Below are 144179 nucleotides of genomic sequence, written 5' to 3' on the forward strand. Positions count from 1 at the left end.
CTTTGAAATTCACCACTACAACTAAAGATTTTTTTTTAAATTCCCTGAAGTAATCCAAAAAAAATAAAAATGAAGTAGTGCAGAGATAAAAGATAAAATGCTCGAATAGTAGGCTCAAAAAGCAAACCGTAGCTTTTGGTTTTGCTGAGTTCCGCGCAAAAAAAGGTTTTCACAAACTGTTGATTCAGCGATGAGAGAATAAAGAAAAAAATGACGTAAACAACAGCGCATTTAAATAGAAGCGAAAAAATAATGGAAAAATTTTCTTCGACAACTTGTTCAGAAAAAGCCATTAATAGAGAAACAATCAATTCGAAGAAGATTCAAAGAACTCTACAGTGATTTTAACTGCGGGTGTTGATTGTTGACGTGGTATTTCCTGCCTCAAATCAAATTTTACCTGAGAAAAGAGCAAGGATAGGACCTATAAGGATTCCCTAAAATCAATCGATAGATCTCAAATTCACATATCCCAGATAAAATGAAAGGGATCAAATTGGGGGGAATCACGAGAAAAAGAAGAAACAGACATGATTCCGCACCATTTTCGCTTTTTCTCAAAGAATTACCGTGGATACTGCACTGTCATTCGGTGTAATCGTATTGAATAAAACCTAAAATGTTACTGAAATCTAAAAAAAAAAATTCTATTGTTGTTTAAACGCGTACTTGTGTCGTGACTGAATTATTTGGTTTTGTGCTCAAATAAATTTCGAGAACACCGTTTTTTTTCACCATGCAAACATATGAATTTTTATCCTGAAAAAGTGAGAAAGAACCTGTTTGTCCACCCATTGCAGGAAAGGTCGACGAAATTTGGGCGAAAAAAAATTCTGGCAAATGATATTGATGACATTTTGACTGTTGTAAGGGCTGTAGACGAGAAAGAAAAAAGTTCAAGGTTCTGTATTTTGTAGTTTCACTAATAGGTGTAATATATTACGTTGAATTGAAAGTTTAACAGTAGAAGTTCGTAAAACTTGTATTTTCTCCATGAAGATTTATGCTCGGTTTAGTAGATAGGAGAGACTTTAAGAAGTTTCTTCATACTATCGAACACAATAATGAAAATACTTTCTATAAAATCAACTAAAAAACATTTTAAAAAAAGAACGAAAATAAATTTAAAAAAGGAGTAAGAAATTCAAAATAAATCAATTCAAGAAATTAGAGAAAAATAAATGAGAAATTAAAAATAAATTAAAGAAATTTAAAAATAAATTAATATGAATTTTTTCAAGAAATTAAAGATAAATTAATAAGAAATTAAAAATAAATTAATAAGAAATTAAAAATAAATTAAAGTAAGAAATTAAAGTAGACATCAATAAAATCAACTTAATTAATTAAAATAACAAATTGACGAGGCTCGGATGGTAAATGCTTCCCTTTCCTTCTCACTCACTCCAGACTTCGCTCCATATGGCTTGCATTTTTTTGCGGCCAACGGTGCGATTTCCTTGAAAATAAATCTTTGCCAAATCAAAATGCTCGTACAGTAATTTTTTTGCATCGTTTAAAACAAATCCAATTAATTAAGGAGGAAAGGAGACATTTTTCAGGGATTTGTACTGTTTTCAGCTACCAGCTAGGTCACACCCATCTAATTATTGAAAGAAGTTCACTACATCATAAACCTATTTAGAGAATAGTTTTTAAAAATCACAATAATGTAATGAAGTAGTTCAAAATGATTTTAATGTGATTTTAAAGTGATTTTCACATTTTAGTTGCGTTTAACGAGCCTCTGTTATCAAATATTGAAATTCAAATTGAAAGGTTTCCTGAAAAGATCTGAGGTTGTGCACAATCCTTGAACACTCGAAGGCTCCTGTGGCGATCTACGGTAAAAGTGGTCGCTCTGCATGTGAAATTCCTTGTGTGTTCCAGAATTTTTGCCCCGAGAACGCATTCTAAACACCATCAAAGCCACAACAACCACATTTTGGAAATAAATAAACGGTGGTCGCGTTTTTGCTATACGTTCATCTTAAAATAACGACCATTACACGAGATAACCAGTGCCACAACTAATTTTTCCCTGCACGCCCTATGATCAGAGGGTGTACATATAATTCAGGCGCAGCACGCACACGGATTTTATGAGCTCACATTAAAATGTGGGATGAATCTTTGCATTCTATGGCGGCGATGGACATTCAAAATAAAACAACAACTCAGAAAACGATGGGCTTCCAAGCTGTAATTGGAATCCTAGCGAGAATCTTTGAATAATCTTATAAACTTTCCTATATTTGAGGAGGTCAAAGGTTAATGCTTGGAATAATGATGAGGTTATAAAGGTTGCTCAAAGGCTCAGAACGCATTCTATAGCTTCACAGTGGAATACAGTCGGACCCCTTGCTAAAAATTATTTCTTGACGGTTTTTTTAAATCTTTCTTTTTGATATTTTTTTTTATTTTCTTGTCCTTACGCAGCAATGACATAACATAATAAAGCGCTCTGTTGAAGTTTGCTTGCGACGTTGAAGTTTTCCTTTTTAATTTATTGTGGTCGAAGTTATTGTTAGTGTTATTTTATTGCATTTATTTATTTTTATTATGGTATTTTGAATTGTGTTTTGAATTGGCGAAAAAACCTGAGCTTGCCAGGATAATATCTGATACACAAAATATTGGATCAGAGAATTAAACATGTTTTCAAAAAAAAATTTAAAAAAAACAAGAAAAAGCGAACTGTTTGATAGACTTTTTTCACTTCATAATCTAATTGTGTTTGGAATTGTTGAACCAGGCGGAACTAGGAGTTGTTGTACCTTAAGACACCTAACTCATCGGTGAAAGGATTGCTAGTTCCTAGAATTTCTCTCCTCTCTTTTTTTTAAAAGAAGTCTTACAAGGATATTGATAGGAAGTCAGTCACTTGAACATATTTGGAATGTCATTACATTTGGAATTTTGGACATATTTAGAATGATTAACATTTTATGATACGTAAACAATCTCAAGTACAGGAAATCACGACAAGAAGGACGAGTTGCGTTAAAAATGCAGCCATCATCCAAGAATCAGTTACAGGAACAGTAGCATGGATGATTTATTGCCTGTGACCGAATAGGAGCAGAACAGCCAGTGTCATAACACAGTCTCTTAAAAGACCTTGAGGTCTCTATTAAACCTGGTCTTCACAAAAGCTCAACAACAGAACGGAGGTGCGGATCCATCTAAATGGTAGTTGTGTGCCTAAAATCACCATTCCTGACTTTGATTTTTCTGGAGATGACAAAAGAATGAAGATTGAAAAATTTGTTTCAGAAAAATTTCTACTGTAGCATTTTGTTAGTGTACTTTTTTTTGTATGCTTCTTCGTCATATTCCTTCTGTCGCTAACCGTATTCTGTCTACTTTCAAGTTCCTAATTAAGTTAATTTTTAAATTCTAAATGACCTATAGATGCTTTAAGTTGAGAAATTCTCCTCAATTTGTGCCGAAATGATTGGGAAACGGTGATGAGGTAAAAATGAAGTTGTTCCATTTGTACATACCAAAATACATTATTGAAAAGGCTGAAATTATTCCCAAGTGGAACCATCCCATTACTCGATAACAATAATTTTTTTTGCACTCTGAATGCATTATTTGATACATTAGTGGAAAAACGGAAGGAATCCATTTACTGTTTCTCCGTTCATGTCCATCTTTCTCGATTTCGTTCCACTTTCTCAGAGGATAAAGAATTGTTACTACATATTCGTTCCATAATCAGAGCAAAAGGACACGAGAAATATCAATTTCTTTGAGATTTTGAAAATTTGATTTGAATTCTCCTGGAACCGATTACTTTTTTTCTGAACTTTATGGATTCGATGTTTCTTTATATGAGACTGTATGGACTTTGGACCTGTGTCCTCCTGCACCGTATGGAATTCCTTTGCAGGTGCGGTGTCATCAGGAGTGATCAGGAGTCGCCACGAAATCTTTTATCGTTCTTACCAACAAACAACACAGGCATTCTAATTAGGATAGCGGATGGAGTCCAATTTTTTTTAAAAGGAATAATTTTTCCCCAAAGGAAGGCAAATAATGTGAGAAAACACCTGCGGGAAGAAGCCTGAGGTCATCTCAAAAATTGATTTGGATAAGCAAGGGCACGATTCCTGTCTTTAATTGAATTATGCATTTGATTTTGTTAAGATCACTAAGCTTTAATTCTTCTAGGAAAGCAGTTCATGGAAGAATTCTGAAAACAAGACAGTTTTACTCACTGTCAGCTGTTTGCTGCTTTTTTTTGTTGGAATGACCTCAAATTAAGAATATCTACCTCTCGACTTTGAAAAAATGAAAAAATAAAGACTAGACACCAATTGACTTCTATTCTAACGTTGAGCCGATGACGGAAAATTTTTGCAAGGATACATCAATTCAATCTAGAAGCGAAAATGTATAGTGTCAAGAAATTTCTATAATATAAAAAGATGTTACAGGTGCTCAGATACATTTGTTCCAGCTGAAAACATTCCTGAAAACTTGACCTAACTGAAATTCCTTGCAAGCAGAACCATCCAATCAGTCTCCAGAGGTGAGTTTTTAGGATGAGTTTTTGCAAGGAACATTTCTGCAAATGTACAATCTTGATGTGGTTAATTTAGAAGTGAGGATCTTTTCTCTTCTCTCGAAATTATTGTTAATTTCAAAGATAAATTTTGAGTGCTGGCAGAAACCAATTTTGTCCGAGTTCTAAAAATGGAGAATTCAAGATCAATTTAAAAAATTAGAAAAATTTAAGAACTGAAATTTGAAAAAAAAAATTACAATGAAGATTGGTTGGATTACCCCACGAATCTGGGGTGGTGCGGGTTTCAGGTGGGTTTCAGGTGGTTGCCTATACGGGGTCGTAGATTATGGGGAGGGATTAGGGTGGTTCTTTGCATTTCTTCCTAATTGCCCTAAAAAACGGCCCAGAAAGTGCGGTGCGTGCACAAGGCACCAATCGAACTCGTTGTAGAAAATATCGCCCCGGAACATTCGAAGTCGCATCTTCCGGGCCGAATTTTACGGCAGTTAGGAAGAAATGCAAGGAATCACCCTCCTCCCCATAATCTACGACCCCATATGGGTATAACCCACCTGAAACCAGTACCACCTCAGATTCGTGGGGTGATGCCTTTAATCGGGAAGCTAGTATTACTGAATGACGCGGTCCGCGTGCATCTTCGCCGAGGTGTCGTCCATGAACTCGGCAACTTTCTCGATCTACGGCAGGAGCCCCTTTAAAACATTCTATTTTCTGATTGATTTTCTTGAGCTATAGCCAAGATTGTTATTGATCTTCTACTGATAACTAAAAACTACGTTTCAAGATGCTAAGATTCAAAGACAGTCGAACATCGGTAACGTTCTATTTTTGTTGCTCTATTTTCTAAAGTGTCAAATAAACAAATTTAGTGGGAACTGTATTGTATTCATAACTTGTTGTCAAAGACGCCATGATGAATCAATTAAATATTTTTTTGGTGTAGTAAGTTAAAAAGGATAAAGGATAAAGTTACTAGCGCATCAATCTATTTAGGATGCCCCAACGCGGTTTCGAACCATCCACCGTGTGACTACAACCGACCTCTAACCGACTGCGCAACACGTAATGAAGTGCTCTTCGCAAAGGCTCTACTCCAAGGAATCATCCGTACTATCTGCTCCAAGAAAACGAAAAATCATTGGAAATGTTTTTGTGAATAGGCATCGAACTGTATTGTGTCCATATCTTGTTGTCAAAGAGATCACGATGAATTAATTAAAGGAATCACCCCACGAATCTGAGGTGACACGGATTTCAGGTGGAGTATTCGTATACGGGATCGTAGATTATGGAGAGATGGGTGGACACGTCCATTTCCTCCTAATTGCCATAAAAGACGGCCCAAAAGATGCGGCGCGTGCACAGGGCTGGGGCGCTCCAATCGAACTCATTGTAGAAAATAGTGCGCCAGAACGCCCGAAGCTGTATCTTCCGGGCCGTTTTTTACGGCAATTAAGAAGAAATGGACGGAATCACCCCCTTTCCTTAATCTACGATCCCGTTTAATACTCCACCTGAAATCCGTACCACCTCAGATTCGTGGAGTGATGCCCTTAAATATTTTTTTCTCTATACTTCACAAAAAGCTCTAAAGCCGGTATAGATATGGCTTTGCAGGAGGTCCAGAGGGATAATGACTGTGAATTAAAACTTTATCCACAATTAAAACCCTTTATTAAGCAAAATGGACTAGCTTATTACACAATTTTGCTTGATAAAGTACAGTTTTGAATTGAAATCAGAAGCAACTTCAAGGTCCTCTCCAATGACTACCTTGAGGTCTCGAACATACTAGTAACATCCCTGGTTTTGTTTTCCAGGTAGTGTCGCCTCTTCTTCGTTGCTCCAACTTTCTCTGTATTATCACCATTTCTTTTTTTCTTTTTCTATTGAAACAAATAACACCTTTTCTTTTTTTTCATTTTTCTATTGTCGTTTTCATTCTATAAATGTCGACCAAGACAGGGAAAGGACGTGGTAAGTTTTATAAATAAACAGTATAGTAATATGTACAAGTGTTGAAGGGAATTCGGTTAAAAATTGTTGTTGTTGGATTGGTGGAGGTTTGGAGAAGTCGAGCGTTCAAATCAGGCTACACAGCACATTCCTCCGCATTGTTTGTAACCAGTGTTGCAACTGCATCCTCCACCAGCAGAAAATTGGCAAGGCATCTGAAACGAGGCTTCAGAGCCATCTAACAACCTCATCTAGCCTCAAACAACAAAATTTTACAAATTAAAAATATTCTTTTTCTCATTTCCTAATTTTAAGGATTTTCCTGGCTTACCACATTCTGTTGTGTCTGCATACAGGTGGTCTCACAAGTTTGCTGACAAAGTGGTAGACAAACAGCCATCGGACGAGTTTCACGGCATTGCATTTCACACGGTTGAAGACACAAAGAGATACACTGAAAACAGACCCGACAGTAATCCTGACGTTCCCGTTTAATTTTGTAGTTTCCTGAAATTGACTGGAGAATACATTATCCAGTTCAGTAGAAGGCAGATCGACCTCAATTTGCCGTAAAGCTTGACATAGTATGGCTATCAAAGCGGATTCACTTTAAAAATACGCTCTAAATATCCTTTTCCCCCGGGAACTGACTGAAAGTTTGCTGATCAGCTAAACATTGTTTGTTGATAGTCAGAGAACCGTAAACAAAACGAGGTAAATAACACCAGGAATTCGGTCGTTACCTGCATGACTGGTGCCGGTACAAAAGTTGTGGCTATAGTAGTAGTAGTGGTTGGTGGTGGTGGTGGTGGCGGTGGTGGCAGCGTTGGCACTGGCGGCATTGGTGGCATTGGTGGTGCAGCGGCTGGCATGCAACATGTTTGGCAAACAGTATCACACTTCTTCAGACAGACGTCGAAGCAAATCTGTGTGGGGCAGGAGACGAGACACGACTGTTGACAAGTTGGTTGACAAGCTTCCGGAGCTTTCGACGGCGGTGGAAGTACGACGATGATCGGTTGTGGTGGTGGTTGAGTAGGTGGTGGTGGTGGTGGTGGTGGTGGTGGTAGAGTTGTCGGTGGTAGAGTGATCGGTGGTAATGTGATAGGTGGAAGTGTCATCGGAGGTAATGTCTGGATTGGTGGTGGAGTTTGAATTTGAGCAGGAACTGAGCAAACACTTGAGCATGTGCTGATACATCCTGGAAAGTGTGGAGTTGTTGAAGTTGTACGGCGAAACATTGCTACACATTGCTTTTGACTTGACTGCGTGAAATACAGCAGCTTTTGAGAGCATGGAGTCAATCAACTTGAGAACTGAAGTGAGCACTCAATGTTTTTCACAACTGTGCGAGGAACTGTGAGATTTCTTAAATTTGTTTCATTGCACCCAATTGGATGCACTATAAACGTATCAGCCTCACAGGATAATTCACTCGAGGTTAATGAGGAAATGCATATTGTAGAATGAACAAGGAGGAGACAAGAAAACCCAAAATATTCACGGCGACTAGATTGATTTCTCAGTAATTTTTGCCTTTTCTGGATCACGAATCAAGAAAAAGGCTCTCCTGTCGACTTTTCTGGATCAGCTATCATCGGAAGAGTTCAGAAAATCTTGCGCTCTTCACTTACCAGTAATGCAGTACTGCGTCTTACATTGTGGAACGCATTGACCCTTGCACGCATCGAAACAAGCAAGCGTCGCCTGGAAATGGTTCAGATTTAGCGCTCTCTGGAATTGTTTTCCAGGAATTCAATTTCAGAAGGATTCTCCCGATAAGTCACCTGTGGACAGCAGTTTGCGGACATCTGTGAGCAGCATCTTTTAACACGCGAGACTGCAGCTTCGGTCTGAAATCGAATTTGAGGTTTTCTTCCATTGGAAGTAGAAAGTAGAGAATTTTCCAGGTAAAAGGAAAAATTAGGGAATTTTTTAAGGCAAAAAGACGCTATAGTGCTAATAATTTATTGACGATCATTTTATTCCAAAAAGCTTCTTAGAAAAGCAGGAAGGATCTGCCAGTCAAGTTTACAGATCCATAAGTGGAATTTTCTGAACTTATGACAGTGCGAAAATTTTCTCCAGAAACACAAAAAATTTATGAGATTTATTTAAAGCGTCGAAATCACGTTCAAGTTAAGTTCTGCAAAATTCATAGAATCCAACAGTGGAAATGTATTAGTTGTACTAATATTATAAATATAATATTAATGTGATGTACCTCGTCAGCTGCTGAGGTTTGATTGGCATTAATCGCTAGCGCCACTTGAGCTAGAAGTAGGCAGACGAAATAACCAAATACAGAAACCATTGCTGGATGTGGTTGTTGAGCTGTCGGAGCCGCTTTTATAGTGGCCACCGAAGGGGTGGTCCGCCCGAACTGGCTCGGTACGGGCTTGGAAAAACCAACGCAGCACCAGATGAGATGTTCCCCCGTTCTTACAAAATTTCTTCCCAGGATCCTAAGATTCCGGGAAAGTTCTGCTTTTGTTATTTGCCGCAAAAGTGATTCACATGGAGCTAGAACAGCACTGTGTATTGCTATGTGCTTCATTGACAACAATACCATCTTTGAGAACTCTGAGGAACCTCAACTACCTCTATTTTATTTATTTTTTCTTTCTACGCTTCTTCTTTTCTTGAATCGATGATTTTTTTTTACTGTTCGGAGACAATTCCTTTTCAAAACTTTTTTTGTCTTTTAAGCGTACATTTACGTATCAATAGCAATAACAATGGACATCGAACAGGCACTGTTTACTTTTAGATAATTTTTCGAACTGAATAATTTCTGGGAAAGAAAAATTAACCATATAATTTATGACATCTTAAGGGGATAGCTGCATTTAAACAAAACGTTGAGTGAAATTAGATAAAATTAAAATAAATAAATAAATTAGATAATTGAAATAAAACATGCAAAAAGTAAATAGGTAGAATCCACACAGCCATGAGTGAAATTAGAGAAAAGACTACAATCAGTTGAAGAAGGAAAAATTCTGATCTATAACAAAGGTCCCACCTCATCATGCTAATGAGACCCATCCATGATAGGTTGTTGTTTTGGATATTAGGTGAAGAATGTCACTTATTTCATAGTATAACTAGCCAAATACACAGAGAGTACATAAATAATTGATTTCCCTTTTGCTAAACAAAAAAAATGTCAAATAAACATCATTGGAGATCTCTAGATTTCAAACGTGTTCTAGAAAATTCAACGCTCTCGTCATCTCGAGCTCATTGTTTCAGAAGAATCTCAGCAATTTTCGCCGAATCTCTTGTACTTTTTGTTTCCTGAAGAATTCCTATCTTGAGATTTGCTCAGCCATTGTTTACATTTCTAGCGCTCATTGCTCCACCAACGAAATCTTTAGTGACCTGACCGTGATTAAGGAAAAATTTACGGTATTTATTTGTTAGGATTAGTTTCTGCTTATGGAAGATGAACATCAAAGTTTGTCATTGGATTTTAAACTTCGTAATAAACAATATATTTTTGTTTGATATATGAGAATTTATGTGAAAAAACAGTAGAGGCTTTTTTTCTTACAAAATTTTGAAAAATTTCTATTAAATAAATTTCATGGGCGGTTCTGAAATCCTAAGAAGTGTCCATTGTGGGAAAATATCTTCAAAACAAATTTTCCTAGTTGACCTGACCTGTGTTGGTCCTGCTGAAGTAACATATTCTTCAGAATTAGGGAGAAGAAATGTATCTATGATCATTCTGTCAACTTCTATTGAGTTTCAATTAATTTTTTTTTTTCAAAACTGGAACTTAACTTTGTAATCAGAACGGTAGGATCAAATGGTCGGAGACTTAATAGAAAAGAAATACTATAACAAAAATAATTACACACCTACATTTCAAAAGATGTGACTAAAAATTGCTGTGATTGCAATGACTGAATCTGGACTCGCCATTTTCATTTCAGTTAGATATCGTCAAAATCTTATCCGATTCTTTTTGAAGAAATTCCAGCAAATTTAATATTCTGAAAAATAAGCACAAAAGGCGGTCAAATCCTTTGGACGTAAATATTCAACTTTTTGTGGACTGTTCCTACTGTGAGCATTCCACGGAATATGTTGTGCTTTGGTTTGAGTTTGGATGTGAAGGATGCGAGAGATGTTGCAGGGACATTTGTACCGGTCGAATTCTACCTTTTTTTCGAATATTCTACGAATCGACGGATAAAATTCTAATTTATTTTTCACAATTCATAGTTAAATAATCATTCATTTCATAATTCATAATTAGATAATCATTCATAATTAAGAGGGAATTTGTTATAAAACTTCTCTTAATTTCTGTTATTTCTCTTAGATTTTATTCAACATTTTATTCATTAATTACAAATACGAGCAATCACGCTTAGGAGGACATTCCCTGTTTGTACAATGGATAATTCTCATTTTCGTTGCAATCTGTGGATTCTTTGAGCAAAAATATCTCCAATTCTTCTTCCGGTTAATTCCACCAAACATTTGATTTCATTTAAAATTCCTGATTCCACCGCTCACCTTAAATAAACTATTCTGATGTCTATGTCTGTGCGTGACTAGATTAGAAACGAGCGAACTTCTCTTGGATTTTCTATGAATACAAAAAAAATCGACCAGTCCTCAAACCTTCCTCAAATTGATTAAGCATAAGGTGTCATATGTAAACATTAAAATCTTTCCGGATGAAGGAGCTAGTAGCACATGTTTGTTAGAAAACCTTTAAGGGTCTAAAGCCAGATTTTGCGAAGACGCAAAGATTGCGTTTGAGTATGCATCAACTTATTACTTACTTAAACTACTCACTGAAAATTTTTTGAAAAAAGTTCCTGCAGTGAAAAATTTGTGTTAAACACTGTAACTCATGTGGATATGTTGTCATAATAAAAAATACAACGGGTGAAACATTTTTACTGTTCACTTTGATACTTGGGAGAATTTTTCCAGCCAGGATTTAAACTGCTTGTAAACTGGAACTACTTTGCCTGAGCCTTGAAACTTTAGGAATCGAGTTTCCCATAGAGGATTTTTCAGGGCTTTTTTTGTGGTACACAAAAATCAATCTCATTGGGATTTAGAGTAAGCTGTTGATTAATTCAAAGAAGAAACTTGGAGTAGTAACTTAAAATTTTCGCTTAAACCTCTAAAAATAGCAAATTCAGTGGTTTTTCAGCAGTTTCTTCGTACAACTCCCACTCTGCGACTTGACATTGGGGTGGTGAAAGGTGGTTCTTCCCACAAATAGACGAAACAGATCGACTAATCGAATGCACTTTCGACCAGTTTGCTTAGGAGCACCTCAAGGAATGTGCATCTCACTCACTCGAATGCGTCACGCGATGGAACAATAAACGTCCATGTTTTTCCACATCACACCGTGGCTAGTAGATCCGCGGCAGGTAAGAAACTGGCCAGCGCGCCAGTTTCTCGCCTTCCTACTTGTGTACTGGTACTCAAAAACTTTGGCATTGTTTTTCAGGTTTGTTAAGAAGACTGTTTACGTTGGATCTCCCAGAGATTTCACGCACGAATATATTGTAGACGAAGCTAGCTTGACACAGGGAACACTCCTCTCAGGAAACTTTTCACACCGGATTCCACTTTACATAGGATTTGCTTCGCAACTCTTTCCCCTTATCGCAGTTGTAGGCCCATAATCCTTAAACTGATACGGAACTAAGAAAAAGAAGCGAAATGGAAAAGAATCAACTACAACTCGCATTGGATTAATTTTGACATTCCACTCGAAATCTCACTTTCCAGTTTCAAACCTAAAATCCATGTGATTTGCAAGCAACGGCACATGTTCAGGAATTAAACCGTTTCATACGTTTTCATTCCTACAAAAAGAGTATTTGTCTTTACGATAGCGTTCCTATGCGTCCGGCTTTCCGCATTGTGTAGTTCAATTCAATCTTCTTGTTGTCCTCTTCATTTTGGAGAGACCACCAGCTGTCCTGAATTTCAGGGAAGTGCAAATGTTCCTATGACGAGCAACTTTTTTTTTCCTAATTTCCTACTTCTTACGAGCACACGTAACTTTTTTATTGGGCAGTGTGGGGGGACTAAGAAAGCAAGGACTATTGGTTGTTTTGTCACCACCCAAAAGTCATTGTTTATAATTCCAAAATGATCCCAAACCAAAGTGAACAGCGTTGGTTCATCAGAAAGTAATCCATAGAAAAAATCTTTTTTGATCCAATTAAAAATTAATTTTATTTAATTTATTTATAAAGTTTATCCTTTATCATTTTCATCGGTACTGAAATTAAGTGAAGTTGGTTACTAGGAGGGATACGTTAAAGTATTCCTCACTTTCGACGGTGATCCACATATTCAACGCTTCTGGTACCTAAAGCTCTTAGAACGCTCAATCATAGTCAGCAACCATTCTCTACCTTTGATAATATTTAATTAGTTCGTGAAAATTTTGCGCATATATCGTTTTCTTAGTTTTGTCTAGAGATCCAGAAACCGTAGAGCTCATCTCGGATACTGGAATCCTACAGGTGTCTAACTTTTCTTCAGATGAAAATGAGACTTTTCATCAAACCTACTCTCACCAATCTTTTTGACTCTTGAAACTGGCTCCTTTCAAGCAACTTTTTATCGATTTCACCGTGAACAATCTTATGTCGTGAAATAACTTCTCTTTACATTTTACCGGTTGCGCTTTGACTGGTCCTCAATAGCCTACAAATCGCGACACACCTGTGAAGTGCTTGTACTTCCCTTGAAAAAATTTAGTGAGGTTGGATGTGATTTGTTGATTGCTCTTCAAATTTCATAAATGGCATATTTCTACAGTATTATGAAAGAATTTTTGATTAATTCGAGAAATTCATTGCATAAAGTGTTATTTTATTACCTTCCTAGTTGTTAACTAAGATGATAAAAGATCTTCAGTGCTTGTCTCACCTTTAATCTCCTAGGTAAGTGCTTGTGAATAGTGCTGGCCGATTGGATTTAATTACCACCGGTAGGCATTACAGTGAAGCCTTAGTACAAATAAACAGATAAATTTTTCGAAACATCCTGTTAAAATTAATAAAGACAGAGCTAATTTTTAGTCATGGATATGCGGTCGCTTGTTGGAAAAAATGCAATATCTGCAGCTAAATTAGGATATAACCATTTATGTGGATACGAAATCTGATACAAACGATACAGTAAAGCGACGAGAATGTAGTGTAAATGCCTCGGATACGCGCGTCTCAGAGAGAGTAACAGAGTCAGAAAGTGTCGTGCCCAGAATCGCTCCAAGAAGAAGCAGCAGGCATCAGTGGACAGGACTCAGGCCCGATTGCCCGATCCGGAGGGGCTCACGCGGGGCCGGTCACCTCACGGCGGCTTATCCTCTCCGTACCCTGCGGGCTCGCGCCCAATGTCCCGTCCCATAGCCCCGATTCACTCTTCAGGAGCCTCAGGACTGCCTCCGTGATATCACTGGGGCCCTACCGTAATGATATCCGGATTAAGTAATACTGAGTAGTATAATGTCGCACATGCATATTACAAATGTGATTTATCCTTATGACATCAATACACGTTAACAACAATAAATTCACGGAATAACAGATGCAGGGATGGAATTGATCCAGGTGTGTCAGATGGTTGAAAGGTAGCGGTTCTCGGCTTCAAGATGTATAGCGGTATGCAGTTCGGACCCGTGGCAGCCAGCCGTGGTATTTCGGTTTCAGATGTTGATTGACGAGCGATCGAATACAACGAAACACGAAAACGCGCACCACAAAACGAAGAAAAGAAACTGGGCTTGGAGTACTCAGAGCTAGTCTTTATATATTGAGGTTGGCGCAGGGAAGCTACCGTAATGCTTTGCCATTGGCAAGGTTTCTCGCGCGCCACATGAGAAAATGATGCCGCTGGCTAGGAAGGCCGCGCTGGGCATGGTAGGTGTGCCGGGCATTGGCAATGGGAGTGAATTCACAGTTCCACTGAGGATTCTATAAATTACTCGGAAAGGTGAGAGATATAGTGGTTCAATTCAAGCAATCTCTTTAGAGTGTGTACATCCTCAATTCAGAATCGTAGCGGTTTTAGGTACATGAACAATGAGTTGCAAAGGATCAATTCAGTGTTTTCTCTTGTTCGAAAATTCTTGTAGCAAATTATCAAGCTCAGGAGGAATAAGAGGCTCGGTTAACTGGAGGTGATGTGCATCTCCCAACTGTAGGAGCCTCTTACCACCATGCTACACCGCTACGGCTCTCTAATTACTGTAAATAGTAAAACTACCGTACATCATCGGGATACATCGTAACCACTAGGGAGTTAAAATATTACAAACAAGTGTGATAAAATGTTTTTTTCATTTTCAACGAAGAATGCCTCATTTTTGTAGAAGAAGGTGTCATAGAAGGTTCATGGCCCTGATAGATAATAACGAAGTTAGTTCTGTTGTACATACAAACTTAAACGTTACCTTGAAAACGTCTTACCTTTTCAGCACGTGTCTATCCTCTTTTCACTGAGTGCGCTAGTCGCCAGTAGCCTATTGTTGATAGCAAGCCTTTATCACTTGTATATGCTTGAAATAATGAGGAGAAAGAATAATATTGCAAGGGTCAGAGACGCCTTCGAAAAAACAAAGAAGGCACTTCGCTGTGCAAGGGTAAGTTAAACAGGAGTAAAAACTGGAAATATGGTGTGGAGTACTATGTGTCTTTGCTGTGAAAACAGGAAGGAGGCTAGAAAAAATTAGAGAGGGGAAGAAAAGTATTGGCATTACTTTTATCATTGATAAAAGAGGAGTGAAAGTGGGAAAAACAATATTTCGAATTCTGTGAAGAGTGTAAAAAAGCGAAAGGTTTTGTGATAACGACTATAAACCTTCTTTCTCTTCTTCATCCTCAACTCAAAAAAATTAAGAAGTAAGTAAAAATAAACAAAACAAGTACAAAAAGACAGTTACTCTAGATTAATTTCATTCGTCACAAATGTCATTTGCGTCAGAAGTAATGAAGAAGAATTCTCACAAAGAAGATGGGACAGAACCATCAAAGGTTGTAAGATGGGTGATGGGACATACGATTAGCAGTCTCAAGGGATTGATAGGTTGAAACAAATTTGGAAGAAAAACAAAGATCAAGCAAAAAAGACAACGAAGGGTAGAAGAAGCACTAAGAAACTAAGAATTAACAATACATTAACGAAAGAATAAAGAAATAAATAAATGAACGAATATATCAGTGAAAGAAACGTCCTCAGTAGTAAAACATGAATGAGTAAACATGTTAGACATTTACAGTGGTCAGCGGTGGAAATTGCTGTATTGGCCACACAGGCAGGCATGACCTTGGAGGAGATCGAGGAGGAATATAAAAAGGACGCTTCTAGTAGAGCGCAAGTACTTATGTAAGCTAATCGAACATTGACATCTGCAATACTCACCTAGTTCTCTTCAAAAACAAAGTTTATAGGTCGATTTTGGGAAGTCGTACGAATTACTTTGTACGAAAATTCGTTCAATGTTATCCGTCTCGTTTTCTTCGTTCTGGATACAAGTTAGAGCAACAGTTCTTGAAGAAAACCGAGCAAAAAGTGGATCAGATCCGAACAGCAATAAGTGGTTGAAGTACACAAAAGAAAAATATGATAAAGGTTTTTGAAACAATCTAATAATTCTTTAAACAAGATTTGTTTGCATTTCAAACATTTGTAAGCACGAAATAAAGTTTTCCAAATTGTGGCCACTATTAGCAGCGCTACTGTTACCTGGAATGGTGCTACCGTCGCTAAAATATGCATTGTTTACGCGATTTAAATTTTGAAGTGGTTATGTCAATACATTGAATCGTTAATAACACTAAACCGCCGAAAAAAGCAGTAGACAGACAGCAAAAGACGGTTATAAAGTCTTGAATATCACCTGAATAACGACATGGAAAATGTAGGATGTACGATGAGGACAACGGGAAAATCCCCTTACCTCCGCAAAGAGTAGCGATTTATCCTACCAAAAGATTCTGCGATTTATGTCTGCTGTCTAACTAGAACGGGATCCTTGGTGGACTCCTCTTTTCTTGATGAGATACGTAGAGAAGGTTAAAAGGAGAAAGAAAAAAAGGATTGTAAGAGGATAAAAGATAAAATTTCTGGTCTGCCAACCCACTTAGGATGCGCCAACGCGTTTTAGTGCAGTTCATAATAGTCAATACAGTCAAAAAGGGAACAAAAAAAGATTCGAGATCAGCGCTTTCACGCAAAGAACTTTTCTTGTGCATCCTGCTTAGAACGAATTCATATAGTTGTAAGTTTAAACTTTGAACTTGGAACAACTATCATATCCATGATCCGTATATGAACAGTGTATAGTCAAGTCAAAACCACATGAAGCACGGACAGTTGCGTAAGCGGCTGCGCTGGGAAGCGAGCATCCCTACACGATCCCATCCGATTCCACGCTCCACCGCTCCGCTTCGAATGCAGCCGCTTGTGCAACTGTCCCTGCTTCATGTCGTTTTAACCCAACCGTAGTTCATATGTTGACCTTAACTTTCGTGGCGGTTTTTAAGGTAAGAGTCCCGACTGCATTCATGTATGGATATTCGTACGGATGGAAATATTAAGTCTAGTGTTGCAAAAACAGGTTTGCCATCTACGAGAGGATCGCACTTTGGGAAACGCCGGCATCGAAGCAGTAGCTGCTTGACTTCACAATCACTGGCCTCCGAAACAGAAACAGAATATCCAGTCTCCATGTGCGACTTCCAATAAACCTCGGCAAGACGATGATTCAGAATTAACGTTCTCAAGTTGAGCTTGACACAAGTTTGTTTTCCTTTACTATCCTTTATTCTTGGCAGAGGTTTCGGCGAGTTCACGTTCTCAAGACTACGAAAGGAGAAAATCAAACGTGGTTTATCCGATCACACGGCGGCGGGTGCACACGGCTGGCGCGCTCCAATCGAACTCGTTGTAGAAAATAGCGCGCCGAAGCGCTCGAACCCGTATCTTCCGGGCCGTTTTTTACGGCAACTAGGAAGAAATGGACGGAATCACCACCCTCTCCTTAATGTATGACCACGTATACGAATACTCCACCTGAAATCCGTACCACCTCAGATTCGGTGGGTGATGTCCTTAACTTCAAAATCTTCTCCATTATGGTGTCGCCCAATATGATCATCTCAGTGCTGTGGAGTCAAGTGATTTCTTTTTGTGGTATGGGTGTTCTTTAAAACGAAGACGTAGCAGTCCAGCCAATTTTCGTATCTACTTCTCACCGAATTGCATACAGAGAATCAGATAAATAACGCTCGAACCCATGTACTCACCTTTCATGTTATCCAGACATATTTTGCTTACCGGTACAATGCAAATACGGACCTTTGTTGAAGATTGCTAAGGGAACTCTTCAATCGTTACAGACTTTGAAGAATCGAAATGTGATTTTATACTGCGTAGGGACAAACCTACGCAGTATAGAATCACATATCCGACCTACCTTAAAGGCCAAGTTCGACAGTTTGTGTGTGTATTCTGTATTGTAGTTTCTGATGAAAAAAAAAACACATAAGTCCATGTCTAGTATCTCACCAGGTGTTCCTAGGGACGTCATAACGGGGATGAGTTTGAAGTTAAGACCACGATATTGGCATGCAAACCTAGTACTTCAGCACGCAAGGCTCTAGAAATGTTCTGGATCCGCTTCAAGAGCACAAAGATGAATTGCAAAGAGGAATGACTGTGGAACGTGGGAACTCGACCCCTCCCTAAGGTTGCTATTTTATTGTATTAGTCACCGGACTGCAGGTATATAGCAGCAGCAGGAAACTTCCAATCCTAAGGTACGACCGTAAGTTTCATTAGTAGCCAACTTAAAGAAGACTCAGGATTTTCTTTGTTGGGGAGATAGGGCATTTGATCGAATGAATCACGTTCGATTTTATCCTTCCATGATTTCAAGAAGGCAATGAAAGTGCCGCTGAAATAGTAGCTGATATTAAAGGATTATAACAGTCAGCTCAACTTTACAGATCCAGAGTGCTCAATATGTGCTGGCTCGAATCAAACGTCAGAAGAAGAACTAAGCCGATGCTACTTCGCGAATCTAACTGTCTTCAGTAGCGAGAGCCGAAGATACTCCGCGGATTGAGACTTGGAAGATCGTCGAAGCAGTGCATTTTGAGCTCGGCATAGCAAAGCCCGTCTAAATAAGATGGGAAGAAGCTGCGGCTTTGGTCGAAAGAAGAAAAGGCGAATGTTCGTGAGAAAAAAACGTTTTCACTACAGTTATTCGGCAAGAATACTGCAGCATTTTAAAGGAACTGAAGGAAGACAAAGAAGGACGAAAACAAAAGGAATAGTATGTGTAGCAAAAGGAGCTTACATTGTCGTTGTCCCTCAAAACGTCAAAATGAGGCTTAGTATACTTACCATGTGGTATCATCCTCACCATGCTTACAACATCAGAAAGTTTTATGTCACTGACGTGAACATATCTTCCTTCAGCAGAACAAAAACGAAACAAGTACTCTGAGGCCACCTCACTGAATTCGCGGATTTGGTAATCTCCTGAAATCCTGAACGCACAGCTAAATTCTTCAGAAACTTCTCGAAGTCGAGTTTCTGACATCATTCCAGACATACTATAGCACTTCCACGGATAGCCGTCAAAAAAATTGGCTACTTTTTTGAACCGGGAAAAGCAGCAGATGATCTTGCTGCAGATCTTGCGGACTTCGCAACATTGGAGTACTCCGTAATAGCTAACGCAGTTCCTGTACCAAGTCGACGACAACCCGATAAAAGAAGAACAAAATTGTTGACCACCGGAACCGAAGGCGAACTATGAGGACATGGGAGCTCGTCAGGGAATGGTGTCAGCTTGTGGGCCATGCCTTCTACTATTTATTTGGACTCCCACACAAGTGCTAAGCAGAAAATTCCTAGTCAGAAACTATCACTGAAAAGTTATGAATCAGTCCGGGAAGATGGCCCGCATAAAACCAAGCAATTACATTTTTCTCTTCGCGGTCACACCACAACGCCTAGGACAAATTTCTAATCCTTCCGATGTGTGAGCTGTCAAGAAATTCCGGGAAAAACGCGTTCCGCAATTGAGACGCGCAGCACAGGAGCGGTGTTGTTTGTTGTTTGCCGACGATTTAACATTCGGACTCTCCCACACACACACACCACACGCTAGGCAAATAAGAGCTCAAGAATGCATGGTCACTTTAAATTATGCTCTACGTCAAATTGAATCTAGCCATTCCAAAACTGCAACATTATATCCTGAATAGAAGAAGAAAATTCCAGTGCAATAACAATCTGCTGTAGTCACAACGACATTCTTCAAAAAAGGAAGAACCAAAAGAGATTTTATATATGAGGTTTAAAATCCATAGTAACGAGTCACTAGGTACACCAGGATCGAAGAACTTCCACTAATATTAGAACAGAAGACGTGAATAAGTGCTAAGCAAATAGGAAGCGGAGTAAGATGCCAAAATGAAGAGAGTTGCGATTCACAACTGAGATGAAAAAAAAGAAAAAAAAAAGAAGAGAAGAAAAAGAAAACAAAGCGCAAAAACGCTAATTTTTCCCGCACAACTCTAAAATAATCCTAAAAGTTCTTGGTAGTGGACTATGTTGTAAGAAAAAATTAAACGTCGACGAGAAAGAAAATTTGAGAAAATTGATAGCGACATCTTCTGTTATGCTTAACATCTTTATGAAGCTTTTAAGGCATGTGAATAAGAACCAAGAATTTAACTACAATACACATTTTTAATCGTGTCCATTGGAAAAAAAAAACTTGGAAAAGAAAATTCTGCTAGCAGCAGTTTCTAAGAAAAAGAAGTTTCTATCTGGTTTGCTACCGAAAAACTTTGATGGCTTAGATAAGGGTGGTACTGTCTTTGATCCTTAGATAGATAGCAGGTAAACGGATACACTATCAAGTGGATTACGGTGGCGAAGAATTTTAGAGTTCATTTTCGGAATACGAAACATATCCTCTGGACTAACTATTTATTTGTGAATCCACATCAACAGCAAGACCAAACAAGTATTGTTTAATTTACGATAATAAGCTCGCATACTTCAAATATTGGATCATTCAGCGGCTAATACTTTGTACAGACACGAAAATTCTATAGAGTTATCTTTCGGGGTTCGGCGACAGCGCAACGCTTAACGTCTACGGCAGCACGATCCACCACATTGGGCGAAACCGCTCGAACAACCGCAACTGGAGGTAGAGGTTTGTTGACAGGGGACCTGAAATAAAAGGCAGTACTGTAGGGTCCCAAAAAGTCTCGTTGAACTCTTCTCACTGACCACAATCTGCTGAGCTTGTTGACAAGTCTGTTGGCAGGTTTGTTGACAAACAGGTTGACAGGAGATTTGTGGGGTGGACGTCTGACAAGTATTCATACAGCTGCTTTGGCACTGATTTTGGCAGGATTGCTGTTGTTGTTGTTGTAGGATGATGACCTGGAACCATTTTGTTGAAGGTACTGCGATTTAAAAACTACTAAATGTTACAGTACCTGTTGCTGATTGTTGCAGGAGCTGCCCTGACACGGACTGCATGACGCCTGACATTGATTGTTACAGGACTGCTGGCAAACCGGAGTCGAACAGGCAGAACTGCACTGTGATTGACACGAGTTGGAACAACTATCGCCCTGAGGTACGACGATAACGATTGGTTGCGATTGTTGTTGTGTGCAGGACGGTTGGCAGGACGGCATACAAGCTGGAGCACATTGTTGCGCTGGAGCGCAAGCAGAAGCACACGACGATTGGCATGACGAGGCACAGGTAGAAGTGGAGCAGGATGAGCTACACTGCTGATTACATTGGTTGTTACAGCTATCCGAACTGGACTGGAGGAGAATGATCTGAAAAAATTACCCTAGAAATTTCTGAATTCTGGAAAAAAATCAAATTTGTAGGAATGTTTTCTCCTATATACATTTATAGCACTTGTATTAGAAGGAAATTCCACAGCTTTTGAAAATCTGAAGGCAATTTTTCTTTTACTACACTGCAGTTCGGAAGTAGAACGATAGAGCAACAATTAGCTACTCGACGGATGGCTCTCTACAGGATTTCCGATCTTTTCCACAAACATATTTTTCGTGATCTTTTTCAGAATATTTGAAGCGTTTATCTCAACAAAATGTCACTTGAGAAAGGGTCCTGTGGATTTTTACAGCACTTTTTCGAATCCTGTAGATTTATGCAGTACTTTTTTGTGCACCAACGGAAGCCGCGCACCTTATTCGTGTGAAGGAGAAAGTAGCAGAACGTAACAGTATGAGGGGAAATTATTTGTCCTTTTATATTATCTTATTATTGTTTTTATTACTATTATAATAGTATTATTACAGTTTTTTTCTTATTATTATTATCTTTATTAGTGCTGTCCTCAAATTAGAGTACTGTTTCTGTACAGTACCCCCAATTTCATCTACAGATCGTTACCTGATTGTTGTTGCTGCTTCCACAAGCTGGAGCGCAGGACTGTTGGCAGTTGCAGCTGGAGCTGCTGCAGGTGGCCTGGCACGTCTGCTGGCAAGCACCACATTGGTCTTGAGCTGGGATCACAATAACCTGTAAAGGACCGTTTTTACCGTAATCTCCATCCTGACTCTAGTTTCCACTTATTATGGCTTATTCCCCAATTTAAAGCGGTCCGTCAACCCGGCGGCGATCCACCAAGAAGCGGCAGTCTGTTGATCTTTGATGGATCATATTTCCGCGGTACGCGCGCTCGCGCTGCGGAATCTCCGCTTTGCTGTGCAACACAATGCGAAGTTCAGCGACAATGAGTCGTTGTGGACGAGTCAACGCCCTTTATAGAAGGATTCCGAAGATTCAAAAAAAACTGGATTCTCTACGGCTACAGTAGCCTTGTAGGATAAAATTCAGCGACTTACTTGAGGTGGTGATTGACTTCCACATGCTGGGGCACAGCTGGCCTGACATGTACTCTGACAAACTGGTGTGGAACAAGAGTTGGAGCAGGATTGTTGGCAAGATTGGCAAGAATTCTGCTGCTGGAGGAGAATCAGCTGCTGAAAAACGCTATTTTAATGTATTACCTACTAGGAAGCTCCTTAAATTTTTAATTTTTAACATTTCCAACACATATTCGTGGATTCGTAAGGTTTTAAGGAGTAGGGGGCTGATCACGATATAGTAGCGGGTTCATCCCGTAAGTATTGTGCTATTCTATATATCCTCAATTTTTTTTGGAATAAAAATGAACAGAATTTTCAATATTTTTTTACGGGGAACATTTCTCCCTTTGTATTCTACAATCCTCTTGAATAATTTTGGTAAACTTTCAATGTCTCTGTTCGAAAATTCATTTGAGTGTGAAGAAGAATGCTTTTCCAGTAACGATGCGTAAAAGTTGTCAGGGATTTCAAATTTGCCTCAAAAGTAGGTGAGTTATGACCAGTACGTATCTTTTTCTGGAACAAGGCGACAAATTTACTGTAGTTTATCTAATGGTGGGCATGGTCTCCCTACAGTTTCACTTTTTAACAAAAAACAACCCGAGCCAAATATTTCGATAAACGTAGCGTAGTGACCGGCTCCTCTTGTTTTCAATTGGCAATCGGAGTAAACATGTCAGATTGCCTGCGGATAACTGGTTGGCTGGAAAAGCTTGAGAAACAAATAAGCTCTTAAACTTAAGAGCTCCTCAAAGTAAAATACATCAAATATCTAATGATATTTAAGGTACTTTTTTTAGTAAAAATATCATATCATATCATACTTCACATAGCAGTGCATGTGAAAGAATTCGGAGAGATGCTCGTTTTTTTTGCTCTGCGTTGCTTCTCTAAAAAACCTTTAAAATCCGGTGCTTCCGTGTTTATTTCTTTAGAAAACTAGATTCTTTTCATGGAATTTTTTTCTCAACTCATTTTTTTGACGTCGGGAGTACGTTTGAGATATCCAACTTCATCGAAGTTCTAATTTTTTCCCTCATAAGAACTTGTCTCAGCGATTTTCACTCACTTTTTTTGTGCGAGACTGGAAAAGGGTTCTCTAGCGAGTAAGAAATTTTAGAAAGGGTAACTAGTTGAGTTTGACGATCTTAACGATTTTCTTAGGTTAAAATCTGGACAATTCCCTGAAAATCTGTTATCTTCTACTGGTCCTTTGTTATTGGTGCTTAGTATTGTTCCAGGATATTTTGCGTAAAATATTGGGAAAAAAGACCTTACCTGGCTTCCACCACACTGTTGATTGCAGCTTGGGGCGCAACTCTGTGCGCATTGCTGGGTTTGGCAAGCGGATTGGCACTGTTGGATGCACACTGGCACACATTGCATTGTCTAAATTTATGTACTTAATTATTAAATTTAAAAACTGTATAAAAAGACAAAATAGAACAGAAAAGGCAAATTTTTAGATTTGATGTAAACAGCAGGAGATAAAAATCCTCTTTCATACCTGTTGTGGGCAGCATGACGAAGATGAACTAGAACAACACTGACGTTTAGCTCTGGACAACTTCAGAGCGCTACCATCCTAGAAATTATACAGTAAGGGAAATAAGGTTATAAAGTGAAATCTCGGGAAATTCCCTCACTTCTTTCACCAATTCAGCGAATACAGTGGAACTGATCAGAAGGCCGACAAAGGTGAGATGAGCAATCAGACGAGCCATTCCAAGCTCTACGTTGTGTGCTGGAGTGTGTTGTTGATGCATCCGTCGTCGGAGCTTTTATACGGCAATAGATCCACGGTCAACCGGTCCGCGCCCCGCATGACTCAACCCTTCCGGAATGCCGAGCACAACGTAATCACGTAGTGCCATCAGAGTGAGCAGAAAAAAAAATCGTTTTAAAACTAAAAAAAAACCTTTCAAAAACGATAGAAAAGAGCGAAAAAAAAGAATAAATGAAAAAGAAATGCCGAATAGAAAGCGAAACTTTTAAAACTAAAAAACCTTTCAAAAACGATAGAAAAAAGCGAAAAAAAGAATAAATGAAAAATGCTTATTAGAAAACGGAACTTTTAATTCTAAAAAAAACTTCCCAAAAACGATAGAAAAAAGCGAAAAAAGAATAAATGAAAAAGAAATCCGGAATAGAAAACGGAACTTTTAGATCTGGCTCAATAGTATTGTGATCTTCTCCAGAACCCTTTTTCCTTGTTTTTCAATCTTTTTAAGGTGGACAAAAATAAATAAGTATAGAAACATTGGGAAATTTCAAAAAGATTGCATTATTCCATTGGATTTCTTTTCTGCAACCAACAAAGTTTAGGATTAACTGCTTCATTGTGGATAATGGATTGAGTGATTTCTATGACCAACTTATTGGCTATCGACACATCACGCCCTTTAATACTTGTCGCATCGATTTGATTTTTGGTTGTTTGGAACAACTTAAAATCATTCCTTTGTCGTTTTCTCATTGCAATTTTACATCCACGAGTCTCTAATCCTAGAACTAGACATAGTATAGGATTACGCTCTTCTCCAAACAGATCTATGTATCTTTCTCTATAAGGAAAAGTTAGCATTTTCTTCGGAACTTTCTCCAAAAATAGCATCTCAGACATTACTTGTGGTTTTGTGGATAAAACTCTCCTCGGAGTACTCTCCTCACCTGATTTTCGTGTTTTTCTGCCGGCTTTTCTTTGTTTTTTATTTACGGAACAAAGTGCTGCTTATTTATTAGATTTACATTTTTTCATGTTTTGGAAATTTTTCTTGCTGAGTTTGATGCTGTTTTAAGAAAGGATTTCACAAAACCACTGTTTGTTTGGCTTTGATCCGCGATAGTTACCCATAAAACAGTGCAGTTCCAGAGGTCAAGACTTTATTATCGGTTTAGTTACCCACAATTTTTGCCGCTGGTTCAATTTCCCAACGTTGAGGTGCTTCCTTGATCTGATGAGATCAAGATTGACGTAGAGATTAGCGTTAGTCTTAGGTATGGGACCCAGGAGCAAGAAATAATATCCTATTTTCCGATCCATCGAAAAGAGACTCTTATAGATTTATTTTTTATTCTATGGATATTTGCTGTAGTGAGCTTTGTGGACATATTTGGGAGTATAACATCATCACCAAGCGATCCAGTGCTCAGAATTAAATTCATACTGGAATGGTTGAGGGAAAATTTTCCCAAACTCCAAGCTCTTTTATAACTTGTCCGCTAGGAAATTCTGTAATGAAAATCTAGATTTGCTTGATCTCGGAACGCTATGGTCCCTATTCAATGTATTCTATTCATCATAGCTATTCAAAGAAGCAACTGGATCGGATTCGGTTCTGGATATCATCAATATCCAGCTGGCAGAAGCTTCTTTTTCTTTGAAATGTTTCTTTTTTTTTGAAATAGAGCTCGATATCGCTTGAAATCACTGTCAGACATCATTTCGTTATTCAGCAAGTGGGATTTCCGCATTCTTCGAGAAATATTTGAGTGGTCGCGTAGTGAACTCACTCAGGGTGTTCACTTTTTTTTCCGCATCACTACAGTATATTAGAAACGTATCAGACGTTAAGAGTTTGTTTACAAACGTTCTGTAAGCAAATTAACAAACTCTTCAGTTGTACGTTCCAGTGTGTAAACGTATGTCGACGAGGAGAAGAGGGCAAAAGGAAAAAAAAACGCCTTATTCCGCGTTTTGTTACGGATTTACATTGTTTAACGTTAGTTTCTATTGCAAATACACGTTTTATTCTCATCATTCAACAAATGTTGTGTTTCCAGTCATAATTTCTACATATCCTCAGGGTATTTCTATGTTTGTTCACTACAATTATTGAAGGCTTCATGATATAAAATGAATTAAGGGTAGGTTATTATGTTCATTGTTTGTCCGAATCTATCCTTAATTTTAGTCTGAAAATCTTAATCCTTATTTCAGTTTTCTTAAGAATTCAAATGTTTTAATGACTTTAGAAAGACTTTCCAAAACGTTGAACTTCGCTCGGGAAAGCAATAGAATATTTCCATTCGAGCTTCATTGATTCGAAACGTAACAGATGTTAGAAGAGGAGCTGTTTTCCTTAAAAAAAACCTCATTTGTGAAATAAAAAAAAACTACATGAACTTTTTCATGCGTTGAACATTCCCAGATGCGAAGTAAATAAAGTTGGGCTGATAAGGTAAATTCCTGAATTAGAAAATTAATTCCTGAATTCCTGAATCCTCCTTCAATGGTAAGTTATATCCATTGTTTTCGCTTAATTTTGTTGTGACAACTGTTGTTAGTATTAGACAATTATCATTATTTTAGATTAGAAGTTTACGATTAGGATATTTATTTACATTTGTTTTCAATTATAATTTATATTATTTATTATTTTCTTTATTATAATCCATTATATAATTTGTTTTATTTTACATTGTTTATTTTATTTTATATTATTTATTTTATTCTATATCTATTTATTTATTTTTATTTGTTTTGAAAGTTCAAGGAACGTACACACTATTTTATTTTATATTTTTTGTTTTACTTATCTATTATTTATCTATTTATTTATATTTATATTTATTTTGGGAATACAAAGAACATTCGTACGATTTACACTCATATCAAAGTAATCCTCCTTGCTATCTCCGTCCATGCTATTTAGAAATATGACCGGTAAACAGGATGAGACGGGGACATGAAAGAGTAGATCACATCGAAGCCCAACGTTTACGAAAACCATCATAATTCGGTTGAGTAACTACGGTTGTGACGAGCAATTTACTATTACTCGAACAGTTTCAGAGCTTAATGATTGTGAAAACCATCAGTGGAAAGGTAACTGAATTCTTTTAATTTTTAAATTAAAAAATATTAAAATTAAATTAAATTTTTAATTAAAGAAAAATTTTTGACTATTTATGATGTTGTTTAAATATGTTGTGTATGTAATGTATTTGCGTTGATTTTATTCTATTTATGCATGTTGTAGTTTCTTTTTTTTTGCAAAATAAGCACATTTTTTTTGCAAAATAACCAAAAGATGGCATGGCACAGAAGTTATTTCTTACATTAAATGTTTTTTTTTGGCTAGGAAAGAGTACTGTAAACTTCTTGGCATTTTTAATAAGGATAAAGGTTAAAGTGTCTGGATCAACGATGAAATGACTGGCGTTAATCAATCTGCTTGGGACCTTCGCCACCACGTTCACTCCGATTCAGAATCGTTTGAGGTTTACACGCGTGTAACTGGCCTATCCAATGACTTGCGAGGGGTAGCCGATGTTCCAAGACAGTGTTTTTATCCTCCCAGACAAGTCTGGGAACAATCTATCGATCCTAGAGAGATGAAGGGCATGGTAAGCACTAGGGCAGCATTTTTTAATAGATCTTTTTAAGAATCTAATGCTAAAACTAAAACTAATTAATACTACTAATACATTTCTACGATTTCTGAGACGTATATCGTACTGTGTTTCCTTTTCGTGTGAACACAATGTCCATCCGGAAAACCATACAATCTTCCGGATTTCTTTTCCTATTGTAAATATTTACATATCCTATACGGGGCATCTACTCTTCTATTGATAACGTTAGCAATCAACGCTCAGGAACTGATCGTGTGGTAAATACTGGGCTTAGGATGATTTTCTGGAAGCTTGGATAAGACTATCAAAGGAGAATTTTGAATTTCTGTCACTGCTGCTCTCACACGAAACTTTATCAGTCTCTTTTCGGAAAAAAAAATGGTTCCAGGGCAACTGGCTCTGCTGAGAGAACCTTTCATTTCATACAGATTTCCGAAGTCGAAGCTGTTCAGAATTCGACCCAACTCGTCATCGCCGACGTTATCCACTTGAAACCAATTGAATCTGTTCACACGTTAGCCACTCCTCTCTTCAAAGACGGTAACGACGTACGTCAGGTTTATCAGTGGATGCGAGGGGCAATGATTTCTTCCTCAAACAGCGGCATCCGGTTCGCTCAGTTGCAGAGCCGCGACAAAAACAGAGTTTATATTTGATAGCGATGAGCCGCGAGAGTGAATTCCGGCCCTAACTCGGTGAACCGCTGGATTTTTTTCTCTCTGCTAACATATCGTTTCACAACCACCAAAATCCAAGGCTAGCTGGAGCGACGTGGAAAAGGGATTTTCTACGTATGCGGATAACTTATCTATACAGCATCTCTAACTTTAGGAATTTCAGTATTATTTTGCAAAATAAAAAAGAAGAAGTGAAAGGTGGAGAATTATAAGAACATATTTCTGTAGAGGAGCTTTTCTTTTGCGGTCGGTATTTTATGTATGCATGGAATTTTTGTCTTCTCGACTTCATGTGCGTAAAATAAACGTAAAATTAACAAGGGTAAAGAAAAACAAGGATTAATTTTTTATTCGTTAACGAACAAATGAGGACAGCACAGTAATATTAGAAATAGGAGAGAGTCCCTGGATGCGTAAGAAAACATTTTTTCCATCCACCGGCCCAAATAATTCATCACCAGTGGTTCGTGAATTTTTGAAGGACGAAATACCTCAGAGTCTCTATGGGCAGTAAGAATCTTCGATGGTGATCTATACTAGTGAGTAATAATCTACTCTTCTAATTCATCTTCAGTTTGGCAGCTCTTTTTAACTGCCCATTCTAACTGATTGTTACAAATTTCCCGAGAAATTATTCCTAGGTAAACCGAGAAAACTTTGAAGAAATTAATTTGCTTCGTGATCTGTAGTTAACGTCATGCATATTTTCTCCTCTTTTTTCTCTATTAAGATGTTTTGGGTTTAACGTTGTAAAGACTTAACCCTAGTACGTGGATATGACGTAATTCATGGAGAGAATTTAAAATTTCAACATTGGACGTTGGAAAAGCAGAGATTTCTTCTACTCGAACTAATCTCTGCTGGGTTTTTTTTTCTTGGCAAATGAACTATAGTTTGGTAAATAATGGACAACATCCAACGAGCAAAAATTTTACTTCACATTAAGCCTCAATAACTGCAATGTTTAAGGACTGTTTCACGTGCCTCCTGCGATTGTAGTTGAAGTTCCAGACAAGAAAGCATATTCGTTGGGACGAACAAATCTCTTGTTTTCCTAATTTTTTCCCTACTAATTGCTATGTCCAAATTACCTCAATATTGTCCAAATGACCTGAAAACTCAAATATTTGAATAATAATAATAAATAATAGTGCAATAATAAATGAAATAAGTAAAAATAAATAAATAATAGATAAAAATAAATAATAATAATAAATAATAATATTATAATATATAAATAATAAATAATGTTTTCATGTTCTTGTTGCAATCATAAACTTCACGTTGGAGCAGTGGAAACAGACGACAAAAGTTTTCTTTTCGCTATGAAATATCATTAGTAAATAGTAAATAAAAACAATTCTATTATAATTTAGAGTGTTTGCTTAAACGTTAGACCTGAACTGTTCACTTTTATGTTTGTATAAAGTAAAGTTAAACGCAGAGTTCTATTCGATCAACAATTTAATTTTTTTTAAATTCAATTTTTTAGTGAAAAGGAATTAATTTTTTAGTTTAATTTAATCTTTTTCATTTAATTCGATGTGTTTGCTAAATGTGCTGCGAATTCCATTCAGGTATACTATATAGGAAAAGTTCATTTAGAACCTTTTGGTTTATCGCACAATATTTTGTGATCGCATCAAGAAGATTCAAATTCCATTCAAAAAACAAAAACAAAAAGAGAACAGAAAGAAAAGGAAAAGAAAATGATGTGGTTAAAGATGAGAACTAAAAACATTGATCATGAATCTACAGTACATATTTCTTTTTTCTAAATGAGATCAACAAGAAAACTGCCTCAATAAAGCAGTTTTCTGGTAAAAATTTTCTGACTTTGTATAAGGATGGCTTTGAGGAAAGTAGGACTGAATGTAGATAGTTTTTTTTCCGAATCCTAAGAAATAAATCGATTCAAGAATCTTCAATGATGCTTTCTTCTGCATCTCTTTAAAACTAGACAGCAAATAAACAACAACAGGAGCTGCTGCTGCTCTTATCTTATCACCAACTATTGGTCGTACTCAACCTGTCTTAGAATGAGCGAGCGACAAGCCGTCAAGACGAAACACACTTCCGGGATGTGGTAGCCGCGCCTGTACCATCTAGTTCCCGCAGATTTTTTTTCACCACATTTTTCAATGAGGCGACTAGAACTATTGTTGACTGTGGCATTACAAGTGCATCGCGATTGGGATCAAATGTCAGGTGACCGGAGAAAATGTCTTCTGGATCTCAGCTCTCGAATATCTTCCAGGAAATTTGAAGCTTAAAAGTTTTTCACTGGATACTTTTTGTCCTGCAGAAGCATTAACATCCACTGTATGTGGATATGTGAAAAAGAATTTTTGACATTTTAGAGAAAAAGAAATCTTTGACACTTTAAAAAAAAGGAATTTTTGATATATACTTTCAATACATTAACTATATCGTATTCATGCGAATCATCTGAACGAAAAATCAATTATCAAGCGTATGCTTGTAAATTTTTTATTTATTTATTCAATTATTTTTATTTGTACGACGAATTAAAGTGATTAACCGTCCTTTTTCTACAGTATTACCGGTGCAGAATTTGAGTTCAATTATTCTGCGAGAAAACGAATGTGTCACTTAGAAAATTACAAATAAAATTAGATATAAATTCACATCAAATTCTAATTTATTGAGAAAAAATGCTTAGGATATTTGCAAAATTAAAGAATTTAAGATAACGAGAGCCATTGGAGGTCATCACAACTTGTCGCCAGCGGGAATCAAGCACGTAAGCATACCTAAAAGTAACTCAAAAAAAAATCCGTTTGGGACCGACCAGCCCGTTCACTTCAATTCAGAATAGTTTAAGGTTCACGAATGTCTAACTGGCTTATACAACGACTAGTGGGGGCTAGCCGATGAGGTCAAGACAGTGTTTTTATCCTCCCAGGCAAGTCTGGTACCAATTCATCGACTCCGAATGGATGAAAGGCTTGGTTAGCACTAGGGCGGATTCGAGCCTCCGATCGATTGTGCAGGCAACAGAACCTCTAACCGACTGCGCTACACCCGCCCTCTCGTTTCAATAAAAAATTTCTTTTAAAAAAACGTTCCTTTGAAGGAGAATCCACTTATTCCGTATATTTCTTCAATCCCTGATTCACTAACAGATGCAGATTTTCCAAAAGGAAGAAAAGGGAAAAAAGGCATACCTGTTCTAAATGGTGATTGGGAGCGTAAGTCTCGAAGTACCGTGCCTTGTGGTTGGAATTGAAAAGAACAGGTGTGGACAAACGGATGCATAAATTTGTAGGCGAATGGAGTCAACAGTACAATATAATTTCTCCAGTTCTCGAACAGTTAAAAATTGTAAAAAAAATTAAAAAATTATGAAGAAAAAGAATATAATGAGAGCAGAACCTCTACTTTCAGACTTTCAGGATGATAAGTTCTTATATGTTACTTCAGCCATACGATAACATAACAACAAAAAGAATAAAAGGACAACAGCTACTTGCACCGCATCGTAGTCCTGAAAAAATTTGGATGTGGAAAATTTGTGGTAGGAATTTCTCATGTGGAACTATCAACGATCAATCTTTTGTCCTGTTAAATTTCATTTAATTTCATCTCGTTTAAAATTTTATGCTTCTCTTTGACCAGGAGCAGTTTTCGATGGATCTAAGGGAATTGATTGATCTATGATCACCGGCGATCGGTGACTCACACCACTTGTTGAGGCCTCCGTAACTATCGGTTGCGGCCGGAACGTTTTTCGATATTTCGATAATTTTCGTGCACTTTATCCTTGAATATCGCTTCACAAATTTGTTTGTCACTCTTTTTATCCTTGAATATCAGGATAGATTTACGATGTTGATCTCGTAACTCCGAGTTACTCCGTAACTTCTTGTTAGAATCTTTCGCCGTCACACTAATCAAACTTTGTCTATTTTCAGAAATTTTCTTGTTATGCATCCAGAATAAAGAGAAAGGTTATTCCTTGGAGGTTTTTGATTGAATACGAAATATATGTGATAGATTGTATTACATTATTGCTACTATCTCACCTATTTTGATCGGTGAAAAACATTCCATACTCTAGCATATTCCGCAAGGATCTATATTAATGTTATTTCGCATTATGTGTAAAAAAAAATCCTATCAAAGGTCGTAGTTCATCGATGATGTGAAAAAAAATCGAATTATTTTATCGCTATAAACATAGCTTTTCCTCAGTGCGCACAGAAGTGATGAACTCTCTTGTTGAAGCATAAACAGAGCGAAGAAACGTAAAAGTTCGTCTTTCCCTAAAATCCTGGCATCAAGATCACAATTTGTCGATTGTCAAATGAAACTGAGAGCCAAGACGACGAAACGGTAGCCGTAATTAAGTGGATCTAACGAATAAGGTGTAAAATAAAAAATATGTCAACAATCCTGGCCCTTGCTTCCATGTGACAATCGACAAAAATCAGGAAACTCCTCAAAATTCCATCCGTTCAGGAGTGAGGTGTTTAAGGATTCGGGAGGAACTCGAAAGGAGACAAATATGGGTTTATGAAAGGCTTTGAATTTCAACAAAAGAAATCTTATAATTAATTAATTAGTTAATGACTAATTAATTAACGAATAACGAATTAATGACTTTGTGCTTTTTGTGCTTAATGCTTACTTTGTGCTTTTTTATTTCGCTAAAATTGAATTTTCTGGATAAAATAACAGTGAGGGCTGGTCTTTACTGTAACTGAAAGCTCCGCCACTTTGCACACTTGTGGTACTAGGTTGTAGATGCAATTTTTTTTAACAGAATTTTATGATAAAGGGGTTTATATTCATAAAAAGAGGTTATGTTATCTGTTTCTGTTTTTTTTTAATCTACTCCGCTCGCTCTGCTTCTTGTATAAACACAATAAGGAACTGAAATGTACTTTTCGGAAAGTTGATGACTTGCGCAATTATTTTTCCCAAGAAACTTTCCCAAGAATCCCAAAATAGAGCTGTGATGTCAATACACCCCAAGGGTCCCACAGATGGACAAGAAGAGGATATGTCAAATTTCAAAAAAAAAGAAGCTTTCTTTATATAAATGAGGTTATATTATGTGTTCCTGATTGTTATCCTGATTTTTCCGAACGAATATGTCAAATTTTCAAGGAATTAATTATTCCAACTTGGCATAAAATCCATCCCAGATACAGATCACAAATATACAAAGGCTCAGAAAGACTTTTGCAAAAACTCTTTCTTATCTGGTGATTTCAAGTTTCCAGAAGAATCTCTAGAACCCAGAAGAATAGTTACCACATATAGTTTGATGTCGTAAAATAATTCCACAGATAATACTGTACAAATTTTAGAATTCTGTTTGCATGAAGGTGAACTACTTGAAGGTATACTTCAATCTATCGGATGCAACATCCTCAAAACTGCCATGAACTGAACCTTCTCCCCTTACTTGATACAAATCCGCACATTCAGAAGATTACTACACTTAGAATTAACTAACTTAGAATTAACTTAGAATAGAACTTAGAATGGTTCATATTTGAAGCTACTAAGTAATTGAAATAATCCTTCAAAATGTTCAGATTGTCTTAATCGAACACCTTTTAGGAATTGTATTAAAAATGTTAACTAGTTTGTAATTAAGGCACTTATAGTTTGAATTGATGTTCGAATTAGTTCCTTAAGGAATTACGGGCGCTCCTGGGTGAACTAAACCAACCGGGCGGCTTTTTTATATTTTAAAGTCCAGTTGAGTAGTGCTTGGTGATCCCAGACAATTTAATTCGTCCCGATCTTGTCCAACATATCGACTGAACTCATTCTAAGGAAATATATGTTGGAATTTCACGCCTATTCGAAGATCATAATCTCCTGTTTGGTCTCTTCCTGCATAAAAAAAATCGTTAGAGTTCTTATAACGGCAACAGGATCTGGAAACTGAAGTTGTTACATTCCCGAAGTGTCCTTCATTCCGAGGAAATTCTCAAAGGGAAGCTGATTGCCAGTTGATTACTTTTTGTCAACTCTAATTTATTATCAGCTGATGTTATTCCATCTGGTCTAATTAATTTCCGATGTTTTTTTTGTTAGTTTAGTTTCCCCACTTTGTTTTCGTAGTGCTACTACAAGTCGTTGTCTAGAGCAAGTCACGTGGCGTAAAATGAATAAATGAAATTTTTGATATTTTTTGGTATTTGATATTTTTGTGGATATCAAAAGGGTTTAAAACTATTACATCAATCCCCTTGGAATGCGCCAACGCGTTCGACTTCCATTTCAGAGAGAGAGAGAGAGCGGAGTCCGGTCAGATGATGCTCCCAGACAGTTCCGGCATTAATTCGTTCACTCCGGAGGAAAGAAGGTCTTGGTTGCCTTGAGGGCGGTTTCGAGCCATCAACCGGCAGCGGTCACATCCCGACTTTTTCCCTGCTGCGCTACATCCGCCTGTTGAAAATTAATTTTTTTTTCTGATTCGTATAAATAAAAGTAAAATTTCAAACCATCATTTGAATATTTTATTGTTATTGTTATTTTTACTATTATTTCATTGCCTATAAATATGAAGTAATGTGGTCGCAAGGTTCTTGTCTCATATTTCACAATGATATCCATAAATTAACGTAACTGGAAATAAAAATTCACTTTTTTCCTGAAATTCTACATTGGATCCTATCAATTTTTTAAATGTTTTGTTTCCAACAACTAAAAAAACAGCTCAACACAAAGACGAGAATGTTCATGATGTGAAATTGGCACGTTGGACGGAAAAAATGTTGACAAATAATTCCACAAGTTGTTTGTGAAGGATTTAATAAACAATTCCATCTACTGCATATAGTGTCGTGTGTTTCACAGTGAATATAGATTATATTTTATTATAAATAATTTTTTTTTAAACTGAGAGGTGACGATGCAGGAAAAAAGTGTACAGGTTACGGATAGGAAAAGATACCGATAGGAAAATATTCATTTAGAATCCCGATAGGAGTCAAGGATGATAGGAATCCGTAACGCCATGTACCCTCATATGTGATTGCCCTAGGGGAGAGGTTTTTGTTGGTTTTGAAATTCTTAACATTTCAAGCACTTCACGTTGAATTGTTCGATTCAGAAGGAGGTAGACGATAGCAGGAAATCCTGAAATGAACACATCATTAGCCGCCGCATCTCTTTCCTTTCTATTTATTTTACCAAGTTTTGTGATTTTCTTTCTAAAACTCTGCTTATTTTCTCATAACTCTAAAGAAAAGAACAAAAGGATTAAAGTAGATTCCAGAATCTTCTCCAACGTTATGCAAAGGTTCGGGGAGAAGAATAATAAATATTAATGCAAAAAACTATTTTGTCTAACATTAGGCGCTCTTTATGTCGTTTATCTAGACTGACATTCTACCGACATTACCGTACTGATTTTTATCAAATACCGTACTGGATATTTGTTTACCTGCGAAGACAGCGTAAACAACAGATAAGAAGTGTCACCTCGGTTTCAATAATCTCTCTGTTAATCCAAAAAACATTTATTCTCTGAATGTCGAATTGTATTGCCGAATCACTTAACGGATTATTTTACAAAACGCGCAGACAATCCATGTTATCCTAATCTTTTCTGGAGATAATTGTTATCGAGGTGAACGCAGGAGAGATGGCATTAACAAGCTTAGTGGACTAATCCCGTTACTTTATCCACGACGTACAACTCACCTTAATTCGGAATAAGTATAAAAAATACCTGAAAGATTTCTTACCATGTCCAAGCTGCCAACAAATATGTCCAATCAGAACAAAATAGGATGGTGTGGTGAAAAATTGCATGTAAACATAAATCAGCGCCGCTATAAGGTTTGCCATACAGATAGAAGCACATTGAATGAAGAACTGAAAAATTACTATTCGAAGACGTTAAAAGTAAAGGTAATCCTGAAACCTGAATTGTAAACTTGCCGATTTTTGAGCCCATGATAGTCCTCGGCCTATTTTAGAATGACGTAACAGTACTCGAGAGTACTGTACGTACAGTAAACACGTGATCACAACGATAAATAAGTTGTTAGCTGTATGTGGATAGTTGAGATACTGAAAAGAATTTTCTTTAGTCAATACATGGTTATACAAGGGCTAATTCATGGTTAACCTAGGATTTCTTCCAGAAAACCTCATATTCTACGAGCTTTTATCTGCTACTGTAGGGGCAGGGGCCAAAATTGTCTGCCCGTATGTCTGCGCCCATCGTTTCGGGGAATTCTTGCGGACTACCGGAATGACGTAAAGTAACTTAACCGTGGTTAATTGAAGAAAGAGAATTTCGAGATAGAGTGTGGGAATAAATTTCCGAGAAAAAAAAATCGAACGAGAGTTCTGGATGACGAGTTTCAAAGCGTTGTAGCGACGACACTGGAAGATGGGGGATCGCGGATGAGAAATGAAGCAAGACGTTTGGAGATGAATGCGTTATATTTTTATATTTTCAATACTGCCTGAGGCGATGATCGAGTGCTCCCTTTTGTAACCTACTCCTGAAATCTGTACCGTACTCCGCATCTCCTTGTACCTGATAGTTGAATGATACCTTTAAGTAACCATACCATACCATCGTCATACATTTCCATCATCTTTTTCTAGATTTTCAAATCCCACATGGACTAATTAACATCTGACATTTTATCCTTTATCCTTTAAATTTTTCCTCTTCCGAATAGATGTGGTAACGTCACCAACGAATCCTTTGCGGCATAATAGAATTCGTCGTAGAATTTTGTCGTGGACACTAGTTTAGTTGGGCTTCGAATTACTTAACAGCTTATAAGCGGTACATCACAAAACTTTATGAAACTAAGGGAAATCAAAGGTATTATCTTTAGTCCTGGAAGGAGCTTAAGAATAAGTCCGCTCTTAATGCTCTAATCTCTAAATTTAATCGCTTAAAGGACAAAGACATAGGCCTTTTCGAGCACAACCTAATTTTTTCTACTATTAGGATATCAAATATTCAAAGCCGTTATGTTGTTGTTTTATTTGTTTTTAGATTTTTTTAACTATAAAAAAATTTTCTTCTCCTTCTACGTTCAGTAATTTCCTTTTCTAGAGTTTTGCAGCTAATTCCCAGACAGCTACTCACATCTTCATTATTGTGTCCTGGAGCAAATGTAGAAAAAAACCATGCAGTATGATTTGAGTTGAATAGTAGAGGTGTGGTGAAAAAACAAAAATATAAACTATATATGAATGGAATAAGCAGTACCATCCACGTTCTTCCACCATCAAAAAGCTGAATAGCTGTGTGAGAAAATTTTTTGGGAAAAACGGATTCGTTTTTGCGATCCAACTCCTCACCATTTCCAATACATTTTTATTCCAAATATCGAGTAAACGATTTATAACCAGCACAAAACAGTTCATACATGCTCCACACCATAGACCTAAATTTTATTTTGTTAGGGTAGTAAAAAAATTCGTAAATTCCACGAGGCTCTTGTAGTTAAATTCCTTATTCGTTCCCAATCAGAGATCAACCAGAAATCAGAGAAGTTGTCAATTCAAAGAAAGTTGGAAAGTTGTCAGAGAGAATTTTTTTTTCAGAGAATCATTTTCAGAGAATTTTTCGCCAACGTCTAAAAAATCACAACAAAATGAATGCATCCTGAACAAATGCATACGTACCAAGTCCAATAGCACCGACAACAAACATAAATGTTGGATTAGTGCAATAATTTGAACCTTTTAACCAAAAATATCCTGTAAGTAATGAATTGATTGCTATAGCAGCCATATCGTAAATTCCTAAATAGAAAATTAATTAAAATTCCAACGGTTCTTTCATACGACGAATACGGTAATAACTCCTCGTATACCGTACCTAATGCTATCATTATTTTGTAGCAGGATAATTTACGATGCTGTTTTTTTGTCATAACCATCAGGTCTAGTATGTAGATCAACTGAAAACATACACGCGTTTCTGCTGAAAAGCCTTCGATATAAATTTTTTCTGGAACTTTTCTAACACTACGGATAGTAATCTATTCCTATGTTTAAAATAAACTGTAGATGAATACTGTACAAACCTCAGCAACCACTCCATAAGCGATAAAAGCCGTACCGATTACACTGTCTTTAGCTCCAGCGCTTCTGTCTGATGTACTGTAGAAAAATACATTAATTTTTTGTACTTATTATTTAATTTTATTATTTATTACTTATTTACTACGGTTTTACGTTGTCTTTTAAGGAAAATTGAAAAGAATGGTTGGGGTTCATCAAAGTTGTTCCGAATAACTCGCTCAAAAATAAATAAATTTCAGAAAATAAATGTTTTTCGAAGCTCGAATGTGTGATTGTCTTCATCAAGGAGGAGTAAGAAACACTTTTTAAGTGACCATTATTTATTAATTTAGTTTTTTTTTTTCAAATTTTCGCTCCAAATTTAATGTAGGATGATTTTTAAATAGAAATTTGGCTCACCCGCAATCATATTTTGGAACTTTTTCAGCATCACCTCCATTTCTGATTAACCATTCCATCTGAAATTCCAAAAAAAACTCTAAACAAAAAAGGAATCTAAATAAAAGTAGAAATTGGCGTAAGATCAGAGAGGCAGATATTTTTCTGCTGGGGCGAACAGCAGAAAAAAAAAGACTGTAGAGGAGAGAGGATGCGTAATCCTTAAACGGATCACGTGAATAATGAAGTTTGTCCAAATACATCAGAAGATGTGATCTTTGATCGATGCTCACTGCGAACGACACGAAAACATCAAAGATGATGACACAAGAGGAGTTCTTGATGTGTGGTTAACGGGATCCTTACAAAATAAATGATATAAATGTTTTTTTTGTGATGTTTTCTTTCTTTTTTCGTCTTTTTTTCCACATTATCACCACCACCAGCTGAGAATTATCCTCTTTTTTGAGTTATTTCTTTAGTACTTAAATGCAAAACAGTCATATTGTTGATAGACTGAAACTTAGTGATGAATAATAGACAGAAAAGTGGATTTTTATTTCCAAGTTCATTTATTTCAGGTTGTCATTGTGACATCATAAGACAAAAATATTGGGATCTTTCTAAGCTACAAGAGATTATTTATTTATTTATTTGAAAAAAAAAACTATAGGTGCGTCATAATGCAGAAAACAAAAACAAGAAATAGCAGAGCTGACTAGAATTTCGTAGAAAGTTTTCGTTCTATACAGAAATGTTGGTCCTTCATTGCATATTATGTGGTATGAACAATAAGTAAAGTATGTGAATTGGTTAGCTTTTTAAAATTTTACACTAGTTATTAAAATACATATAAAAACAGAGTTAAAAGCATCACCCCACGAATCTGAGGTGGTACGGATTTCAGGTGGAGTATTCGTATACGGGGTAGTAGATTGAGGAGAGATGGGTGATTCCGTCCATTTCTTCCTAATTCCCGTAAAAAACGGCCCGGAAGATGCGGTGCACAACAAGGCTGGCGAACTCGTTGTAGAAAATGCCGCGCCAGAACGCCCGAACCCGTATCTTCCCGGCCATTTTTTACGCCAATTAGGAAGAGATGGACGGAATCACCCTCCTCCACATAATCTACTACGACGTATATGATTACTCCATCGGAAATCCGTACCACTCCAGATTCGTGGGATGATGCCTTTAAAATAAAATTATTAACGGGTGAATGTAGTGCAGTCTGTAAGAGTCAGTTTTTTTTATGACTTATGACCATTTATGGCTCGAAATCACCTTAGTGCTGATCGTTAATTAATAATTAGTTCCCATTAATTCCCTTCGAGGTCGATAAATTTCCATGAAACTTGCCTGGGAGTATAAAATACTGATTTGAAAACATCACATTGGCCAGCCCCTCAAGTCATTGAACTGGGTAAACATCCGTTCGTAAACATCAAACGATTCTGAATTGAAAAGAAGGATTGGGGTGAGTGATGCCGGATCCGAAGTGGATTGATTTGCACCGGAAATTTCATCTATTAATGCAAAATTTCGTCACACATGGTGTTGATTTTTCATATAGTAAGATTCTGATGCTTTCTCTCTCATTTTGTTTTTGATGCTTTCTTTCTCATCGAAACTCAAATGAATAATGTGGTTTTACACGTGAATAAAATCGAAGTTAACAGAAAGGTAATAATTTCGAGTTGAAATTCGTCAATTCCCAAGAAATCCTAGCTTTATCAGGTCTACAAATACCTGTGCAGTTATGTGGAGCTGATTTATTGGTTGTAGGTTCTAGTTACGTCGTAAATACAATTTTTATGGTGAATTGTACTAGCATACGTCAAAGCAGGTTAAGAATATTGGTGTGGGAAACTAAGAAGAGGGAATGCTGCTGTGAAAATAAATCTGTTCAATAGCATTCTTCGTTACGATAGCCCAGAAAAATGTCTCCTTTAAATTGTAAATACATTTTTTTTCTGATGAAATTTATCTAAATATGTCGACGCAAGTGAAAAACATAGGTATGGGAAATTAAGAAAAGGGAATGCTGTGAAAACAATGAATTGTGTAGCATTCCCCTACGACAATAACATAAATCTCATCCGTGTAATCCGCCCAGGGATTAGATTAGAAACAAGGCGACAAATAATTGTTGACGAAGACTGCGGTGAGCTTTTTTTGAATTTAAAGCACACATAAGAATAAAATGTATTTGTAAAGACAAATAAAATAGTATGAATAAAATAAAGCAAAGTATTGTAGTAAAATGTCAACGACAAAGCACTCCATGCTGTTTAAAAGGGACTGTCTTCTGTGTCTAGGAAGAAATTAGTTTTTCCATCCCAATCCAGTTTTTTTTTGATTAACTAAGTTAATTAATTTTTAATATAATTTTTTTGGGTTAAAATGGAAAAACAAGCGGAAAAAGCACCACACTTTATAATTTTGTTCCCTAGCGTTTAATCGATGATGAGGTGATGAGGTCGCTTAGATTTTTGTTATGTATGGAGAAGAATCAGCGCTTACAAGTACGGCCCACCGCCAAAAAAAAATATGAATTATGACCGATAATTGACTAATTATTTTTCATTATTTTTATTTTGTGTGTATAAGGTTTTGCTTTGTGATGGAATGTAAAATAAACAAATTATTTTTTCCTAATTTTCATCATTAACTTATTTATAATTCAATTGGTTGATTATAGAATAACTAAATCATAGTCGCTTTTTAGCAATCCGATGTTTCTTGTGAAATTTTTGCTCTGCACACAGACTACGTCGATATCGACATGGGAAGCTGAAAACGACTAAAAGACATCGACGATTTATCTTTGATTGAAGAAAACATTTTCTTAATTATTTTGAAGCAAAAAAATAAAAACTGTTTCATTTGTGATATGCTTTTCGTTATTGTTGTTTTTTCCCCAGGAAATATTTCACTACTTCACTTGGTCTGCTGCTGCTTTTCCTGTTTGTTTTTTTTAAATGCTTTTATTTTTGTTTCGTTAAGGTTCCATTTCCAGCTTCCCATATATTTCTCGAAGTTTTCTGTGTGTAGAGCAAAAATTCCACGAGAAGCGTCGGCGGCTCCAAATGGACATCTCGTTTGAATGCTAAAAAGTGACTATAAGTTAGCTATTCAATAATTAATCAATTGAAAATTATGTAATTTTTAATGTAATGTAATTTAATTTTAAATTTTGTAATTTATGATTAAACCTAATGACAAAAATTAGCAAGAATAATTTGTTTATTTTACATTCTATCACAAAGCAAGAAATAAGACACAAAAACTAAAAATAATAAAAAAATTAAATAAATAAATAAAATAATAGAAATAAGCCAAGCAAATTTATTGACGTGCAGATTATTCGCTATCAAATAACTTTAAGGATTTCGCTAAAGCTTTGTCCTTTCTTCAAATCTAAGAAAATATCGCTGTTCATTGCTCAACTAAGTGCGTTACGTCCTTTAATTTTCTTTTTTTGCAGCCGTGGATGTATTGATTCTGCTCACTTCACTTCACATTGTCATTTTTGCATTTGACAAATAAAACACAACAAACATTACGTGATTTTATCTATTTTCTCTCCATTCCTGACGCAAGCCATTATTTAAGCACAGGTAGAACAAAAGGTGATTATCGATCTTTTTCTGATGCTTTTTTCCCGCAATGAGTAGTTTATTTCGAGCTGAAAATGTGAAAATGGAAGCTCAATCAATATGAATTTTTTCTCAGAAATTATTTGGGGGTTCTCTACTTGACGAATTTCATTTATTTTCGTGAAAAACCCTTGAACTCGTAGTTTTTCCATCCTCGTTCGATTTTAAAAAGTGGAAACTTCGGTTATGGTTGGAAATTTTAGAGGGACCTCTTCAATTCGTCCCGCTGACTCATTTCTCTTTGCCTTGAGCACCAGGCTAATTTTCGGAAATTTTCTTTGGATTGGTAAATTTGTGCAGATGTCATGGATACTCAAAGTCACATAAATACTGTATGATGTCTAGCGATGGAGAGTATTTGGTTAAATCCAACCAAGTTTGTTGCCTTTTAAATATATAATTAGGTTGGGCATAGCTCAGTCGATAATAGGTACGCTATGGCCGCACGGTCGGATGGTTCGGAGCCGCCCTAGCACCAACCATGCCTTTATTCATCCGAGGTCAATAAATTTTTACCAGAAATGTCTGGAAGAGTCAAAAAAATATTGACTTGATTATCGGTTGACTCCGGCAGAGTCATTGTATAGGTCCGAAAATCTTAATGATCACAAATTACAGTAAAAATGCGTTGGCGTATTCCAAGTGGATTGCTACGCCAAGGACACTTATTAGTACAGAACCACGTTCATGAGTGTAAAAGAGAGATCGCAGTTGAAATGCAGGATAAAAACAAACTGTTCTTCCAGAAAAAATTTAAAAAAAAACGACCAAAAGTTGTCTGAAAATCCAAAGACACGAAAAAACATATAAGTAACGGAGCATTAATCCATTACGACGTTTAGAGAAAAACACCTCCATACTGTAGGAAGTCAGCAATATTTCAACATTCCCCATATCCAAACAACAATAATAAATAGATGTGTGATCGAAGAACAACGAAAGTTTTTTTGATTAAAAAAAAATCGGAAATCTACTAAACGAATGTAATTTGCAATGAGAGAATTTATTGAGAGAATAACAATAATATTGAATAATATTTTGGGAAAAGTTTTGGAAATGTTAATTGCATACTCCGAACTACTCTACCTTTTGATTTACTGAACTTTGCTCACAAGAGATAGTTGGCTAAAAATATTTTGAAACTACTTCATGATCATCCAGAGGAGCAGAATCCAGAAATTGTTGCACACAGAGTTTTCCGAAGAAATTTTGAACTCAAAAAAAGGAGAGAAGAAAACTCATTGCAATGGCAGTCTACATTTTGTAGCTTGTTAAAATTTTTTGCTAACTTTACATCCATTAGAAACAAAATGCCATAAATTAAATTAATTAATTAAATTATCAAAATAATCAAATAAATACCATAAATTAGTCCATTGAATTTGACTGAAAGTGTTTGTTGTTTGAAACAAATAATTTTAATAAATACACCTTAAAATAAATGATAATCAAAATAAAATAAAAAAGGAAAGAGAAAAAAAGAGAATAATTATGAAATGATAATAAATGCATTACATAAAAAATATAGAAGAATTCGATATGCTTGTGCAATTTTCCACATAAATCCTTCATAAATTTCGCATCTGAGCATGCGATGTGCCGAAAAATTGCTAAAATACTGAAATCGTAAAACAACTTTATACCGGTAGATCCATTCCCAAAAATGTGAGATCAACTTAAATATTTTTTTCCATAGATATAAAAAGTTTTTTATTTATATTATTGATACAGTTATTTTATAAGTTCTGCTTTATAAGTTTTATTTTATAAGTTTTTTATTTATATTATTAATGTATTTATTTTATATTTATTTTTTTATTTTTCCCATAGACATAAAGATTAAAAAAACATAATCTTCAGATCAACTAACGCATCAATAGTGAATTTTTACAGTGGAAAAAAATTCATTTCTCCCTTTGTGCTGACCGCTACTAATTGTAGCGTTTTATAAAAAAAATAATGCTGTGGCACCAGAATGAATGAATAAAAGTCATACGGATGGTACAGGGACGCACATTTTCTTAAAATGGGACATTAACAATCCATATTTTTAGGATGGGACCTTAACAACTCCCGGGAATTCTTGAGTGCCTGTCCTGTGATACTTCTGTAGAACAAATTATAAACCTATAAATTTTTTTATTATCTGTACAAGCATTTTCGATCTACGAACCCTATCGATAAAACATAATACGCGTAGAAACAATGGCTAGTTATAACACCGTATATAAGGTGTGTATACAAACGCTTCGAAAAAAAAAAATACGTATATACAACAGATAGATATAGATAATCACCAATTATGCGCTTATCTGTCGCTACACCTCATTATTGATCGAAAAATTCGGATAAAATTCAATTTTGATGCGTAGAATGTCGACTTGTGTCGACATCCATGGTCAACAACAGACAACGATAAAATCTCAGTGTTTTTTTTCTTTTTTTCTTTTTTTTTTTTCTTTTTTTTCAGAGCAACAATGAAGTGTAGAAGAGAGGAAGTTACTGTAATACATATGTTGGAAACTGAGGATGTGAGCGTAATCGATGATTTTTTTTTCAAAATTCTTTCGTTCTGTATAAATGCAGTGATCATGCCATAAGGGATCCATTTGAAGCGAGTTCAATTATCGATTGAATGCCGCCGTGCTTGTAGTGGGCTGAAAATCTTCATCATTATCATTAATTAATTAATCAATCAACTTAAACAATTGCAAATTTCACTCCAACTTTCAACAAAAAAAAAGAACGCAATCCACTTTTCAACACATCAGTTTACGAGAAAAAACTTAATTTCAAAACCATTTATTCGACTCGCCGCAAGGAATAGATGCAACCAAAAAATTGCAATTTTGCAAAAAAAAATATTTGTGATATAACGCGATCTTTGTAATAGCGAGCTAACAAACTTATTCCCTTTTTTTCTCTTATTCCCTATCTTTTTCTCTGGGAAAATTATATCTACAGTTCTGTTTTTCACCAAATACATGCGTATTTTATCAAAGAGTAAGGTAATCGAAAATTCTCTAAAATTTTACAAGACATTGTTTATGCGGTTATAGACGACAAATTTTTTGAGATTTGTAAAAAGATGAATTCTAACACAAAAATTTCTCCTAGACAGATGTTTTCTTATCCGAAAAGAGTGAAAAATTCTTCTTGAAACCCGGGATCGACGACAGCTGCATCCATGAGGAAGGAATATGAGACAACAAGAATTTTGTTAGCTCTATTTTATGAAATATCCATGGAGCACGTCAGATAGGTCCATAAGCTAGATAGGAAGTCTAGTAGAAAATTTTTACTGAAAGAGCATGACAGGTAAATTAATGATACTAGTAATAAACAATATATTTTTTCAGCATTCTGTACGGATTCTATCTAACTTTCATTCTAACCCTCCAGCCACCATCTAACAAGTATTTTCTATCTACTGTCTATGTGGGCATGTGCTAAGATTTCCTGTTAACGAGTTGGAAGTATTTTCGAGAAAAAAATAAAGAGAGCAGCTCAAAAATCCAAATTCTGGGTGATTATACTTCTACGACTTATTTATAAGATACTATTAGGCTGTTAGGCCCAATAGTCGTTGACTAAATGGAGAAAGAAAAAGAGGAGTGGAATAAGATAAGGAAATTATGGAATTATTATTTTTGACACAGGGGAGCCCGAGGAAATAGTTAGGGATAGCGACACTTGGTGAGGTTACAGTACTGAACATTTAGAGGCAACGCGTCACGACGATTTTGACGTGGTACGAAACGCATAGGGAGATCGTAGAGAGATTCGGGCAGTAGACTGAAGAGCTCAGCCCGTTTCTGCTCATCCCTTCCTCATTATCGTGAAAAAAAACGGTGTGGGAATCGCTATTAGTTCCTACGAGGTACCTTAGAACACGCTTCTATGTACAAGTTCTACAAGTCCTCTTGGCAGCCTATTCGTTTGCCTCACTCTAATAGGTTGACGAGAAGACATCATTGATCTTCGACCGCTCGCTCGTGGACGCGGCGCGTGCGCACGGCAGACGCATTGCAGCGCTAATCGTTGTGAAAATGCCGTTTTTTATGCGGTTTTTTCTAGGACGATTAAGAAATGATTAGCAGAATTGCGCTAGAATCCACAATCTACTATCCGAACATTACGATTTCGCTACGGGTTTTGAACCACGTCCATATCGTGACACACTGTCTTTAATCTCTACTATTGTTAGAGGAGTTGTGTTAGAGAAGCGCACAGAAGTGTTAGAAAAATCCTTTATATTTATACACCAGTCGTTACATATAGTGGAAGTGGAAAACTTGAAAAAATTTCCGCTAAAAAAGACGTTAAATAAAGTCTCTAAAAGCACAACTGCAAAAGTAAAAACTCAGAAAAAAAAAACCCATGTTAGGTTTTATCCATAACCACTCATCATATTTATTCATATTTTTCTTTCAAAGATTCGAAATCTCAACACTACCGATGTCCTCACAAATGAGGAACCTCTTCCCGGTCGTTCCGGTAACACTCCGTACCACGGTTCATATTAGTCGGTTCATATTGCCGGAAAAATCGTGAGGGGTCGAAAAAGGTTCCCAAGCAGAACAGATGGGGAAATCCTGGCTATTTCCGCTATTAAGCGTTATATTTTTTGTAAGCACTTAATAAGTAAGGTTCAAAAGTATATTAGGCGGTACGGTGTTTGATCAAGCATGCCTAGTTTTCCCAGAAAATTGTCGTGAGAAAGTTGACAGAAAAAGAAAGTTTAAAATTAAAGATGGCAGCGATCAGAACCAGAAAACCCCATACTGTGCCCGCCCAAATGAACACTCTTCAATCTACATCCAGAAATTCAAAAATCTATCCGGTAGAGAAAGATCCCTGGTCAGGTCATCAAAAAGTGGATGTGACCACAGAAATTTGTGCGAAATATTTTTGTCTAGAAATTCTGGAAACAAGCTCCGCAACTTGACCAGAAATGATGATTTCTGGAAGAGTTTCGCGGTTAAATCGATGCAATGGGAAAAGCACGCCGCTTTGTTTTTGTCACTTTTAGCTCATGGATAATTTTAAGACACAGTTTCTGGCTTTTCTCCTCAAGAGAAAAAATCGTCAAATTGAATTTTTTTAAAGAGAAATTGGAGCACAAAAAAAGCGGGTATATTCGATTCTCAGTTGTGAGGGACCCTATATTAGAAGTACCAAAAGTATCGCTAGTATACTGTAGCTCTCAAAATAAAAAGTACTTTCCTCGGTTCATCAACATTTTCACATCAAACGCAGACATTTCCAAAATATGAAAATCGCTCCAGCGCAATATAAGAATCCATCCGGAAGTTAACATCTTATCAAGTAGCGGACACTAATTTTTTTTCTACTATTTCCAGTCGAAGAAGCACAAATCATCAATTTTTCATGAACAAAACTTCGAAATTTCACACCTGTGCATCGAACAAAACTCAGAAGTCAATTTTAATTTTATTATTTTCATTATTATTTTTTTATTAATTTTTTTAGCGTTCCTGAACGTAGGGTCGTATGATAAGGACGTACGCGTTAGCACGTTTTTCACTACAACTGGCATGCCGACCAACATATAACATGGTGATGGAGTTTGATGTCGAGTTCCACCTTAGTAAAAGCCTCCAAAGCCTCGATGTTTCAGGAAAAAATCGACATTAAAACCTCATCCATGAAGAAAATTCACACTACTACAAAGCATGACAATCACGCAAAGCTATAACCCACGTACACATGCATCAGATGCCATCCAGTTCTTTGGCACTAAATTATAACATCGAAAAGTGAAAATTAGGTGAAAAATTAGAGAAATCGATAGCGATTAGCGTGTTAACAGCTATTTCTTTAAAGAAAAAAAACTACGATTTTTTCCACTCAAATCCAGATAGGTTTAAACGCATAGTCCAATCATCGATTGAAAATTAATTGTATACTCGTTATCTAAAATAATAAAATATTTAATTTCATGGGAATTCGTACAGCTAATTTATTTCAAAAAAAAACTTCAGGAAGTGTTTTAAATAAGGGGAGCGAGGCGAAATCATTCCTACGTCTCCATCGTCTCATTTAAAGGCTGCATATCACCAAGTTGACGATGTTGAGGTCTCTAAGGGACAATATTCGTTGAGTTCGGGGTGTGGATTACGAGTATGAGCGTGCCGCACTCAATCCTTCCTAATCGTCCTGAAAAAACGGCGTTGGAAACGGCGTTTGTTCCTAAGTGAAGCTTTTCAGAACCTGTCCCTTTGTACACGCTCCGATCCTTTCTCCAGTGTATTCATTAGTTTTACATGAAGAAGCTGCTGTGGAGACCTCATTGATTTACGACCGCTCACTCCTGGATGCGATGTGTGTGCAAGGATGGCGTGTTCGAACGCATTTTGTAAGAAACAAGATCGCTTTCTAGACTCTTTTTCAGGATTAAAGTTAAAGGATAAAATGTCGGGCGTTAATCAATCCGCTTGGGACCACATCCACTCCAATTCAGAATCGTTCGGGGTTTACGAACGTGTAACTACCCATACAATGACTTGCGGTGGCTAGCCGATGCGTCAAATCAGTGTTTTTATCCTCCCAGACAAGTCTGGTACCAATTCATCGACCCCGGAAGGATGAAAGACTTGGTGAGCACTTGGGCGGATCCGAACCTTCGATCGATCGTGGAAGAGGGAACTTCAACCGCTACACCACACCAGCCCCATTTTTTTTCAGGAGAAGGAATTATCAAGGAAAATTAAGCGTTTCATAATCTATACTATGTACTCTTTGTCTACTACCAGGTTTAAATACTACGTCAATTTTGCTGATTGATAAAATTAATATAATATATAATTGTAATTGATATACTGCCTCTAAAGAAGAGGATGAAATGTGCGGGTTCTAAATAGGGCTAAAAGGAGCTAAAAAACCAAAAGATTTACGTGCTGAGTTTTTACTTGCAGTAATTAAAAACCAGCAGTTTCGCCAAACTGTAAAACATCTAATGAGATCCGTGATTCGTCTTGACGTCCTTCATAATCTATCCAGGCAAAGATAACGTTTCTGACAAGAGTGAATGAGTGACATACGACTAAAGGGACGGCGCTAAACTCTGTATTCTAACTATTCCATGATCACGGTTAAGTCATGAATCTTGTCACAGAAGGAAATTCGATGCATAAACGAAAGAATAGAAGAAGAACTGGAAAAGTTTAAGGACACGCAACAATATTCGCCTTAAAAATTCGAACACATTTGAGCCAAAGAAGTTGTTTGAGGAACACTATAACCATCCCTGTGACTTGAAGCAAGCGCTGAAAATGTCATAAAGTAAGCGCTGTAGAACATCAGTCAGACATATTGGATTGAGGAAAAAGTCCTGAATTAAATTTTCCTTCATTTCAACTACTTGTTTCTACTATAATAACACTTCAGTCCACGATAGAGTTCCCATCGTTGTCTCTAGCAGGTGTTCTTTGTTATTACCCGGCAGCTATTCGACTTCTGTGGACCAGAACTAGCGAAAGTACAAAGAATATGTTCGAAAGTTGAAAGAAACCTCAATTTTGAAGTCAAAGGAATAAGAAGCATGAGGAAGCAGTGCCCATCCAAGTTCGACAATCTTCTGGCGGTGCCAGTATCGCAATATCATGAGCACGGCGTTGTCGTAAAGTATATAAATATTGTCACCCTTATATCGATCCTGGTGGGTAACTTTAGCCAACTTCTACGTTTCAATAGCTCACACCTTAGCGCCTATTGCGAACCGGCAAAAAGAAATTCGAAGTGAAAAGCTTCCTAAAAATTCCACCAACAACAAAACAGAATTATTTTCCGCTTTATTGTTAGTGGAATTTCCAGGAAGTGTAGGTGAACACGAGCTCTTCTCAAGGTGGTCGCCGTAAGGGTAGCCACCGTCATGGGCGGGCGGGTATGATTGCCATGGAGGACCGATTTCAGTCCCAAACAACGACATCCAGAGCAAATCCTTTCTGTGCAGGCGGAGAAGCAACGACACGCAGCCACTGTTCCCTGACCCTTCGCTGGAGACACGTAGTTCGTGTGGTAAGCACGTGAAGGCGGCTCTACGGATGTCAGTGAGGTGGACGATTTGTGGTTGCAACCCGAATGTCGCCGAGAACTCACTGACAGGGGCACTGAGATTCACTTTCAAGGGATCTCTAAGGCGCGGAAGAGTGAAGAACGAGGTTTCAACGATATTCTTCTTGACTGGAAGAGCTGCTACCAACGAAGAAGTTCGTGGTCGGAGACGATCAATGAACACTGCTTAAAGGCATCACTCCACGAATCTGATGTGGTACGGATTTCAGGTGGAGTATTCGTATACGGGATGAGAGACTATGAAGGAGGAGGGGGGGGGGGGGTGATTCCGTCCATTTCTTCCTAATTGCCGTAAAAAACGGCCCGGAAGATACGGCGCCTCAGGAGTGCTGGCGCGCTCCAGTCGAACTCCCTGTGGAAAATAGTGCGCCAAAACGCCTGAAGCTGTATCTTCCGGGCCGTTTTTTACGGCAATTAGGAAGAAATGGACGGAATCACCCCCTCTCCATAGTCTCCCATCCCGTATACGAATACTCCACCTGAAATCTGCACCACCTCAGATTCGTGGGGTGATGCCTTTAAATGCTGTAGGTGGCGGTTATTCAACTATGACCCTATGGGAACTCAATGTAGCCGATGGCTTGCGGTACGCTTCAGTTAATTGAAGTCTTGCTTCCGTTGATCATGTACCTTTTCTGGTAAAGGTTCGAAAACCTTCTCTTCCTTATTCCAATACAGAATTCTTCTAGTTGGGCTTCATAGGAATTTTAGAGAAAAAAACCAATAACTTTTCCCTCAACTCAATACATGTGGAAACTTCACCGGAATCCCTTGCGGCAAAATGTTCGTCGTGGAATCATCTCTACTTCGGCTTCGCTGGGGACTCATTCATTGATGTAGAGGGACAAAATTTCGAGCTACTGGTGTTGACAGTGCAAAATCCTTATTATAAATGTCTTCAGTATAGAATGCGTTGAATAAAATCTCCTATTTCACTTTTTTGAATTTTTTTAAAAGTATTTCAAAATCGGAGTCTTCCATAGAGAGAGGGGGAGCACGTACTTGAGAACAAAACCGATTGGACGATGCGTTTAAAATTGTCTAGATGTGTTTTTTTTTTTTGGCGAAAACGGAAGGAAAACAGAGGGATGAAAAAAAGAGTTGCTAGTAGCTATAAAATTAGTTGCTATTTTATGTTAGAAATTTCCAGAAGATTTCCTCAAACACAAAAATGGTAGTAGAAAAAAAAAGAATTGAAAACAAGCAAAACAATACCACAGTGCTATACGAAAAGACCACAAATAGTTGATGTGATGTTGATTGATCATAGATCAAGAAGCTCATAGATCGTCAATCCACATCAACTTTGTTCTCTACGAACAACAAAATAGCTAAAAACAATCTTACTTGAGTTCAGAGTAACGTCGTAAATATCTTGTCTCCTCGAACGATTTCATTTCAATACGTGCTTGCTCGGAATCCGTACGTCGAATACGATTTCTGGAAGAATTAAACTCGGTGAAAATGGATGAGCGGGGAAAATTTTGAGCGGGAAAAAAAAGAAGCGGCTAATGAGATATTGATTTATGGTGGTGGTGAGTCCATAGTGGAGGGATGTGATAAATTTTATTCTATAATTGTATTGGACAAACATACATTTATTGCACGGAATAAAGAACGTGAAGTTTCGATCATGACGTCATGCGTATTTTTACTGCTTTACATTTGAATGGATTAATTACGGTAACAAGGAATCCTCAATTTTATCCATAAAAATCTCGATTTAAATCGATAAATATGGCCTAAGTAATAATTTTAAAAACTAAATTTTAAATTTTAAAATTTTAATATTTAGTTAATTAATTAAGTTAAGTTAATCAATTTTAAAAACGAAAAAAAAAAACGTTGAGTTCACCAGGTTTGACTACTTTAAACTAGTACCAAGTAAGTGTAGATATTAGTATTGGAAAACTCTTTTTTCTCTTTCTTTCTCTTTTTTTTATTTCATGTCAAATTATCACACACAGGGGGTTGCCCCAGAAGCCTCTTTTCGTGGTTATCAAACTTTTTAATTCACAATGACCCCGAGGAAAGGGAATCAACAGTAATGAGCGGAATAAGCGTAGGATGAACGCGTAGATCACTAATTATTCTGTTAGGTGACCACGTAATTGAATAAAGAACCTTTGTAGTTAAATAAAACTTTTAAAAAAGTAAGAAGAAATCCATGAGACATCTTTATTGAAGTAAGGGAAGAATAAATTTTTTTGCACACATTTTTTCCCAGTTTTTTGTACTGTTCTGAAAGCGATCCACAAGCACTTCTTAAAGGCATCACTCCACGAATCTGAGGTGGTACGGATTTCAGGATGGGGAGTGGGGTGATTACGTCCATTTCTTCCTAATTGCCGTAAAAAAATGGCCCGAAAGATGCGACGCCGCACAAGCCTAGCGCGCTCCACTCGAACTCCTTGTAGAAAATAGTGCACCAGAGCGCCCGAAGCCGTATCTTCTGGGCCGTTTTCTACGGAAATTAGGAAAAAATGGACGCAATCACTCTCCCCATAGTCTACTATGCCGTATACGAATAGTCCACCTGAAATCCGTACCACCAGATGATCAGATTCGTGGAGTGATGCCTTTAATCGCAGAAGACTAACTGTCTTATACTGTATCACTCTGTATCATTCTCTAATGCTTACCGTAACTAATTAACGTGCTAACCACGCTCAGCTTAAGCGATTAGGAGTTCGTAAAGAAATGTGTATTTGCTGAAGCAAGCGCACACAAAAGTGCACATTAATAATAAAAGATTTCCAGATCAATAGGGGATGGAGGGGGGAACCTGGCGAAAAAAAAAGATACGAGTTTTCCCTAAATAAAAGTTGGAAAGAATCAAATCCAGTGAACGAGAAAGCATTAGGATAGTGAAAAAATTTTGATAAGATATGAGCTGTAATAGGAACTGTAACTTCGTTATAGAACTACTAAAGAGGATAATACAGAAAAAATTTAAAACTGCAAAAACGAGGCTATATCCAAAATATTTGTCAAGGTAATTTATTACGGAACCTCCAAAAATTTCAGTCATTTCCAGAGTGAGGGAAGAGATTTTCCCTATCTTCACTTCACTTAACCTTCACTATTCTACATTATGGAAATCTGTCATGTAATGTGTGGTAAACAGGAGATTTCTATGGCTTCCTTATTAGTAACGTCATAAACTAAAGACAAATATTATCTCTTTGATGTGGTCGCCCTTATAAAACCCTCACTGAAAAGATGTGTGCACGAATAGATTTACAAAAAATTATTAAAAACAATGGTGGCGGGCGGTAGCTAATAAGAGAACGGATTTGGAAGAATTTTCTTTGGAATAATTTTCACGAATTGCGGTTTTCGAGTCAATAAATCAAATTTTACAGACATTAGAAATTAGAAGATAGAAGACGCAAAGTTGAATAATAAATTTGAAAAAAAAACCTGTAAGAGGGACGGAATTCCAAGAGTAACCATGTCGCTCCAACGAGTAATGCCGCTAGGACGCATAGAACGCTTAAAAAATAATTTTAAGGACTTCCTTTCCGGAAAAAAGAAAACCACTTCAATTATATGGACACTAAACGCTGAAAACTTACCTAAACAGTAAAATATAGAGCCGAAATCGATATGATTCGCAGCATGTGACTTCAGTGCACTCAGACAAGTACCATGCCCCACATACTCCCATACTGAAATAAACAACTATAAAACAAAAGTACGAAGAAAACATAATTAGCAGCAAAATCTTTAGAAAATAAAATATTTCGATCGATGAAAGGGAAAAAAGAGATGGAAGTAACATCGGAAATACGACTGGAAACTCTTTAAAAAAAAGCAGAGATTTTTTTCTAAGAATAACAAGAGGTGAAAATCAAATGACAGGTCTGCATGGAGGGGGAACGAAGCAAACCAAATCCGAAAAAAAATCACATCAGAAGAGACCGGAAGCATCTTGAAAAATGTTTTGCATTATTCACGCAAAATGCATCCCGTTCCTATGCAAATCCACAATCGGAAAATGTCCGAGACAAAAAAAAAAAACACGCCAAAGCTTTGATGCAGACAAATTTACTCGTTTGCTTAGATGCTGCATGTATAGTGATGCGTGCAGAAGCAGCAGAATGTCGATGATAATATGTATGGGACATGTGCCACGGCTGGCTGGGAGAGAAGTGTTGACAAATAGCCGGAGGGCAAAAATCCAAAGCAAAACAACCCAGCGAAAAAAATAATAAGCACTTGATGGAGCAGGCTTAGGAATAAATAAATGTGGAGAGAAATATGAAAAGATTAGGAAAACATTGCTGTTCCTGGAATAAAAGTTCTGAAATTCCCATCAGTCAGCAGGAAATTCTTATTATAGAAAAATTCGAAAACAATCGATAAGCAGCACTTTTAGTGCGGACCGCCTGGAAAAAAAAACACATCCCAATACGTTAGCGGACCGGCCCTGCCTAACGCCGTCTTCCCATGAGGGCAGCGGGCGACGATGAGGCCAAGCGGAAGGCGTCACCGTGCACATCGAGGGGAATTCTTGGATGTCGAAGACACTAAGGACAATAATCTTTATACTTAGCTCTGGATAGTTACCTGTCAGTTATATCTACACGATAGCTGAGCATAAGCTTGGATCCACGGCTGGAGAAAATGATTTCCTCCCGAAATATCCCAAATAACAGCGAATAAACGGACAAAATCAGAGAAAAATGCAAAAATCACTATACTTCCCCTCTAAACGCGTTACGAAGGAAGGAATCCAGCATTCTTCGGGAAGCTGCCCAGTTGTCAACATCGTCTGTGTGGAAATTTAATAAAGATCTTGAAGTTGTTTACAAATACGAGATGTTCTTTCCAATTGAGTAAATAAGCGTCAATAAAATTATCTCGCTAGAAAAACTGCAGCTATTCTTCTTGTTTTGTGGAGTGTTTCTCGGAAAAAGTGAGAAGAAAAAGCGTCAGGTTGATAGCTTCAGAGATCCTTTTTTTAAAAATTTTCGAACGTTTCCCAGACTATCCCCACTTATCTTTACCAGATCTGGGAACAGCTCATTTATTAATTTTTTTTTAAATGAAGAAAACAACTTTTCCCACTTCGTACCATAACTCTGAATAAATAAGTGATGATGTTGCAATAAATCTACTACTGTATGGAAAACGAGAACTAGTCCCAACAATTTTGTTTTCTAAAAAAGCAAAGGATTCATGCTGTTGAGTTTCACATTCTATGAGATCCAATAAAATCATGTAATTCTTACATATTAAATCCTATAAAATGTCTCTAGCGTGGGTAATAACGGTAAAATCCCACATGACTTGGAGAAAATAACTTTTTTTTAGTGGTTCATCGCTTGATAACATGGTAAAGACGGCAAGAGTGCAAATTTGGCAAGAAATATTGCTATGCAGACAAGCTATTCGTACTTTTTTGTATAAAATTAGAATTCTACCCTACTAGCTGAATTTATAATCCTTCTTGCTACGGTATTTCATATTTTCCTTTCGCTTTAGAATTTCTCTTAAGAATATTTAGTGGTTGGTTGTTTTTTTTTCTAAAGACGGGGAAAAATTGATGGAAACACGACAACACGGTATATAAAGAAGCGAATTTGCACAAATTTAGCGCGACAGCCAGCGAGTTTCCTCAATTTTCTGGCGCTTATGCTTCTCCAAATTTAAATAAAGTGAAATAGTGACAAAATTTTCGAGAATGACGGCCGTCAGTTTTAAGAGCCTCCTTCAAAAACACTAAAATCTTTCCCTTTCCCAAAATGCGGTGATGGTACACCGCTTCTAACGAAATACTTTGCTATTTCAGTTTTCAATGGCCCAAAAACAATACAAGAAAGAAATTTTGGAATTGTGGATTTGTTCATATTACTCGGGCTACGCCAGCGGGAAGCGTTTGGAAAATTCTCCCAGAAATGCGGAAAAAAATCCGATAAAGTGGATATATTTCTCGCATTCATAATGAGATTGAATAACAAGATTTATGGATCGTGTTTTATCCAGAACATCCATTGTGGAACTGATGGACGGGGCGTTCCAGGAAATTTCCTCACAATTTCAATCTATTTGCCTCTGAGGAAACGTCAGCGGCAGAACGTCGACGAAACGCACCACCACCCCTGCCATGCTAAATTTCTAGAAATTTCCTGCTTTATAAAAAAAATCTATTGCGTTTTATTAATTTTTGCATTTTCTGAGAAAATCAACAGCTTGATGTTTTTATTAAAAATTGATAATTAAGATTAATTAATTATATAGTTAAAAAACAAAGAAGAATAGAAACTCATAGCATGGAGGATTATGAACTCAAATAATACTTTAGTACCAACCAAGAGCATCAAATATCTTTGCTCCAAATATCTGCGATTTAAAAATAACTATAAAAGGTAAATATACACAGATTTCCATGTAAACATGTATACATGCTATGTAAATATGTAATAAAAAACAAGTTAAAAATTACTAGAGTTATGCAAGTTTCTCAAAATCTTGAGAGAACTAAGCGACTTGAAAATATTCCTTGAAATATTTTGAGCTTAGCGATGCCTCTTAGCTACACGCTTAAGGAAATAATAGATCTCCATGGCTAGAAATCTAAATTGGAAAATTCCCAGGAATTCAAGGAAGAATATTGACAAGAAGGAGAATCTCACGGACTCATCAAGTGCAGTGAAATGTGTTTTTAGGGCTTTCACATCCATCACCACTGGAAAATAGTCGGTCGCATCGCATCTGCTTGTGAAATCAACCATCAATTACATAAGTTTCCATTATTTGACATTTTTCGAAAAAAAAAGAAAAAAGGAAACTTCATTAAATTTCAAAAAAAGGAAACTTCATTAAATTTCAAATAAAGGGAACTTCATTAAGAACGAGCAGCTGAATATTTCGAACGAAGAAGAAATCTACGGTGGTCTAAAAGAGGTTAAATATTCAAATTTTTAGACTAAAATGGATTCATTTGTGTTCACGGATTGTTTGGAATTAATTTTTTAATATCTAATTCCCTCTATTTATCCATACATGGGATTCGACAGGAATGAAACATAATGAATCCTCCATATTCACTTTCGCTAAATTGTCTCCTATCTGTCTTGTTGCTGCTATCACTAAGCGGAAAAGATGGTCCTGAGAGGAAACGTTTAAGAATTTTCTTCTTGAAAGAACTAGTGCAGCCTATTAATCCACTGCTGCTGAATGAAAAATGTGGCTTTTCCTGATCCTTCAATCTATGGACTATCGAAAAAGGATTCGTTTAGGTGTCCATAGAGCATTCTCAAGGCAGCTTCGGAATGAAAATGCTTCGCACCGGGGCTTCCATAAGCAATCGAAAATATAATATACGTTTTTCCCGGTTCGTTCTCCATATAAGCGAGATGGAAGCGAGAAGAAACGAGATTTAGTGATTGTGAGAAACGGGAGCAATTAGCACGAAAAGCTTTGTGTCTTTTTAAAATCCTCGTTTATTTGTCTCTAAGCTTTTCTGCATGCATGGATGGATGAAAGAAAGATGAAACATGTTCCTGCAACGAATTGAGTAGGTGGATCTATGTAGATTAAGGTAGTAGAACTGTATCTGTTCATGGTGAAAGCTCTCCACACCATATCCATTTCTGAGCAGGATGAAGGCATGATTCTAGGTTATATATAGCGCGCAGAATGAAATATGTCTTGAGTGAGAGAAGTTGGAAAGAGTTATGGAGTTCCGTAGCCGAGCGCGACAGGTCATTAGCTATTCTGGATTTATTTTCGGGATACGTATTGAAGACCGCAAGACGTCTGTATAGGTTAAGTTTTCATCTTAAAGGCATCACCCCAGAAACTTCGTAGATCATGGAGAGTGGGTAATTCCGTTCATTTCTTCCTAATTCCCGTAAAAAACGGCCCGGAAGATGCGGCGAGTGCACACGGCTGACGCGCTCCAATCGAACTCATAGCAGAAAATAGCGCGCCGGATCGCTCAAAGCCGTATCTTCCGGGACATTTTTTACTGTAATTAGGAAGAAATGGACGAGATCACCCTTCTCTCCATAATCAACTATCCCGTATACAAATACTCCACCTGAAATCCATACCACCTCAGATTCATGGGGTGATGCCGTTAAGGTAAATCAATAAACCTCATAGGAAATGTGAGAAATAGAACTACGTTGGAGAAATTAAACTGGAAAAAATAAGCTACAGTAATCTTGGCAGGAGCGGGGAATTATTCCTTAATAGGTAGTAACTTGGATAGGATCGACCGGGGATATCGCTGCCACATTCCACCGGCCACAGCCACTGCTAATCAACAATGGAATCCTAATCGTCAACGACAGCAGAATATATAGCGGCAGCCTTGCTTGGAGCTTGAATGAAATGAATGAATGAATGAATGAATGGATGGATGGATGGATGGATGAATGAATGAATGATCGAATGAATGAATGAATGAATGAATGAATGAATGAATGAATGAATGAATGAATGAATGAATGAATGAATGAATGAATGAATGAACGAACGAATAGGAAAGCAGAAAATAAATGAAAATAGAAAATAAATAAATGGAATAGAAAGTAAATGAGTAGGATATATGAAGGCTAGCGAAACTAGGCGGTGGGGTCGTAATCCAATTTCCATCATTTTATATCGTAGATCATTTCTTTATCTATACTCGGAACAGGATCTTATTATTCCTATCGTTCGAAACAAATCCACAACTGCTGCACAAACATCTTATTTTATGATATTTATTTTTCCTAAGAGGAATATAATTGTTTTTGTAGGGAAAATTTCCCTACGAATTTTAAGATAACGATGTTCAATGTTGTTGACTCTGATTGCTGGCAGACATCCGAATCAAAAATGTCTCCTTTGATGTGGTGGTGGTGGCGGTGGTGGTGGTACGTGTAAAACTGCAACGGGGCGCTCGTAAACAACTAGCGGACGAAATTTCTGGACGCATAAATCGGTGCCTTCAGCTCACCAAAATAGCAGCACCACATTACGAATCGCGTCCACGAAGTAGTTTTTTGGATTTGTGCGATCGAGAAAACGGCAAATTTAAGATTAGGGATTGAAATTCGTAAAATTTTCCAGACATTAAACTTTAGCAACAGCGAAAAACACAATAGTGCTGGAAAAATTGCGAAGTTTAGAACAACTATCTAATCTCCAATTAATTTCCGGATGAAAAAAAAACTTCTCTACACAATTAATATGAAGTAATTGAAAATGATCAGACAGAGTAAAAAAACATCGCATCCCTTGCTGCATCAAATCATCACGTGATCTTAGAAAGAACGACCGATCCCTAAATTTAAAGAACTGTATAAGGTTCATTAAAAAAATATAAAATAGCTAATATATGTTAGTATAATAAATACATACAAAGATAAGAAAATAGTTAAATAATGGAAAAATACAATAAAATGCAAAAGTAAAATAAAAATATAAAAAATATTTTAAAAAGTTTAAAAAATAAAAACAAAATTTAAAAAGATATAAAATACAAAATACAATATCCAGGTTTTTATTGCGGTTTGCAAATTGACACAAACGATCCGTAAACGCAATAGACGCTCGGCACACAACTATATCAGTGAAATGGCTTCTACCTTAGCAAAGATATGATCCATGCGGGTTTTCAGCTACCGGAAGATGATCGTTGAGAGCGAAATCCGCAAAGAATCCATGGACAAATATAATATCTTATTTTTATTACATATATTATGTTTAAATAAATATAAAATATGTGATAATAATGTAATAAATATAAAATATAATTATGTATAAATATAAGTATGCACTATAAATATGATATCTATAATAAATATGACACCGATATTCTGTCACTAACACTAATATTCCATCAGGTGCTTTAAGTACAGAGCTGAAACCAGGAGATTCTGCAATATCCACAGATTGTTATGAGTGCAATCGTATGATCAAAAGCTAATCGATCACTCAAAACAGCTTTGAACGATCGAGGGTGTTGTCGAGAAAAAGTTTTACACTGAACATGCAAAACACCTCAGCGGACACAAATATTCGAAGTAAATTAATATGTTATTTATACTGGTTTAAAAATTAGCTTTTTAGAAGAAAATACGAATCAAGAAAATTGATAAATTCATTGGAAAATTCCTTAAAGTGAAAGTCTATAGATATCCCAGACTTCAGCACGGCTCCAGGTCCAAGTCATTGATCTGAGTCTTACGAATTACTCACCTGGCAAAAAAATTAAGCTTGGAAAATTCAGTGAAGACGAGTTTGCTAAATTACTCTTACTTATTACAGTACTTATAGGGTGTATAAATATATATAAAAATCTAAGAAATTAAAATAAGGTAAAGGTGATAATAGAGGTTGTGTTCGAAAAAGAAAACAAAAAAAAAAGGAATCATCAAGCTCACTAATGTGACCATCTGAGAATTAAATGTTTTCATCCGTTCATTCTTGCATTCACTGGATCGTCCTCTCTAATAAATTTTCCAATCATCCTTCCAGTGCAAAATTAAAGTAAAAATGTGGAACTTAAGAAAGAATTCAAATGAGTGGCAAAAAACTAGGAAAAATAGGTTTTCTAATTTTTTTCTGTTTAAATTCCATTCAGTTAATCCAATTCAATTTTCCAGCAACCCATTTAAATTCTTAAATTTCGAAAAAAAAAAAATAGTGCAGAAATGTGTTTATTGATTGCAACCGTATTTTTGATGTTTCCAAACTACAGTAATCTATTGATCATTACTGTGTAGGATAATTGATTTCCTCCAGGACCTATGTATAGAGAGCATATCAGCACATACCTAAGCTCAAAAATCTTTCATACACCGTAAACATAGTCATAGATCATCGCTGTTTGATGGATATGCGAATACAGAGACGATCGTTGTGCGAAAATATTTTTTTTATTGCTCCGGAAAGCCATAATAAACTCTGAGCGATCAAAACAAAAATTCGTTAATTTCCTCAAATGTGCATGATATCGCCGTATTCGGATAATATGAGTAGGGATGAAGCATGTCAACTATGTTTAAGGAGAAAAATTACCAGAACAAGGAATACGACAGCTTTTCTTTTACTTTAATTTGAGAATATGGATGAGATAGAATGAGGAAGTTGGCTTTTCAACAAAAATTTGCTGCTGCCGCCGTCGAAACAAGAAAATAAAAGTGTTTCTGATTTTTGACAGCGCTACTTTGGGGCATTTCTGCTCAAACAAAGCTGAAGAATAAAAGAGAAGAGAAATATGTCAAATTTGTATTACTGTAGTGATTTATTATTATTATTATTATTATTATTATTATTATTATTATTATTATTATTATTATTATTATTATTACTATTATTAGTATTAGGATGAGAGAAATGTATCAAAATAAAGTCCATCAACGAAGTTAAAGTCGTACTGACTCGTCCACTCGTCCTTCCGGAAAGAGTGTAATAAAATCCCGTAGGTCCCAGGACAAAATTAAAAAATTAATGGAAAAATGGAGAATAGCGGAGAAAGTAACTAACTTTCCCTCAAACGCATATATGGCGGGACATATGTCTACTTGGGCGACCGCCACGCATCTGCGGCAATTCCTACGTTCGTTGAAATGACGTGCACTTCCTCTGCGATCTATTTTTTCCCTTTCTAACGCACTCTGATTGTGTCGAAAATTTCAATAATTTTCCGGTCATAATTTTTAATTCTGTTATACTCTTATAAGGCTGGTTAAACGAAATAATTCGCAAGACACAAATTCACTAAGTTGGTGATCATTGCAATAGCCTTAAGAGGATTTAGTAATGCATAAGGCTGGATGTACCTCATAGATCCAGCATCGTTTGTTAGAATTTTTATAGATGAATTGGAGCGTAAGAAAACTCCTTTCAGGATAAAACAAAGCAAAAAATTTCTTAGAGTAGCAGCTGGAAATAGGGAATAACTATGATAAGAGGAAAAATGCCGAAAGTATGCAGTGCTGAGGTCTTTCTCATAGACAGCTGGAAACGTTGTTGGACAAACTTTTCTTACTGTGGAAAATTATGAACCTTGCTCTTGTAATCATTCTGCCGAAGACGATCCATCACAAAAATAAACTTCCGCATAAACCACCGTGTTGAATTTCTGTAGAAACATGATGCGCTACAGTAACCACGACAATCCTTCGCCAGAAAAAGAAAACAAGAAATCGGATTGAGGATTGATTGTTCCTATCCGTTTTTCGGGCCACGTATTACCATGGTTACTGTAGGTTACTGTACGTCATTACAGTCTACAGTCTCACTAAATGACTCGCTATTGCTTACTTGTTATTTTGATTGCAAACGATAATAAAACGAGAACCAACCGTTCAAGAAACCGAACGATGCAATCACACTAAAGAGATCGGTTGAAACAGGAATTATTGAATAAAAATTTCGGAATATTTAGAAAAATTTTCTCACAATTGAATAAATTACATTTGAATGTCATGAAATGTTTTAAAATTTATTTACATCACAATAGAATACAACAATCTACTTATTTATATTTATTTACAGTTTATTTATTTATTTATTCATCTAAAATTTACATAAAAACTACATTAAAAGAAACCTTGCGTAATTTCACCTGACGAAGATGAGAATTTGCTAAGAAATATTGCTATGACCTGAGTTGTTTAATTAAATGAGATTTAGTCAAAAATTTTTTTATCGAGAAGTCAGATTACTCAAATATTTCTTAAAACATAGAGATTACTAGGGTTTTTTGATGTTCTTAATCTTTTCCAGTAAATTAAAGAAGAAGGACATCCAGTCCCCTAGGGCGCTCTTTGTTACGATTAACTTGTGTTTAATTACGATACTTTAATTTTGTCTATTAACGTTAAGGACGAAAAAAAAAAGGAAATTTATGTAGGACTAAGAAAATAGACGGCTAAATGGGTAATTTGCCATGATCTGAAATCGAAATTGCCGCTATCCTTCGAATAATAGTATCCTTTCACTTACTTACCCAACAGGAGGTAGGTACATGATTTATTCACCAGGAACCAGTAATTATGGATGACTAGGAAAACATTTTAAAGGGTTTTCGCTTTATGAAGTACACAACTAAAGGTTAGCCACAACCTAAAGCATGGTTAAACCTCTCACATTTAAGCTTCAAAAAAAAATTTTTTTAAACGACCAGTCCTGCTAAGTTTTTGGAGGCTACAAGTATGTTTATATTTATTTGAATTTATGTACATTTATTAGGAAAAAAAAAGATTGGAAAACATAATTATGTGGGATTTACAAGCCATGAAAAGCATCAGTGTTAGAAAATTCATTAGAGGAGCGTATAAGTAAATTATAGAATGGAATATGGATATGAATTAGTTCCTCCCAATTTCAAATTAAAATTTCAGGACTGTAAAAAAAAGGATTGTGGAAGAACACGACCAGACGTATAAAAATGAATGAAAAACAGTTTGAAAAATACTTAGAGGAGCAATCAATACGTAATTCACCAGCAACCTGTATTGTTTATTCATTTTATTTATTCTTTATTTTATTTGTTTTCTTTAAGTTTTATTTTTATTTATTTGTTTATTTAATCGCGCCATTGCACTATCGCACATTTACTTATCTCATCGTATTTATTATCTATTTAATAAATCCTATAACCTCTCTTAGATTCGTAATTTTTTTTACTTTGGCAAGGATTCAGCTCCATTGAGCATCATTTATACAGCAGTTTTTCCGTTGCTGTACAGTGTAAAAGGGAAGAAACTACTGTATTAAGAAGAAAAACCGCCCGAATAAAAACTCTAGGAAGCAACATAGTTTAATCCCGAACAAGGAGAGCTCGCACCTACAGCGGGAAGAGTTTCTGAATTAGGAAATTGATATTTGTTGGATTTTTCAAGAGTTTCCCTGACCATCATGCGACCTCTTTCTGTTTGTTCTCAAAATTAATGAGAAAATGGGATTTGAATTTTGCGCAATATTTCTGATATGTACATAGTCACAAAATCCATGATCTTGAGACGACTTTCCTCCTAAAAAGCGAAACTTTCGCTCAGATATAAAAAACAGAGTCACGATAGCCACCAGTGATGCGCTATCAATAAAATAAAGAAATAACGCGACAGAAAAAGATATTTAATTTATATTATTGTTTTTATTTATATTGAATAAGGAAAAAAACTGTCTGAACAGTCTAGCTCTATTCTTGTTTCTGCACAATTAACATGAACTAGAATAGTCTAATCCACTTAAGAAGTACAACTGTGGGGTGACATCGGAAGAAAGCCATCCTCATTTCGCATCCTAGCAAAGCAAAGCGTCAGCAGTTTCTCGTCCACCTCCAAAAAGAACAAAAAACACCGGGATTTTCTCTAGAAAGAAATTAAAAAAAAAACTTATCAAAAATCGAATCCATCACATCCGCATGCTTCACTGCATGAATCGGAACTATTTTTTTCCGTAGCATGAAATTCGTGTGGAATTTATTTTAATTTGAAAACATTTCTCTTCCCATTCTCTTACCGCTCGATGCAATTATTTTCGATGAGACATCGCAACGGCTTACCGCTGCCGCAAATGTCGTCAACACTCCGCTTAACAACTGACAGTTGTTTTTCGTGGATGATCGCCCGAATATTTATCCTCGTTATTCCATGTCAACTATAAAAATATTAGGTGAAAAAATGATCAACGGCAGTGGTTTCTGGAAAATATGTAGCATAAAGGACATCTTTTACTTTACTTTTCATAGTTCTTGCGAATAATTCGAATCGAATGATCTCACCGATCAATCGATCAACGTCTTTTGTTAGATCACTTTTTGTCAGTAGGACGAATATATGGCTAACCGCCAATTTTACAACGTCTGAACTGCTAACAAGTGGTTAGAAGTTATTTGAGAAATTTTTATCGGTTATTTCGTGAAAAAAAAACTCCTTCCAAAATGACTCCCAAATAAGGATTATTTCCATAAGGATAAGATAAGGATTATAGGGTTGCCCTGGAGCTCTTCTGAAGGATCGAATTTCTCGTGAAAAAATTGAATTATCAACGGGATTTGAGGCCAGTTTCAAGGATTTGGCATAGATGGAAGAATTTGTTGTTTGAGGAAATGCGTTTTCCACCTTCCTTCAATCAAAACAAAGATTTTCTGTGGAAGAGGGAACGGAAGAAGTATAAATCAGAATATTTATTTACTTTGCCACATAGCGATCAGAAAAATAACAAAATGAGTTCAAAATCCGAGAAGGAGGGGAGAATCTACACGAAAATTTTGTCCTGGACCAAGAGGTGGTGAAGGGAGTTGAGGAGAAATATCAATGGATTTTAATCCCTTCTGACAGACAACAGAACAGCTCCATCCTTAAATTCTCGTCGAAGTGCTGAAGGTTAGTTCTTAAAAATCTTAGTGAAATCCTAAACATCCTTACGAAAAAGGCAATTTGTGGACAGCCGAATTCACACGGACCGTAGTGGTAAGAGGCTCCCGAAAAAGAGTGAAGCTGCCTGAGGACGCGAGAAAATCTGTTTTGCAAGCAGCGCCAGCCATATCCACGCAAAAACACAGCCCATCTGCGGGCTGGAGAGTGGCGCTCGACAAGCTCGGCTCCGACACAACCCATCACTACTCCTCTGCACAATCTCTCTGGAATTACTCTCGAACCGGCCGGCCGGCCGGACGGATGGCAATGAGGTTTTTTGCTAATGCGCGAATCCGATCAGTGTGTGTGCTCGTGCAGCGTCGCTTTCGTTCGGATACGAAATGTATGTGCGTAGGAGAGCACTGAAAAATTCGAAACGAACACGAGAATCGGTCTCTCGGAAATTTGAGAGCGTGGAAACCAGAGAACGGATGGAATTCGAACTTTGCCAATAACATAGCATTTTGTGTTTCCTCTGGAAAAAAAATCGGATAACAGGACGACATTGAGAGATGAAAAAATTAATGGATCCCCGGGAAATATATATAATAGTATAATAAGTATAATAAATATATATAATATATAGTTGCAAAGAACTTACCGATTTTTATATTTGAGTAATAGAAAGTGAAAGAGAGAGAAAGAACAAAAAAAAAAAGGAAAAGAAAAAAACAATAAAGGAAAACAATTTTTTTACCAGCTAAAACTCTCCATGCGACAGTCCCAGCGATCAACCGTCATAGATAAATGTAATAAATAAATAAATAAATAAATAAATAAATAAATAAATAAATAAATAAATAAATAAATAAATAAATAAATGTGCACTAGAGATATGAAACGCAAAACATTGGGAATATTCTGAGTTTGTGCTTAGTGCATGACAACTTGCTATTGTGCACCTTAATCAGCAGAAATTTTAAAGGATAGCTCCCGAAAATTCTAGGATTTTTAAGAGGGAATAAGTTGGAACGGCTCTTAGAATTTTAACATAACGAACGTAAAATCCAAGAATTTCTTCCATTCCAATTCCAAGTTTTTAAATAACTAATAACATAATAATAAATAACTGATAGGTAAATAAATAAATAAATAAATAATAAAGAACTAAACTGAATAAATGACAATAACTTTTTCAACTCAATCTTTGAGAAACAAAGAATGAAAAAAGGAAGGAAAAAAGAAAGAATCAAAGAACTACAGAGCACTTAAATTCTTCAAAGGGTTCAATTCACTAGAAAAAAAAGCTCGAATAAAAGTATATAGGATAGATAGACAAGAGCGGAAGATTATAGCAAAGCAGGCATCGAGTTTTGTCCTTAAAAACTGTGGAAGGATGGTGGGAAATCCTCAAAACTAATGGCTAATCCTCAAAACAATCCTTCTCCTCAGCAAAGCAACGAGAAATTCACAACTTCGGAAGCTAATTTAATGGGATTTCCACGAAGCGACTATAAAAACTATAAAATAAACTATAGATTAAAAAAGGAATCTGTGATCAATGAGATCCTGAAAAATGAGATAACTGGGACGACTTCTTAAACTCCGACTACATAGATCTGACAACAGCATCGAACAGCATTGTCCTAGGATCCCTCGTCTCGGAAATTGTAAAGTAGAGCGACGTGACAACACTCGTTGAGCGCTCGAAGTTTCCCGGATCAATGAAAAGAAAACAGCTCAGGAGTGGCGGAAAAAACCCCCCAGTAAAGAAAACAAAGCAAGTAGATTCATGGCATTAGTGAAGTGTCGATGTCATAAAACCATTTGTTAAACACACTCTGCACTTTCGATGAGCTAAACGACAAAGAAGCAGAGCTAGAGTAAACAGCAACACATCATAGAACATTTCCGCGGATAATGATGCCGAGATGAGAGCAGAATTCAAAGAGGAAATTTTGAAATTTTAAACTCTCCATGAAATCCATCAAAAATTATCTCTTATTAATTTCTTGTGAAGAGAACACGCGTAAGACGTAAGCACGTCCAAATTTTTGATCATTTTACATCGTATTAAATCTACTGAACACCTAAAAATATATTATCTAAAGAAAGGTGTAAAAGTACCAGTACAGTATCATATATCAGAATGATAGACCCATATTATGAAAGGAATCCAGCAGTTCCTTCAAATTTTCACATAGTTTTGCTCTTTCGTTCCTATTTCTCCCCAGAAAATTTTGTATTACGGTGAAAACTTGAAAAATTCTACAAAAATCAATCGCTGCTGTCCTTCTGGACCTCTACAACTCCTTTTCTCAAAGGTTTTCATCAAAGGTCTCTTACTCATCATCCTACCAACCTAATGGAAATAATATATGCTAAATTTAAAAGAGAAAATTTTACAATGAGCTAATTTAGAAGATACAAATACTTTTGCTGTTTTATGCTTATTTTTCTGGTAGGGATTCTAGAAAATCGGCTATGAAAGTTGTAACTGATGAGAAACTCCCCTCTGTGGTGATTATTTCTTCTCTTTCAAAAAAAAAGACCGACTCACTTAAAAATCTCTTTAAGTTTCTAGGCAGAAGGCTCGAGCTAAAGATTATCGAAAAAAAATATGGTGTAGAAATATTTGCAGAAAATAGTTAGCCATTTCTAAGCTGTTACAATGTTTTAAGTTTAGTAGAAATGGATTTATTTCATCACGTGCTATTTGTTCTCTGGAATTTTTCGAGGAAAACACTGTGTAACTGAGGGAAGGAACGATTCGTTAAATTTGATGCACTCTTCAAGGACAAATTAAAAAAAAAAGATTTCTGGATTGTGTCGGATCCGGCCAGAGGTTCTAGGCTACTGTGCATATCTTTTCGAATGTTCCTATTTTCCTCTTCAGTATCTTCTGATAAGAATGCTGAAAGTTGGGTTTGAAAAAAAAAATAGAAAAATACAACTAAATTTAGAAAATTTTCCTCAATTATTGTCATGAAAAAATGTAGGTTATAAAAAGGATAATGTAGGAAATATAAATAAATGTAAGATTACTTCTGTTACTCGGTCTTTGAAAACCAGTATGTAGCTACGCACCCGTAATTTCATTATCCAATTTTTTTCTCGTTTCAATAAAAAGTGAAAATCTCTTCCAAAAAAAAAACGTTCTTTTAAAAGAGAATTTGCTTATTTCGTACATTTTTTCATTCCCTGATTCACTAAAAAATGCAAGTCCGTCTAGTATGGACAGAAATATTCTTCCGACGCTTCAGAGGTGCGTGAAACCAGGTGATTCTCGCTTTCCCGGACTCATTTCGCATCCGTAAATTTTTTAAAACACATTGCACTTTGAATAGCTATTTAGATTTCGATTCATTTCCCTCAAAAGTAAGAAAAACCTCGAACTGCCAGCGAATCCAGACCATGGCAAAACAAATAGTCAATCTTAGGATCCGACATCTGGATTGCAATCAGCATCAATCACTGTTTTTCCTAGTACAATATTTTATACGTTAGCTGTAGAGCATAGAGAACACCATAGTGCTATTAAACTATAGCATATGTTGCGAAGCTTCGCTATTTTATATCGCTAGAAAAGCAGCAATTGCTGCAACAAAAAGAGAAGCTGGACTGAATTTTCGGCGACCTCATTTCTCTACAAAAACTCCCGTAAGTGAAAATACAGCCGAGGAATGAAACCACAAATTTTTTTTTCTACATGTTCTATTGTATTTCTGTTTTCCTTCTGTTTTTGTTTTTCCTGCATTATTGATGCGATTTGGTTTGGATAAGGCGACCATAAATTATTCCTGACCTTTCCTACTAATTTATTTAACATTTTTTTCAAGCTATGCTTTTTCACTTTCTCAACGGATAGAATTTCGAAAAAAAAATATTAGTAAAATAAATAACTCCAAGAGAGACATCGACTTGTAATATATTGCCTTAGCATTTCTGCAGCGAACCATCCTCGTTTCAAAATTCAAAGCTTCTCACTTGTTTTTTCTCGGTTTTTGTCACAATATGGGAAAAGGAAAATTGAAAATAAACAGAAATATTTTCAAAACAATTTTTAAAAAAAGTATGTTCTGAACAAAGTTGGCCTGGTTCAATAATAATTGAAATAACTGATAGCAGAGATTGCGAGATATATGTGCACTTGGATTTCCCCTGGAAAGAACTTCAAGAACAGGAAAAAACGGAAAGCTAGCAGAAGTTTCAATCGGTTTCTGGATGGGTTCATTTACAATAGCATTTAACAATTGGTTATTCCATAAAAATTCAATAAGCACCGGATAAGTTCAAATTTGCACCTTTCTTTTACAAAGAATAAAATTATTTGACCACCGATTAGAAGTCTAAAGTGATGTCACTTAGCTGTAAATTAAACTTTCACTTAAGTTCACAAGAGTAATAAGGTTACAGTACTTTAAAGGTACAATCGCTGTCAGAAGCGTAGAACTATGGCAGTAATTAATTTTGGTGAGCACTACATACATATATGTAGGTAAACACTAAAGGATATCGGAGAAATAAGATATCTTAGCCGGGACACTCATAAAATAAATATTCACATCTAACCAAAATAGATTTGTAAACTAACCACGCCCCTGTCGCGAATATTTCCGGAAAGATTCCCTTCGCTTAAGGAAAAACATCGTTTTCTTCGTCGACGCGAAGTGAGTTTACATGAATAATGGAGATGGTTCGTAGATTCACGACAGCATTTAGAAATAAACACGTTTGCGAAGAAAATTCAGAGGGAACAAATGCGTTTTTTTTTTCAAATTGAATTATTCCTTGAGGAAGTTAAGGAAGTTAACTGAAAACGAATTAATTTATTAATGTAGATCTTTAAGGATTTGAGCGAGTCATAAACAGCACCCACAGCGAACGATTCCAGACTAGTATTCCAAAAAAAATCATCATCGGTTAATTATGTTCCGCTACTAGGGAATCCAACCAAGGCTGAGGCAAAGGGAGAGTTTACGGTATCATCATGTTACGGTACATCCAAAAAAAAATTGGAAAATATTCACATGCATATTGATGTGAACAATTGGCGAACTATTATGAAATCGTCGAAAATCTCGTGAAAAAATCAATTTCTGAAAAATTCATTCATTATTATTACGTAAAATAATTTGACTCTGCAAACTCTCTAACCATTTGACTTGAAATTCATGCAGTTGACTCGCAATTTGACCTCATTTCCTGCTTTACTCGCTATTTTGAAAGAATTGGTCTTGGTATTCTCTCTGAATTAGTCCACATCATCAGATCTTCTCGATAGTGGAAGAGTCAGACTCCCCTATTTTTCAGGATACTGATCTTAAAAGAAAAACATTTCACATATATTTTCCTTAATTACGTATGTTTTCCCTCAATTATCTTAAAAACCACAAATTCTCATGTGACATATGTGTTTCGCGGAGAAAATACGACATGAGTGCCTACTGAATCAGGAATCAATTCATAATTCAGGAATCACGGCAGAGCTTATGTTTTTGACACCATGTCGACTCGGATTGCGCTGCTCATTAAGTAAAAATTCGTCCTTTTTAGCTTGAAGATTGTCGAAAGATTGGAGAACATCTGGATTCAACGGAAAAAAAATTGTAGAACATTTCCCATTTAAAGGACAAAAGTCGAGTTTTCCGCCAAAAATAGATCGCAAATCAGCAGAATTCCGAGTATGTGAAAGGAAAGTTCCACAATGTTGTGGAAAAACAGAAGAAAGTGGTCAATTCAAAAATAATTTTTGGCAAAAATAAATAACATACTTCAAAGTGAATAAAAATTAGAATAAAAAATAAATAATATACCAAAAATAATATACCTACGATCTAAAACCATGTTGTCAGTTCATAGATCGCTCTCATCCAGCTTATGATTATGCAGTCGCAAGAAAATCCTAGACATAGAATCCTTTTTATCGGTTGTACTCGAATTTCGGGGGAAGGGGAAATTCAACGTTACGGAAGAAAGTTTTCAAATACACTTCGAATATTCTCTGAAATACGCATCAAAAATTTCAGGAGCTAACACTTCTTTTTGTATTATTCAAAATTAAAAGATTTAACTAGCACATGGTATCAAAGTTCGTTTTCTCTGGACAATATGAGACTGGAAAAAGAGGTAGATGCCAAATTCAACGGTTCAATAGAGAAAATCCATGTGACTCCGTTTCGTTGAAAATATTTTGCTAGGATGTTAGATGTAACTTCCGAACATATTTTTTAGAGTTAATTAATCTTCCTTATTTTAAGCTTCTAGCAATTTTCACCGAAGCTCAGAATATATTTAATTAAAAATATCTGAAAGCCCTTTGACAGTGATATTTTTCTATTCCTGCTGCTGCGGCTTTCAGACCACTTCTGGATAGATTTTTTTCTCTGGTGGATAGGATTTTTAGTAAATTCATTGTACTCTTTTGTCATAAGAAATTAGAAGTGCTAAGTGGAGTGTGAGAGAAGGAGGAAGAAGGAGAAAAAAGGATAGATAAACATAGAAAGGAAGAGAGAGGAAAATAAGCAAGAAAAGTGTTGCAAAATTTGAAAAATTGACTTAGTATCGTTGATCTCTCCATTCGAGTAAGTCGACCATTATTCATTCGATTCGATCCATTCAAAAACTGTAATAAATGTTGCGACATGACCTCAGTCGAATGTCCAACAGCATCACTCCTAGGAGAGTGCATTCAAATTTCTAACATCAGCTGTTTTAGCGGCATGCTTACGAAGAGGGAGGATTATCCAAGAAAAAAAAAGTTTTAGAAATTTATCGACCATGTTGCTGCCATCTGTCAGAAGGCGAATCCTCGAATTAACACAAAAAAAAAACATTTTAGCAGGTATTTTTCCCGCTCATCCGCCAAAAAGTTATCAAAAATTATCGAAAAAAGGAACAGTTCAGAATGTTACTGTATTAACATTTCATGGTACGCATTTTCTACGGGATCACCTATCGGTGATGTGTATTTCAGCAGTTTCAACAATTTCATTTTATTTCAGATTTGTATTTATTTTATTTTATCGGACTTCCACCTAATAGAAGAAGTGGCAAAAACGAAAACCAAGGGACCATCTAGCAAAAAAAATCGATTTCGACTAATTTCCAATGAAACTCTCACAGGATTCTATTACCATGGGAATACGAAACCAATACTTTGCCACCATAATCGCTTAGAAAATATTCTTTGAAAAAAATGATTTGTTGAACGATAAGCTTAGATGGATGTGGTTACTGGAAATCCAAAGAGATCTTGTGAAAAAAAAAGAAATCCTTGGGAATGAATCCTTGGATCTCGGCAATTTTCTGAGAAAATAATGTTAGAATGAAATTTCTAAGTAGTTTACCAGGCAAACTAACTTACTCCTAGCTCTTAGCTTTTCCATCTATTGAATTATGCGTTCAGGATGTTTTTTTTTTCGAACGAAATATGGATGCTGCCGTAGTGCATGATGTCACCGATCAATATGGAAAAATTGCAGCCTTTGTGTTCCGTTAATGTAATTCCGAATACGAACGGAAAATTTGCGCAAATCGTGCAGAGAAAAATTGAAAAAAAACTTATTCAATTCATTCAATTCCCTAGTGAATAGATGGAAATTTTGGAAAATGTCGAAATTCAATAGAAGAAGTCAGGTACTGCTCAAAAAGATGGAATATTTTTAAAAATCCACTTGCAGTACGAATAACATACGATTTGAAGCAGGGCAGCTACACAAGCGGATAGAAATGCCTCTCTAAGTCTAAAAAAAATATTTATTTCTAAGTGGAGAGTATTTCCCAGAACAACTGAAGATATTCTATCCAAAAATTTGATGGATTGCAGGGGAGGCAAAAACAGAACATCTTTTTTTTCCAGAAAATGTGGAATTGCGTGTCACTCCAAATCGTGAGCGAGAATGAAATTATCAATTCATCCATCCCTATGCTCAACCAGCTGAGGAGCCTCAGCTGGGTTTGTGCTCGGAATTCAATCGAAAACACTCGGAACAAAACAAAATAATTAAGATTACTATAAAGTTAAGTAATAAATTGAAGAGAGAATAGGATAATTTCGCTTAATTTTGCTTGGGTTCGTTCTGGAGGCCACGAAAACCAATAAGAAATAACAACAAAATTTTTAAAGTGTAGAATTAGATTGATTTCTGCAGAGTTTATACCTAGCGAATTCGCTGCGACGCGAGCGAATCGCAGGCGACAGCAACGAGATTACGCTGAAATGTTACAAGGGTATCTTGTTCTAGTATAATAACTAGTTCCAGCAGATATTAGCCTCATTCTTCTTCACTTTTTCCTGATGAAATCGAGTTATACGCACAGTAACCCTCAAATATAATACAGTAATATACAACTCGATTTTTTTTTGCTAAACAACATTAATTCAGCGAATTTTGAAGCTAACTACCAATTTTTTTGCAGGCAAAAATATTCAAGCGTAGTTCGATAAATAATTAAAGTCAAAAATAGCCGAAATTTTTAGAAAACCCCACTAAATGTCGAACACTTGAGCCCTCGAGGCAGCCGTCCTCTCGGATAAACCTCACATGCTAATACTCAGGACTTTAATTTAGCCCACGACCTTCCAGTAACACATTTCTTTCCAATTTGCATCCCCTGTGAATACATTTTTCATGAAAAACCTTTGGTTTTTACAGATGTACATAGGAGTTGGCTATTTTCAATATTGTTACGATAAGATGAATTTAATTCTTGTTCTTGAATTCTTGTTATCAACTATTCTGATTAGAAATGCATTGAAAAATAGCAAAAATTCTTGCTTTTTTAGAGTAGGCGGTATTCAAAAAAACGGATATTTATGGACATTTGTGGAATTTCCTCGATCGATCCTTTGTTCTTCAGGAAGATATTTTCCGGGATTTTCCAACAAAAGCAGAGAAAATTCGGGAATACTCCGTAAACTTTTGAAAATAAAGTGTACATGATTAAATTTCAGTTGTATTTTTAATAAAAATTTGCCACTTCTCAATCACGATGTGCTGATTTCATTTACATCTCACTTTTCTTTTTTTCTTCTTTTTTTCCTCAAAATGTAATTCTTTTGATGTTCGTCTCTTTTCACTGAGGTCGCCATTAGCCACATAAATTCAAACTCGACCCAATAATACTAACTAATAAAACAGAAGTTATTAAACATTGCCTCGGGCAAGATTATCCTCCCTTTTTTTCCGGAAATCCATTCTCTCATCGCATTCGATTCGTGTCCCCAAAAATATTGGTATTCCCCTCTCGAACACATCAGTGTTTACTGTCAAATCCCAGACAACCGAATTTTTTCATTTATTTTCAGGAACTCATCCACAATCTCCCATGTAAACACTCAGATGTTACCTTGAACAACACAGTCAAGAGCGATCGCGATGACACTCCCGAGAAAATGTACTCAAATGAGTCATTTAAGTAAAGAGATCCGCTTTCATTGTGGATTAAAACAACAATGAACAAAACTGCTAAAATCCGGAATTTTGAGCAATGCTTGAATTTTGTGAGCAAACAGAAGGGGAGTGATCCCTTCTTGTTCGAGATTATGTGGCAGTTTCTGGCGAGAGAGTGAGAGTTAATTAGCATTTTAAAAAAGAAGTATTTTATACTCAGGATAAAGGATAAAGTTTCTGGCGTTAATCAATCCGCTTGGGATGCGCCCTCACGTTCACTTCAATTCAGAATCGTTTGAGGTTTACGAACGTGTATCTGGCCTATACAATGACTTGCGGTGGCTAGCCGATGTGTCAAGTCAGTGTTTTTATCCTCCCAGACAAGTCTGGTACCAATTTGTCGACCCCGGAGGGATGAAAGGCTTGGTGAGCACTAAGGCGGATTCGAACCTCCGATCGATCGTGCAGGAAGCGGAACCTCTAACCGCTACACCACACCCACCAAAAAAGAAGTATAATTTTAAGAAATTTTAACTAAACACGAAACAGATTCAATAGATTCCACTTTCGTTTCATCGTAGTGATGATTTGATACATTACTTTGCTTGCGGTAAACAATCTCGCATATCGCTTCCCGCTTTAGCGCCGCTAATTACGGGGCGGAGCCGAAAAACGTACGCGTTCGTACGCCACGAGATTACTACAACCTACAACCATAATGAAATGACAAATATTAAGTGGAAATTCGAGTAAGCCAACGCATAAAGAAATTTTTAAGAATATTTTTAGTTGACAGTTGATGATTTGAATATATGAATAACAATAGCTGAATCCGACCGTCTGATGAATTTTATGAAGAATTTTCAGGTAAAAAAAATCTGACGATTTGTAAGCCGAGACTCAAGTTTAACGATAAACCGAACTTTCCTATGCTCGATAACCTCATCAAAATGCGTTGAACTGAGCCGCAATAAGGTGAAATTAACCTCTAAAGATCGACTGATAGTAAACTGTGTTCGGGGACCTTAGGGTGACGAATTTCGTTCATCTCGAATTCATTTTCGAACTAATTAAGTGAGTGAATCAAAAACGAAAGGATTTAAAAGGAAAGGCAGAAAATCAAGAGGCTCACTTGGGCTCATTTACAAAAATTATGTATAATATAATGTATTGTAGACATTATGTAACATTTAGGAAAAGTTCCAATATTTTACGTCCTCGGACATGCGAAACTAAAAGACGAACAGGGATGTTAGTTGAGACTATACTAAAACTAATAAAAAAAATATGAAAAAACTAGTTCCCAATAAAGATTTCCTTCCGGAATATTTTCTAAATTCCTTTCGTGAAGAAAAATATGATGAGACAGAGAGCAGCAGAAAATCCGATAAGTTGTCATGAGTAGTGATCAAATCTCTAGTATAAACAGCCCGAATTCATTTTATTTTCCAAATTTATCAGCAGAAAATGCTCCGAGGACCTAAACAGAAACGACCTATGTAAATAACAACAAATCGATAGCGTGGATGATCTGGATAACTTCGGACCCTGTTCTGTAATTAAGCATTTTCAACAGAATAGCACAGCGCGGGCAATTTCGATGAGCCTTCAAAAGATGTGATAAAAATAGAAGAAATCCAGAGAAGTTTCTTCGTTCAATCCTCTCTGCTAGCACTGTTCCATCCATAATTGCGAATATTGAAGGAATTCACATCAAACATCCTTTTTGTACTCACACAATAAGAGTGAATTACGGCGAAGTCCCCAAAAAATGTATCCTAGCTCCTTCTGATTGCACCACTATCGAATGTCCGATGAAATTGAGCTAATAGAGTGAGGGGAGAAAATGAGGGAAGAAAATGCGGACGTGTAGCTGGTTACTATCGAGCTTGCATAAAATATAGCTTATTCCTTCTATAACTGAATTTTTTTCCGGAGAAGGGAAGGGACGGAATAAAATGTGTGGAAGTCGAAGTCTGAATGTGAATAATAATAAGAAATGTATAACTGAATTTTATTTCCCTTTTTTCCTAAGATATTTTTCTATAGAAGGTCATTAGATTCAATAATGAAGTGGAGACTGCGACTATATTGTCGTGACTATTAGTCTGGATCCATACATAGGTGCTTCCTTCCTGAATTACCTTGTACATTTACGCAGGCTAATTCAGGGAGGAATCTGTTGAATCAGAACAGCTGGAAGCAACGGGAACAAAATAAGAAAAATTCTTGAAATATTTGAAAACCGTGAAAACTTGCATCTGATCGGAGATGTGCTGAAAAGTCGCTGTCGAAATCCTTGACAGCTGATCATGATCCTTGTTCTTGCCCTGGATTGAAACTTACACCTCCAAACTTTGCGCACTAATTTGTTTGAGCATCGCCCAGCATGGATTTTAGAAAAAATAAAATCCAGGAAGAAGGTAAAAAAATATAGAAATGTGCTTTAAATTATTTGAACTTGAACGCTTCAAATCAACCATACCTGTTCGAATAAACGAATATTCGAACAATCAACATTGAATCCGCATTGTGTTGTATGAATTGGACCTTTTCCTCTAATGTATACTATTTTTAGAGGAGTGGCCAAATGAATGAGGACCAGAAAATTCATGGAATTATGCAGATAAAGAATCCGGAGGTCAATTTTTACGACCCGAGCATGCATAAATCACATTTTCAAGGGTTCATTAGTGATTCAAGGAAAAATTGGAGTGGGAGACGCATAGCTACGGCGTCCCCGGAACCATCGTGGATACGATTATAGATAGAAAATAAATTGGAGAATTAAAAATAATACTATGAGAAGGAGACTAAATGTAGGATGCTAATGGAAGACGAGGGCAATTTTTTAGGACATTTACCAACTGAAGCGGGTAAAACTACTTGAGATCTGGCAGTAAAGAAAATCGAAGAAAGAGGAAAATAGAGATCAGCGGGATCCTGCTCAACCGTGGAGCATCCGTGAAAATCTCGTGTAGCTCAAGTGAAAATGGCAAAATTGCTAGACCGCCTCCTCTATCCCCATCGGCGTGTTCCGGACTTTCCTCATCATCTCAACGCCTCCTCTCAGCAGCCCGCAGGCCGGCCGGCCGTTCCAAAAGCCCATTGGCTCTAGTAAACATACATACACACCCTCACAAAATCGATGAGCAGCTCTAACACCAGCTGGGTTCTCAATCAGTTTTACTACTTTTTCTCCTGTTGTCTGCTATGCTGCCAGAAATTGAAGTTGTCCTCTGCTTTGGACAAGGGACATTAATTATCATCGTAGGGCTAGCGGAAAGGTCGTATTTTTGGATATTTCGAGAAGATTCAGGGAAAAACGCCTTCTAGACGAATGAAATTAGTATCGACTGCCTACGGCCTAAAACCATGGGGTTCTGCGGGAATAAAATCAGATTCAAGCAGTGTTCCTTAGCAAATCATCGCGTTTCCGTTTGCAGCTCCTTTGAGGCTTCGAACGAGCAACTGGCGACGCTATGAATGACACCATTAATTGGATATCCGCAAGTTTAGAAATATCGGAGGACTGAAAAAATGTGAAACCAAAACGTGGTTACTTGACGAAAAGACTTCTTCTCTATTAGGGGAATGAATAGTGCCGATGGAAGAACTTAAAGTGACAGTATTCATCGCATCGTTATGAGAAGAAAATAAAATAATAATAAAATAGAAAATAGTAATATATGCAGAAAAGAAAATAGTAAATAAAATAGCAGTGTATCCAGAAAATATTAGTAAATGCAAAAATAAAAATAAATAAGAAAAATAGTAGTATGTGCAGAAAATGCTAGTATGTACATACAGAAAATATGCTCTTTTAGATGGGACAAGAATTTCTGGTAAGTCCGTGTTGATTCGGGAGATGTGTAATTCATATCCACATTTCCGTATTCTAAATCTCCTAAATCTTTTAACTACATAAAATAACCATTAGAATATTTATAAATAGAAGTGAAATGACCTCAATGACTTTTCGAAGATCATCACTTATCTCAACGTGCGATATGAAGCGAATAACATCATTTTTTTTAACGTTCTATATAAAATGTTTCACAAATGCCGGAAAAGGTGCTTAAAAAATCCTCGTACAGAAATTCTCCCTTCAGCTCCTGAAAAAAGTCTCCAATCTCTGAATATAGTTATCATATTTTGCGAAGATGTATATAAAAACAAACCCTACCACTATTTTCAAAAATAACGCTGCCCTAATTTCAAAATAAACTTTTAAAGCTTTCTAAACTGAAGAAACTTCCTAAAAGTAAACCTCATTTGTTAAAACGTAAGCGGCATGGCTCTACGAGCATAAGTACACTCGGAAATTCTGGTTGTTTCCCGATTTTTCCAATCACAAAAAAAAACCGACGCATTTTTTCTTTGTAAAAATAAGTTCGCTCCTTCCAACGTTTGTAACAGGTCCAGTATCCTTTTTTAGGGGGATGTTCCGTGGTCTACGCCTTAACTTTTTCTCCATTTTACGTCACAGTTTCACATTCACTTTATTTCCTCTAAACAATGTTTCAAAGATCACTTGTGTTTCTAACAAGGATTTTTTTTTTGCATTAAGCTGTAACCATTCCACCTCCTCCATGATGCTGATTTTCGTTCAGATAGTACAGGTAACACTGCGGCTAAGATTATATAAAATAAGTGAATTAAAAAGTAAAAAAAAATCAAGTTGGAGCTGTAAACCAGTTGCAATTTCGTATACAAAACCTCAAGGGCAAATGTGTGATAATACTCCTACAAATCCACGGGCTCCTAGTGATTGGCATTGATCTCACATCTTTCTTGGATATCAAGTAAAATCACCAAAGTTACACATTAAAATTTAAAAACGACGTGTTCAATGTGTCGCAAACAAACAACAATTGGGAGAAAATTTTATCGGGAAATCTAAAATCCACCTAATTCCTGAGAAACGTGAATAATTGAGGTTCCTAAGCAGAAGGTGTGAAGAATTACCTTAATGCAAAATACAGTTCATCATTACAAAGTCTTATCATGGAAAAGGATCCCGTCCATTGGGAAAACTAATTCTCCATAAAAACTAGGGAAAATTTATGACGGCACATCAAAGGATGCATCGAAAAGAACCATTTTTCACTTGGCGAAATTTCATCCATATTTTATCGCAAGTAAGGACTCACAAGAAGTTCTCAACGACATGAAAGTCATTTCGATTGGAATGGATTGGATTAGATTGGCTCTTCAGCTCGTCCATTTGACGGATTGGACTCATCTGTTCGAATTTTTTTCAGAAGTCGGAGATAGCTATGCCTTCACATGAGCATATGAAAGCTAAAAGGACCCAAACGCCGAATTCATTCCTTCGATTTTCTGGATGTGGTGTTGAATTTCAAGTTCGCTCTACGATCACTGTTTCTTGTTACTTTATTACTTTATTTATTCATTTTTTATTGCAGCAACGACAATACCATAAACAGAAAAAACCAGAGCATATGAAATAGAAATGTGATTCTGAAGACGTCGTCAAGTATTCTCTGCGAGAAAATGCGCTGCGCATAGAAAATAAAGAAAAAAAGATGAATCTCTCTCCACGCCTTTCCAGAAATCCTTCAAAGATGGGTCCAAGTGTGGAGACTTTATTTATTCAAATGTTTCAGATGTCGCATTCAGTTCTTGCAATGCTGTTCTAGAGGTCTCAACTCTGTGTCACTGAGGAGGTTCAAGTACCAGTAATATCAAACACTTTTCCTCTATATTTTAAATTTTTACTAAAACAATATTATTATAACATTGAATTATATTTGATAAAAATGGTATTTCAAGGGCATCAATCAAACGTAGGAAGTCCGTTCCTTAAATTCATAATAACCTAGACGCTAAGAAAATTTTCAAATCTCGTTTATTTCATTCACAACCGCTAAAACACTCTGTTGCAGAGCATAGATATGCTGTTTATTCGTAAATATGTTTCTAAAGCATTAGCGAAGTAAAAATCTACAAATATGGGTCGAAAAGGAAGTAACCGAGCTTATAAAATGCGATTCTTTGATTATTTTATTATTTTTCTTTGATTACCACCAGAGCACTAGAGATGAAAGAAACTATTAAAGTTATGTATGTTTAAGATCGCCCTACAGACCGTACCTCCTAACCTCAATTTCACTAAACAGTAAATTAAAACATATTTTCACAATAGAGCGCACAATGATCACCACGGCAATTTACTAGCTGATTTCCGCTTCATTGAAAATATTCTGCTAAGCTATTAGATGTAATTTTTAGAAATATTTTTTTAGATAATTATATTACATGATACATACATATATTACATAATATATTACAAAATACATTTTTAGATAATTAGATATTTAATAAGTCTTTTTAATTTGTAGCTTCCTAATTCGTTTTTCGCCGGAACCAAGAATATATTCCATTATAAATATGTGAAATTCCGTTGGTCATGATGAATGGTTTGGTAGTATCTAAATAATATAATTTAATAAATAAATAATATGGTTCTGCGAAATTGAAACAACGATTTAATGAATAACTAGCAATATGAGGTCCGAAAGCGTTTTCGATCAATTTCTTTTCAAAAATTTTCGGATGTGCACGAGAAGTGCAGACAGTAGATCTCCCGCCAAATTGACTCAAACTGAATCGCATTCATGGAAGCGAAAAAAAGAACACCAAGTCGGTATCATAAATTAAGCGCCTAATCCACTTGAAAGCACCCGGAGAAAACATATTTCAGAAAGAAAAGCGTCATAAATTTTGAATACAGCCCGAAGTAAATGGGAAGGAAGAGCTCCTGGTGGGGCCAGGAGAGAAGCTTCTAATAGTTATTGGCTTCCCTTGGCTCAACTTATCACGTTCGACAATCGGTTGGGATTTTTTTCTTCAGAAGGAAAAATGTGTCAGGAAGAAGTGATGCCGTAATTATAGTCGCCTAATGTTTGCTCCTGCTTTGAAGCGAATGGAAAATCCTGTTGTTACACCCGAGAAGACGCTTCTGAAGAAAAAGTATGAACTTGAAAAGCAAAATTTTTCCCTTACGCGATTAGAAACGTGCTGAAATGTGACAGATGTCAGTCATAAACGTTTACTTGACTGACTGGATGGGGAATAAAGCGCAACTACGGAGGAAAGTGTACAAATGGAGAGGGATAACAGGGAATTAACGGACGTGAAACTCGTCCAACATTACTTATTCTCTTTCCTCCTTCCTATTCCCGTTCAACCTTCAATGAATATTGTGAGCAGTTAGAATAACAAGACAGAAAGCAATATTTTTTTTCCAAATTTCCAAGTCTTCGTTCCTTTCTCCCTACATATTTTCCTATCTTTAGGTATAAGGACCTCATGACTGGATAATTTTGCTCACTCAAAAATATTTACTCGGCGAAACACAAGATATTCTGAGTGGGAAAGAAACTGTATCGGCGGGTGAGGCAGAAATAGAAAAATTATATTGAAAAAATTGGCCAAATGAAAAAAAAATTATATTAAAAATTGCTAAATAAACAAGGTAACAAATAAAATTAGTTCTGGAGAAAAAAAAAGAAGAAAACGGAAGCTAGAGAATCTTGCAAAGATATAGCGTGAAAAAAGAGGCAGAGAGGCGATTTTCAGGACATTCACTAAAACCTGAAGCGAAGAAAAAGAAGAATGAGTAGATTTCCTGAATTTTAAGATGGAGTGGTTCAAAAAACATAGTGGCAGTATTTTAGAACTCCGGACCACCTGAAATGCACCGATTATTGACAATATCGTTGATGGGGAGATCAAACGGATGTCATAAAATTCCAGTCCTGGACGAACTCTCGGACGAATTTCACTGATTTGAAAGTCAGCGTTGGAACGAATTAGGGAATCGTGTACGGAAAAGCAGACATTTTGATTGAAGAAAGATAGAAAAGTAATGAAGAGTAAACTGAATGCAAAAGAAAGGAAGGGGAAACGAACAAATGCAAAGAGTTCCTATTGATCATCGCTTGATTGACAGCAAGGGAGTGCGGGAGGAAAACAGCGGTCGAAGATGCGGAGAACTTCTCAACAATTAATGGGACCACCTCCGGAAGAGTAAAAGAGGAAAGAAGGCTTAGGAAGAAGCCAAAACAATCCACTTTCTTTAACTATAACTTATTTTTATCCTTGATTTTACGATATGCTTAGTTTTCTGTGCCCGGTTTAGTAAACGAAGAAGAGCGAAAATAAATAACTTTCTATCTTTTGGACTAACTTTGGAAAAACTTTTGGAAGATAAATATGTTAGATTTGGAATTTCTAAGCAGAGATTGATGTTTGAAGCGAATTATTTTCAGTAAACATCTTTCCGAAAATATTTTCCTGGATACTCAAAGTAACTAACAAGCAGATGTTCAACAAAAGAAAAGAAAAGCACAAAAACTGGTTGTAAATTCGGCTTTTCTCAACACTGGAAAAGAAAACGACGCCTAAAAACATTTTCGGCTCTCGTTTGAACAAATTTTTTCGTTGGTGCGGGGCTCAACGAACGGATTTTTTTGTTTATTTGAAAACTTCGTTGAACATATCCGATTCGGTAAAATCACGTAATTTTCAGAAATCATGAAGAAGAATTTGTGATGCTGGAAGGTATTCGAATAAAAAAATAGATCAGGAAAACAAATTTAATTTTTGAAAATTGCTACTCACCTAGTAGTGTCGTCTGTTGCCGGTGTAGGTGGTGGAGGCATTATCTGTGGTGATAACTTTCTAGAAAAAAAAACCTGATTCAAGCAATTCTGAGAAATGCATGAACTGAATTCAAAAAAAAATGTCACGATATCTACGGATTGCAGTAAAAAGTTTTCAGATTACTGTAGAAGGTCAAAGAATTTCTAGTGAAATTGTCATTTTCTTCTCTCTTTTTTTTGACATAAAAACTTGACCGTTGCTCTTTCAATGGCTGCAAATATGTGCAGAGACAGGAGAAACGTCGTGGTAAAAGTCATGCATATTTCTAGGTACAAAGGAGAAAAAAAAACTTGACGTGTGTCGATGTTTTGCAAGCGAATAAATGAGTTGAGTAAAGAAATGAACAGTTGACAAAGCGCTCAGACAAATATTTTTCCCATCGTTGCTGTGTTGCTGCTCAAATCTGACTGCATGACTACATTCTCCACAATGTTCTTGTTCAAACATTGAATAATCGTAAAAAAACAATCGGAGAGGATTTGTGGAGCGTTGGTACAAAGATACAACACACAACTGATCGTCACGTACGTACATTTTACTGTTTGACTAGTCGGAGGTATCGTAACAAACCCTACGAGAAACGCACGTAGGCGGACTAAGAACGAGTTGAGCGCTTCAAATACGCTTGATTTTTGAACATTTCCAGCGATTGGAAGGCTTATCCATACTTATAAAACGGTCATGAGCCAGCTTAGTCCCATGTATCGCACATCCACAACACATCAGGGATATTAACTGTTAATGATGTGTTGGAGGAAATTCTGAGGTTTTCCTGATAGTTTTCCGGAAAACTGCTGTTAATCAATTGCCTAGAAGTAGAGAGGGTGGGAAAGAACAACGGATTTGTTGAAAAAGAATATTCTCATGTTAAATTTTGGCTAATTAACTTTTCAATTTAATTTATTTTATAATTAATAATTTTATAGTTTCATACTACTTATTTGAAAGTTTAATATTTTTTTTTAAATTTAATATGTAATTTTATACTATTTATTTGAAAAATCTAAGGTTGACACCATTTTTTAATCCCTATTATTAATTTTATTAGTTCATAATTCTTTTTATTAATTCATTAATTGTAAAACTGCATCCTGAAAATAATCATTCCAGACGGAAATCAGTTCACTTTAAAGGCTCCCATTTCTGACTTTCTTCCCAGACTGTTCTGGTTTTTTCTCTAAATTAAGTGTTTATTAACCACCCATCAGGGTATTACAATAATAATTACTGTTAATATTTTTAGTATTTTTTTAAGATTAGGTGCACCCGACAGCAGGTGACTGAGCAGGTTCGCCTAAACCAAAACCAACCAACGGGCCCGTGAATTCACTAAAAAATTCCATTCTAAACCTAACCGCCAAGGTTGCCGGGGAACGCTTCCATTGCGCACTACTACCCGCTTAGCAGATCTCTGAAACACTATTTTCAATTTTTTCCTCCCTTTTTCCGTGAAATTTTTGTCTCCGTGTTTTATAATTTTCAGGAATACCAGTTCTTGAGTATTTTGAGTGCTCTTATCGCATGCAAAAAGCTACTATTAGAGGAAAAAACCAGTAAAACCTCATTTGATTGAAGTTCAACTGATAATTTAGATTTGATCGTAGAATTTGTAAATGAAATTCAAAGCACGACCTAGCTTTAGGATTAGTTGCGAATTGTTTCTGATAAGGTCCAAGTAATTGCCCTAAGAAAAAGAAATGTTGCCGAGAACCTGGACCTGATATCCAAAAGATAAAGCGATGCTGTGACTACAACCAAAAGAACCACCTATTACCACTTACAGTCCCCAAGAAACTAAAAAAAAAACTAAAACTAAATAAAGAAGTTTAGCGGGAAAAAAGTAATAGTAGGGTATTTCTACCAAAAGAAAGTTTAGCATTACTTTCACCACAAAAAGATGTGGATAACACTGGGAAGTAAATATCAAGGGACGCTCTACGAGAGGCAGCTACATATTTTTTTTGTCAACTATTTCGAGGTCGAACATATGTTGTGCAGAACTCGGCCGCTTTAACGAAGATGCATCGTATATTTTGGATCCAGATACTATTTATTTTCACTTCAAAAGAAAAACATATGATTGCGCAAGTTTACTAGTAAACTAGGATTTCCTGTTAATGCTGAGAAGGGTTTACTGAATGGATTCACCCAATGTATCGTGTTGAAAGGTTTGAGCGTGTGAATTAGTGTTATGTAACGGCTGGAACTGGGGGTATTTTTGAATTATTAAATGAAAGCTAACGGAAAGGTAACGCTAATGTTAAACAGTATTTTTACACCATAACAAAGAAGATCCAGGTTCCTTCTAGAACATGTATCTTTCATTTACATTTTATTTTATTTCATTTTATACTGTGGTAGGGACAATGTAGTGTAGCGGTTAGAGGTTCAAATCCCCCTAGTGTTCACCAAACTTTTTGTCCCTCCGGGGTCTGTAAATTGGTACCAGACTTGTCTGGGAGGATAAAAACACTTACCTGACACATCGGCTAGCCCCCGCAGGTCATTGTACAGGCCAGTAACACGTTCGTAAACCTCAAACGATTCTGAATTGATGTGGACGTGGAGACGCATCCCAGGCGGATTGATTGACGTCAGAAATTTTATCCTTCATTATACTGTGGAAACGTCTTTACCGAACAACACGTGTGAACGAAAATTCGAACGAAAATTTGAACGAAAACGAACGAAAATTCTAACTATCCATCTTTCCCATTGCCTTTCTTTGAAAAAACGAGCTGTTCAGTTTATCCGGAGCTTCCAGTGCGGGCGCTCCTCGACAGAAAAAGAGGGTCCCATTGAGCACAGCATTGAGGTAGAATCATGGAGTACGAAATAGCGCGCGTAGTGCAACCATAAACGAAATAAACACGCTCTCGCGACTTCATGCGGAGCGATGCCGACGACATCCTTATGTTTTCCGGACGAACGAGCCCAGCCGAAGCAGTAAAACTTGGATGGGAGTGATCGCGTAGCGATTTTCAAAAACAACATAAGCGTCTGGAGCTTATATGTACCCTTACCCAATGACACTAAATATCCTTAGATTTTGTCATTCATTGTCATGAATCATTGTCTGTGCACTTCCAAGCATAACATGGTATAAATTCTCAACTGTAAAAGGAACTTTAGCTCTTCGTGATCGGAACACATATAGTTCCAGAGCAATCCGAGCAGCTACTCGTAAATCCTTATCCTCGATCTTAAGGTTGCATCAATACGTCTCCGTCATCAAAATACTATCAATATTACCGAAATAATATGGGAAAGTTGCGTACTGGATTTGGTGTTTTTATTGTATTTGCGTTTATACTTACGCTGATTGCATTGTTCACACCAGGATGGAGAAGTTATCAGGTTTGTGAACAACATTCCAGGAGAAATCATTTTCTTTCAAGATTAATCAGAGATGAACCGTGTGCCAAAGAATTATTTCCAGATTTTCTCTGGATTTTCTAAAGTTATCCACAATTTTCGGTTCTAAATTAGAAAACAATTCTACTTCCAATAAAATTTTATTGAATTGATGAGATTGAGAGCAGCGAACCTCTCTTAGGGCGATGGTGCACCGGATTTCGGTCTAGTCTCATACGATTGCGGTTCCGGAAATCGAAAAGTACCAGATTGGGATTGCTCGAAATGGGCTTACGTGAGTACTGAGGGCCTCAATCCGTTACACGATCGATACGCATCAATTTTTAGACCAAAGCATCGCATGAGAAAGTGACTCTAGGTTTCGTTATTGTCGCCTGCATACTTCAAGCTGTTGCTATTGGTGAGTTGAAGTTTGAGATTTCCTGGAGGAGACAATTTAGGGATCACCAACAGAGCACCTTTCTATGCAATAATATTCCTATTCTTATTCTATTCCAGAAATTAAGAAATTTAATTCTAAATTTTAAAAAAATTAAATATATGTTCCCATTCCGGAAAATTTAAAAAAAAATTTCTATTAGATCCTTGTGTACCACCGTCTCCATTTATTAATTGCTAGAATTGTAATTGATTAATCATTTGCACTCCGGTCCAGTCAGGCACATAGAACACCAGGAACAGCATAAACGAACGAATTTTATTTCATTTTTTTTTAATTTGCAAGTGCTGCAGCAGAAAACCGCAGAAACGGACATTTTTTAGTTCATTTCATATTATTGCTATTGTATCTTTATCATTTTATTTTATACTATTGTTATTTTATTTCTGTTATCTTATATTATTTTATTTTTTATCTGGAGGTGCTGAAAAAAAGTTAAACAAGTCGCTGCTACGGCGACAGTGAATTTAAAATACATATTCTCAATGTCGCAGATACGGCGACAACGGATTCCAAAGGGTTAAAAATGAAAAACTCTGTAAACTAAGTCATTTCAAATCTACACTCCCTTCATTAGAATGTAAAAAAAAACTTGATAATGTAGCATAGGTTTTCGTTAGCATAGCATTTCCCATTCAGGATGTTTCTTCACCTTATTCTCGCCGCGTCTTCGTCTGGGCATACCAACGGCCGGTGTTTGTGCGCTCGCGTTCCTCTGTCTTTTCATCGCTATTCTAGTTTATGGTGTTCGTTATCGAAGCAAAGTTGGTAAGCATTTTTATAAAAAGCTTCATGACTATTTCACAAGTTAATTGATCAGTTATCCATTGATTCTGCAGCATACATGACCTCCATGTCCTACGAATTGGTCGCCGACATCTATCTGGGCTATTCATATTGGCTAGCAGTGGTAGCAACTATTTTCACACTTCTAGCTACTATAGTCGCCGGTGGATTGATCGGTGACTACAGAATGCCTATTGATTAAGAGTTTGATTTAGTATCACCAGGCTACGCTTCTGGAACAGTGTTTAAATTGTACGAATAACTCAGAGGCACCGTATCACAAAACTGAATTGAGAAACTTTTGGGAAAGAATAGAGTTGAAGATATGGATTGCGAAAATGAGAGTGGTCCCTCCAAACTCCTTTTAGTCGCCCTGAAAATCAGGAAAGACCTTTGCTCTTGCGAGTAACTTTAAAACACGCTATAACCTTGTACACGATTCAGATTCCCTCTGCAGCCTATTGATTGGTTTTACTTAAATAGGCTACTGAGGAGACCTCATCGATTCTCAACCGCTCGCACGTAGGTGCGGCGCGTGGGAACGAACTTCTTTTTACACGTCGTTTTCTTCAAGACTATTAAGGAAAAATGAGCGGAGCCACATTCGTACTCATTTTACACCTCGAACTCGATATTTTCGCACATTTTTCCGTACCACATCAGTTTCCTGATACGCTGCCTTAAATCATCCGATTACTTTGGAATATTACTAAATGAGCACACAAAAGCAAAAACAATCATTCAAACGAGTTTTTTTTTTTCTTCACGACTTGCCACAAAATTACTAATGTAATGTCACTCATACAGTACATGTGTAATAAAACCTTTACTTTGTACCATTTCTGTGCAAAATATCGATTTATTGACAATTTCTGAGTCATGTGAAAACACTTATTATCTCTCTCTGACAAATGTTGGCAAAAAGGAACCGGTAAAATAAAGCAAAAATAAAAGAAGGATGAAAAAAAGCAAGAACATCACTATCATAACAACCATACTGTTCACTAATATCATCACAGTAGCGCCATCACTAAACATAAATTAAGTACACCACAGAAATCGATGAAAATAGCTAACTAGTTCGATTCATGATGCTTATTGAAGTTTTGTTCAGTTTCTCTCCACACACAAAAGTTAGGGTAAAGCTTCAGGCGTTACTGCAAGACTAATGAATCTTTAATTGCCTCAACCTGTCACCTTGCGGAGATTCGACTGCAAAAAAATTGGTCAACCAAAGGAGAGTTGAGGTCGACCGGAAAAGAGTTAAACCATAAAATTGAAACCGAAGCACTTCGACTCTTGACTAATGTGGGAAAATTGAACAAAGAACTCCAAGAATTGTGACCAATGCGTCAAATAATTACTAGTTTCTAGGCAATAAGTAACCTCATCATTATAAAGTCGAGAAAACAACAAGCTTGAGAGCATCTATGCGAGCACCTCTCTCGACATACTCAAATTTTGATCTAATTCATATCGCGAGTACGCAATTGCACACATTACAAAGTAACATAGCGGCTTCATAAAAAAGATGGGAGAAGGATAGTGCATCTGGACACACAAATGAAATAAATGACCGTCTGCGCGAAAAAATGATCAGACGAGTACTCTTAGGAAGCAACTAATGTAATTTTCTCTAACCGCTCATCATTTCTTCTCTTAAAAAAATAATCAAAACAAATAAGTGAGCCAAAAATATCAAAAGAAAACAATTCTTGAGCAATTCACACCGCTACAGTGAGGCAATGCCCGGAATACCTATGAAGAAGACGGTACGTAGTGAATAAAATACAACATTTGAACTGAAAGAACAAATTTTGATCTAATCATGGTACAGATTTCATGGAAAAGTTTCGAAAAGTTCTGGCATACTTGGAATGCTGAGCAACGACATACAAAAGCAACGGCAATATTTTACCTTACGAAAATTATATGAATACACTGAGAAGAACAGTCTCCTCAGAATAAGCAAATTATGGCGGGGCATGCACGACAGCTTGCGATAAAAAGGAAACTCATAGAAATCAAAAATGTTCCTAATCAAGAATTAAGGTCAAAAAGGAAACAAACTCTTGAAATATACTGCATTATGATAAGTCGCTCTTGACGCATTTAAACGAAGTGCTTGGGGGGATTTTCGATTTTCAGTCCTAGTTTCGTCGGATTCATCGAAAACTTTATGACGAAAGTAAAATCCTCAGTTATGCATTTAATTCGGCGCAAAAGAATTTTTTGCGTTACAAATTTCATCTGTTAGTTAGAATGACACCTATAACTAATCGCTTTCTATTGCTCGAGCAACAACCAAAAAAAAATCAAGAAAACAAACTGAAGACTGCAAAATCTGCAAACAGTTCGAAAAAAGAAGTAAAATCCGAAAGAAAAAGTTAGAGATGGTCCTTCCGATCATGGTCAGATACTATTGACTTAGGGTTTGAACGCTCAGATACCTCGTTATCAAAATCCGACAAAAGCTATGACTTGAAGATTTTGTTTCACATCGTCCTTAAGCTCTACATTTCAATATTATCCGATAGTATTCAAAAAGATGCCACAAAACTGACTACTTACCCTCATTCATAAGGAAGGTGAATAGATTTCCTTCGATGCAGTATCATCATACTTAGTTTTTCTTCTACAGCTTACTTTACTAGTTTTCTTTATACTCAACTAGCAAACGCTACTAATAGAATCAATCATGTATTTAAAAATCAAAACTTCTCTGCGTGCTGCTTCCACTATCCATGTGACGTAGTCCGCACACTGTATATGCGCCCGAGTCCTCTGAGGACGAAACACAGTGCTCACCACGAAGCTCACTTGGTCTCTCAACAGACGGCAAACTCTCCCTTCGATAATCCAGTTCATCTGGCACTCCGTTCCTATTGTCATCCAGAATCTTCTCTTCATCGCTCGACTTTGGCCGATAGTTGATCAGCACTACATTTTCAGGGATGCTATGTCGATGTCTGGCGAGTTCTTCGGAGACGCTTCTGCGTCGTGGTGATTCTATAACCTCTTCCATACGTTGATGACCATCCCCAACATCAAAGCTCTTTTCTTCGCGTATTGTTTGCAGCTCTACCTAAACACAGAAAAAAACTATGGAGAACTTTGTTTTGAGGACAACCATCAGTTTTTTGAGAAAACCTCAAGCCTTGACCTAGCCTCAACCTTAATTAATTTCGAGAAAGCAGATGGCAAATATTGCTCAAAACTTCTATTCCAAGAATTCCTATTATTGTCCGCACAAGTTTCATATATTTAATTTTCATTTTCCGATTCATGTGTAAGCTCTTCGGAAACCTACACAGACGATGATTAGAACGATCATACGCTTATTTTGTCTAACAATAATCCACACTGTGTTAGTACTTCAAAAACAGTTCAATGTAGAAATAGAAAGCATAGGCAGAGGCAACCCGGGGTTCACAATCATGGTAATTTCCGCACTTCTATCCCAACAGTTTTCCATTTCTTAACAACGAAGAGAAGTGATATCCTACTTAATCAGGCGATTTATATCAGGAATTGGAAACAAACTTTACGCATTCTGCAGTGAACAAAGTAGATATTAACCATAAAGTGGATAAAGTGTCTGGCGTTAGTCAATCCGCTTGGGATGCGTAACTGTAACTGGATTATAAAATGACTTGCGGGGCTGGCCGTGTATTTTAAGTCAGTGTATTCATCCTCCCAGACAAGTCTGGTACCAATTTATCGACCCCGGAGGGATGAAAAGGTTGGGGAGCACTAGGCCGGATTCGGACCACCGATCGATCGAGGTTAAGCATAACCACAGAAATCTATTATTCTCTATGGGATTCCGACACACCTCATCGTCCACAGAGCTTTTACGTCGCCGTTGAATTTTGTGATGCAGGCCAAGTGCAGACACCCTTCGTTTCAGGTTATCCATTCCTAAAAACCGCAGGTCTAAGCAACGCTTAAGTTCTAACAACCTGAGTAAATCGAAGCAGGAAGAGAGGAATATTGAGTTCTAGTGGAAAATTCTATATTCAAATCTATTACCTTCCTCTAGTATGGAATGCTCTTTCTCCTTTAACTCTGGTTGAATTGGGATATCTTCCGGCATTTTTCGCATTCGTAAACTTGCAGACGTCACCAAACCTTTACGACGCTTTTCCTGGAAATTAAAAGTCAAGAGTTGGAGTATGGACCACCAACCGAACTTGTAGAAAGTGAGTGGAATATTTTTGGTTTAAAATCATGTCTGCGATAACGCCGTCTCGGAGATGACAAATACTGACTCAAATTCACAGAAGAACCATCAAATTCCTACCATGGTATGGTTTCTTCCCCACATCAACTCATCACGCTTTTCTTTTGAAAGCGGATTCTCCAGTAATGAATTGCGTACAGCGCTCGTAACCTAAGAAGGTCATTAAGAAATCTCTTGTGAAATAAAGGAGAACTTAACAAACTTACCAAAATTACATCAGCAAGGATTTCATATTGTGCCCGTTGGTGCATTGCGTCAATTGCTCGTAATGCAAGATCTGGAGCGCCATTATACAACGCCATGTAAACACCGGTGAGCAACTCCAAAAGTAGAGCAGAGTTCACATGTTGACGAGGTTTCCTAGAATAAACGTTAACTTCTTTAAAAAAATAAACTATTTCCCAAACCATTACATCTGAATAAGGAGAAATGTTCCCGAAAGAAGTGGCTCTTCCCAAAGCCCAGTTGTCAGAAGTGTCCCCAACACTAAAGCTTCTCATGCATAACAAAGAACTACTATTTTTGCATCAGCATCCACAAAAATTCCCGATATCGACATCTTTAGATTTTTCAGGGACTTGCTTTTGTTTATTACCAAAACGAAAAGAGTTGAGGTGGTGATATAGAACTGTGGTCTCGACCACAAGAAGTCAATCAACATGGTCATAAAATCTTCTAGTGCACAACATTAAAGCCTCAGGTAGGCCTTACCAAAACTAGTAATCTAAATTTTTGGAGTTCAAGTTAAAAGAGGGATTCGTGTTTGCGAAAAAGCAAGCATAAATAATGTCTTCAAAGCCCCTAAAACAAAAGTAGGAAACGTTGATAGTAATGAATATCACTACGAAAAAAATCCGCTTTCCTTCTTGCAAAAAATTTGTCAACAACATCAGGTAACGAAGAGAACATCTAAAAAAAAGAAGAAAAAAGAGTAGCCCCTTAAAAAATAGTGCCTTTGTATAAAAATCGAAAGTGAGGATCACACAGAAAAACTGCTTGAAAGAGATGAAAAGGACACTTAAAAATGCCTCACCAACTCCGACGACCACATAAAGTGTCAGAAAAATGAGGTAATCGCCATTAAATCGAAATAGAGGTAAAGTACTCACTTAGAGTAGTCTTCGAGAACTTCGAATGAATGTTCCGAACCCATAACTTTACTGACGAAATTCGTTTCGGGGAACGTGAACCCACTCTCACATATTGAGAGTGCAGCCAGGCAGATATGTCTTGAGACCACATCAGATGAGAGATATGCCAAACTTCCATTAACCTAAATATGGTCACCAACGATTACTAGCACAATTCCCATCCAAAGTAGAGTAGCCTACAACGAAAAAAAGTAGTACCTACTAAGGTTAGTTCGATGAAATTTCATAAAAACAAGAGAGCAATGTATGACTTTTCAAAATCTTTCAAAACACGAGCGATAAAGTAACAGCACGAAAAACAAATAAAGAAAAGGATGCGAAAAATTACACTGAAAACATTAAAACATGCTCACCGCCTTCAAAATTCTTGTCAAAATGAGGAACTTCGATTCGGAATTGAATTCTTCAATAGTTGGATAAGGACCAATTCTAACGGTGGTCTGAAAAGCACATGAAACAAAATTTAGAACATGCATTCACATATCTTTAGACAGATGTGAAAATGAATGGGAAAAAATTCAATAGCTTTACCTACTAATGAGAAGTAATAACAAATATTTATAGGCAAAATTCCCAATTAGAGTAAAAACAGATTTCCAACTTTAACTTCTATGTACATTGAGACCAATGCGGCATGGCTAAAAGTGCCAAAGATAATATTATTAGTATTACTTAAGGTTTATTACTATATCTGTGGTGCATAGAATTAAGGAAACAGTACTACAGATATAATAGTGATTGAGAAGGAAATCAATAATGGAAACCGGTCATCTAAAAATAGCAAGTATTAGAGCAACGGAAAAAATAACATTTTGTTGCAAAAAAAAATCGAACTAACCAAAACAGAAGGCGAATTCCCCGGCTTCATCACGACTACCTCTGGTACGGCGCTGATCTTCGTGGGATCATGATATATGCTGGGATAGCGAATTGACGGAATACGTACTTCCTCTACCTTCAACAGAGATGAAATTCGAGAAAGAACGACATCAAAACAACGCTTACAAAACCGCAACAAAAAAAAAAACCACAGTATCATATTGCAACTATCTTGAAATCGTTCGAACTGGTAAACCAACACTTTTCACATTTAAAACGAAGATGCCGAACAGACCTTTTTAATTATTTTCTCGGAATTTGGGGTGTTTTCCAGGATTTCTTCGTTATACACAGCAAGAAAGAAGATTTCAAAAACAGCAACACTCTTCTGTTGCTTTTTTGAAAGTGCGTAAAGATATGTGCCGATGAAAGACGGTATGAATTGTAACGCATATTGTCGAAGAACACCTGAAAAGTGAACATACAAAACTATTTCAAGAGGTATATACAGGAGAGCTATACCGAAACGTATGATCGAAGTATAAATGAAGGGATATTGACATCAAACTATGAGCTGTGGCTCGCTGATTTAATAACAGTGGACCAGAATATGTCTAGGAACGACCTTTAAGAAAAAATCCAATATTTAAGCAAAATATTTTCTTGAAACATAATCGAAAAAGAACTGTAGGACAAAGATAGAGAGACTGTGCCGAAATTTAGCTAGTGAGGTAGCGTTAATAATCACAGTGCTTGAAGAGGTTATCAAGACGCTCAAAGGCAAGCTTAATAGAAAGAAATTTAGGGTGAAATGAAAGTACAACTGCACTAGTAGCTAAGTATAATCTCGTTTGTTTTTACACACATTTCTCCTTCATCAAATTTTACAATTTTAGTCCGGAAGCTAAAGCGACGGGAAATTTTGTCCATTCTCTCAATCGAAAACGGAAGAGAGCTAACATTCCGAATTTATAACTTCATGACAAATCAGAATAAAATTATCAAACTTTTATACCATTTCAATTAAAGATATGTTTGAAACACGAACAAGAGGAAAAGCAGTTTCCTCGAATGATAAAAAGCATTGCGCATTTTCAGCCCCCAATTTAATTAGACATTCTACACCTCAAGCAAAATGCAGTCCTGTTGCAAAAAGTATATGCACATTAAAGCTTTCTGTTTGCTGAGCACAAATTTTAACAAATGGCCAATAAAAAAAGAGCAACATTCGAAAGTAAGCTCATCCAAAAAGAAAGTGATTGAAAAATCAGTCTTAACAGATCTTACCTCCTTTATAATACAAAGCCAGAATTTGCGCAAATAGAGGTTGAACTAAGTCCACATCCCTAAAACGAAGGCTATTAGAAGCACTACAGTCGTACAAAGACAACGCTCAAGACGAAGTTCACCGTAATAATCAGAAAACAAAGGAGAATTAAACCTCGCCTGTAGTTCACAGTGATGTAATTTGCACACAACATCGTATTTTGTGCCCATTTCGCCAGGAACTTCTTCGTGACTTCCACATCATCGCGTCCACTTAGGCGAATCGTTGTTCTTGATAAATCTGTGAGGAAATCTTGCAATTGGTCACCATTCATGGCTTCATCTAAATAATGAAAAATAAATAAATACAGAACAATTCCAGCGAAAAGAACAGAAACAAAAGGAAAAAGTACAATCTGCTTCAGTAGTTTTCAATAACGACCAGAAGATGAAGTAAAGGAAAACATGACATGAAAAAATCCAGCAAACCAGCATCCACACGACGTGAAAATGGCAACAATTATCACACGCCTGAGTCTTGTGTATATGCGGCCTTCAGACGCCACATACTAGCTCACGGCTAAGAATCTTCGCATCCTTCCCAGACATCCCAGGGCGGCAAATTAGAGCAATTTGTCCTTAACAAGCAGTAGGATGGATCTCTAATTACATTACGTTATAGGAAAGGTCCGAGATCTACGCGAAACCTCCACCATTACAATGGAGGGGAAGTCGCAGCCCTCCTGGAGAAATCCAGAACTCTCTTGACCTTCACTTGTTTCAGGTAGCGCATTTGTAGACAGTAGTACGACCACTGACTGAGTGTAGTATGGAAGTTTGATGCGATCACATTTCTAAGGATACTATCGTGAGTATTTCGGATATCTCGCACACTCACTGTTGATTATACAGTACTAATACAGTCTCTCCGATATGATATCCATTGATTATGATCATCCTTGTGAACGGTGGTTGTGCGCCAACATTACGTGCTTAGCTCGATTATTTCGAGTTGAATCGGGTGGGCAGTGTCGAATGATAGTCAGATATTGATTGATAGAGTCGTCGTTGAACGAGTACGAGGACGCAATCACTGATCATATGTTTTTATTATGTTTTCGGAACAGTTGTCGTATAACCCCGGAAAATCATTCGATCCTAGCAGTACAATTTACAGCGACGCTGCATCGATGCAGCATTTTTAATTGTAACTTTTTCTCTCTGATCCTTGACTACACATGAGGCGAGTGGGGGAAAAAAGGACCTTTCCTAACCATCAATCGCAATAGAACGAGATAGAAATAAGTGGAGCATAATGCTTCCTGACTCTACAAGAAGCTTACTCTTGGAGTCACAGTTTTCCAAGGTGCACCGTCAACTTAAGCCTGTGTGTTGAACTTTTCCGTGTTTCCTCAGGTTTCGGTTCAACTCCGGAGCGCTCGAGATTGCGTGCGCTCGTTCATGATCTTAAGAAAATTCACGTATGAAGGACAAAAGAGGCGATTTTAGTGCACGTACTACGTTTCTGGGATATTTATTTCATCAATCATGTACAGAAATTCAGAGAACATTGTTATTACAGTGTCCTACAGCACATCATCATTCCGCATCTGTAGAAGCCGCTATCACAGGTGCACGTACCGCCAGTAGATGAACACGCTACGATCTGAAAAAAATTATGAGAGAGTAACGATCAAAAACGTTGCTTAACCTATTCATCCTGAAGCAACCTTTGAAATATTTAGGAAAAATTGATGTTTATACCTCAAGAGGACAAGTCTTTTGGCAGGATAGATGACAGACAGGCATACATGGTTGTGGACTGATTTGCACACTGCATTTTGTGCACTTCACTGCACAAGTGGACGTACAGGTTGTGATTTGCTGAATCAGTAAACAATCAGTAAACAATGTGAGGTTTGATTTTAATTGTTCATTCTTATTTTCATTTTTAAATCCGTCATTTTAAGCTGTTTTAATTTTTTTTCGTGTTATTCTTCTGCTTGACACACTCTCCCTCACTCCTTTGCTGTCCCAAATGGACTGACACTCATCCGTCTTGATAAAATTAGGTGCTCGTTCATGTAATTACACTTATCTACGTATCTTTCCAGAATTATTTCTATCTCTGAAATTCCTGAGACGTATCTCAATCCGAAAAACCACTATATGTAGGTTGTACTGGGTAGATACTAGAAAATTCATGTTTTTTTTGTGGAATGCCGAGTTCTTTAAGTCTGGATATCTCCAGGAAGCACTACTTCTAGAAAAAGAAGTGTTCATATTTGTTAATCCCTAACGGTATTCTACGGCATACTTCGATTTCTTCCCTCTCTCATTACTAACACTTGCACACCCTCAATTTGTCCTCCATAAAACTAGGACAGATGGAGGGGAACTTTCTTATCTAAGGGAAAAATCCTCACCTGGACTGGAACAGGTTTGGTGATTATCACTTGCTGCTTTTGAATGCATTGTGGGGCACAGGTGGGCATACAAACAGAAATACACTGAGGTTGTACTGGAACTTCGACGAGAGTTTGTTTCACTTCGTTCACGATCGTTTCCTGTTCCAGAATACATTCATACGAGCAGGTGGGCATACATGCAGAAATACATGTGAGTGGAGCAGGAACAGGTTCCACAGCTTGTACGGATATTTGTTTGCTGATGATTAGTTGTTGTTCTTGAATACATTGATAGGTACAGGTGGGCATACATACAGCGATGCACTGAGGTTGAACGGGAACTTCGATTTGATTCACCTCACTAACGATCATTTGTTGTTCCTGGATACATTCGAATGAACAAGTGGGCATGCATGCGGAAATGCACTGAGGTACCGGTACCGTCTCCAACACCGCGGGTGATTGTACCGTAATCTGTTTCTTTTGAGTGGTGATGAACGAAGTGCATGTGGTCTCACAAGTCTTTTTACATAAGGGTATACAGGCTGAAAGGGTTAGTTGAGGTACGCAGGACTTCTGACATGTTTGTATGCACACTGGCGAGCAGAGACTCGGTGTAGCCAGTTGGGGAATCGCCACTTTAACCGGAATGATGTGCTGGTCCGAGCACGACTCAGAGCACGTGCCATCACAGTACACCTGACAGGCTGACGGAGATTTGAACGGAGAACATGCTGAGATGCATGTCTGTTGGCAAGGGGAACGGCAGAGCTGCGCTTGGACCTTGAATGCACAGGGACATGAAGGCGGTGCTATCGGTGCCATGCATGTACAAGAAGATTTCGCTTCTGGCGTACAAATACACGAACTCGTGGATGATATCGCACATGGACATTCCCGTTTTGCGAGTGAGTGCTGAAAAAGAAAAAAAAATTATTAGATGTATCAGAGTTCAATCATTAGGAGAGATAGAAAAATTATTTTCTTTCCTCAGAAAAAATTATCAGTTCATAGAAGGAAAGTAGCTAACAGAGTTTCGTAGTACTGTACCTGCTCTGTAAGCACCACCAGGAAAAGTAAACCAACAACGGTTGTTACTTGCATTGTCGTCAATGACATGGTGGGAAATGTTCCAGACTGATACTTTTATACTCCAACGAACCAACTAGCCATGAGCAACCGGTGCCCATTTTGTTTCGAGCGCCACTTCAACTTCCGCGATTTTCCGTCGTGCTACTTCTTTATTACATTTTTATAACTACTCTTATCGAAGGTTCGAATCCGCCCCAGTGTTCACCAGGCCTTTCGGTTCCTACCGGGTCGATAAATTTGTATCAGACTTGTCTGGGAGGATAAAAACACTGACTTGGCACATCGGCTGGCCCCCGAAAGTCATTGTATAGGCCAGTTACACGTTCGTAAACCTCAAAAGATTCTGAATATTGAAGTTAACGTGGTGGCGCATCCCAAGTGGATTGATTAATTTCAGATACTCTGTCCTTTATCCGTTAACCACTCTTACCTTCATCAAATGGGATATTGAGGTTTTAAGAAGAAGAATCTCAGAATAGACTGTTTAAAACGTTATTAAGAGAAATGATAGAGGCTAAAACTGAAAGGGTTGATCGTTTTGCCCCTAAGTAAATTCGGGATGAACCTATTTGAGTGTTTCTAAGTCTAACGAATTCGTTAGCAGTTCAACTAGCGTGGAAGTAGGTAAAATTGAATTCGAATTGAATTCGTCCTGAATTGATAGTATGGTAGAAGAATCATAAATCTGTTTTTTACGCACGTGGTTGAGAAGAAATTAAAATCTAGAGAAAATATTCAGCCTGCGCAAATATTAGGAAGTAATGACGAAAAGCCATCAAGTAAACAAAATGATAATAGTATGATAATCTATTGTCATATAGTCGCACAATTTTTTTATTTCGCATTTTAATTGATATAAATTTAATTTTTAATCGCACAAGGGAGTTCTGTTGAAGTTTTAAACGGATTAAAGATGTTTTTCAAGCTTTGCTGCGTTTTCCTCGATTATTTGTTTAGAAGTATGAGCGTAGAATGCTATTTCTAAAACCTCTAATCACACTAATTCCGTCATTCTGTACGAAGTGAAAATTCAACAAAAATTGAAACCTTGGTATCCATATTTTCTTCAAATATAGAACTTTTCCATATAGCTGAGAACGTATTTTTAATAGGACGTGTTCCGTTTAGAACATTTTCCAAAAAAACGAATGAGGTCTATCAAAGTCATTTTTTCAAGGTGCTTCTGGTCCATGGGGATGAAGATTTCCATTAGCTTGAGATAACTATTGAGATGAAAGCGACCTTGACTCCTGTATAGTGCAGGAATGTCTATTAAGAGTTCAAAAAAATACTTGTAATTAATGATTCTGTATGATACCTTGTATCTAGAGCTGTGTGTCCGTACGTAATCCCTATGAGGGATTAGTGCGGGACCATCTCGTAGTAATAAGCTAAAGAAATTTTCCAGTAGATGGATCGGAGTGGACAGAAGAACGTTTTGACCTAAGACCACTATCTCATGCCCAATGAAGGCGTTGAAGAAAAACGTGAAAAACTTGAAAAAAAAACCTAAAGCCGCTATCTCGAGCCCAATGAAGAAACTATCGACATAAAAAGATGTTAAATCCAATTTGGGAAGGATCTGGAAATCTACAAATAAAAAAGCTTTTCAGCTATGCCCATAGTATATTTCACATGCAAGCAGCGTTCTTTCTCTCATCTCCAACACCACATCCTTCACTGTTGATGGCCAAAAAAAAATTTTGCTCGGACAAACCACCACTTGTCCAGAAGGTGCTTTTCACAGCTGTGAAGTAGTGTTTGCTGTTTTCACGGTAAGTGGCGCGATTTATCAACAACACGTGCAATGCTCAGAGAAGGAACATGAAAAACTTGCTCTCCTCTTTGATGTCTGAATACCTCAGTATTTTTCAATGGTCATGCGTCCTACTAGTTCTTGAAACTATTTGTTGAAAACCATTGAAAGTCGAGAAATACACGAAGAAAAACAAAAAAAACGACAACTATCATGTTGTGATGTGTACCGCTTCTTGGACAATCCTACCATGTCTAACTCCGAAGAGTTAACGCTTTTGTCTGCACTATAAACTATACTTTGTGAAAAAAATCCCAAATTTTTTCAACATCTGTCTGATGCAACTGAACGTTGTGCTAGAACTAACATCATATCGTCATTTTTTTCTTGTAACTCTGACTGCATTCCTTATTATTAGGTGATTACAGCGGATTCTCAGGGCATCAGTTCCCGGATAAGTCCAGAAATCGCTCCTATTGAAAATTGTCTAATTATTATGCGAAAGAGTTCAGTGGTGTACTACAGCGAAAAGAAAGAAAGAAAGCAGAGAATTTCCTCCTTCTGCCTATTCGTTTCTAGGATGAAATCGTTTGTTTGCACTCTTATAGGGTTGATTACATTGCATATGCAGGAAAAAAAAATGTGCTCACAACTCTCCTCTAAGCGCCACAAATAACTAGAAATTACGGAGTGCTTTTTGAAAAAGTAAACTCTTCAACGGGTAAAGCGATCTTGGGTGATTTCTTGCTAGTTTTACCTGTATTTCTCCATTGTACCGCATGAATGACACGGTATTGATTTATGGATTCATTCAGTTCCAGTCCCATTTCCTTCTTCTCATTTTTACTTTTTTTAAAAACGGTTTCGAAGTGGGCTAAAGTTTTGAGGTTTTGTGACTTGTAAATGGTATGCAACCGGTTGTGCACCTTATCCTGAATGACTTGAATGATTGAAATTGGATTTTAAAAGGAACACATAAAAATCTATTGGGATTGTCTAATGTAAATATTGAACATTCATTTATTCCCTGATGCGCATTGTGGGACTAGTTACTCGTTTTATCAGATTTCTCCCTCCAACTTTGCTTTGCAGTGACCATTCTGAACTTTCAGAGCATCCTAATGTTACTGCCTTGTTCTCTTCAATTTTTTATCTTTACTCCAGATTCTTTCTCGTTTTGAAACTGGAAGACTGGTGGTAGAGTCGTTTTCATGTCTATCACTCTGAGAAATGCGCTATGGAATCTTCTTTAAACGAGCATGAAGAAACTAGGAAAAACATTTAATTTATTACTAGATAATATATTACTACTTACTCCATTTCAAATAGGAGAACCAGGAATTTCACGTGTTTCTGTCGATGCTGTTCTTTTTGAAAGCGAACAGCCAACTTAATTAATAGATTGAAGAAACAAACATATCTACATCTCTCCTCTAAAACATTCTTATTCTGGATATATCACCGTAGGTTATGGAAACTCAGCCATCAAACAACGTTGAGTTCTGGTCAGGGAAGTTTTATCTGAGGGAGAACTTGTGCATTTTAGTTTTCATTGTCATAAACTTTTCAAATCTACAGTTCAAGATCATAGGACTCAAGATGATCAACAAACTGATGTCACCGGAATGTAGCTGTTATTTTACTATGTATCTGAAAACATAAAAGATAAAGTCACTGGAGTATCAATCCACTTGGGATGCGCCAATGCGTTTTTACTACAATTCGCAATCGTTGAGGTTTTGGAACGCGTGTTGGCCTATACAATGACTTGCAGGGGCCAGCCGAGCTGATCAAATCAGTGTTTTTATCCTCCCAGACAAGTCTTGTACCAATTTATCGACTCCTGAGGGATGAAAGTTTTGCTTCGTACAGGGCGGTTTCGAACCCTCGACCGCGTGGCTGCAGGTAATTTACCAAAGGGATGAAAGCAGTGGAGCTCTAACCGACTGCGTCACACTCGCCCAATCATACCTATAATGTAATCATATTGTGGATTGTTTAGGAGGCTTTTAATACAAAACCATAACAATAATTGATCCTATAAAACAGAAATTTGCACAAAATCCTAAACAACGAAAAGTTGAAATGGGCTGAAGTGAAGAATTTTTCATTGTTGTTATCGTAAATCGGACTATTTCCGAACGTTATCTGTTAGCTCAACTGACCGTGGAACTTTTAAAGAAACAATATCTCTATTTTGAACTTTGAAATATTTATTAGCTGCAATTATTTACAGATATGAGGCTGGGGAAGACTGAAACATAGCGTCTTCAACGTTTTCGACAGCAATCACAGAATAAGAATAGAGCCATGGCAAGGCGACGTTGGCGAGACATTGTTGTTAGGCCTGAAGAGGGAAAATCGTTTCTGATGAGATAATAGCTCATGGAGATAATAGTCGTACTACATTTCAATTAAGAACGTTGATATAAATTATAAAAGTAGTTATTAGCACACTGTTTTAATTTTAACTAAGGCGAATAAAATTTTGAATATTAACTTGATTGGCCTAAGACAAAAAAAAAATTTCAACGTGACCCTACATATTAGTTGAAAAAAACTGCAAGGAGATTACTGTAGCAGCGATCAAGCACTATCTTTACCGATTAGATTAACTCCCCCCTTTTCCTACTTCGTTTAGTTGTCCCACTTCAAGTACTGCTGCTGTTCTTCTTACCTTCTTCTGGTCTTCGAAGATTATCTCCACTCGCAAAGGCGAGTCTGAATGTTCTTGCGATCGTGTCGGTGAAAGTGGCTCATGCACAGGCGTCAGATTTTTCACAAGGTACTGCTCCAGGACACATTCAGGTTCGCATGACGGCATACATTCGGGAACGCATTCGGGTTCATCGAGATTCATTGTACTTGGGGTTGTGAAAGATTCTGTAGATTTTTCGCCGGGAATTCTCTGATAGGCTGAGATGCACTGAAATTCGCACTTAGGCATACAGGCCTCTACGCATTCAGATGAAGGTTCTTCTGTCAATATCGATTCCGGAACAGGAGTTGATGGATATTGGACTTCATTTCGTTGCAATTCATGTTCCAGAATGCACTGAGAATCGCAATTTGGCATGCAAGCATCGATGCACTGCAAAGACGGTGATGTTGGATATGGTGTCGTTGAGTGCTCGCCTTCGGTTTGCTCCTGAGCTTCCGCTCCTTCTGTGGGAATCAGAGTTGGAAACGGTAACGGAGGTTGTTCCGCTGCCTTATGTTCTTGTTCATAGATGCATTGTGGATCGCATTTTGGTGTACAAGCTGAGACACACTGAGATTCCATGGAAGTAGGTGGAGCGTGTAGTTGATTGGAAAAGGAATCCTGTTGTTCTGTGCATTGTGGTGTGCACTCAGGCATGCAAGAAGCTGTACATTGAGGTGAAGGGATTAGTTCTGGCATATTCGCTTGACTCAATAGTTGTAACTGGTTTTGAATATTAGCTGCCAGGACACATCTTTGTTCACAAGGTCTCTTGCAGAAAGGGAGACAGAAGGACGGATTCAAATGAGCTGTGCAGGATCTCAGGCAAGATTGGTGGCATTGGATTGGACATTGTGTCGGCGACACAGTTTTCGGAATCGACACACGCAGTGGGATCAACTGCTGGCTCATACACGATTTAGAACATGTATATCTGCAAGACAGAGGGCACATCGAGAAGGACTTGCTCTGGTAGCATCTGGACAGACAAGCATGTTGACAAGAAGCGCGGCATTGCGCGGTTTCCGCCCAGGCCGCGCACGCACAGTGCGATTGTGGAACGGATGGTCTCATGCAGGTGCATTGAGGTACAAAATTACCGTAACAATTACAGGAATTTGAGACGAATCCGGAGCATGGACATAGGCGTTTCACATGAGTCAGTGAAGACTGAAATGAGGATTTTTTTTGAGAGAAGTGGATTGGTAAAAAAAAACTATCAGATAAAACTTTTGCATTTTATTCGGTTAAATTCTGGAACTCATTCAGCAAAAATAATTAATAATAATAATTTTGCAGAAAAAAATATGTATCAAATACTTTATAATAGGTTCTGAAGGAAGTAGCATATTCACCTGCTCCGTAACAGTTAAAAATACTAGCCCAAGCAGAAGAACCGAGTGCATTATTGCCACTGGAACGGTGAAAGCTCGGCAGATAAGAACTTTTATACTGGCTGAGCCAGTCATTCAGGATCAAATTATGTTTGTTTTATTGTCTTTCCAGCTTCAGCTTGTTAACAAATCCCAGTCAGTCAATTCGACACACTTTACACTACCCGTGATGTGCTCTTAATCTCTATTGTACAGTCAACAGGCGGTGGTGGCATGCCACAACCTGCTGAACTTCTGTGATCTGGCCAGTTTTCTTTAGAACCGTACGAATGTTTGATAAGAATTCCACAATAAACGAATTTCACAGTAAAATTTCACAGTTTTCACAGAGTAAAAACGAATTAAAACATTACGTTTTTTGTTATTCTGTAGGAATTTCCGAATTATTCCGGGGAAATTTCCCATAAAATTGAAAAACACAACCGTTTCGAGGTTTGTCGATAATCTGCCCAGGACCAGGAACCGATACATTCCCTTTGCCGTCCTGTGGAATGCGAAGTTTCCTTAACGACATATATTCCTTATAGTATTCTTCTCTTTTATACAGGGATCGGCAAAAAAAAAAACCTTGATCATCCGTAGTTTTCCTGCCGTTTTCTTTCAAACTCGTAATCGTCGACAATCTTTGTTCAGTGGATGTTATTAAAAATCATGGATCTCGTTTTACTCCATTTTATTTTCTTTGTCAAATATAGCAATGGATTAGTCGAGTATTTGTGATCTTCAGTCGTTGACGTAGAGCAGAACTTCAAATCCCATCTTTCTCTTACTTCAAAAAAAGGATCTCCAAGGATCACTCGTTCGATAGGGCGATCGATGACTGTGGTCCTATTTTCTACATGCTTACGAATCAAACACCTTATTGAAGCGTAAATCGAAGAAGGAAAGAGGACGGTGTTAGGAAAACAGGCACGTAGCCGGGTGTTGTGGTTCTTTTTTCAATGAATCCATAATTCTTCTATTCTAATACAAAATAATCCATTAATTTCTTATTCTGATCTATTATTCTTATTTTAATCCATGATTCTTCTTCAAAATCTTCTTCTCTCTTCTTCTCTTCTTCTCATGATGTGCTGACCATCAAACTAGGCTAAAGGTCAGTCCGTCAGATTTTCTCAGGTTGTTCCAGACCTCGGATATATTCTTTGCTCTAAGCTCATCAAAAACTTATCGGTTCTCTGTAAACGTCGCCAGATTAATTAACAAGCCGATTTTTTCGCATTTTTCGTTGAAGTCCACCTTTCATATTGATTGATCATGTAAAAAATCATCGGTAAACGAAGATAATAAGTCGGTCATCAATGTTGCTGTTTGTATCTTAATCGATATTATCATTCAGGTCATCAATTCACCGAACATTCGCATCCTATTTGGATTCTTCATCTCTCGTATAGCTTCAAATTTTTGTTAGATTTCGGCGTAGAATAATTTATAATTTATAATATATGTATATATATTTGTAATTTTATTTATAATAATTCATAAATTTCCGCGTAGAATAAGTTGGGGAAAAAATTAAATTTTGTGCAATTTAATTCTTAGAAAAGAGTGCTCAAAAGAGAAATTTCTGAGGTAAAATTGAAGACAACAACCTCGTTGATGCACAGGTACCTTTTTTTCCACAATATCAGCACACAAACACAACAACAATTATTTTGTTTTTATCCTGTGTACCCATCAGATTTCCCTGATAATCCCACATTTTAATTTCCTATCAGTTGTTCGCTTGTTTGTTTTTGGTTTGTTCTTAGCTGTTTGTTGTTAACGTTCTGCTGTGCAGGCAGGTTTATCCGATAGCATTAGTGGAATCTAAGCAGGGCCTGACCACGTACTACACTAATATTTGTTTGATAAAGCGGTTTTCACGTCACTAAACACTGACACTTGCAATCTGTTTCGAAAAAAAAAGACTTGTTCCTAGGTTTAATCAGCAAATCGCCGGGCGAATCTTTTGCTTACTCATGGATGCGGTGGGAATTGTACGAAAAAAAGAGCACGTTGTGAAAATCATGCATGAGAACGAGATTTTCATAGTTTTACAGGGAAATATTAGTTGTCACCACATCATCAGCGCTATTTGATTTGATTGATTGATTGCTGACTGATTTGATGATTGGTTTGATTCATTTGATGAATTTTTGATTCATAGGTGCATTTTTCTTCTGGGTTGAAAAAATCTGGCTAAGGCTTTACAATACAAAAAAAAATACAAAGAAAAGAAGGCAATATGTATCCTTCACTTCCTTTCATGTTGGAACACAATGATTTTGTAATCAGGTTTCAAATCCTCGGTGTTCGCAGTCATGCGACAATCGTAGTGATCCATGATGTCTATCCATGAGATCTATGTAGATCAAAAGTAGGACGCCGTTCTGCAGCGACTTTTCCATTCCTCACAGCTGTGATTGCACAAAATTCCATGTAACAATAGTTTCGAATAATTTTTGAATGTATATGTGTGCGAGGTTCCGGATTTTTTCTTTGTTCAAATCATCAATTTTGGACTTAAAGGCATCACCCAACGAATCTGGGGTGGTATGGATTTCCGATAGGTAATGATTATATGGGGTCGTAGATTGCAGAAACGGGTAGGATCCCGCTCATTTCTTCCTAATCGCCGTAAAAACATCCGATAAGCTAAAATAGTGTCCTGAAAAATTTGCACTTAAATTCAGCGGATGTATGCTAGCTGGATTAAGCGTAGATACGATGAAAAGTACTTGAACAAGTTCTCAGCTGTGAAAACCCAGAACTAGGGATCATTTCGTTTTTTACCTATGCAACTTTAGAATCACTTATTAGTTCGTCAATTAAATGCGGTTCGGTTTTCCTTGTAAGTCACAAATTCTCAATTTTACACTCATATTCCTTTCGTTAGTAAATGTCGATGGTTTTTCCACGCATCGCTGGTTAAAGAACAGAAATCCTCGGGATTTATGAGCAAATAAAAGTGTAATCGATAAATGGCTCCACTCTATTATAAGAACGGGATCCCCTATAAATAAAGAGCGTGTGATTATTACATTTATTTTTGGTTTGATCCTTGGAACGGGATTGTATGAAGGATTATCACTCGGAACCCTTTGTGTAAGAAATGATTAACAACCCAAGATCCATAGTATTGAAACAAAGAAGCATTTATTCATTCTGCACTATCAGGTGGTCCACATTTACTCTGTGATGTACTGGAGAGAATGTAAACAGTCATAGTGTGCAAATTTGCGTAGGTGGGTGAGGTGTTCCGATCTGACTCATTGAAATATTTAGCTATAGTTGAGTCAGAACGATTTGAAACTCGGTCCAGTTGTGTAAGCGGTTGTCGTCGACCCCATGCGGTGGGGCCAGCAATTCGGAATGAGTTAGGATTACTGTTGGCTTCACTCGGACAGAAGCGTGGAGTGACGCTAGCGGTCCATCCACGACACTGAAGGGTACGCTACGCCGTTTCGATCCGTTTGCGCAACTGCACCAAGCTTCAGGCCGTTTTTTTCCCAACTATAGAAATGTTGGGACACCAGGGCAATCACTTATTGTCAACCTAACCCCATCCTCTAACAGTTCCTTTATTTTCGTGAAGCTATCGAAAGCATGAGAACTATGGTTGGCTACTTATTATGCAATAAGACCTATGCAGTAATCATTTTATACCTAACTCAGCAAACAGTGGATAAAGACAGGAGATCTGTTATGGTATGCTTACCCATCCTCCTGTATCCGCATTGGGACAATCCACAATGATTTGTCATTCATTGGGTTCAATTCCGTTTCAAACAAAGATATTGCGTTCTATCGACAGCATTCGAGAAGTTGTGAAGAAAGGGAACGCACTTCACCTGCTCTTTTAGTGAGAAGTTCCAGAAATTCTTCACTGTGATCCATTCCCTTCTCTAAAACATAAGACACATTTTTCGGTGCAGCGATAGATATGTACTTTCGTAGCATCATCTCGATGGTCGTGTTGACCTTCAATAATTACCTTCACTAGAAGGAAGGGTCTAGAAGCGAAAATAAAGAAGAACTGTGATGCAACGATCTGTATGTAATTAAATAATAGTACTACTAAGTACGTAACTAAATAATATAAAGTTAATAGAAACCGCTGGGATCTTCACCAGACCCCGTATTTTTATGGCAGACCTCAAATTATCGGTTTTTGAAGATTGCAGCATAAATCCTCTCCCCAGAGTGTCTACCTACAAGTTCACGTCAAACAACATCATATGGTAAAGAATACAAAGCTCTACTTTCCTGGAAAATAGATGAGAACTCTCGGGAAATTCCCGATACACTAGGTCGTTCCATTAATATATCATTTCTCCGTTAAAAGTTCAGGAGTACAAGAAGCTAATTGGATACATATGTATGTTGCAAAGTGATACAAGTTTAAAATAATAGCGGATGTCAATGCGTAGCAGCACACAGAGTCCAAAAAGGATTACTTGATAAGATGATCCGATGGACGTGCACTACTTCCGCTCACTTACGTACTTTTTAACTTTTTAAATGAGTTTGATTGAAAGATATCGGCACGAAAAAGAAAAAGACGTTTATTTCTGCCAAGTATTTACAGACACATACGCATCCTATACACTTCTCTAGCACTGCTAAGCTGTTGTTGTTTCATTGAGCAACCAAAGAAGTAACTGTAAGAGGTGAAGTGATCATATCAGACTGAACCAGCGTAGAGTCGTTACGCCTGAAAATCGTGGCTAAAAGCGACTGCTTCCGCTTAGTATGCTTAATTACAGCTAAAGTGATCAGACACTTGTCTTAAAATCTGAAAAAAAGCTTAATAGCTCTAACGAGGCACTCGTACCTTTGACAGGCAAGACTTCTCGCAGGAATTCTCGCACATTTTCAGGCAATATTCTTGATCTGATCGCATGCCACATTGTTGAGCACACTGTTGTGCACAGCCGTACTTACACTTAGGATACGACTGAAATAAACAATTTTAGAAATATTATAGGTGCACATCCATGCTTATTCTCTATTTTATCCGTCAAAGTTTTGTAAAAATTATGAGTGTTACCGCTACTGTAACAATTCCACAACTTTTCCAACAAAAAATGATTTTTTTTTTCGCGAACAACTACGAACTTCCTTTCAATCTACACTTATATAATCTGGGATTTACCTGCGACGGATCATCCATGACTATGTTCACCTTAAGAGGTCTAATTCCAACACTTTTAGGCTGAGGTGTTGTTCCAGTGGCCATTTGCGACCAGTCGTATTGCAGCAGCTCTTGCTCCAGGATACATTGCGGATCACATTTTGGCATACATGCCGGTACGCATTGAAGCTGACCCGGCGTTTGAATTGAATTAATTGGAAATGTAGAAGCACCTGTAAGTAACAGAGCATGAGAGGATTCTAAACCAATTCACGAATTAAGTTGATTCACCTTGATTAAGCTGTTGAGATTGCGATGATGCTGCAGCCAGACCATCAATTATTACTTGATTTATGGTCGCGTCTTGAGGAAAAGGCGCTCCGGGTGAAATAGGACCGGGAATCAATGATGGAGGAGTGACAAATATTGATGATTGAGTAACTTCTCCTGCACCTTGTTCAGAGACGAGTGTTGGTTGGGTAGTGGGGACTTCTTGAAGTTGAGGTTGAGATGTTCCAGTGGAAACTGGGCCAGGCATCAAGAATGGAATATCTAAAGGCGATTGCTGGGGTTGCCCTGTAGCGATTTGAGTTGGACTCATTGTTGGCGAACCCACGAACACTTCCTGGAGCTGAGGAGACAGTGTGGAAATATTGTCAGGAAGCAGTGATGGTTCTTGACCAATGGCTGGTTGCTGAGGAAGGATATCAGCCGTGGCAAATGGGTTAGTGAACACAACAGGCTGATTGACAGACGGTTGTTGTTCCTGTACGCAGTTCTTTGCACAATTTGGCATACATGCTGCTGTGCACTGAGAAGAAGGAAGAACAACTGGACTGAGGGCTGGCACAGGTTCTTGTACGAGTATATTTTGTTCCTGTACGCATTGAGGTGCACATAAAGGCATACAAGCAGTCGAACACTGCGGAACTTCAGAAACATGTGTTTCTTTAATAGTAAGTTGATTTTGTTCTAAAACACGAATGACGTCCACACATTTGTTCACACAGGACTGCTTACATAGGGGGTTGCAGGTGATGGAATTCAAAATAAGAGAGCACGAATCTCGACAATTTTGTTGGCACACTGGAAGGCATTCTGTAGGGATGGTTATCTTCGGCATCACGACCCGAATCGGGATCACCTGCTGGGGCATACACGATTGTGAGCAGGTGTACGCGCAGGATGAAGGACAAGACGATGAAAGTGAACTACGAGCACACGTGGAGATGCAGGAACGTTGACAGGAAGAACGACATAGTGAAGATTGTGACTGGACCGAACAAGCACAGGAAGGTTGTAAAATCGGTCTTACACAGGTGCAGCGAGGCGTGAGGGAGGCTCGACAAGAGCAGGAACTTGGCGGGAAATAGGCGCAGGGACACTGTCGTTTCGTGCGAGTTACAGAGGTCTGGAAGGAAAACACTGTTAGTGACGATTTTACATGAAGCAGTCAGAAAACAAACAAATAAAGCGAGTAAAATGTTCGGCAGATTCGAAGGCCGAATAAGGATAATCCATGAAAGAATATGAGAGTTAAGTTGTATCACGAAATAAAAGTCAACCCCTTACCTGTTCAGTCAGTGTAACTAGCAATATCAATCCTAGAGCAAAAGCTGTGCACATTGTTGCCGTTGAGATGATGAAGAGCTTGCCGACCGAAGCATTTATAGCGAGTGAAACCGGACAACAACAATCAAGACGTTTTTTCCCCACTGGATGTTCTGTCATGTCTCGCAATACTAGTGCAAGATGCGTAGAGTCACTCACTCTACGCTTAGGTAAACTCGTGCAAGCAGCACTTGCACTTTGTTGCGTTCAGCTGTGCTTTCTGACACTTGTCTCATCGGCTGAAATAAAAGACAGGATTAATCTTCAAGTGTTCTACATAGCAAGAGATTAAGCCGAGGAAAAAAGCGATTTTGGCATTCATAGTGCTTTCGGCAACAAAAAAAAAACGCAAGTGCTCCCATTATTTGTCATAATAGTTCGTAATTTCTTATGTAGAACATCTCTTGATTATTATGAAAAGGTTGGCTAGATCCAAATAAATAAAGGATGAGTTTTAATGGTGAATTTGATCAAGTGTATACCTCAATTACTTTCATTTATGACATCAGTTGTTCAGTAAACAAGAAAAAGTCGCGTAAAAGGTAAAAAATTTGTCACAGATTCAAAAAATTAAATGTTATAATGCATCATTATTGGATAAGAGAAATCTCCTAGGAGACTTAAAGTCATGTCCTCCTTATGTGTAATATGCTTCAGTTGTCTGAACAAACAAAAAAAGTAAGGTATCAGCTTATCAGCTCATCGTGTTTTTGCAACATTTCCCTAAACACAACATATTTCGAGTTTGTGATTTGCAGTATAAATTCACATCGATTTTTTAGAGAAAACCCAGAAGTGATGTTTGTTTAATGATCAAAGCAATATGTCAATTGCGCGGCAGTTGAAAAACTTGCCTCAGATGTTTAGTAAATAGGTCTAGTCTGTTTTTTTCTCCACTTCCGAATTTCGCGAATTTGAAGTGGCACCAACTGCAAAAAAATTGCTGGAAGAAATAACTGAAAAAAGAATGACAAAATGTACTTGGAATATTGGATCTCAAACATATTTGGGAAATAATACGGCTTTTCTTCTTGGGAAACTAGAAAAAACAACGTACAATTAGTTTCACATTACAGAAATCTGTGACATGCCCGTGGTTGCGGAAGCCGTCAATTCACGCACATGTTTCCATAAAACGTTGTAAACCCTACAATATTTGTGCAAACATTCGTACAAGTGCAGCGCTTTCATTCTGGTGACTGCAAGTTGACAGAGGAACTGAATAAGGTTGCGGTGAGTTTTTGACATAGTTGGTTCGATTGACTGAAAAGACATTTCTTAGAGAAATTTGATGTATTTCTTTAATTTCGAAAAAGGAGCATGAAGATATTTCACATAAACAGTCCTAAAAATCTCACACTGTCAAGAAATCAGTACGGTGGTTTCGGGGAAAAAATAGCATCCGCAATATCCCAGTCATTACATCGGATGTGGAGCAGTCTTCAGAGAACTACCTATCATGGTGTTCCCAGATTTCTTCTTGCTGATACACTCCAAATAATTTAGCATTAGAAATTAGGAGGATTCTTTTCATTTATAGATACCATGAAGATGTTTTACAGAAACATTGTTCATTGGATTTTTTTTTCTCATGTTGCTTCCAATTATTCGCGATCTCAAAGTTAACTTCTACCCTGAAAGTGAACGCAAGCTATAGTAAAACAACTTTACAATATAGTAGTCCCTCTTCAATACAAGGAAGAAATTCTCCAAGATGTTAATGTTGAGGAAAGATCAAGATGTGTAGTGAAACAACTGTTCAGCGTGTTTCAGAGGAAATCACAATGCGTATCTCTGGATGGACAGGAAAACTCTTGCTTTTTTTGAGTTGCTCTTATGCAAGAATTATTTTTTCTTCATACCTACAGGACCAGAAGAGAGAACTAAGGATGGATCCATCCTCATCTGACATCTGTTTTCCTCAGACTTTCTTTATTTGCCTAACATTCAATACGTGTTTTTTTTTTTTTTTGGTGGGCGTCTTTATTCCATCTCAATCAAGTAAAGAACAATTTGTTCATACTTATTTCTCTAGTTTAATTTGTTTATGTGAAGTTTCGAATTAAATGAAAGAAAATCGTAAGCAGCAACTACATAAGAGCATTAGTATAGTGTATCATTGCAATAATTGATAATTCTGAGAACATAAGTTATTGTGAGTAATCCAATCGTAATGCACCATACACCTATACAGTCAGCTTAATTTCCACTTCCCTGTTGTTATTTTATCCGCGATCCTTCACCTTTTTCTCACTACTCTGACACATAAGAGAATTTCAGCAAAAATTCTTCCATTCTGACTGAAAACACGTGGCTAATTCACCGTTTCGCTGTGATTCCCAGTGTATCATGTGTGAGCTCTGCTCCGAAAGCAAATACAATTCGGATCTGTGAACCTTTTTGGTACTAGTTTTAACAATGTAGCATTTCGTTAGTAATATATTTATTTATTTATATGTCAGATATTTACAAACACGTGAGCATCGAATACTTCTCTAACGTCTTCGCCGTCGTCTGCAACACTGATCTATACCACAGCCATAGAATCCACTAGTACAGCTACACGAACCACCGCTGGAGGAACACGGTTGGACCTAAGAATAATTTCAGATTCTTTATGTTACCGTATGGATTTCAGGGTTATAGAGAAAACAAAGAGAAAGAAGTGAAAATTTCTCCTAAGATAGGACGGATTTTTAAAAAATAGAAGATTCATAGTCTATACCTGTAGTGGACATGCTTTTTCGCAAGCTACTTGACAGGCTGGCTGACATTCACTCGGATTTGCTCGAGTACTGCACTGTTCCGTACACTGTTGCGCGCACGTGTATGCGCAGGTGACAGTTTCCTGAACGAATAAAACACATCGTAGGCAAGGTCATCATAAATATTACGATAAGAAATAACATATAGAACAGGATAAGAGCAGCCCTAAGAAAAAATCCTCGGCTTAATTTAAGACATCACAGACTTCTTTTTTGGAGCAAATGCAAAGCATGAACTTAGATCCTCATTTTTTTCTCAGAGAAGGGTGCTTTTTTTAAGTAGAGCCAAATGCAAAACATACCTCCATAGGTTCCTGTAAAATAATCTCCATCCGAAGTGGTTGCGGGCAATTGGGACACGTCAGGGGACTCTCAATGCAGCTTGTCGTGCACGTGTCAAGACATGCGTTCTGCAGACGAAACACTTTATTGAACGTCATGAGTTCCCTCCGCGGGGGAAAAAACCTTGTGTACCTGACATTGCAAAGTCTGTGGATTCTGTTGTTCGCAACTTTTTAGGCAACTTTGACCGCAAGGAATCATACAGTCATCATTCTGCGGCAGAATAATTTCGAACTGGTAGTCTTGTGTACATTGGCTGTTGCATGTTGGCTGACAAGCGGACGCACATTGTCCGGATGGAGCTGCACTCAACGGGAGCGTGATTACGGCTTGTTGACCCTAAACATTGTTCATCACTAATCCGAGGAGCAAATCGTGTCGACTAGGTACTTTTTTCTCGGAAAAATGCTGAGATGGAATGATGAGTGGGTCGGGGAGTGCTAGGCTAGTTTATCAGTGACGCATTTGTGAAGAGGTAAACTCGAAAAACTAGTCATGATCTCAAGCACTCTTCGAGATTCGAATTTCGTGCATTCAAATCGTAATGCAGGAAAAACTGTGGCATTAGAGCAGAGAAATTAAACTATTCTATCAAGACTGTGAAATACAGCAGATCAGATACATACATGATTCTCTGATTCTTTCTCTTTCATTCATGGATTCATGGATTAGCGTTCTTCGTTTCGTTTTTTTTTTCGTTCCTTCTACTTCGTTTTTAACCCTAATTGTTTTCCTTCTAGGCTGTGCATCTAAATTTTGAGGTTTCCCAAGGTGTTCGGCATTGATCTCCTCACTCCAGAATCTACTGAGGAATTTCTGAAGTGATTATTCAAGATTTTGTATCTGTACAACCTGCACCAAGGTTTGTTTGACCTTTTCACCTTTGCCACCATGTGCCGAATATTTGTAGCTGCGATGTGATAGGTGCCTTTGCTCGTTACCATTTCAGCCCCCAGGGCAAAAAAAGTGTAAGGAGATATAGTCGGGTCAAAACGACATGAAGCACGGACAGTTGCGTAAGCGACTGCGCTCGAAGCGGTGCGGTAGGGACAGCGTTTGGAATCCAGATGAGACCATGGCGAACTGCAGAGATGGATGGCGATAGCGAGGATCCTCACACGATCCCAACCACTACGCTCCACCGCGCCGCTTCGAGCGCAGCCGCCTACGTAACTTCATGTCGTTTTGACCCAAGTATATGTATGTAGATAGTACCGTACGACAATTTTCTCGCTTCACTGGTTAAAGGAATTTAGCGACGCAACAACGCTATGTCAAACGTGCCATTCACTTTATTTACTGCATCCATCACTTCACAAAATTAACAAGTCTGATACGCGACAAATGTGAAAGGTAATTTTTGTATTTAAGGATCTTGGAAAGTTAGTTATAGGTCAGACTTCATCTTCTCCTACATTGCCTGAAATTGTGACACAAATGACGAGGCTATCGTACCTGCTCGATCGGTGATTCCAATGGATATTGTTGCATACATTGCGGTTCGCAGGTAGGAGAACACTGAGGCGAACACTGTAGCGGGATCTCGATTTGCATCTGAAAAAAACCGTTTATTTCCATTTATTCGTATCAAATCCTCTTTCTAAGAATCTGCAGTACTTCGATGCACTGCGGTTCACAAGCTGGTTGGCATGAAGGGGCACAACTGCCCACGATTGCTGGCACTTCCTTATATGTCTGAAATGAATGAACGTGATTCACAAAGTCTCTGGATCTCATTCTTTGGAGTTTTCACTCACTTCAGTACACGAAGGAGCACATGCTGGTTCACATTGAGGTACACAGGTCGTGTGCTGAATCATTGGCGCCGGCGCGACAATTGCTGCTTGACACTGTGGCTCACATGCTGGCATGCATTCCGGCACGCATTGGATGTTCTGCTCCTGTGCAGGTACTATGATGGTTTCTATGCTCGGAGCATGAAGCTGTTCCAAACAATTGGGCGTACAAGACGGCATGCAAAGCTGATCGCATTGCGGTTGTTCCTCGTCAAAGATGATGCTGATAGAGAAGTTACTGCTTGGTTGCTGAATTGGAAGTTGTGCGAGTTCCTGTCCCATGGTTGGGACCTCTATCGGTGCAACAACAGGAGTTTGAATCTGCATGCATTGTTCCTCGCACGTGGGTTGACATTGTGGCAAACATCCGGGCGATGGTTGGGACAATCCTGGGACGATAGGCAAACTTGGAGGAATTTGCTCGCCTTGCATAGGTGTAGACTGGTACAGGGTGATGTTCAGGTTGAGCGTTCCTACGCAGTTCAAATCACAAGCTGGTTGACAGGACGGGATACATGTCGCTGTTGTTTTCGGCGACGGGGCTGGAACCAGATGCTGTCGAATACATGATGGAGCACAGGTGGGCATGCATGCGGTTAAACATTGAGGAATAGCTATTCCAGGCTGGGCTACGATCACTTGCTGTTGCTCTTGTATACATTGGGATGCACATGTTGGCATACAGGGAGAAATGCATTGAGGAGCTGCTGGAGCTGGAATTGCAACTGGACTCGCTATAATTTGTTGATCTTGGATGCATGTAGGTGCGCAATTTGGCATGCAGTTGGCGACACATTGCGGAGTCGACGGTTGGGTTATGATTTTAATCGCTACTTGCTGTTCTTGAATGCACTGTGTGGTACAAGTCGGCATGCACGCTGGAATGCACTGCGAAGGAGCAGGGCTCATAATTGGTGCAAACGTTGGCGGTTCGGCAACAATTACTCGCTGTTCTTGGATGCACTGAGGTGAGCAACTTGGCGTACAGGCCTGGATGCATTGAGGTAGAGCTGGTGCAGGTAATGATTGCGGTTGATTTATTATTATTTGTTGCTCCTGAATGCATTGAGGTTCGCAGGCTGGCATACATGCGGTCGCACATTGAGGTACAGGTTGGATTGGAACTGGGACAGCTGGTGGTGGTAAGGTTATCGTTATTTGTTGCTCCTGAATACATTGGGTCGTGCAACTAGGCATACAGGGCGTGACGCATTGTGGAGCTGGCACCGACGGCTGAGTGAGAACTGCCTGCTGCTCCTGGATGCATTGTGTCGTACAACTAGGCATACATGAGGTTACGCACTGAGATAGAATTGGCGGTGCTGCCTGATTAACGACCTGGTGTTCCTTCACACATATTGGAGCACAGGCTGGCATACAAGGAGAAGCACACTGTCTGCTGGAACCAGGCGATAGCACGGGTATAAACTCTACTTTCTTCCGTTCCTGGAGAATCTTTGAAATTGTGATACTATACTGCTGAACGCACGTTCGGTCACACGACGGCATACAAACGGCGGCACATCGGGAAGAGGGAACAGCCTGCACACAACTCGGTTCGCAAGATTGTTTACATAGAAGCATGCATGTTGCCGGAGTGGACTGCCCAGCGCATGAGTTTCGGCAGGACTTCTGGCAAACAGGAGCACATTGGATCGACGACGTAGGTTTTGGAACCACCACACGTATTGGTATGGTTTGTTGCGGCATACATGACTGGGAGCAGGTCAATCTGCACGATGACTGGCACGTTGAGTTCGGTGAGTTCTTTGAGCAAGTCGAGACGCAGCTATGCTGACAAGCTGGTCGACAGAGCGATGCCTGTGTGATTGCGGCACAGGAGCACGACGGTGGCGAGACCGGTGACATACAGGTGCACTGTGTTGTCGCGCCAGCTTCGCAGGTGCAGGAGTTCATTGTAAGCTCAGCACAAGGGCATTGTCGTTTCGCACGTCTAAGCGAGATCTGGAAAAGAGTCGTATTGGCGAGGTGAGAGAGAACAGTCTTTCCTTAGGGAGTTTGTTGCAGTTTTGATAATTAGGAATTTTTTAAAGCAGCCATTCCTTAACTCTTCTGACATGAACAAAGATTGCGGATAACGTTTACGATTAGCGAGCACATTTTCAAAAACTGGACTCTAAGCAAGCAAGACTTTGAACGAGCAGGGATGCTGCTAAACGGTTTCCCGACCGTATCTGGATTCCTCCGATTGTTGAAAGAATCTTTCGCGCATGAGTACACAAGCTTTACGGAAAAAAGTAGCGCCGCACGGATTCCACAGAGGATCTTGTGGAAAATGAGTGTTTTTTTTTCGGAATTTATAGAAGTTTAAATTTAGATAGTTGCCGTGAATGGGCACACCAGAAGCAATATAGACTGAAATGAAAGTGAAAACTAAATGGGGAAAAAGAGGATGACTATAAAAAATAGTTAAATCAGTTCCTATAGACTATTCCTTTATATTGTTTTGTATAATATGTTAATATGACCAGCTTCATATGTCAATAATTTTTTCAGAACGGATGATTTCCTATGGGTATGCAATTGCTGAAGAATGTGAGGATTCTTGAAGATGGAGGATACAGCTTCTACTAATATAAAAGGTGAAAATTACGAAGCTGTTTCTCACTTTTAAATAATCGTTGCATGCTTAAAAATTTCTTCAACGTCTTCCAGTTATTGAAAAAAGAATAATGAAATGAAAACTAAATTTGCATGAAGGAATTTCTATGGAATCGTTTTGCATAACACTACTTAGGGGAAAGATGTAGTTTTGTGGAGAGGAAGGACTCAACCTCGCGCTTATTTCTGGAAGCTCTATTATCCTTTTTCTCTTAGAAACTTTAAATTGCATATCAGAGATCCTGTAAGACTATGTAAAGCTGAGGTCTTAGGACCCCAAATGAGTTATTTATTTACTTCCAGAAATAAAAGCGCGGTTGAGTGGACCCCCTTCCAACTACCCTTTACCTTTTCTTTGTCATGCTGAATCTAACATATTGTTGAAATTCAAAAGAGTAGACATCGAAAGTTCTTGGAGAAATTTCTCGTGGATAGATAGTTTTTTTTTTTCGGTGGTAATTCGTGGATAGATAAATATGCACGGATGCAAAAACCGCAGATATTCTATCAAATAGGTTAATCTCGGATATATAGATTTTCGAACATCTTCATAGAAACAAAAGCAATAAAACAAGTAACATATTGAAAGAATATTTAGACCACACAAGAAGGAGATTTATTGTTTTACATCAATTTCTTAACACAGCAGAAAGGAAATAGCAATGTTTGCCAAATGAAAGCTGCAAAAACAATGCACTGTAATAAGTTAATAAACAAGAAATAGGGGAAAAACCCAAAACAAGTAGTAGAAGCCTCACCTGTTCGGTTATTACTGCAAGTAGTACTACGCCAAGCGCTAGAGTTACACGCATTGTCGCCATTGACGTGCTGAGAACGTTGCCGGCTGGAGCTTTTATACCGGGCTGAACCGGCCATGGTGGATCGGTGCGTGTTTTGCCTCGTTGTCCGTCAGCTTCCGCAGTTTCCTCGCGACTCCTTGGGGGCGCTCACCGAGCCGATGACTCAGGCCCGAGGACCTTCTCTCACGTACACAATGAATACATCCTTGTTCGTACAGGACTGATGCGCTTGTTATTTGCTACCATTTTCAATACAGTAATTTGATTGGATCATTGAAGGTGCAAGAGACGTTATCCTGGATTGTCCAGGAATGTATTTAGGCGGAATCGAGAGATTTGGTAAATAATTGTACTGTAGAAGTACTAGAATCGTCTAGAAAGAATCAGTGAAGAAGTCTTGCTACCACATCTTTCAGGAATCCTTTGCTTTTACACTGTGAAACTGATTAGTTTCACGTGTAAATCGGAATTTGCCCCAAGCAACGGAAGAACGTTTCCCACGAGTAGCTTGCACCCTCCTCTCCCCATACATTCCCCTTCCGGGAAGATGTCGTTGATTTTCGATCCCTATTTGTGTAGTATAGCTCGCTTCCTGTTTGAAACGTCCAGTTTCTTTTGATCTAGCGCTATTCGCCAACAATGTCGTTGGCTCCTCTTGGCCATTGAGTAAACATGCGGGTAGGTGGTGCATGGATCGAGAAGTTCGCAACCGTTAAGACCAAACGCTTGAGGGGTGTTGAGGCCAACTCAGCTTTTTTACGATGATTACTTAAGAACAGGTAAGAAAAAGGTTCCAATGGAGCTTCCAGAGATTCCTACTAAGTTAGATAAAGAGATTTCTCTTTTCGTGTATTGTTGTTGTATTCTCCGTCATATTCTGAGCTTTCACAATCTCATAAAGTGACTGGATTTTCCCAGCGGATTTGTCTTTTCTTCAAGCATTCTTCATCATCTAAACTTCAGCTGTTTCTTAGCGGAACAAGTTCTATCCACGTTTGCTCAGGCAACTTATCCGGGTGTTCCTGTCACGTAAGATCACTTTTTCTAACTTTAAAACGCTACCACCACTAGATATTCTCCCAAGTAGCTAAACAAAGCCCGGTAACCACACTAGCAGCAATTGTTTTCGATGTGCAACCCACTTGAAAATTTTGTCGTAAAGCCTGATAGGAAACGATACACGAAAGCTGTTAGAGACAGGAAGTTCTCCTAGCGGTGGCTTCGCCAGAACTCTACAAGTGGACCGTCAAAAAAAAAAAGAAATTAAGATTCTGTGAATTTCCTGCGAAGAAAACGTGTTATATAGAACTTGTAATAGTGCCAGTTCAGTTACAAAATAATATATTATTTACTCATTATTATTTTAAAAAATACAATCTAGTACTACAATAGTTGCAATTACTACAGATTCGATCGTTCAATAATCCTGGAACACGAATGGAACTTGCGAAACTATGAAACGTTTTCAAGTTGATTACTTTTTTCTGCAAACTGCTTCTCTGATTAATTTAATCTACAAATTTACAGTAATTTTATTATTTATTCCTATATGATATGTAATATATGATTATTTAAGCGTATATGCAGCAGAAGCTGTTTTAGCTTAAAATTGATAAAATCGATTTTATCATCTTCATTATTATATTCGAAAAGAATTTCTTCTGTTAAAAACAAAAACTGTTGTTTGGAGAAAGCAGCAGTGTATGCGGAAACTGGAACACAAAACCTGTGGATTTTCCCCTCAATAAACCCACTCGAAGAAAGATAAAAAACTGATTCTACTGAAAAAAAAATGTTCCTGAAAAATAATCGTACCGGTTTACTTAGTATTTGTAAACACTCGCAACTCTCGGTGAGATAATCAATATTAACTTGTTGAAATAGTTTATAAAATGTTCGGGACCTCAAAAACCAGTTACAGTGGATTTCCAAGACCTTTTAAAGGGTTTGGGTAAGCTACAAGCGCACGAATTTTGCCACTGTTAGTGGATTAAATTTTTCAGAGGAATTGGAGTTTCCGAAAATTACCTTTTTCAGAATTTCACTTTTTCCTTTTTGTGAGGTGCACAGACAGTTGAGCTCCTACGATCTACTTCTCTTCCCATTTTCAGGAGCTTGGCTTTAACCTCAGGAAAAAAGAGTAAGAATATAAACTAATCCTCCAAAATTTTATAATTTTTTTGTTTTTTTTTTCCACGCATACTGGTGTCACATGCTTGCGCGCATCTCAAGTGGAACCTTTTCTCTTTTTTTTGGGCAATTTTTGGCAATTTTTAAAGGAGGTTTGTTGAGATGTATTTGCATTTTTTTCTACGAATTTTCGAGTTGTTGTGGTTCTCCATAAGTGGTATGCACACATGTGGTTGTGCAATCTGTTCTAGTTTTTCGTATTTGTCCACGTTAGATCGTTTTATATTCACGTTCTGTTGCCTCCTGCGTAGAAAAGTAAACACTCTGCTATTTTGCAGTGACGCAATATGGGACCTTTGCACTTTTAAGACAAAGTAATTTCACGACTTTGTCACTTTTAATGACCATAGAATATGACAATTGCTTTTCATTTCCCATATTTCCACTCAAGAATTGAGAGAGAAAATTAACTTGAAATAGCAATTTTGATAACGAAACGGAAATAAGGAGAATTCAAAGTTAGAAGACGAAGAGGTCACAAACTACTCTACCAACCCTAACCAATGGTTACCTCGGTGACCAACAATTTGTCCCCTTTTCCAGCACTGCTTTTGATTAAGTTCGTAGTCATGTAGTCCTTTTTAATGAGAACTGCAAATTTCTGTGAAGATCTTTTGCTTAGCAAAGAAGCAGAGCGTTTAGCAAAGAAAAATATCGCAGTTCAAGAGACCGATAAGGATTGTAAGCACCGTAATAACACCCTTTCGACGAGAACCAAAAAAAGGTCGTTTGTTAAGACAGTTCTGGAGGTTATAAACCCGAAATATAGTAGCTAAAGCGCATTCGTCATTAGATTAGTAAGTAGTAGAAGAAAGAAGTCAAGAGGTAGTAGTTTGGTTACCCAGAACCATTTATACTTTACGAATGGCTTAGTTTTGATTGGTTGATGATATCATCGGCCAATCACAGTCGTTGATGTGTACTGTAACGGTTAAATCACCGGATTATGCAAATACTGTCTAATTTGGTTTTTCTTTTTTTGGGATTCATTGCAGCGAAGATGGAATTTTGTCTAGAATTTTTCATACTCTTCTTATAAGATCAGACCTTTACCTCTTTTGTAGTTTCTCAACGCTTAGTCACATTTCTTTTTGGATTAAAACATTTCAGCTAATTATCCCTGAAAGAGTTAATTGTCGAATGAACTTGGGCGTATCGGATTTCCGACAGTTGTTTCGCCAAAAATGCGTCTGAGAGTGTTTTTCTTAGCAAGTGTACTGAACCAGTTCTCATGGAGAAGTTTGTCGATTCCAGATAAACACCCAGAGAAAACTAGTTGCAGTACAAGGTGAAGTTTGTTGCTCACGAATAATTTCCGCAGCGGTTATTTTGGTTCGATAAAAATGGATCGATGATGACAAATTTCAAATCACTGAAGATTAAATCGAATATTCTTATTATTGTCAGTATTTGGGAGATATACCATACATGGAATAAAAAAGCGAAACCAGCGCTTCGCCTCCAGTCACATCATGAGAGCATTGTTTTTTAATGGTGAATAATTACGCTTACTTAATATTTTTCAACTTATATGATATGAAACACTATCAATGCTCCTTCATTTCCAAAAAAAATCAGAGGATAATTACCTGACATTTATGTGTGTAAAGTGTTTAGTAGGGCTGATGGCGTGAGTTTTCCGGATTTTTAGGATTAGCCTTCCAAAGAAAAATTGGCATAGATAGGCAAATGCAGGTATTTTTATAGGTACTTTTACTACTTTTAGGTGTAGTAACAGTAAGCTGTAGTAGTAATCACACATATTTGTTGTGTACTGTAAAATGTATTTTTATCCCAGTACTAAGAATAACTTTCTGAAACTTTTTTCTCTTACTTTTTAAGTTTTTTGTTTGTTTTTGTATGTTTCTGACCATCATATACATAATAGGAAATCCAGATAGAAGTCGTGAAAAATAAATAGTTTAATTGTCCGGAAGAGGATTTTTTCTAAGTCCCAGTTTGTGAAACATCCCGAAATAAGTATAAAAATATTTATCAACGACTTGATCATGACGAGATAAATAATGGGAAGGAAAGTATCACAATTCTTCATGATTCACTTCCAAGTTATTGAAAAATGGATCAAACTTGATTGAAGTAAATAACGGAAAACAATACTGTACAATTACGAAGACATGATTTGTTTCGCTGTTTCCACAAATCTCTCGTAAATTCTGCTCTAAAATTACTAATTATATAGAGTAATTATAAAAATGATTTATTAAACCATTTTCATAGTTACTCACTAAATGAGTTATTAAATCATTCTTTTAATTGCTCACTAAGCTATTTCGTGGGACTTCACAAGGTTACAAAAGATTGTCGAAGACCATTATTCAGTGCGTCAGAACTGAATCAAAGAACGTTGAAACTGATATACGAAATAAGAATTGCTAGATAATTTGATTGAAGACCAACCGATTGATTGAAGTACTCACAAGAGTTGTAAAAAAATCCTTTTTTCCAGAATGTTCTACTATTTTTGTGGTTTATTTCCTATTTCCGTAGTTCATGTAAGTTACTTGGATGCTTTCGGAAGGTTTCTTTGTGGTTCAAGCAGTCGCACACTCTTCCTCCTCCACCTGTTCAAGTCTAACTGTGTCCCACCTTAATTTCAAAAAAACACTGATAACAATCATATTTAAAACTTTATTGAAATAAATAGCTTTAATGGCGACTTATTATGACATAGTCAATAGACTATATACTCTGTTTTATACTTCTACGAAGTATAAACAACTTGTCTGCGACCACTATTCCTGACTACTTCTTTCCGCAACATCCTCCTCCCATCATGCCTTTAAGTAACGAAAAAAACATTCAACAACAGTGTGTACAAACTATGATTTGATAACGAAACTCACCGTATCCATATCCATATCCCATACCGTATGATCCATAACCCATGCCATAGCCCATACCATATCCCATACCCATACCGTACATAGGGAATCCAAATCCACCATAGCCACCGTACATTCCGCCCATACCCATACCCATACCCATACCCATTCCGCCAAAGCCGCAACTGAATCCTGAAATTACGTCTTTTCCGAACTGTCGAGAACGTTCTGGAGGTATTTAATTGGAACGCTATGTCCAGATTCACGTCTCATAGGATTCTGGATAGTCAATGAAATAAAAACTGTAGTTATTAACAACTAAATAACTTACCGACTGCCATTCCACAACCGAGGAGAAATGACGTCGTCTCAGCAGCCATAAATACAGCCAATAGAAAAAGTTTAAGTAAGAACATAACGGATGATTTTGTGTTTTGATTCTGTTTGAATTTGTGCGCTAGCGAATTTATATAGTGCCGAATTTAACAAAAGCAATCCGTATTGCGCACAAGGGCCACTTGGTCAATTCATGGTGGATTGTACTCGAAATTTTGTTCGTGTTTATTTTTCGGTTCTAGGTGTGTTTCGACAATGCGCCTATGTGAAATTCGGAAAGCAAACCACTAAAATAACCGGCACTATTTGCATTTAACTCATAAATAGATCGAACTTGTAAGTATAATTGGAACACTGGTTATTCACTGAAAATTCCATCCAAAAAATTTTCTAAGAAATTATCCTCTTTGGATTTTGTTCTCAGTTCAAAAATAATCATCGAGGAAGAAAAAATTCGGGATAGAATTTTAATAATAAAAAATTAGAACATGTGTGAGGAAGAAAAAACGATTGAGGACGTCTCGTTTTGGAGTTCCTCGCTAATGAAGCTAAGCACTTAAAGAATAATCGAGTTGAATTTGAACAAATCAACCCTTCAGTTGTTGTTTTTTCGATCTGTTACAAAATTGCTAAATTAATTTGAGTATATGGAAGTAGGTCACACATCAAGTGCCTCGAAATTATTTTAGGCCTAAAGTAAAATCGTCACAAACTCGGATGAAACTCGCAATATTCAGTTTCAGTTAAAATTTCGAATTCAATTATGTATTAAAGGGGATATAATGACCAGCAATTACTTGCGTATAAGCTCTTTTTTTTGTATTGTAATGACCTATTTTTGTGGATCTCTCGATAAGGGACCACCTTTTTAATATTAACAAAGGTTGTTACAAAAAATGCGGCTACAATAACACATTCGAAAAATACCTCCTATCTTTGTCAAAGGTCTTTTGCTATTCTGGAAAGAATTTGTTCACCACAGAGAAGTCGATTGGCTACGATTCGAAGAATTTGCTAACTCAATCTCGTATTTATTCGAAGGTTCTAGTTTTTTTCTGCGTCACCGAGTGTCGCATTCACTGGAATAAATAATCAAAGTTAAAAATCGCTTTGCTTTATGTAACGAGTAAACTTCCTCACTGCTTAGCTCAGTTCTCAAATTTTCTTTTGGCAAATGTTTTTGCGACAGGTGAAGGGGTTGCCATGGAGGAACGACAGCAGTTCACCCGACCGACCTTTTCAGCTCAGATATCAGATTATCCACGACAGTTGAGCATGAACAAGCGAAGTCAGAGGCTGAGGCTCTCCAGTTAGTTTGCATAAATTTTCGTAGACCTTGACTTTCTTACACTCATCACTCTCAATTACTGTAGGTCATCCTCAGACCCTTATTTCGAAAATATTAAACTTTTTACTAACAATACTTTTTTCCAAACACACTGCACAACGTGGTTAAACATCGGCTTTTCTTGGTTGCGGTTGTAAAACGAATTTCCTGCAGATGACTTAAAGGCATCACCCCACGAATCTGAGGTGGTGCAGATTTCAGGTGGAGTATTCGTATACGGGATGGGAGACTATGGAGAGGGAGGTGATTCCGTCCATTTCTTCCTAATTGCCGTAGAAAACGGCCCGGAAGATGCGGCGTCGCACAAGACTGGCGCGCTCCAATCGAACCTCTTGTACAAAATGGTGCGCCAAAACGAATGAAGCCGTATATTCCGGGCCGTTTTTTACGGCAATTAGGAAGAAATGGACGGAATCACCCCCTTCTCCGTAGTCTCCCATCCTGTATACGAATACTCCACCTAAAATCTGCACCACCTCAGATTCGTGGGGTGATGCCTTTAAAATAATTTTTGAATAAAAAAATAGACACTTGTAGAGAAAGTGCACATCATTTTGAACGCTGAAGAACGTAAAAATGAAAAAAAAAATGACACTGAAGAACATAATGAACACACACGTATAACGAGTACTACTTACTTGAAAGAAAAGTACGAAAACTAACAAAAGATATCAATGGATTTCCGAACAACCAAGAAAGAATTCACTGTAAAAAAATGCCGCCGGCTCGAAAAAAACGCTGGAAATTTCTCATCGGTGGACTTCACGGCCTTTGGCCTCCTTCCAAAATGATCCACAAGCAGGTAATTTTGAGCCAAAAGATTTCTTTCATTGAAAAGACACGGAAAGAAATCGTTAGAGTGAAGTCTCACATGAAAATACTTGAGAATTGCTTCACTTTTAGATTTACATAAGAATGTTTCACTCGTTTCGAAAGCGAAAAAGAAAATTTCTGGAACCCGGTTAAGCTGGTAATGTTGTTTCGAAAACTTACAAAATCCAACAAAGTACACAACCGATCGTTGTAATCCGGTTCAACTCGGTTTCAGCTTAGCTGGATATAAAAGCTCAGCTGAGAATGTGTTCTTCACACCAATGGCAGTAGTTCATACAGCTCTTCTATTCGCATTCGTTTTGCCGGTGGCATTGGCGGAGCAGGTGAGGAGGTGTCCTTAATTGGTACATCCCAAACTTTTAAATTATCTTGTTCCAATGTTCCCAAAATAATACTGCTGATACGGTCCCTTGGATCAAGGGATTCTGGAACGATTTCAGTCCACCAACTTATCGATTTTCATTCACTACCATAGATGAAGTCCACCACAAATTTAGGAGATTCGAAAAATAATAAAATTTTCACAAAAATCTTATAAGAAAAGAAAAAGAATACTGTAAAATTCCTTTTATGCGAGAACAAAAAAAAAAGAAAAAAGAAAAATGTTGACGTATTATACAGATTTTGCGAGGTCTAAAAAGCTCCAGGCTCCGGTGTGTTCCTTGGGTCCGCCGTTTTGTTCCATATTCATACGGAATGTTTTGGTCAGAACTGAAATTCTATTGACTGTAGTCTTCTTTTGCCTTTGTAAGTATATTCATTTCTCATTCTCAATGAGAGAGGATTCTTGTAAAAATTTTCTAGAATTTTCCAAAATGTATTCTGTGATTTAATAAAAATAATTTATAATTTTAAAATTTTTTATATTAGAGGGTACACATATTCTGACGACAAAAGAAGTTTTCTTTCCAGAGCACGTCCAATCGTGAGAAACGACAATGCCCATGTGCTGCGATCGTGCCGAATCTGTGCTCGTGCAAGGCCGGTCCCACTGCCAGCTGCACGTGCGCCGCGCCCACGCTTGCGACGACGACGTGCGGTTGCGCGGCCGTATCACAAATAGCGCAATGTCGCGCATCTTGTAAGCGTACTTGCGTCTCCACTTGTACGCATAGTAAGATCAGCTCAACGTGCCCTTCCTCATGTGGGCTCACCTGTCTGCGATCCTGTATGCCGCAGCAAGTCGTACCAGTACGAGTTATTATGCCGAAATTAATTTCAGCAGAACAATGTCTTCCTGTTTGTCAACAATCCTGTGGGAAATCTTGCGCCGCTTTGTTCACCACCGCTGAGTGCACTCCAGTTTGTAGGCAGTCTTGTGAACAACGCTGCGTGCACCTGCTTCCATCTCTATCCATAAATACGTGTTCTGTAGAGTGCTGGCCGAAATGCTCGCAACAGTGCATTGGCGAGCAGCAGCTACTTCTTCAGCAAAACATGCAACTTCTCGATTCTGCCGGCGTTACTTCTATTCAGGAGCAACCAATCCTCGTGGATCAGCCAATGCTGGCCGGTGATCTAATACCTCTACCACAACAAGCACTAGCAGGAAGGGCACCTCTTCTTTCTGGACCGATCATCGGCGGCCCAGCTCCATTTCAACAGTCAATTCAAAATCACCCAATGCTTACTCGCGGTCAAATGGCTCCAAGAGGTGCTTATCCATTCGAACCATTTCCGGGTCCGCATTTACAGACTCTGCCATTTGCAGGGGTCAGCCCATCAGCGGCATTCGGTCCATCGGCGGCAGTGGGTCCATCAGCGGCGGGTTTCCTTCAACCTCAACAGTTACTTCCGGATCATTCCTCGTTTCATCCTGGTTTGATGAGCGGAGGAGTTGCATCTCCTCAACTTCTGGGAAATCAGCCAAGGACTTTAGCGGGTCTACCTGGAGCAAGAGGAATCCCATCATTCCCATCGCTTCAATCTGCTGCTGGTCAACCTTGGCTGCTTTCGGACCCAACAATGGGAGAGCTTGGTCAACCCAAGCAATTACTTAAACGTCTACCAGAACTTGTTCCATTTCCAACAGCAGAGGACGCAGCTGCCCTAAATCAACCACTTACTAGTAAACCAACATTTGTAGGTGGTCCAGTAGATGAAGAACTACCTCGTCAACTTCAAGCAGGTCAAAGAGACTTACTCAATGGACCAAGTGTAGGTGTAGGATCTGCTTCATTACGTCAGCCATTCCTTGGTCAACCATCATTGCTTTCTAATGGTCGTGTCAAAGATAGCGTCCAACCTCAGCAAGTACTTGAGGATCAACCTATATTGATTTCTAGTCCGATTCCTGCAAAAAGTGCTCAACCACAGCAATTGACTCCGGATCAACTAGGATTTCCTTTGCAAGAGTTCGTCAAAGGTCAACTTGCGAAAGATTCCAGCATCGAAGGGGTTCCTCCACAGTTGGGAATTATTCCAGGTGAATCAACGTTGATCTCAGATGCGTCTTCAGCAGGAGTGGCTGGGCAACAACTTCCCTCGATCACCGGCGAACCATCACAGGTGTCTAGCTTTCCTGGTTCAGTCAATGTCCCCCAGGAAGCAAGTCAACCTCTGTGTCCCACTGCTTGCATGCCCGCGTGCGATCCACAATGTATTAAGGAGCAAGAACTTCTGTCACAACAACCCTCACAAGCAGTTCCCACAATGAAAGCTCCTTCTCGGCTTCAGGAAGGCTTCGGAAAAGAATTCTCTTTTGGAGCTGCAAAAAAGGTATTTTCTCACCTAAAATTTCCGTAAGAAATTCTGCGAGAAATCGACGTTAGTGGTCTTTTTTCTAATTTTTAAATATTTTCAGGTTTAGCACATCGACTGACCATGTTGTTCCGATTTTTGCGATCGATTCTGTGCTATTCATCAGACGCCATATCAGCATTGTGAATGTTTGTATATATGTAACCTTCATTAATGAAATTCCTACGTCGATTTAGTGGAGACATTGTGGCCACGTTCTTTTGAAGACACATATTTTAATTGGAAAAATAATACGTTGGGTCTTTGCATATCTTTTTTTCCTACTTTTAAAAGAAAAAATGTAAATTTTTTTGTTAGTACGAATCAAAGATCAACTTTGTGATTACAATGATTATCAGCATTAACATGTATCCATTTAATGGAAAAGTCTGAATGCTCCCATTCCAGAAGAAGAGGGGCTAAGAAGTCGATGAGTACGTTTTTGAGGTCACCGAGGTCTTTGAGGTTTTTTTTTCTCGCGCAGTTGCTGGTTCCGGGGCACGGAACAGATAATAGTTGGTTGAGACAAGGTCTGGGGTGTAGGGAGGAAAGGAAACTGTTATCCAGCCTAGGGTCCCCAGAAATTGTCGACACCTTTGCCTTGTGAGACATTCGAGGTGTTTTGGACGCTTCTGGCGCACGATCGATCAGTTTCTGGATGGGAGATTGGTCAACTTCTGGAGTTGCTTCACGTAGAGAATGGCGTTGAATCGCTGATTACCCTTCAGCAGCTCCCAGAATGGAAAAAATCAAAAGTGACAGAAAAAAAGATATGCAAAGACAAAAATGCTTGATGGCAAAATGACATTTCGAAGTAATATAGATAGACTACAAGGCGATAAATTACCTGCAAGACTCGTAAAAGAATGTAAGTGATAATTTTAGTAAAAAGTTAGGAAAAAAACAATGAAAACAAAGGGAAAATAGAAAGATCTCAGTACGAGCAAATAAAATACGTTTGAAACAAACATTTACTTGGAGTATGTTCACACTCTTAAAGGCATCACCCCACAAATCTGAGGTGGTACGGATTTCAGGTGCAATATTCGTATACGAGATCATAGATTGTGGAGAGAAGGGTAATTCCGTCTATTTCTTCCTAATTGCCGTAAAAAATGGCCCGGAAGGTACGGCTATCGAGCGTTCCGGCGCGCTATTTTCTATAACGAATCCGACTGGAGCGCGCCAGCAGCGTGCACGCGCCGCGTCGCACCATCGGGCCGTTTTTTACGGCGATTAGGAAAAAATGGACGGAATCATCCCTTTCTCCATAATCTACTATCCCGTCTAAGAACACTCCATCTGAAATCCGTACCACCTCAGATTTGTGGGGTGATGCCTTGAAGAAGGCAACCAGATTCACGAAATCTTTAAATTATGTTAAACAATCTAGGACGACTTTGATTTCAATAGGGAAAAATCTGTCAGAACCTCGATCGAAAAAAGTCACAAATTTCTATCCAACCCTTCTAGAAGTCCATTGACCTCTCAGGTATTACGATTCATGTGAGAAGAACGAGGAAATGTGCTCTTCGTAATAAATTCCACAAAAAAATGCCGGAAATCCCTCAAATCAAATGTCAAATCCTTACAACTGCTGCAGAATTGTTGTCTTATGTGCATCTATTTGAGAAAAATCAGGAACATTGTAACTAAAAACATATTTATTCGTTGAGAAAGCTAGAGATCACGCATAAAACCGAACAATATTACCCGCAATCGGCAATGTGTACGCAATGTATAAATAGAAAAGAATAGAAAAGATAACTACTAGTAGAGCTATAGAAAAAAAAACCCAATCGCGTGAGTTGAGCATTAATGACATATTCAATCAATACACATAACAACTACATTCACTACTCGTGTTGTCATATAATTTAGACAACAAAAAAGGAACGCGAAGAGCGGTTAAACTAAATTAATAAAATTAACTACACTTGACGAGGCTAAATATAATTAGATTCATATGATAGTAATTATTTCTCTCTCATTATTCATCAACAAATTAAGTAATGAAAAACAATTGCGATCTATTCAATTCCGCTAGGGGGGAGGGGAAAAAATAGCACCTAAACACGAATACTCGCCTCCACCAGCAATGAGCGGGGATTATTCGGATACGGTTGTAGTACTGAGAAGTCGAGTGTCGATAAGCGGTTGTGAGATGACCATTTGTGGTAGGTATGGGACATCCGACTGTGTGACTTTTTGATGTGATGGTCCAGAAATGCTCAACTTCACTATGTAAACTGCCTGAATGATGAGCATCAGCGGAAAAAATTACAATTTACTGAGCGTTTTGTTTCTTTTTTTCAGATGAAAAGAAAATCTTACAACGTCTCAACTGTTAGCAGCATGTTTTCCTTTCTGGGGTTCTTTTGTAGTGTATTTAATCAATTTTCAAAAGATAAAATCAAAAACTAGAGAAATTTTCTAGCATCTGGGCGTTCTACTCAAAATTTTCCTAGACGGACCTGTTGGAAAAAAGTGAAATCAAAAAAGTACATATACGGAGAGAGATGAGAACTTCTAAAATGAATTGGAAGCTTTTCTTGTTTATTAGAGTTTTCCATATGTCAGGTTAATGGAATAAAGGATATCTATCCTTCCAAGGGACATTAATCATGTAATAATTCATTATTAATGTAATAACTTAATAAATTCTTAAGAAAAGCCAACCTGAAGAGTCACAACGATCAGTAAGATGATGCATAAGATCCATGGTAGGAAATGAATTGTACAAAAATCCGATGCAGTCTAAATCCAACAACTAAGAAAGAAAAATATGGGGAAAGAAGAGAAAAAAAGAAAAAAAAAACTCGGAAGAAATCCCTACCACTGGTTCATGCGCTGACTCCGGTTCCGGTTCTACAGCTGGTATCGCATCACCACAATCGCCTTTTTCTTTCTAGACAGAAAAAAAATTATTAAAAGGAAAAAGGTCTATTCAAGAGTCATTCTAGAGAATAATTCTCTTAAAAATCTATTCCGGTGAGTTTTATGGATTTTCTGCTGTTTTCTCTTCTACTTTTACCATTCTGTAAATTTAAATTTAAAAAAAAAATAATATAATAATAATAATAATAATAATAACAATAATAATAATAAAAATAATAATAAACTCACAATAGTGGTGCGATAGCAGCACAGCATATCGGCAGTGACGTTCGCCACCGGTCGCACTTTGTCGCGTTCAGCCTCAGTCCAGTCACAAGTAATTACTGCAAAGTAATGATGACACAACTCTGTCACAATTTCGAATAAACGGTAATGCTTACCAGTTCCGCATTCTTTCAACTTCAGGTGTTCTGGTGCGCATAATGGCATCGAATTTTCCGGAATTCCAAGATAATCTGTGCACTGATTCTTACAGTATACAGTCCGAATCACATCACTGTAGCAGTAGTTGGCAGCGAAGGTTAAGAATATAATGATAGTTTTCATCTGGAATTATAGGCTTTTAAAAACTAAAATAGGTAGGATTTTTAACATCGATCGAATCAAATCCAGCGAATCGAAGAAGAAGGTTTGAGGGATGGTATCAGATGAACGAAAGTGAATTCCAGAGCCTTTGTGGAAATCAAAAGAGTTAAATGGTAGCAGATTGAAAAGAAAGTCCCAGTTTTATTTCTGGAAATCATTACCACACTATCAATACAGCAGAAAAGTTGAGAACATAAGATCTCTGCCGCATACCAGGACCTATTGGAAGAATTTTCCAAGAAAACTGTACATATGGAGAGAAATTTGACAAGATTAACCTGAATACCGAACCGGAATACCTAACAAAGAAAAAATTCCAAAACGAAAACGTTCGATTATTCGCTGTTTCAGCCGTGAAATTTTCACACAATCAGCACGGGATTCATTTCACATGCGTTTCACATGATCAGCGATGATTAGCGCTTCCTGTTTCCACGTACATATGTACGGAGGGAGCGTCTGGTTCACGGTTACTTTGAAGAGGTGGCGCTGAGTGTAAGAAATCGTTACTGTTCTTCATAGAACAGTTACAGGAACGCTGGATTTGGCCGGAATTCAACTTCAACGTCGATAAGGATACGTTTTTTTTCTTCTCTTCTGTTCATTGTACGATTTGAAAGGACATAATCTCAGTGAAGGAATGAATCCCCACTGAATCCTTGAATCCTTGTGGTGCTGAGGTAGTAATGTTTATTTACTTAGATACTTAGATGGAACGTTTTCAGTGAACGTACGGGCCCCAGCATCTTTTCCACTCTTCTCGTTCCCCAACCATCTTGTCATCCAAGATGTTCTCAAATTTCGTGAGTGACATTGACGAGGTTCTTAAGCCGAGGTCTCAGCTGGTCCATCCGTGCAGCGAACACGTCACTCCATCTCGTTGGTGGCCTCCCTCGAGGGTGTTTAGCATCCGTTGGGACCCACTCCAGCGTTCTCGTAGTCCATCTATCATCGATCCTTCTCATAATGTGCTTATGTCCCATCTACTATGCTTTGCTATCGATATGTACTCCCTGGATCGTGAAGACGGGACATTTCTCCTAAGTCGGAGCTGCGAAAAATGCCTACGTCTTCTGTGCGTCGGTTAAACTTCAGAAGACATCTCTGAAGGGCTCTATGGGCAGTAAGCACTACTTACATACTACTTACTACTACCCACAGTAAAATTTCTTAGCATTAAATTTTCCCAAATAAAACAAAAAGTGTGTGTGGACAACATCAAAGAGATTTTGTGACAGTTATCCGAACAAGGAGATCGCACCAAATCCCATACCTGGATCTTAGAGTTCGTAAATTGGTTCCACATTGCTAATGATGGACGGATAAGTACGTGGATATTGCTTTAGGATACTCGAGTGAGTTAATAAGTCAAACAAAAAACATACAATTAACATAAAACACCATCTCAACTGCATTTTTAAGAGTTAGCACTTCACTAATAGGAAATCTGATTTTAAAAATATTTAACAGATTTTATATCCAATTCTTTTCTCTAATCTAGAAAAATTGAACATCAATTGAATCGTGCAAGGTTTGAGCAGACGGGCTAGACCGACAAAAAACTTGGCCGTCTGTTCCACACGATTCAATTCAATTCTACAGTTCCAGGATTCAAACAAAGTCAGCTTTGGCATTGCATCAATTTTTTCCAGGTCATACTTGAAAAAATACAGAATTTTCCTCGAAACACAGAAGTAAGGCGTCGAAGGATGCTTAAAACCAGCATACAACGAACCTGACATAATGGGGGAATCCACGGGCAAAGCTAGAGATAGAGCTGTAGATTGCGGTAACAAGGGTGACTCCGCTCACCTCCCTCTAATCATCCTGAAAAACGGCGTGGGAACTGCATTAGTTCCTACGAGGTACGTTAGAACGCTCCTCTGTGCATACATTCTGGTCCCTTCAACAATCTTTTCATAGATTTCACTTGAACGGGGAGTCGAGGAGAACTCACCGGCTTTCGACCACTGCGCAGCGATGGATGCGGCGCGTGTGCAAAATTGGAGCGTTGCAACGGAAATCATCGTGGAAAATGGAGTTTTTCATGCCGTTTTTTTTCCTACGATCAGGGGGAGATGAGCGGAACCACCTCTGATCCCGGAATCTACGACCCCGCATCGAGTTTGTCCATTGGAAATCCATCACCCCACGTCAGAATCGTGGGGAGATGACTTTAAAAGGTACATATCCCTTCTCATAATTGTGTGACGCTTCACACGCCGTTTATTTCAGACAGCTAGACACCACGAATGTTTAAACAGTCTGCGAATCGTCATCGGACCCATGGAATTGATGATTAAACATTGATAAAAAGCATGAAATGGTGAGATACGTAATTAATTCCTACATTTTGAATAACCGCAACGAAAATTGTTGCTGAACCAAAATTCCTGACCAATTCCAGTTGCGGGAAAAAAATCTCTGGAAAACATTTCCTTTCACAAATCATCTAATCGTTCAATCAATTTTCTTTCCGCGAATCCGTCAGCGAATTAGGTTTAAGTACATCTATACACATTAAAAGTAGGGAAAATATCACTGCCTAAGGCAATTTATCCAGAATAAGCTACAGAGATTTCTCACATTCTGTAGCAGGAAATTGAGACACAAAGTTTTTTCTGTAGAAGAATGATAATAAATATACAAAAGTCAAAAAAGAACCAAAATAACAGTAAATATATATAAATTTCAAATAATAAGTTCGACTCTTGTATTCCATGTAGCCCTAGTAGAAAGTTCTGATGGTAATTATCCAGAAATTCAAAAAAAACGACTGCTTTTAAACGCAGCTCCATGATGATTGAAAGTACATATTTCAAATCAATTGATGATGACATTGCGCCAGAATTTTCTGGACACCATTATACAGGGAGTAGATTCGGTGGAGAAGAGCGGAAAGAATTTTCTGGAAATGAATGAGCTGTATGTATTGAGAAGTGCGAACAACTGAAAATTACAATGCAACCACCCACAGTGTCTTCTCTTTTGTTTTTTTTTGAGGAAAAAAAAGAAACAACTTCGGATTGCAATGACATGCAGACATGCAAGCATGGAACAAAAATGAAGAATGATATATGAAATATTATGAGTGGAGTAGAAGGGAATCCGGGGATTGAATCAAAAATGAGTCACCGTCCTGCATATATAATCATATAATCTATCGTAGCGCACAATTTTCATTCTCATCCCTCGAAAATTTCAAAATAAGGGACGAAGTTACTGCGTCTGTTTTTTTTAACATTTCGCAAAATTTGTGGAATATTTTTTCAAATTATACGGAAAATTGTCCTGATTGACTGAAGGAAGTCCCAAGTGTTTCTGGAAACTCTTAATGTGTGGACGAAGAACAAGAAGACGAAAAGGTCACTCCCGCAAAAATCCCTCCAATCGATGTTATTCTGGTTTGATCCCAATGACATCGGCAAATTTGATCTACACACTAACCCACTGTCTATCTCAAAACCAGAACATCGACATGTTATTTTTCCCTGGGGGCTGGGATTTGGAGGACTGTACGCCTGAGCGTTCAAATCCTCACACGGCTTCTGCTTAGTCGGGATCACCTTAAATGTAATCGCTTTGAGTGGGGTTCGAGTTTTTCTGGATCGGAACACACAAACCCGTGTATAAGGGCTTATGTAAATTCGGATTCGTTGAGTTTGCAGGAGAATGAAATCCAGTCAATGTTCGAAACTCTCGTGAGTTTTCAACTTGAACATTACACTTTGAGAAACATCTCCGCGTCAAACATTTGAACAGACATAGAATTTGATTTGTAAGAGGGAAAAGTGAAGAAATGATTTGTGAGGCAGAAGCGATTTGAGATCAGATACAGAAGCAGTGAAAAATGTAAAATTATGAGTAAAATATAATTGTATGGAGACAAGAAAACAAAATATGCTATAGAAAGGGAAACTACAAAATCAGTAGTGACGTGAGTGACGACCACGCCCATTCTTTGATGAGGAAGTAGCGGATGACGGGGAGGGGGCATGAAGCAAAACAAAAACAAGCTCACATCGTCTAACATTATATTCAGTCAAATAGGAATTGTGTACAGGATAAAAACTAACTGGAATTAAACTACTCTGTGACTTTTCCCAATACACCCGCCCTGGACGAGTCGTGTTTCTGTAGCGTGTAATTGCAGAGCGCTCGTCGTCACGAAAAACACGGAAGTAAGGCAGTAAGGGCGCGTCGATAATGCGGAAGTGAATTCGGACCGAAGCGAAGGACGGACGAGCGGCCTGGCGGGCGAATAGGCGGCTCGGACGAGATTACGTGTGTGATGCTGAGAATGCTGTTCACCACAATCAGTCACCGGATGAACTGTGAACCTCAAGACCTCGGGTAGTTCGAGAATCAAAAGTAAGGAGAGGATGAGGAGTGGAGGAGGGCTATGGGCCCCAAAAACTAAGACGGAGTTAAGTCTAAAAAACGAAAGAAACGCTTAGCTAATATGTACAGTACAGTAGTACAGTCTGTGAATAAGTAGAATGAGCAAACAGAAGAGAACGCCAGTTCAAATATTTCCGCGTTTTCATTCGCGAGAAGAGCTGAACATCAGATTTTTTCTTGGATGAGTATCCTCTGACGTAAACTGGTTAATCATTTCTAAATCTACTCTCTAGGATTGTAGTTGCAGATTTAAATGCATCTACCTTCATTAATTAATAAGAAGAGATTTCTTAGGATTCTTATCTGGGAGCTTTACAACTAAACTTGAATGTTGTAAAATTAAAGTTAAAATTAAACGATTAACACAGATGATTTGAATGTTTTTAAAAGAGAAAAAACTGTTAAACATCCCTAACTAAGAACTTATTTAACCGGTTAAAGGAATTCAAGAGAGAAACCAGTTTATATGATGATAGAAAAAAAAACAGGAACTCATTTGAGTCGCACCGGAACTTTGTGTATGGGGAAGCCGTCGACGAGTCTAAAAATATGAGGGACTCGACGGAGCTATTGGACGAAGACTCGGAGTTGTCGAGCTGAAAAACCTCTAAGAGAACGTTTCTTAACGTGCCGTGCAGACACGACGTTCCCGTGGGCAATCGGGATTTATAGGAGAGCCCGAGAAAAAAAAAGCCAGTAGAGCAGCAGCTGCACGACGAAGGCGGAAGTAAATCTATTTGAAGGCTGTGGGCGGTGCTCGGCGGCGGGCGACGCGCATACATCACGTTTCCGATAGCTAACTGATGACGCTGAGGCACAATTTTTGTCTTCCAGACATTCCAGATGAAATTGAGGATTAGGAGAAATTTGGTTATGGAAGAGTAACGATGAAAATATTATAGCGACCAATGTACGGACGTATGATGCATGGATAGGAAATGGAAGTGAAAAATCCGAGACTAGACTGAGGCAGACCGGAGAGGCCCGACAAACATACAGAATTGGTCGTTAAATAATTGATACAGTATAAAAAGTGGTATAGAATAAAATTCCCGAAGGTTACTTTTACTGCGCTGATTTCAAATGGTGTCCTGGCGGCGACGGTTGAGTATTGATTCATGGCGCTGTGTGGATGCAGGCGATGTAAATAAGAACGCGGAGGAAGCGAACAAGGAACTATGACAGACAAAAAAAAACAGAAGAAGAAGAAGAAGAATGATGCGGAAATAAATCCTGGAAAAATGCAACGTATAGTGGTGCGTGGTTTCCGTAGAAGGAGAACTTTTTATGGATATGATCATAAGGATTTGTTAAGGGCACGTGCACTACTGCAACCATCCATGTCCACTTGATCTTCCTTCCCGCTATTTGACCAGGAAGTTGTTTGCAATCGACCGGGGACCGTCAACCGTTATCATCCATATTCTTTCTGTGTATGCAGTTGCCAGCGCCATTCTCATCCATGATAGAATTGATAGATTTGATAGTCAGAAGAAATATTTATGTTTTTAATTGAGTTACTGATCCTGGTGCACAAAACTACCGATTGAAGCAGGAGTGGTGAACTGTTCTTTAACTTCAGGGGAAAAAAGTGAGGATCAGAATGAGTAGATGGAAATGTTATGGATGATCTTTGACCATATGGGGCAGCTTAAATTTTATTCATGGAATTCGCCTAAGTTCCTTGACAAAATTATAAATACTAGTAAATTATTAGCTAAAAAAATTCAGCGGGAACTCAACCGAAAAGTACACGAATCAGTAGAATCCAAGAGAAGCCATGGAAAACGGTCCAACAGCGGTCAATTATGGAGCTTCTATTCTTCTAAACTCCATATTTATCCAGTAAGAGGTGGCAGAGCCTACGCTGTTGAGGTTTACACAAAGAGGGCCGGTAAAACTCCTCACATCCTCTTCAAACCAATTGTAAATTAGCAGAAATTTGAGTTAAAATGTAGTTTTTAGGCAGCTATGGAAACAAGTCTGGAACAATCCATGTTCAGTCCAATTTTATAGTGAATAGCCAAAATTCAAGCCATACCTAAGCAATGACCGACATAAAATTCATTCCAATTTCGAAAAATGTGTAAGAAAAGGATTTAAAAAGATCTAAAACGAAGGTTTTATGATAATCAGCGGAATTCTTGGAAAAAAAAACTCGTTGTCCACCCGGTGATTGCTCGGAATTTATTCATGTGTTTAGCCTTGGGCTGTGATTTTTCAACATAATTACTACTGATTAATTAATTAATTACTCATAATTACTTTCAAGTTGAATGGGAATTTAACTCGAAATCTACGGAACTTTAGGGTTAAGGTACAACCAAGAGGGATGAATTTTCGTGGAAATTTTACGGAAAAACATGTGTCAGAGGGAAACGATCGAAATTCTAGACACACATTCCGGACCTTCCTCCTCTTCGAGTGGTTCTGAATTACCAAAAAGTGGGCGATTTGAAAACGTAAAGCCGTCGTAAAGTGAGGTGAGCGCCAAGATGTGATGGTGAATGAGGAATTTTGTCCAGAAACACACAGGAGAGTTCTTCAATTACACCCGGCTTCGAATTTGTAAGCGTGAAGTTTTTTGAAGTCCCTAATTAAAGCGTACAGTGGAAATTTGTGGCCAAGCGGTTTTGAACAGGGACAGGAAATGGTGGGAAAATGCGGAACTCGTCCACCGGACTCGGAAAGTCGATTGGCCTATAAAAACAGGAAGTGTCCTTGAGGTTTACCCTAATTTCTTCAACGATCATCCAATGGCCTATTTATTTCTACTTGGAAATATGTAGGAGTATTGTCGGTCTGCATTTGCGTACACATATATATGCTTGGAATATAATACTATTATTATTAATATTATTTTTATTTATTATATATGTATGCATTTAAGAACATAATAAATAAATAAATGACAAAATAAATAAGTAAATTAATAAATAAACGGAGCTGTCTCGGACTACTCAACTATGTCAGGAAAAAAAACACCATTTCCGCTAAGCTTTCAGTATTTAAGAAAACTGTTAATAATCCCTTAAGTTAATTCCTTAAGTAAGCAAGTAATTAGAGGTTTCTTCACTTGTAGTCAGTAACCTATGCATGTACTCATTGTTATTATTTTGCTGGTGTTATTTACTGTATGTTTTATTAATATTTTATTTTATATTATATTGTTATTTTATATTTGTACTATTTGTTCACTGCATTCTCCCGTTGTAAACACATGGATTGCCATGTAAAGAACAAATAAATAAATAAATAAGTAAATATGCAAATATATAAATAAATATATGCATGACTGGCCTCTATCCACACATGAAAATATGAAAGGACATTCAAAATCCATATTAAATGTCTGCGATGAACATGATCGAGGATTTCTTTCTGGGAAAAACCTTAGCAGCCTAATCTGGATCTATCCGTAATGAATGCTTTTTTTTGAGGAGAAGAAACGGATGTGATAGAAATTTGCGAAGCAATAAAGAACGAAAGTATTGCGGTGATGTTTTAAAGATTTTCACATTTTCACGCACATTTTCGTTCTAGTTTACGTCTGACAACAACATCTGAGAACTCAAAAGAGAAGTCTGCAATTTTTTTTCCAGAAAAAAAACATCTTCTAACGCAATTGCGACAAACGTTGAATGACAGGAAATATTACGGCTGCAAAGCGGCTGTAATATATTCATTTCCAGAGCGAAATTTTGTGTTCTCTGGTGTCACATCGGGACGACTCGGATCTTTTTGAATGTCCAGGAGTGTTCTCCTAGACATATGAGAGGCTACTTACGTTTGTCCTCATTCTCCTCATTCCCAACCAAGCAAAACATATATCTTTTTTAGGCACGTCATCTCCATTTGAATCCAGAAATTATGAATTCTTAAAGCATCACAGGTTTTCAATGCTCCACTACAAATTTATATTCACTTGAATAATTTCATTTTGAAATTTCTTAGGTCCCGTGTATTTTTTTGATAGATGACAGTTGATCTCATGTTAGAGTAGAACTTTCTCACTCTGCAAAAAGGGAACTAAAAGAGGGAAAGGCGAAAGTTAAGGAATAATCTGTTGCTATTTTTTTCACCCAAGCTTCTATGTAGAAAAAAAGGTTGACAAAATGTGCTTTATCATTTGATAGATAATTTTTAACTTCTATTTCTTTTTTTTTAAATTTCGTTCTTCAAAATTATATCGCTGCAATTTTCTAATTCTCTTTTCGCTCCATGTTCTCCTAGATCATTGAAATAGAGTGTCAAGTGACGAGAAGAAATATTTCTGAAATATTTTTGAACTAGATCGAATGTCATAAAAAGTGAAATTAATTAACTATGATTGTAAGTGTAATTTGTAAGTGTGAAGATGTAGGAATGCCTAAAAATGCCCACTGATGCTTTTCTTCGCGCCTAGAAAAAAAAAGAGAATTTTGACCATCAAGGATGGATTATAGACTAGCCGAGCGGTTGTAGTGGATTAGGGAAAGTTAATTTGTTGCCGATTTTTTTCGAGGAAGAAAAAAAAATATTATGAAAAGCATACTTTTTATAGCTTTTGATTCTTTTGTCGTGTCTAAAATTTTGCTTCAATCATTATTTTTTCTATTACTTCCCTCTTTTATTTCTCCGTATTTTTTTTGCTCTCTTAGACGTTTTCCTTTGCTCATTCGAGGAAAAAGCAAAGGGTGTCAAAAAAAGCGGCATTTTGTCTGATTGACACTGTAGTTTAATTATCTGAAAAAATAAGAATGGAAAAAATAAAAAAAATCACTATATTGAAGAATTTTTTCTAGTGCGTAGTACTACCAAAAAAATTCTTCAATATAGTGATTTTTTTATTTTATTATTTTCACGCCAGTACTTTTTTTGCTTGTGCACTTTTATGTTAGAAAAAAAGCAACCACGAGCTATCCATCAACCCAATATGAATAAAAATTAAATTTTATGTGATTTGTGTAAATGTATGGAGGAAAGGAAAGGTCTAGAAGAAAAAATAATCTGATATCTCATACCTCTATCAGACCCAAGAACTGCATGATTTCTATACTTGTACATTTTCAGTGAATAAAAGTTATAAAGAAAAATACATTCATAAAAAAATAATAAACTCGGTAGAACAACACATTTCTCACGGTTCTCAACTTACAACTTTCTATTTGCCTAATCACTTCCTCAATTCCTCGTTTTGTTTCATTGAACCACACGACGATAACAATTCCACCTATAGGAGCTGAAGCGAATAACAAGGAAGTGTTTTGTAATGAGCGAGTGGATTCCGCAAAAAAAAAAAATCTACCGAACCGCTCACTGAAAAACAGGGGGCTCACATGATAACATACATATTTGCACAGAGATATTTACGTATATCCAGGAAATTTCCATAGGAGCTTCCGACAAAGCCACCTTAACGACTACGATATTTCACGTATTATTTGTATTTTTTTTTTTGATTGCATACGTCAGCGCATGGGATAAT

General features: G+C 37.4%; 13 protein-coding genes across 21 annotated transcripts; 3 read left to right on the forward strand and 10 right to left on the reverse strand.

Annotated features, from left to right (window-relative positions):
* Positions 1-6624: 6624 nt before the first annotated feature.
* On the reverse strand, positions 6625-8807 carry RB195_020800 (uncharacterized protein; the record flags this gene model as incomplete). The annotated part of the gene is made up of 6 exons (XM_064189271.1): positions 6625-6708; positions 6825-6947; positions 7237-7694; positions 8128-8200; positions 8281-8346; positions 8718-8807. The coding sequence occupies 6 exons, from the start codon at positions 8805-8807 to the stop codon at positions 6625-6627; spliced, it is 894 nt and encodes a 297-aa protein (XP_064045152.1).
* A 6079-nt stretch (positions 8808-14886) lies between these two features.
* On the forward strand, positions 14887-16096 carry RB195_020801 (uncharacterized protein; the record flags this gene model as incomplete). Its single annotated transcript, XM_064189272.1, has 4 exons — positions 14887-14910; positions 14970-15134; positions 15771-15877; positions 15943-16096. 4 exons carry the CDS (start codon positions 14887-14889, stop codon positions 16094-16096), a joined length of 450 nt encoding a protein of 149 aa, XP_064045153.1.
* A 4526-nt stretch (positions 16097-20622) lies between these two features.
* RB195_020802 (uncharacterized protein) lies at positions 20623-24206 on the reverse strand (the record flags this gene model as incomplete). 2 transcript variants are annotated; one of them, XM_064189273.1, is made up of 8 exons in its annotated part: positions 20623-20749; positions 20810-20890; positions 21022-21375; positions 21962-22074; positions 22417-22554; positions 23719-23829; positions 23948-24025; positions 24087-24206. In XM_064189273.1, the coding sequence occupies 8 exons, from the start codon at positions 24204-24206 to the stop codon at positions 20623-20625; spliced, it is 1122 nt and encodes a 373-aa protein (XP_064045155.1). The 2 variants fall into 2 exon arrangements, with proteins under 2 accessions (XP_064045155.1, XP_064045154.1); XM_064189274.1 differs by lacking the exon at positions 22417-22554.
* A 13873-nt stretch (positions 24207-38079) lies between these two features.
* Positions 38080-44717, reverse strand: RB195_020803 (uncharacterized protein; the record flags this gene model as incomplete). The annotated part of the gene is made up of 5 exons (XM_064189275.1): positions 38080-38240; positions 38317-38398; positions 38525-38600; positions 38922-39000; positions 44687-44717. 5 exons carry the CDS (start codon positions 44715-44717, stop codon positions 38080-38082), a joined length of 429 nt encoding a protein of 142 aa, XP_064045156.1.
* A 462-nt stretch (positions 44718-45179) lies between these two features.
* RB195_020804 (uncharacterized protein) lies at positions 45180-84055 on the reverse strand (the record flags this gene model as incomplete). The annotated part of the gene is made up of 5 exons (XM_064189276.1): positions 45180-45216; positions 52004-52096; positions 54080-54151; positions 54235-54327; positions 84015-84055. The coding sequence occupies 5 exons, from the start codon at positions 84053-84055 to the stop codon at positions 45180-45182; spliced, it is 336 nt and encodes a 111-aa protein (XP_064045157.1).
* Positions 84056-87317: 3262 nt separating this feature from the next.
* Positions 87318-88858, forward strand: RB195_020805 (uncharacterized protein; the record flags this gene model as incomplete). Its single annotated transcript, XM_064189277.1, has 5 exons — positions 87318-87413; positions 87613-87705; positions 87759-87831; positions 88510-88638; positions 88710-88858. The coding sequence occupies 5 exons, from the start codon at positions 87318-87320 to the stop codon at positions 88856-88858; spliced, it is 540 nt and encodes a 179-aa protein (XP_064045158.1).
* A 963-nt stretch (positions 88859-89821) lies between these two features.
* RB195_020806 (uncharacterized protein) lies at positions 89822-96744 on the reverse strand (the record flags this gene model as incomplete). Of its 3 annotated transcripts, none has more annotated exons than XM_064189279.1 (13): positions 89822-89868; positions 91465-91741; positions 92492-92577; positions 92689-92803; positions 92960-93049; positions 93106-93259; positions 94009-94172; positions 94404-94490; positions 94889-95005; positions 95165-95337; positions 96157-96215; positions 96316-96478; positions 96549-96630. In XM_064189279.1, the coding sequence occupies 13 exons, from the start codon at positions 96628-96630 to the stop codon at positions 89822-89824; spliced, it is 1614 nt and encodes a 537-aa protein (XP_064045159.1). The 3 variants fall into 3 exon arrangements, with proteins under 3 accessions (XP_064045159.1, XP_064045160.1, XP_064045161.1); XM_064189280.1 differs by lacking the exon at positions 89822-89868 and adding an exon at positions 90415-90458; XM_064189278.1 differs by lacking the exons at positions 89822-89868; positions 96549-96630 and adding an exon at positions 96714-96744 and having other exon boundaries at positions 91361-91741.
* Positions 96745-97711: 967 nt separating this feature from the next.
* Positions 97712-105561, reverse strand: RB195_020807 (uncharacterized protein; the record flags this gene model as incomplete). Of its 4 annotated transcripts, none has more annotated exons than XM_064189282.1 (3): positions 97712-97801; positions 97900-98019; positions 98562-99368. In XM_064189282.1, the coding sequence occupies 3 exons, from the start codon at positions 99366-99368 to the stop codon at positions 97712-97714; spliced, it is 1017 nt and encodes a 338-aa protein (XP_064045162.1). The 4 variants fall into 4 exon arrangements, with proteins under 4 accessions (XP_064045162.1, XP_064045163.1, XP_064045164.1 ...); XM_064189281.1 differs by lacking the exons at positions 97712-97801; positions 97900-98019 and adding exons at positions 104069-105262; positions 105448-105498 and having other exon boundaries at positions 98514-99458; XM_064189284.1 differs by lacking the exons at positions 97712-97801; positions 97900-98019; positions 98562-99368 and adding exons at positions 105001-105071; positions 105139-105262; positions 105448-105561.
* Positions 105562-110176: 4615 nt separating this feature from the next.
* On the reverse strand, positions 110177-112333 carry RB195_020808 (uncharacterized protein; the record flags this gene model as incomplete). 2 transcript variants are annotated; one of them, XM_064189286.1, is made up of 7 exons in its annotated part: positions 110177-110182; positions 110303-110425; positions 110624-110835; positions 110894-111154; positions 111215-111368; positions 111918-112013; positions 112175-112333. In XM_064189286.1, 7 exons carry the CDS (start codon positions 112331-112333, stop codon positions 110177-110179), a joined length of 1011 nt encoding a protein of 336 aa, XP_064045166.1. The 2 variants fall into 2 exon arrangements, with proteins under 2 accessions (XP_064045166.1, XP_064045167.1); XM_064189285.1 differs by having other exon boundaries at positions 110894-112013.
* A 112-nt stretch (positions 112334-112445) lies between these two features.
* RB195_020809 (uncharacterized protein) lies at positions 112446-113760 on the reverse strand (the record flags this gene model as incomplete). The annotated part of the gene is made up of 5 exons (XM_064189287.1): positions 112446-112452; positions 113068-113142; positions 113365-113476; positions 113668-113704; positions 113758-113760. The coding sequence occupies 5 exons, from the start codon at positions 113758-113760 to the stop codon at positions 112446-112448; spliced, it is 234 nt and encodes a 77-aa protein (XP_064045168.1).
* A 948-nt stretch (positions 113761-114708) lies between these two features.
* Positions 114709-125951, reverse strand: RB195_020810 (uncharacterized protein; the record flags this gene model as incomplete). The annotated part of the gene is made up of 11 exons (XM_064189288.1): positions 114709-114807; positions 114939-115061; positions 115281-115388; positions 115453-115659; positions 116776-116874; positions 116938-117015; positions 117078-119081; positions 120497-120601; positions 123240-123319; positions 125593-125763; positions 125903-125951. The coding sequence occupies 11 exons, from the start codon at positions 125949-125951 to the stop codon at positions 114709-114711; spliced, it is 3123 nt and encodes a 1040-aa protein (XP_064045169.1).
* Positions 125952-127476: 1525 nt separating this feature from the next.
* On the forward strand, positions 127477-130898 carry RB195_020811 (uncharacterized protein; the record flags this gene model as incomplete). Of its 2 annotated transcripts, XM_064189289.1 has the most annotated exons (5): positions 127477-127498; positions 128159-128225; positions 128304-128412; positions 129002-130807; positions 130893-130898. In XM_064189289.1, 5 exons carry the CDS (start codon positions 127477-127479, stop codon positions 130896-130898), a joined length of 2010 nt encoding a protein of 669 aa, XP_064045170.1. The 2 variants fall into 2 exon arrangements, with proteins under 2 accessions (XP_064045170.1, XP_064045171.1); XM_064189290.1 differs by lacking the exons at positions 127477-127498; positions 128159-128225; positions 128304-128412 and having other exon boundaries at positions 129260-130807.
* A 2039-nt stretch (positions 130899-132937) lies between these two features.
* On the reverse strand, positions 132938-134272 carry RB195_020812 (uncharacterized protein; the record flags this gene model as incomplete). The annotated part of the gene is made up of 5 exons (XM_064189291.1): positions 132938-133081; positions 133508-133585; positions 133665-133736; positions 133955-134049; positions 134107-134272. 5 exons carry the CDS (start codon positions 134270-134272, stop codon positions 132938-132940), a joined length of 555 nt encoding a protein of 184 aa, XP_064045172.1.
* Positions 134273-144179: the final 9907 nt, after the last annotated feature.

Source organism: Necator americanus, chromosome II, assembly GCF_031761385.1.
Source record: "Necator americanus strain Aroian chromosome II, whole genome shotgun sequence".
Lineage (NCBI taxonomy): Eukaryota > Metazoa > Nematoda > Chromadorea > Rhabditida > Ancylostomatidae > Necator > Necator americanus.